Here is a 144,179-nt window from a genome sequence, read left to right as displayed (position 1 = left end):
AATGAAATACTGAATGACAGTGAGTAAATGACTTTACTGTGCATAAAAATTCCTCCCAAAAATCAGCAAAACATTTAACTTTAAATGGTCATAAGTCTTGTCCACGCTGTCCTTTATTTGTCCTTCTGGCATGTGCTCTGAGTCATCAGCTTAGTCTGTATCCTATTTGCCAAGTCCTTTTAGTTCAGTTTCCCTGTACTCCACTGCGTCCTCCTGTTGCTCAGTTGTGCCCCCCGTCTCCTTCTCAACGTCCTCTTGCTGGAGCTCTACAGATCTAACCTTGTTCTCCTGACCAGCTTCTCCTTGTATATTTGAAGGATCTTATCAATATGTGTTTAAAATGTATTTTTCATCCATTTCCATGTCATCATCATTGATGTGAGGATCATCATTCTCCTGCTTATTATCTATCTTTGTAGAATCCTGCTGAGATATGTCTTCACAGATTTCCTTCTTATTTAGATCTTTGTTCTCATGATCAGTGTCATCCTCTTGTTTCTGCTTTATTTCAGAGGCCTGCTGATTAGGAGTGCTGATGTTCACCTTACTCAGTTTCTCCTCATCCTCGTTACTTGAATCAGATTTGTAATCTTGTTCCATGTCTATATCAGCAGCCTCCTGCTACATTGCCTTAATCTGAGCTTCAGCCTCAGCAGTGAATGCCTCTGCAGGGAGGAGGTGAGGGCCCTCGGAGTGTGGTGTCAGGAAAATAACCTCACACTCAACGTCAACAAAACTAAGGAGATGATTGTGGACTTCAGGAAACAGCAGAGGGAACACCCCCCTATCCACATCGATGGAACAGTAGTGGAGAGGGTAGCAAGTTTTAAGTTCCTCGGCATACACATCACAGACAAACTGAATTGGTCCACTCATATAGACAGCATCGTGAAGAAGGCGCAGCAGCGCCTCTTCAACCTCAGGAGGCTGAAGAAATTCGGCTTGTCACCAAAAGCACTCACAAACTTCTACAGATGCACAATCGAGAGCATCCTGGCGGGCTGTATCACCGCCTGGTATGGCAACTGCACCGCCCTCAACCGTAAGGCTCTCCAGAGGGTAGTGAGGTCTGCACAACGCATCACCGGGGGCAAACTACCTGCCCTCCAGGACACCTACACCACCCGATGTCACAGGAAGGCCATAAAGATCATCAAGGACATCAACCACCCGAGCCACTGCCTGTTCACCCCGCTATCATCCAGAAGGCGAGGTCAGTACAGGTGCATCAAAGCTGGGACCGAGAGACTGAAAAACAGCTTCTATCTCAAGGCCATCAGACTGTTAAACAGCCACCACTAACACTGAGTGGCTGCTGCCAACACACTGACACTGACTCAACTCCAGCCACTTTAATAATGGGAATTGATGGGAAATGATGTAAATATATCACTAGCCACTTTAAACAATGCTACCTTATATAAATGTTACTTACCCTACATTATTCATCTCATATGCATACGTATATACTGTACTCTATATCATCGACGGTATCCTTATGTAATACATGTATCACTAGCCACTTTATACTATACTATGCCACTTTGTTTACATACTCATCTCATTTGTACATACTGTACCCGATACCATCTACTGTATCTTGCCTATACTGCTCTGTACCATCACTCATTCATAAATCCTTATGTACATATTCTTTATCCCCTTACACTGTGTACAAGACAGTAGTTTTGGAATTGTTAGTTAGATTACTTGTTATTACTGCATTGTCGGAACTAGAAGCACAAGCATTTCGCTACACTCGCATTAACATCTGCTAACCATGTGTATGTGACAAATAAAATTTGATTTGATTTGATTGATTTGATTTGATTCCTCTTTGATGTCAGTGTTAGATTCAACAGGGTCTTGAGTATCATCTCCAACAAGGCCTCTTCCTCAGCATCCTCAGACACAACATCTGGTCGTTTTGATTCCCTTTGTGAAGCCTCGACCGAACCTTCCTCCTCTGACTGTTGGTCGTACATTTTGACCATCAGGGTTTTAGGTACCTCCTCAGTGCTGATCTGAACAAGACTTTCCTCCTTTTGCTCTTTATCATCACCTAAAACACCTCCATTATCTGACAAGATTCTGGAGGCATCATCAATGGAGGGTGCAACTTCATGCGTTTCCCCAGTATATGTTGTGGAAACAATTAGATTCTCTATTCCTTCCTCTTCTGGAACACCCCCTGAATTGTCAGTTGTTTCCTGTAGGATAGGTTCAGGGGATACAGTTTGGGGTGGTGATAATCGTCCACTGATTTCAACCATGAGCGATATTGAACTCTCCTGAGCATCAGCAAGATCTTTGAAGCCTTCACTGAGGCCATCCTCTGCAGTGCCTTGTTCCTCACACTCTTTTGTCCCTCTCAGTTCTTCAGCACATACAGTGCTTGCTTGCGAAAGTATTCACCGCCCTTGGCATTTTTCCTATTTCGTTGCCTTACAACCTGGAATTAAAATAGATTTTGGGGGGTTTGTATCATTTGATTTACACAAAATGTTGATTTACACAAAATGCCTCCCACTTTAACGATGAAAAATGTTTTTTCTTGTGAAACAAACAAGAAATAAGACAAAAAAACTGCAAACTTCAGCGTGCATAACTATTCACCCCCCTCAAAGTCAATATTTTGTAGAGCCACCTTTTGCAGCAATTACTGCTGCAGGTCTCTTGGGGTATGGCTCTATGAGCTTGGCACATCTAGCCACTAGAATTTTTGGCCATTCTTCAAGGCAAAACTGCGCCTGCTCCTTCAAGATGGATGGGATCCGCTGGCGTACAGCAATCTTTAAGTCATTCCACAGATTCTCATATGATTGAGGTCTGGGCATTGACAAGGACATTCCAAGACATTTAAATGTTTCCCCTTAAACCACTCAAGTGTTGCTTTAGCAGTATGCTTAGGGTCATTGTCCTGCTGGAAGGTGAACCTCCGTCCCAGTCTCAAATCTCTGGAAGACTGAAACAGGTCTCCATCAAGAAGGTCTCCCCCATTCCTTCAATTCTGACCAGTTACCCAGTCCCTGCCGATGAAAAACATCCACAGAGCATGATGCTGCCACCACCATGCTTCACTGTGGGGATGGTGTGCTCGGGGTGATGAGAGGTGTTGGGTTTGCACCAGACAGCATTTTTTTATGGCCAAAATCTCAATTTAGTCTCATCTTACCAGTCTCCCACATACCTTTTGGCGAACACAATGTTTGCACATTTTTCTTTTAAGCAATGGCTTTTTTTCTGGCCACTCTTCCGTAATGCCCAGCTTTGTGGAGTGTACAGCTTAAAGTGGTCCTATGGACAGATACTCCAATCTCCGCTGTGGAGCTTTGCAGCTCCTTCAGGATTATCTTTGGTCTCTTTGTTGCCTCTCTGATTAATGCCCTCCTAGCCTGGTCTGTGAGTTTTGGTGTGTGGCCCTCTCTTGGTTTGTTGTGGTGCCATATTCTGTCAATTTTTTAATAGTGGATTTAATGGTGCTCCGTGGGATGTTCAAAGTTTCTGATATTTTTTTATAACCCAACCTTGATCTGTACTTCTCCACAACTTTGTCCCTGACCTGCTTGGAGAGCTCCTTGGTCTTCATGGTGCCGCTTGCTTGGTGGTGCCCCTTGCTTAGAGGTGTTGCAGACTCTGGGGTCTTTCAGAACAGAGACATCAAGGTTTGAGTTTGTGGGAGATGGAATCCCAACTGGCTCAATATTACCAGTTTCATCTTTTGTTTGTGATTCAGTCAGCTCACCATTTTTTTTTTGAGAATTCATAAAAAATTATACAAATTATGGGTACAATAAAATAAGTATTCAAATGTACTGAATGTCAATGTTCTCTCTAATAATCTACATCGCAGATCCATACATCGTGACTCCTTTGACATCTTCTGACTCAGACTGGTCTCTTACTGCGGTTGTGCACATTGTGGCTCCCTTACTCATTTAGTAGAATATCAGGGTGCTTGCCTATTTCATAAAAACCCAGACCTTTTCCAGACTTTTCCCAAAGCTAATGAATGTACCTCAACCTTTCTCATTTGCATCAAATGCTGTGGGGAGGTGACTGATGTAGATTTTGGGAGTGATGATTTAAAGTCAGTCTTTTCCTTTCAGGAATTGAGAGGATTATTTTAGGCCTATAATATTTGTTGTTCCACCAATTTGGTGTACGTTCTGACCTTTATTTCCTTTGTTTTGTATTTATTTAGTATGGTCAGGGCGTGAGTTGGGGTGGGCAGTCTATGTTTGTTTTTCTATGATTTGGGGATTTGTATGTTTCAGCCTAGTATGGTTCTCAATCAGAGGCAGGTGTCATTAGTTGTCTCTGATTGAGAATCATACTTAGGTAGCCTGGGTTTCACTGTTTGTTTGTGGGTGATTGTCTATGTTGATTGCTTGTGTCATCACAGTTCTCATTTAGCTTCACGGTCGTTATTTGTTTAAGGTTTTGTATAGTGTGTTTCAGTGTTTTCTTTATTAAATTTCATCATGAACACATACCACGCCGCATTTTGGTCCCCCGATCCTTCTCGTCTCTCCTCTTCAGATGAAGAGGAGGACAACCGTGACATTTGGTGCCTTTTGGAGAAGTGTAATTTGGCCTGTGTGCAACAGGGAGTAGCAATTGAATGCAAGCTTTACAAAAACATTTGACATTTCAAAACATTTCTTGCCTGTCAATCTGTGGGTAATAGGGTTGACGTGTTATGCCCGACCCGCTCAGTTTTCAACCACAAAATGCCCCAAAACAGTAGAACCAGCGCACCTGCTTTTACACTATGATTACACGCATGTTTAATGTTTCTTTAAGAAATATATTTTAGAAGGAATGGTTTCACCATATTAAAACAAGAGTTCAGTTCACATAACAGGGTTGACTTTAAAAGTAGGGACAAATGTAAACGAATCATTAACCACATGAACTAAATAATAATCTTCAGAAATTACTGTCAAAGAAACACTAACAATAACTTGCCATTTACAATGATGGCTAAAACTTCGAGACATTTTGGGATTAAGTGGGTTAAAACTTCCTAGAAGTGACACAGGGTTGACACAGAGTTTTCAAAATGCTGAATTCTGCCTCTTTAGCAAAGAAAAAAAACGGATTTATTGAATTCTCCGCGTGTTAAAGGGAACTTAATGTAATACTGTATAACAGGCGTTTAAAATGAAATATTAGTGCACAATTTCTATTTCTACTTAAAATAGGTACGCAAAAAGCACTATTTTCGTGGACCAACACATTGGTGTCCCGTCAGCCTTTCCTTATCTATATTTTCCACAAGGTTTTTGTATGTCTTTGCTAACCAAAAGCAACATATGTACCTGTTCATTCATCATGAAAAAAAATGTCACTATGGCAAATACCCTTATGGTAAATGGAATAATCATTCATAATCATTCATAATGAGTGTCACGTTCTGACCTTAGTTCTGTTATTATATCTTTGTTTTAGTATGGTCAGGGCGTGAGTTGGGTGGGCAGTCTGTTTGTTTTTCTATGTTGGTTTTTGAGTTCGGCAAAGTATAGTTCTCAATCAGAGGCAGCTGCCAATTTTTGTCCCTGATTGAGAATCATACTTAGGTAGCCTGGGTTTCACTTTTGGGTTGTGGGTGTTTGTCTTCCGTGTCAGTGTTTGTCGCCACACGGGACTGTTTCGTTGATGCACGTTATTTTGTTTTGTTCCAGTGTTCTGTTGTTTTTTATTAAACATTATGGACACTTACCACGCCGCGTTTTGGTCCTCCGATCCTTCTCGTTACTCCTCCTCAGAAGAGGAGGACGAGATCCATTACAATGAGCAATAAAACAACACGGCAATTGAGCCACATTTATTTTCTCCATAAGACTTTTCTTGGTCTCTCTTGTTCTTTTCTTTCAATTAAATATGTGGGAAAAAAGCGGTCTGATGTTGTCCCTCTCCTTGGGTGTAGATAATGTGCTGAGATGAGACTCACTCAGAAATCTTCAGAGATGCATCAGCTGGATTGGTGTTGACTTGATTCGGTGAGTTCTGTCTTGAGCAGAATATAGACAATTTAGCATGATATATTGAAATGGCAAGAAAATATTTAACATTCAAGGCCCGTCAGTATCATATTTCGGTATACTTGCAATGCAAAGAACAACTCTAGATACAGTGCCTTGCGAAAGTATTCGGCCCCCTTGAACTTTGCGACCTTTTGCCACATTTCAGGCTTCAAACATAAAGATATAAAACTGTATTTTTTTGTGAAGAATCAACAACAAGTGGGACACAATCATGAAGTGGAACGACATTTACTGGATATTTCAAACTTTTTTAACAAATCAAAAACTGAAAAATTGGGCGTGCAAAATTATTCAGCCCCCTTAAGTTAATACTTTGTAGCGCCACCTTTTGCTGCGATTACAGCTGTAAGTCGCTTGGGGTATGTCTCCATCAGTTTTGCACATCGAGAGACTGACATTTTTTCCCATTCCTCCTTGCAAAACAGCTCGAGTTCAGTGAGGTTGGATGGAGAGCATTTGTGAACAGCAGTTTTCAGTTCTTTCCACAGATTCTCGATTGGATTCAGGTCTGGACTTTGACTTGGCCATTCTAACACCTGGATATGTTTATTTTTGAACCATTCCATTGTAGATTTTGCTTTATGTTTTGGATCATTGTCTTGTTGGAAGACAAATCTCCGTCCCAGTCTCAAGTCTTTTGCAGACTCCATCAGGTTTTCTTCCAGAATGGTCCTGTATTTGGCTCCATCCATCTTCCCATCAATTTGAACCATCTTCCCTGTCCCTGCTGAAGAAAAGCAGGCCCAAACCATGATGCTGCCACCACCATGTTTGACAGTGGGGATGGTGTGTTCAGCTGTGTTGCTTTTACGCCAAACATAACGTTTTGCATTGTTGCCAAAAAGTTCAATTTTGGTTTCATCTGACCAGAGCACCTTCTTCCACATGTTTGGTGTGTCTCCCAGGTGGCTTGTGGCAAACTTTAAACACCACTTTTTATGGATATCTTTAAGAAATGGCTTTCTTCTTGCCACTCTTCCATAAAAGGCCAGATTTGTGCAATATACGACTGATTGTTGTCCTATGGACAGAGTCTCCCACCTCAGCTGTAGATCTCTGCAGTTCATCCAGAGTGATCATGGGCCTCTTGGCTGCATCTCTGATCAGTCTTCTCCTTGTATGAGCTGAAAGTTTAGAGGGACGGCCAGGTCTTGGTAGATTTGCAGTGGTCTGATACTCCTCCCATTTCAATATTATCGCTTGCACAGTGCTCCTTGGGATGTTTAAAGCTTGGGAAATCTTTTTGTATCCAAATCCGGCTTTAAACTTCTTCACAATAGTATCTCGGACCTGCCTGGTGTGTTCCTTGTTCTTCATGATGTTCTTCATGATGCTTTTGACGGACCTCTGAGACTATCACAGTGCAGGTGCATTTATACGGAGACTTGATTACACACAGGTGGATTGTATTTATCATCATTAGTCATTTAGGTCAACATTGGATCATTCAGAGATCCTCACTGAACTTCTGGAGAGAGTTTGCTGCACTGAAAGTAAAGGGGCTGAATAATTTTGCACGCCCAATTTTTAAGTTTTTGATTTGTTAAAAAAGTTTGAAATATCCAATAAATGTCGTTCCACTTCATGATTGTGTCCCACTTGTTGTTGATTCTTCACAAAAAAATACAGTTTTATATCTTTATATTTGAAGCCTGAAATGTGGCAAAAGGTCGCAAAGTTCAAGGGGGCCGAATACTTTCGCAAGGCACTGTATATTACATACTCATATTATTATTTGATTGATTTAGCCTGCTCAAGAGCTTAAACGATTTAAGCTATTAACACAAAACCAACTTCCAAATGTCCAGACTGCCCCAAGTTGGATTGCTTGAGATAATATTTTTGATAGCATTTATACTTTTTGAACTACAACAATATTTAAATGAGCATCCAATGCATTTTAATGGCAAAAAAGTCCCATAGACTTGAATGGTAAAACAATTATAAAAATCTAGACCTGTCTCCTACACCGTTTATGCTCTCAACACCAAACCAATGTTGAGATGTTCAGACTGGCCCAACTTAGATTGCTTGCCAAAGATATTCGACACTATGTAACTTTTGGAACTATAACCTTTAAACTTTGCATAAATTTGAATGAGAACCAGAGGAATACATTGGTTGATATTCACAATGGTTCAGCTCCTATGTTATTTAGTTACAAAACCAACTTTAAAACGTTCAGGCTATCCTAACTTCAAATTATCTAAAATCTTTATTAACTATAAGTACATAAATTGGCATACATTAGCATAAAATTACTCACCAACATAAACTCCTGAACCGTTCAAGCTAGACACCAAACCAACTCTCATGTTCAGGCTATCCTAACCTAAAATTCTTAAAAACATTGATCAACTATGACTATACAAATTAGCATAAGAGCACACCAACAGTAACTCTTGAACCATTCAAGCTAGAGGTACCAATTCAACTTTTACATGTTTAAGCTATCCTATACAATACATTTATCAATCAGCCAAATAATCTCTTTATTTTTTTTTACCTAACACTTACTTTTTTCCCCTTCAACTATAAATCAGTCACTGCCACTACTATTACTTATTTCAAAACCACAAATACTTTAAAAAAAGCACAACCACATTTTCTTCAGGAAATGTACTTTTCTAGTTTGATACAGTATGACTATTTATAAAGAAAGTTTACATTGAATGCATGATTGTTGGAGAATCTGTCCTCTAGCCTGGCACACCACTCCAGGCCACTCTCTAAAGAGAAAATGACATAAGTTAACATCAAAGTACAGTTTCATTCTGTCTGTCCATTCATTATTGGTATAATATATACAAAAATATAGCTACCTTCTCGTTCTTTGAGAAGAGCGGGGAAGTAAAATGCCGCAAACGTGGGGATGACCTCTCGAACCAACCCCTCCAAGATACTGCCAAACCCACGTGGAAGCCGAAGGTGAGTGTTTGAGAAAGGCACACATCTTCCTTGGTCAAACACAGGTCTGCTAACGCGTTACTGGAATTTGGACAGATAAAGAATATCTGCGTTACTTGCTTTGATATTACTTTGAAAATGTATTTATTTGGTCAACTTCATCCCGGTAAATACTAACTAATGTTGTGAGATTAACGTTCGCTAACGTTCTGCAGTGTAAGAATGGATGCAACGCTAGCAGGAGGCTGCTGCATGGAGAAATAAAGATATCTTTGAACGTGAAGTTACCTTTAGCTAATGTTTTTGGCCTCGGAAAATGTTTGTTTTGTATCAGCAATAGTTATTGGGGCGGCAGGGTAGCCTAGTGGTTAGAGAGTTGGACTAGGAACCGGAAGGTTGCAAGGCAGTCATTGAAAATAAGAATTTGTTCTTAACTGACTTGCCTGGTTAAATAAAGGTAATTTTTTTTTTTTAAATGCCAGAGTGTTGATGCTTGTTGCTAGGAAACAAGGCTCTAACTACGGCAACTAAAGAGGTTCAAACTGAGTGAGTGAGATACCAAATGACACATGAAACCACATCATGACACAAAAGAAAGACTTTATTAGATGATATTCACAGTTAATTGTTTTCTAAAGTTATAGAAACAACTTGCTACAATTAAAAACATGCAAACAAAACAGCCAAGGATTAATAATACGAGTACAGCGACGGTCATTTCTCACTTGCTCTCTCTTATTCCCTCTTTTACCATCTCCGTCCCCACTGGTTAAGAGTAGGTGATGACAGCGTACTCAGAATTTGTGCTCATCTTCCTGGAGACCTCTCGGGGCTGGACATGCAGTCTATCAGCTGAGCGGGAGGCCTGCAGGGTGGACCTAGCTTCAGGGCCTGCCTCTTCTCTCCACCTCTGCAGAGGGGGGACATGAAACACACAGGATTCCATTTCAGGTGAGATTCAAATAAAGTCTCAACCTGTGACTGGGGCTGCATTAGCCAATAATAGCCATTACACAACCTCCACTGACATATTATGTTGAATATGGTGAATGTCAGTAATATGGTCACATATGGCGACGTATGGTGGTGTTGATGTAAAATAATGTGGTGTTGTAGAAGTTCTAATAATATTAATAATAATAATAATAATAATAATAGATGATACATTTTATTTGTAGAGCGCTTTCCATTTCACACAGAACTCACAAAGCAATAGTTTCCAATCCTCACCTCTCTATGGTCCCCCGGTGCCAGGTAGGAGATCTGTGTGAGTTCAGGTGTGCTGGCCCCTCGCATAGTAATCATTATGTCAGCATAAGGAACCTCATGATCACTCTGGCAATCTGGGTCAAAACAGGAAATGCAATGTTTTGTACAGTAGATTTTCTTAGTATACACCCAGTTTAGCAACTCAAATGAATGGTACATTCCATTGTCTTACCAGCTGGAGTTATTCTCAGTGCCACCCTCTCACAATTAGTTAAGCATGCACCTATAAGATAAGTAAGTATCTTATATTATATTAAGTCATCTATTAGAATTAGGACATTGTGTGAACTGGTTGTTTCAGAAATTTCGTAATATTAAACAAACATTTACCTGTTGTCGACCTTCCAACACTAGATCCTTCTCTTGATGTTGTGCTGATAAAAGACCAATCAACAAATTCCACATAGGAAGTCCACATAATAATTGCCAATGAAAAGTGTGTTAAAATGCCTTAGCAAACATGCCACATTGCATGAAAAAAAACATACCCTGTACAGATAACAGCAGGTTTTCCTGAAATACACAAGAAATCGCATTAATTAAATATACTGTAATTATTAATTAATAACAACTTTGGAAAATAGGAATCATATTTTACAACATTCAGATTCAGAAACTGGGCGTCCATAATTGAATTTACAACGTGTATACGCACCTTTGCAATATCGATTGCGGCTCATACATAAGTAGACAGCCACAGCTGCCAACACAGCAGCCACAATAACTGTCACTGTTGCCAACACTTTGACAACTGTGAATTCCTCTGTATTGAAGACAGCACAGAGACTAAATTATTATTGAATCTCAGTTTGCAACTCATTCGTCATTGCCTCAAACAGGGGGTCACTTTTGTTGTTTGCAATACATTTAAACATGTTTCACAATGCATTTTTAAGGAGTAGAATAGCAGCATTTTGTATCACCATTATCTATTATTGAGTCTTCGTGGTTACTCAACGCTGTCACCGATACATCTAAAACACAGAAAATAGTAGACATCAGGATCAAGTAAGCTAGTGAAATTGGATGGTTTTATAATATTTTGTGCCTATGTCATTCAACAGCCTCAGAGCAATTAAATTAGACTATTACAGAAAATGAGATTTAGGTTGCGTCTCATTTGGCACCCTATTCCCTATATAGTGAACTTCTTTTGACTTTTGATAAAGTCTCAGTAACAGATTCTCCAGTGAGACTTACCAGTAGTGACCGTTGTGGCCGGGGCACTATGTCGACCTGGCAAAAGAAAAGACAATATAATTTAAAACAATTATCCAGTAATTACCGATGTATAAATGTATTAACGTTTTAACAGGATTAAGATAATTCATTTGAACACAATTTGTTTTTAGAGGTAAAATGCACATGCTGTAAGAACTACAGTGTACAGTAGGTCATTTCAACCAGTTTTTGCCTACCTTGTGCCTGCAGTGATACCAAAACCTCTATCTTGCGTGAGAAATGTTTGCTTTCGTGATCTTCAGAAAAGCAGGTATAGTTGTACCGAAAATCTTCTGTGGACAGATGTGGAAAATACAATGGTAGTCTGCAGAGGTCACCATTCTTTGTGACATTTTTTGTTTCTCTTGGACTAGGACAATGAGGACAGTCTGAGACTTTGACCCAGTGGCCACGCACAAATCCAGATGAGCAGTTGTAGGTGCAGTTCAATACTAGAGGTTCTCCAACTACTGCATAGATGACTTCATGCTGTTTCTCCGGGTCGATACAGGTTACTGAATCTGTAATGAAAAAGGCATAAATTGAGGCAACGATTCTTCAGTCAGTAGGCCTTGGATATAAATATATAGCTTGAGGACATTTGATTATCATCAAGTAAAAAGTAGAGGAATTTATTTTACCTTGGTTTCCCAAAAGAAGCAGCAATGGCAAATGGGCAAAGATTAGCATCCTGTCCAAATTTGTCCAGATCCCCTATGTTTCAACTATATGATAGGTTAGCGCTCAGAATTTGCTTGATTAAAAAATACACTTATGTCACAGTGGGTTGTGCCATCATATTGCAGTATGCACCAGGTAGAAGGTACAGGAAGTGGTGTTCAACAGGATGCCTGATAAAAGTGTTCTTAACTTTCCATTCAAACATCTGCTTTTGTAGATTTGGGTAATGGAAAGATCCATAGGAAACATGAAACAAGATGACATTTTAATATGCATACTGAAATACAATTGCATTCGTGTAGTGTTTTAGAGTATACCCATGTTTTTTTATTTATTTTAATGGTAATTTGTTGCTAGAGATCTTTTACAACTTTTTCTTTGAGTAAAGTACTTATTAATGTAATGTTAATGTATACATTCCACATTATATCCAATTACAGTTTTGTTTGGATACTTTATGTACTGTATGTAGCTGTCAACACAGATATTTAAATGTAAAGTACATGTACAAAATGGTTAAATATCTAAAGTATTTTTGTGAGCTTTAATACCACCTAAAACATGACAAAACTAGACCATTTAAAAAAATCATTAATGTACCCTTGTAGTACTGTGACTTAACAATGTCTACTTCTTGATACTAACAAACAATAGTAGGCTTTGTGTTAACTCCTGCATTGCACAACTGCAGCTATAGATTTGCACAGCAATTCACCCTCTGCTGAGGAGTGAGAGACAAACAGGAAACATCCTACATTCATTTACCACAAGAAAAAGAAGAATGCTTCATGTAACAAAATGTTGAATAATTATTTTTTGTCAGTCTAACGTTGTTGTCTTCTGACTTAATGTTTGGTACTTTGCACATATTGTAAGTTATACAGGATACTGTAAACCTATGAGTGGTATTTAGAGTTGTTCTGTTGTACGCAAACTCAACTCAAATCACCTATCAAAGGTACACCAGCATTATATCAGAAAGCTCAAACTGAAGCCTACCGTATTTTAACAGTGTTTTATTGAGTGTGTCGGGGACAAAATACAAAAAACTCTAGACACACTACATTTGCTGCAGCATTAGGCTGATAGTAACACTCAAATGTCTATTTAAATTTTCAGCCCACAACTGAATCGATCCTTTCATTTAAGTGGTGCTGTGTAGGTTGTATTTTGGCTGTCTGTTTGTTTGTGCTGTTAGAAAGTAGGGATAGTGAAAACAAGGCTTTTTTTCGAAGTGCCAAAACAAATGACACATTGTGCCCAAGTCGCCCGGCTTGGTGCATCAACTATTGATAAACCTCTTGCAGTTTTGGCACTGCATTTGTTCCAAAGCATGGCGAGGAAGAGGGTGATTGCATGTCTGAGTCTGACCTGCATTAATAAACAGTCATTCATTACCCACTTTTTCACCTCCCCTTTACACTTAAGCTGTGGTTCATTTTTTAGGAACGTCCTGGGCGTGTAGGTTACCGGGGTGTCACGGATGACGTTCCACACTGTGACAGGTGTTGCATAATATCAGAAATAAAACCTGTGCATACAGAACTTAATTTGATTGGTTATTGGCATCAGCTTTCTGGAAACGGCTTTTTAGTTTTCATATACTGTCATCAGGAATCCTTGATTCCCTCCTCAAAGAAGAAACAGTCCAGATCGAAAAAGAGGCCTTGACTGGCATAGCTTTCTAGATGCATTGCATTCACTTTGGACGTGCAAGGTAACAGGAGAGCACATTGAATACCATTAAATGACTGACCAGGAGGCTTCTTGGAATCAGGTTGCATCATGGTTCACATTTCACTTTCAATGACTGAGGTCTCAGTTTCATCCTTTGGTTCAAACGACCTCATTCCGATTGACTACACTGGGCAAACAGAGATACAGGTTAACGGGACAATGTGGAATTTATTTGACATTTTCTAAGAATGTATAAGTGGTACAGTGTTGGGTCTCTTCTGTTGGGTCTCTCAGCATTATGGATCAATCCTCTACTGAAACAACCTGCCCTTGCTTCAGGTATTTTCTCAAATTGTTTTATATATTGTAGTACTTGACATGTAATACTTGTGTTCACTAAAACGCTCCCTCACTTGACATACATTTATCACTATAATAATACAGTAACATAACTTTGTAAAGAGACAAACGTATGAGGGAATTATGTTTGACCTCTTTTTGTCCCTGACATTCATTCATGTAGGTCTCGTGGAAGTGAATCCTGATCTGGCCCTCAGTGTTGAGCAACACCGTAGCCCATGTCCTGAGGGAACCTACTTTTCAGCAGAACTCTGTGTGGAGTGTCCCTCAGGATATTTGTGAGTACCAGACAATATTTATTCTTTCAGTAACTCAATGTGTCAGCTTCCATTGTACTGTTCTGTTCATAAGACATAAGCAGATACTTAATATTTTAGTGTCAAAAAAGTCAATGAGTTAATTAAATCATTAGAAAATGCTATATGATTTTCGTTATAGCTGTCTTGGAAATGTGTCTGCACCAAGGAGATGCCCGGCAGGACAGTACAACCACTACACAGGAAGAGGTAGCATTGAAGACTGCAAGGTATTATATGAATTTATGCTATTCATCCATCCTATGTAATATGCACTGTACATATACTCATACTATATCTATGATATGTCTCTGTCTGCTGTAGCCCTGTTTGCTAGGATTAGTTAGCACAGAGGACAGAGTAGACTGCAGACTTTGTCCTGCCGGGTTCCGTTGTGATCCAGCCATTGGGACACTAGAACCATGCCCGCCAGGACAGCACTCTCCAGAGGGACTCCTTCAGTGCCTGCCCTGTCCCTTTGGGTCTGTCTGCCCCAATGGATACCCTCAACAGGTATAGGTTGTGGTATTTTGTTTTTCACTGCAATTGAGAATCTAACCATCACTTACAGTATATATGTGTGTGTGTGTTTTCAAAATAGTTTATATATGTTATACATGAAGATATTCATAGGTTGATCAGTGTTATGCAATCTTTAATGCACAAGGATGAGTAGGGTAAAGAGAAATCTGTGATTCTGTTTTCTTACCACTTTAGTGTGGACCTGGAGAGGAGCCCAACCCGAGCCAGACGGAATGCACATACTGCCCAGCAGGATTCTTCTCCACTCTGTGCAGTGCCCAGTGTCATCCGTGTCCAGCAGGCAAGTCACCAAGACTGTCCGTTATGGAAAAATAATTCAGTTATAAGTAGAAGCACAGAGTTTTCCCTGGTCAGTTCAGGAAAAACTCCTGGCCCTGTTCAAAAGTGTATACGGGTGCAATCCTCTGCCTTTCCCTCGATGAAACTGTTTTGTCACAACTTCCACCGAAGTCTGCTCCTCTCTGTTTTCAGGTGGCGTTCGGCGGTCGACGTCACCGGCCTTTCTAGCCATCGCCGCTCCATTTTTCATTTTCCATTTGTTTTGTCTTGTTCCCTGCACACCTGGTTTTCATTCCCCAGTCACACTACATGTATTTATTCCTCTGTTCCCCCTCATGTCTTTGTGTGTGATTGTTTCGTGTTACGTGTCATTTTTGATGCGCTCTTTCTGGTGTGCGTTTATTCCGTGTTTTATATCACGAGGTATGTTTATTTGTTTGTACTTTACTATTGTGACTGTTTGCGCGTTTTTGCACTTTGGCATATTGGATGGAGGTTTCGACGCAGAAGCGCCCGTCTGTTGGTTTCTCCTGCCTAAATAAAGTGTGCGCCTGTTCACAACTCTCTGCTCTCCTGCACCTGACTCCGCTCCCAGTACGCACACCATTGACAGGTTTCAATACAGACACCAGATTAGAGATCCAGTTATTACCTTCTGGGCTAAGTTTTTCAAAAGATTTAATCCAGATGTGGTCCCTCCTTTCTAAATGAAGGGGGAACAAATTCAGATGGGGTGGAACAGGATTCAGACAACACAGGATCACGTTGATCTGGATTTAAAATAAATAAATAAATGGCCCCATATATTTTAGTGGAAGGATTGTACAAAGCCGGATGGAACATTTTATATGAGATCAACTGAAAGTCGTTTCTCACCACTCCAGGGAGCTACTGCCCACAGAAAAGGACCTCCCAACCTTTGGCCTGTCTCCTTGGACAGTGCTCCATGCCTGGCCAAACACAGTGCAGGAGCTGCAATGGGACCTCTCTATGTGGAGGCACTATGGTACCTCGCTGGAGTAGGACAGGGGCACAGCTAGCTCAGCGGTCAAGACAGCCTCCTTCCAACTGCCCTCCTGGGACACACAGGGACAGTGAGGAGGGAGCAGCCTGCATCGTTTGTCCTTTAGGTGACGTCATTAGATTTCCGTAAAATTCTGTAGTAAAATACATCACAGACTCAACTAATAGTCTTTGATTTTTAAATTTTGATTGACAGCTAGCGGTATAAATGTACATCTATAAATTGTATTCCCACAGGTCATTACTGTGTTGGAGGTGTTGCTTTGCCATGCCCAGCAGGAACCTATGGACCCAAAGAGGGCCTACAGAGGGTGTGGGACTGCCCCCCTTGTCCAGCAGGTAATCAGACCATCCTCAGGTCATCTCCACAGTGGGGATTCACTAAAGTTACGATACCAACATAAATAAATAGTCGTTGTACCAGAGGCCGACTTAAAAAAAAAAAAATACAGTTGAAAAATGTATGTTTCCTGCTTCTTGTTTGATCTGCAGATATCTGCAGCGTTTGCGGTTTATGTTATCTTATGTGACGTTATGCCAATGGGATGGTGTGTATAGTGATGTTGTGTGTGCTCTGCTCTGCTATGCTTAGTTATGTCACGTCATCTTATGTTATTTCTATCGGCTGGAATGGATGAGTAATTGTAATAATACTCTTCATCAGGGTTTTACTGTCTGGAAGGCAGCTCACGGAGACCGGGCTCCCTATTCATGTGTCCACAAGGGTATTACTGTGAGGAGGGCACAGAGACACCCCACGGGTCACCTTGCCCTGCTGGCACTGCCGGAGAACAACTGGGCCAGACAAGTAGGACAGCCTGCCGGAGATGTTCAGAGGGACGATTCTGTCCTGCAGGTAAGGCACAGTACAAACACACTGCACTTAGCTACTGGAATGGAACATTAGATACAGCACCAGTCAAAGGTTTGGACACACCTAATCATCCAAGGGAATTGAGTTATTTTGACTATTTTATACATTGTAGAATAACCCTGGTTCGAATCCAGGCTGGATCTCAACCGGCCGTGATTGGGGGTCCCATAGGGCACCGCACAATTGGCCCAGCGTCGTCCAGGTTTGGTCGGTGTAGGCCGTCATTGTAAATAAGAATCTGTTCTTAACTGACTTGCCTGGTTAAATGAATTAATAAAAATAAAAAACTATGAAATAACACATATGGAATCAGGTAGTAACCAAAAAAGTGTTAAACAAATCAAATATGTTTTCGATTTTTCAAAGTAGCCACCCTTTTCCTTGATGACAGCTTTGCACACTCTTGGCATTCTCTCAACCAGCTTCATGAGGAATGCTTTTCCAACAGTCTTGAAGGAGTTCCCACATATGCTGAGCACTTGTTGGCTGCTTTTCCTTCATCATAGCGTTTTATGGTTTTTGCGACTTAACTTGAAGAAACTTTCTGTTCTTGAAATGTTCTGTATTGACTGACCTTCATGTCTTAAAGTAATGATGGACTGTCGTTTCTCTTCTTGCCATAATATGGACTTTGTATTTTACCAAATAGGGCTATTTTCTGTATACCACCCCTACCTTGTCAAAACACATCTGAGTGGCTCAAACGCATTAAGAAGGAAAGAAATTCCACAAATGAACTTTTAACAAGGCACACCTGTTAATTGAATAGTAAAGAATAGTAAAGCCCCCTTTACTGACTCAAATAGCCGACCAATCGGCCTGTTACCAACCCTTAGTAAACTTCTGGAAAAAATTGTGTTTGACCAGATACAATGCTATTTTACAGTAAGAAATTGACAATAGATTTTCAGCATGCTTATCGGGAAGGACACTCTACAAGCACAGCGCTTACACAAATAACTGATGATAAAATGATTGTGGGGGCTGTGTTGTTAGACTTCAGTGCAGCTTTTGACATAATTGATCGTAGTCTGCTGCTTGAAAAACGTATGTGTTATGGCTTTACACCCCGTGCTATAATGTGGATAAAGAGTTGCTTGTCTAACAGAACACAGGGGGTGTGCTTTAATGAAATCCTATCAAATATAATCCAGTTAGAATCAGGAATTCCCCAGGGTAGCTGTTTAGGCCCCTTGCTTTTTTTCAATTTTTACTAACGACATGCCACTGACTTTGAGCAAAGCCAGAGTTTCTATGTATGCGGATGACTCAACACTATACATGTCAGCTACTACGGAGACTGAAATGACTGCAACACTCAACCAAGCACTGCAGTTAGTTTCAGAGTGGGATGCAAGGAATAAGTTAGCCCTAAATACTTCTAAAACTTAGAGCTTTGTATTTGGAACAAAACACTCACTAAACCCTAAACCTCAACTAAATCTTGTAATTAATAATGTGGAAATTGAGCAAATTGAGACGACTAAACTGCTTGGAGTAACACCAGATTCTAAACTGTCATGGTCAAAACATATTGAAACGGCTAATATGGGGAGAAGTCTGTCTTAGTTTTGTCGCACCTTGACTACTGTTCAGTCGTGTGGTCAGGTGCCACAAAAAATTACTTTTTGCAATGGGCTCAGAACAGGGCAGCACAGCTGCCCCTTGGATATACACAGATATATTAATAGTATACATGTCAATATCTCATGGCTGAAAGTGGAGGAGATATTGACTACATCACTACTTCTATTTATGAGAGGTATTGACATTTTGAATGCACTGAGCTGTCTGTCTAAACTACTGGCACACAGCTCAGACACTCATGCATACCCCACAAGACATGCCACGAGAAGTCTCTTCACAGTCCCCAAGTCCAGAACAGACTATGTGAGGCACACAGTACTACATAGAGCCATGACTACATGGAACACTATTCCACATCAAGTAACTGACGCAAGCAGTAAAGTTTTATTTCAAAAATGATTAAAAAACCACCTAATGGAACAGCGGGGACTGTGAAGCAACACAAACATTGGCACAGACACATGCGCGCGCACACACACACACACACACACACACACACACACACACACACACACGATACATACGCACTATACACACACTTGATTTAATACTGTAGATATTTGGTAGTGGTGGAGTAGCAGCTAATGGGGATCCATAATAAATACAAATACAAATTGAAATGCATTTCAGGTGACTACCTCATGAAGCTGGAAGGCAAAGGGCTTCTTTGAAGAATCTTTGGCTTCTTTGAAGAATCTAAAATATATTTGTTTAACACTTTTTTGTTTACTACATGGTTCCATATGTGTTATTTCATAGTGTTGATGTCTTCACTATTATTCCACAATGTAGAAAATAGTACAAATAAAGAAAAACCCTGGAATGAGTAGGTATGTCCCAACTTTTGACTGGTACTGTATAATGCAGAAATATATCTGTATCTATCTATTACAAATATGTTTGAGATGTTTAAACAAATTATAAAATGTAGTGCACTTTACCGAAGTGCACTACTGTTTTACTTAAACAGTACATAAAACTATGTTGTCGGCTGTTGTTTAAGGGTTGTTACCATCCTTTTGTTTTTTGTGGCAGGCTCTGCAGGCCATGGCTTGCCCTGTGCCCGTGGGAGGTTCTGCCCAGCTGGCACACTGGAGGAAGTGATATGCCCAAGGGGTACCTTTACTCCTCACCAAGGGGCTCTAAGTAAGACATCACTTGCTTCATCTCTTTAACTATACTGAACGAAAACATTTACGCAACATGTAAAGTGTTGTTCCCATGTTTCAGAAATGATCCATACGCACAAAAAGCTTATTTCTCTCAAGTTTTGTGTACAAATTAGTTTACATCCCTTTTAGTGAGCATTTCTCCTTTGCCAATATAATCCATCCAACAGAATGATCATTACACAGGTGCACCTTGTGCTGGGGGCAATAGTTGACCACTCTAAAATGTGCAGTTATGTCACACAACACAATGCCACAGATGACTCAAGTTTTGAGGGAGCGTGCAATTGGCATGCTGACTGCAGGAATGTCCACCAGAGCTTTTGCCAGAGAATAAAATGTTAATTTATCTACCATAAGCCGCCTCCAAAATCGTATTAGAGAATTTGCCAGTACGTCCATCTGGCCTTACAACCGCAAACAACGTATAACCACGTCAGCCAATTTCTGCGCAAACTGTCAGTAACCGTCTCAGGGAAGCTCATCTGCGTGCTCTTCATCCTCACCGGGGTCTTGACCTGACTGCAGTTTGGCATCCTAACTGACTTCAGTGGGCAAATGCTCACCTTCGATGGCCACTGGTACGCTGGAGAAGTGTGCTCTTCATGGATGAATCCCGATTTCAACGATACCAGTCAGATGGCAGACAGCTTGTATGGCGTCGTGTGGGAGAGTGGTTTGCTAATGTCAATGTTGTGACATTATGGTGGCGGTGGGGTTATGGTATGGGCAAGCTTACGCTACGGACAATGGACACTGCATTTTATCGATGGCAATTATGAATGCACAGAGATACAGAGAAGAGATCCTGAGGCCAATTATCATACCATTCATCCACCACCATCATCTCATGTTTCAGCATGATAATGCATGGCCCCATGTCGCAAGGATCTGTACACAATTCCTGGAAGCTGAAAATGTCCCAGTTCTTCCATGGCCATTCGCACAGCCATTGAAGAAGAGTGGGACAACATTCCACAGGCCACAATCAACAGCCTGATCAACTCTATGCGACGGAGTTGTGTCGCCCTGCATGAGTCAAATGGTCATCACACCAGAAACTGACAGATTTTTTGATCCACGCCCCTACCTTTTTAAAGGTATCTGTGACCAACAGATGCATATCTGTATTCACAGTCATGTGAAATCCATAGATTAGGGCCGAATTAATTTATTTCAATTGACTGATTTCCATTTGAACTGTAACTCAGTAAAATCTTTGAAATTGTTGCATGTTGTGTTCATATTTTTGTTCAGTATATAACTACAACACAATTAGAGATGATAACAGGTATTTATTATGATTCCTCAAAAAATAATGTGATGCCCTACTCATGGCAACATGATCAGGAAAAACTCAGTTCCCTAGAACAACAAGTCTTTAACATCTTTAGGTGTGAAGGACTGTTTAAGATGCCCAGCTGGCTTCTACTGCCCAGAGGGTACCCGTGACCCCATGCCTTGTCAACCGGGCACATTTAACCCCCTGGAAGGGCAGGATGAGGCTACTGACTGTAGGGAGTGCTACCCGGGCAAGGCCTGCACACAAGTAGCCCTGAAGGCTCCGGATGTAGACTGCATGCAAGGGTAACGCTTTCTGACAGACTCTTACAGGCTGAAAATATCATGGTTTCCAGCAGCTGTACTTCTGACAATACTGTACATCTGTTCTTACTTAGGTTCTGTTTCTTATCTTTTTGCAATCCTGGTAGATTTGTTTTGGGAATGTGAATCCATTGAATTGTATAAAATAGTAATATGACCATAATATATTATAATTCTCAACATACTAGCCCAACTTACTTTAATGTCTCTTTTAGATTTGTTTGTCCTCCTGGATCTTCCAGACCCAATGCTCTGACAAATGCCTGTCCACCTGGGACCCTTAGCAACCGCACTGACCTAACTGACCCTGCTCAGTGCCAGCGCTGCCCTGCGCGATATGCCTGTCTACGAGGTGCAACTCTATCTGCTAGTTAGCTAGCTTGTTAGCTTGCATATTTCTTTGCTCCAGCTTCATGTACGTTATGCTAATTACAGTACATTGAGCCGTGGCTACATTTGACAGTACAAAATGTGTCACCAGCAGCATACTTCTGCATTGTCCTACACAGGTACAGGAGGTTCACAGAGGCCTCCTCTCTCTTGCTTTCCCGGGCATTACTGCCCACCTGGAACCATGTTCCCTACACAACACAAGTGCCCAGTGGGCACGTGGAGTGAACGCAGTGGGCTGGAGGCAGAGGGTGAGTGCCGCCCATGTCCACGTGGCTGGTACTGCCTGGCTGGGGTGTGGGGGCCGACTGGGAGGTGCAGCTCTGGACATTACTGCCCTGAAGGTAAGGACTGAAACACACTTTAGTAGAATAGAAACCCCTATTCTGAGTAGATATTTTCAATAGAAATATACAGTGTATGTCAATAATGAGGAAGCCATGTCTTTTATATATACTGTATATATATACATATATACAGTACCAGTCAAAAGTTGACCTACTCTACATTGTAGAATAATAGTGAAGACATCACAACTATGTAATAACACATGGAATAATGTAGTAATCAAAAAAGTGTTAAACAAATCAAAATATGTTTTATATTTGAGATTCTTCAAAGTAGCCACCCTTTGCCTTGATGACAGCTTTGCACGCTCTTGGCATTCTCTCAACCAGCTTCAACTGGAATGCTTTTCCAACAGTCTTGAAGGACTTCCCACATATGCTGAGCACTTGTTGGCTTCTTTCCCTTCGCTCTGCGGTCTATCTCATCCCAAACCATCTCAATTGGTTTGAGGTCGGGTGATTGTGGAGGCCAGATTATCTGATGCAGCACTCCATCACTTTCTTTCTTGGTAAAATAGCCCTTACACAGCCTGGAGGCGTGTTGGATCATTGTTCTGTTGAAAAACAAATGACAGTCCCACTAAGAGCAAACCAGATGTGATGATGTATCACTGCAGACTGCTGTGGTAGCCATGCTGGTTAAGTGTGCCTCGAATTCTAAATAGATCACAGACAATGTCACCAGCAAAGCACCATCACACCTCCTCCTCCATGCTTCACGGTGGGAACCACGCATGCAGAGATCATCCGTTCACCTACTCTCCGTCTCACAAAACACAATGGTTGGAACCAAAAATCTCAAATCTGGACTCATCAGACCAAAACACAGATTTCCACCTGTCTAATGTCCATTGCTCGTGTTTCTTGGCCCAAGCAAGTCTCTTCTTTTTGTTGGTGTCCTTTAGTAGTGGTTTCTTTAGAGCAATTTGAACATAAATGTCACATTCTGACCTTTATTTCCTTTGTTTTGTATTTATTTAGTATGGTCAGGGCGTGAGTTGGGTGGGCAGTCTATGTTTGTTTTTCTATGATTTGGGTATTTCTATGTTTCGGCCTAGTATGGTTCTCAATCAGAGGCAGGTGTCATTAGTTGTCTCTGATTGAGAATCATACTTAAGTAGCCTGGGTTTCACTGTGTGTTTGTGGGTGATTGTTCCTGTCTTTGTGTTTGCACCAGATAGGGCTGTTTTGAGTTCTCACGTTTCTTGTTTTCGTTAGTTTATTCATGTATAGTGTCTTCATTAAAATACAATGAATAACCACCACGCTGCGTTTTGGTCCGCCTCTACTTCACAACAAGAGAACCGCTACAATAAAGGCCTGATTCACACAGTCTTCTCTGAACAGATGATGTTGAGATGTGTCTGTTACTTGAACTCTGTGAAACATTTATTTGGGCTTTAATTTCTGAGGCTGGTAACTCTAATTAACGTATCCTCTGCAGCAGAGGTAACTCTGGGTCTTCCATTCCTGTGGCGGTCCTCATGAGAGCCAGTTTCATCATAGTGCTTGATTGTTTTTGCAACTGCACTTGAAGAAACTTTCAGTTCTTGAAATGTTCTGTATTGACTGACCTACATGTCTTAAAGTAATGATGGACTGTCGTTTCTCTTTGCTTATTTATTAGTGGAATTGGTCTTTTACCAAATAGGGCTATATTCTGTATACCACCCCTACCTTGTCATAACACAACTGATTGGCTCAAACCCATTAAGAAGGACATATATTTCACAAATTAACTTTTAAGAAGGCACACCTGTTAATTGAAATTCATTCCAGGTGATTAACTCATGACGCTGGTTGAGAGAATGCCAAGAGTGTGCAAAGCTGTCATCAAGGCAAAGGGTGGCTATTTTAAGAATTTTAAATATAAAATATATGTTCACTTATTTAACACTTTTTTGGTTACTACATGATTCCATATGTATTATTTCATAGTTTGATGTCTTCACTACAATGTAGGAAATAGTTCAAATAAAGAAAAATCCTATATGTAAATTATTTGATGGTCCGACCGCATTCTGTTCCCTATCAACACTTTTTAAGCTTTTGGTGCCAGCGAGAATTACATAAGAAAGTAGTGAAGAGGACTAGCTTGATTGAGCCTCCTCCATTTATATCTCACTGGGTCAGGATTTTTTACTCTCCATATATCCACTAGTTCCAATATATCCATGGTATTCGTTATTTCCTTAAGTGCATGAGGGTGATAGTTTGTAGTGTGATTTCCTTTACGGGTCATTGAATTATTTAAAACCATATTATAATCTCCCACTATAATAATATAGTCTTGTATTGCTTGTAGTCTTGATTAATTATGATATATATTTTCAAAGAAGCGTGGTTCATCATTATTTTGACTGTATAGATTAATGATCCAAATCTGTTTCTGGTCCAATAACATTTTTAAATGAATCCAGCTACCTTGTGGATCTGTTAATTAATATCATTACCCCTTTTAAGTTCCTTTTCCCACACAATTTCATCTTAAATTGTAAAATGAGTTTCCTGTAAACAATAGATATTATATTCCTTCTCTTTTAGCCAGGTAAATATCGATAGTCTTTTCTTATTATCTGGTAAGCCATTGCAATTATACAATGCCCTGCAAGAGTATTCATCCCCCTTGGCGTTTTTCCTATTTTGTTGCATTTTATTTGGATTTCATAGAATGGACATACACAAAATAGTCCAAATTCTTGAAGTGAAATGAAAAAAATTACTTGTTTCAAAAAATTCTAAAGAATGTAAAAATTAAAAAGTGGTGCGTGCATATGTATTCACCCCCTTTTCTATGAAGCCCTTAATTAAGTAAGATCTGGTGCAACCAATTACCTTCAGAAGTCACATAATTAGTTAAATAAAATCTAAGTGTCACATGATCTATCATATGATCTCAGTATATATACACATGTTCTGAAAGACCCCAGAGTCTGCAACACCCCTAAGCAAGGGGCACCACCAGGCAAGGAAGGCATTAATCAGAGAGGCAACAAAGAGACCCAAGATAACCCTGAAGGAGCTGCAAAGCTCCACGGTGGAGATTGGAGTATCTGTCCATAGGACCACTTTTAGCCGTACACTCCACAGAGCTGGGCTTTATGGAAGAGTGGCCAGAAAAAAGCCATTGCTTAAATAAAAAATGTGCAAACACGTTTGGTGTTTGCCAAAAAGCATGTGGGAGACTCCCAAAACATATGGAAGAAGCCACTCTGGTCAGATGAGACTAAAATTGAGCTTTTTGGCCATCAAGGAAAACGCCTGGTGCAAACCCAACACTTCTCATCACCCCGAGAATACCATCCCCACAGTGAAGCATGGTGGTTGCAGCATCATGCTGTGGGGATGTTTTTCATCGGCAGGGACTGGGAAACTGGTCAGAATTGAAGGAATGATGGATGAATGTTTCAGTCTTCCAGGGATTTGAGAGATTTGGGACGGAGGTTCACCTTCCAGCAGGACATTGACCCTAAGCATACTGCTAAAGCAACACTGGAGTGGGAAACATTTAAATGTCTTGGAATGGCCTTGTCAATGCCCAGACCTCAATCATATGAGAATCTGTGGTATGACTTAAAGATTGCTGTACACCAGCGGATCCCATCCATCTTGAAGAAGCTGAAGCAGTTTTGCCTTGAAGAACGGGCAAAAATTCTAGTGGCTAGATGTGCCAAGCTTATAAAGACATACCCCAAGAGACTTGCAGCTGTAATTGCTGCCAAAGGTGGCTCTACATTGACTTTGGGGGGTGAAGTGTTATTTTTATACTTATTTCACTATTTACCATAATGACATACAAGATTCAATTATATTTATCATAATATACTGTATGTTTTGTAAACTTACCATTAAAAAGAACCATAATGAATGAGTGTTCATATAGCTTTACCATGATATTTGCACTTACTAAGTAAGCCTCCAATTGTTCTGCACTATTCCACCCTCTAAAACCTCCCCCCATCCCAAGTTGGGTTGTCGTCCAAGTGACTGGCATGCCACCCCTGTCCACCTGGATCCTAGGGCCTTTGAGAGATTGGGACCCATCCTTGAAGAAGAGCACACAATGCCACCCACAGAACTGAAGCAGATTAACTGCCAAAAGCATTTGCAATGCCATCACCTCAATTGTGTTGTATACATTTATTAAAAAAATATCTATATATTAAAAAATCTTGCATATCTTTATTTATTTTCACAATTAACAAATAATAACAAATAAAAGGATTGTTACCTATAACCAGGATTGTTACCTATAAACAGGATTGTTACCTATAAACAGGATTGTTACCTATAACCAGGATTGTTACCTATAACAGGATTGTTACCTATAAACAGGATTGTAACCTATAACCAGGGATTGTTACCTATAACCAGGATTGCCATTACAAAAATTATATTTTTGGCAAGCAATTATTATTTTGGCAAACAATTATTGTGATTCATCCTAGATTGTCCCGAACATCATTACCCCATAGCAACAGATGTGTGATACACACACACACACACACACACACACACACACACACACACATACACACTCCCCACCCTTCCCCCACAAACAACCACAAGCTCGGATGTTCAACAGTTGTTGCATCCCCAAGCCCAACTCAAGAGAGTTATGAATGCATACACAGTTGTAGCTGTTTGAGAAGGCATGCAGAATTGAGCAAGAATGGGGAGATTTGATTAACCAATGTAAAGTCTTAGCTGATGGAGCTCAGATACACCCCTTTCCCCTGAAACACACACACGCTGGTCCCCCTTCGTGACAATTTTCCCAAGCATCTCTGTGCAGTCAGAACTTTTGATTATTTTGTGCCACCAGGGCCACGATAATTAGTTTATCCGAGTGTGATCCCCCCCCCCCCCCCCCCCCCCCCCCCCCATGGGTTAGAGCAGCTAGTGTTGGAAGCCATGTCTTGCATCTGTTCTCTTGTCCCCAGGAACGACGTATGGCACACAGTTTCCCTGCCCCCCTGGCACCTACAGCACCAAGATGGGCAACGGACAAAGAGAGGACTGCCGCTTCTGTCCTGGAGGGTCGTACTGTCCGGAGGGCACCTCCAAGCCTACACCCTGCCCACCGTAAGAGATTATGATGATGATGATGAATACATGATGGTGAAGATTAATGATTTGAAGGACAAGAAGGAATATAATGGGGATGATGCTACAAGTCATTTACTGCTGTTTCCGGTTTCTTCTAGCTCTACATTTCGCAGTCTGAAAGGAGGGCAGAGCCTGGAGGATTGCTCTGTGTGCCCTGCAGGCTATTTTTGTCCCCTCCCAGCCACCGTCAGCCCCAGAGTGTGTGGAGCTGGCAGTTACTCTGTAAGGCCCAGTTCACAACATGACGTCCACTTTGAGTGGTGGACTGACTGCAAGACAAACAGAAATAAACCACTCTGATTGCCCTATTTCAATACAAAGGTCGACATGTTCCTTTTCTAATCGCTTGGGCACCAAGTATCTTTTAAAAAAGTAGCAGTAAAACAATATATTTTTACGTTTTGGTTCATTCTTAAGGGCAAGCGATATCTGATCTTTCACTTTCATTAAGGTTACTGTGTGAATTCTATGATCCAAGGTTACAAATGTGTATAACCCTAGAGTACTGTACCTGCTGCCACCCAGACTCAACCCTGAATATGCTTAACGTATACATTTCCCCTTTTCTTTTCTCGCTCTCTTTTCTTTCTTTTCTTTTATTCAGGACGAGGGCTCGGTGGAGTGCTTCCCCTGTCTGCAGGGCCACTACTGCAGCAACGAGACGACCAGCGAGGAGGCCATGCTGAGTGTCATGGTCTGCCCTCCAGGCTTCCTGTGTTCCCAGGGCCTGGCCAGAGAGCCCCAGAGATCTGCCATCCTTTGCCCCCGAGGCTACTACTGCCCGGGGGGAGGCATCGTGAGTCGGTCTCTGTCAGATTCAGGTTTAGAAGATCTTTATTGTCACATTAATGGGTCATTTGGTTACAACAGAATAAAAACATGTAACATAATTAAAAACAGCAAACACAGGGAACATAACACATCAATACAGATAAGACAAAAGGGTGCAAAAGGGTGCAAAAGGGCTTAAGGCAAGTCAAAAGTGTTTTTATTTTTATTTTTTTATTTCACCTTTATTTAACCAGGTAGGCTAGTTGAGAACAAGTTCTCATTTACAACTGTGTCCTGGCCAAGATAAAGCATAGCAGTGTGAACAGACAACACAGAGTTACACATGGAGTAAACAATTAACAAGTCAATAACAAAGTAGAAAAAAAAGAGAGTCTATATACATTGTGTGCAAAAGGCATGAGGAGGTAGGCGAATAATTACAATTTAGCAGATTAACACTGGAGTGATAAATGATCAGATGGTCATGTACAGGTAGAGATACTGGTGTGCAAAAGAGCAGAAAAGTAAATAAATTTAAACAGTATGGGGATGAGGTAGGTAAAATTGGGTGGGCTAATTACCGATAGACTGTGTACAGCTGAAGCGATCGATTAGCTGCTCAGATAGCAGATGTTTGAAGTTGGTGAGGGAGATAAAAGTCTCCAACTTCAGCTATTTTTACAATTCGTTCCAGTCACAGGCAGCAGAAAACTGGAACGAAAGGCGGCCAAATGAGGTGTTGGCTTTAGGGATGATCAGTGAGATACACCTGCTGGAGCGCGTGCTACGGTTGGGTGTTGCCATCGTGACCAGTGAACTGAGATAAGGCACAGCTTTACCTAGCATGGACTTGTAGATGACCTGGAGCCAGTGGGTCTGGCGACGAATATGTAGCGAGGGCCAGCCGACTAGAGCATACAGGTCGCAGTGGTGGGTGGTATAAGGTGCTTTAGTAACAAAACGGATGGCACTGTGATAAACTGCATCCAGTTTGCTGAGTAGAGTATTGGAAGCTATTTTGTAGATGACATCGCCGAAGTCGAGGATCGGTAGGACAGTCAGTTTTACTAGGGTAAGTTTGGCGGCGTGAGTGAAGGAGGCTTTGTTGAGGAATAGAAAGCCGACTCTAGATTTGATTTTAGATTGGAGATGTTTGATATGAGTCTGGAAGGAGAGTTTACAGTCTAGCCAGGCACCTAGGTACTTATAGATGTCCACATATTCTAGGTCGGAACCATCCAGGGTGGTGATGCTAGTCGGGCGTGCAGGTGCAGGCAGCGAACGGTTGAAAAGTATGCATTTGGTTTTGGAGGCCACGGAAGGAGTGTTGAATGGCATTGAAGCTCGTTTGGAGGTTTGATAGCACAGTGTCCAAGGAAGGGCCGGAATGGTGTCATCTGCTTAGAGGTGGATCAGGGAATCGCCCGCAGCAAGAGCAACATCATTGATATATACAGAGAAAAGAGTCGGCCCGAGAATTGAACCCTGTGGCACCCCCATAGAGACTGCCAGAGGACCGGACAACATGCCCTCCGGCAAGGCAGTCATGAGTCTACCGATAAGAATATGGTGATTGACAGAGTCGAAAGCCTTGGCCAGGTAGATGAAGACGGCTGCACAGTACTGTCTTTTATCGATGGCGGTTATGATATTGTTTAGTACCTTGAGCGTGGCTGAGGTGGCTGAGTCAATTAAAGTGTTTTTACAGGTAGAATACAGGGTCATGGTCATTCAACAGTTTGTGCAGATTTTGACATTTGCCCTCTGTGTTATTGAAGGACCCAAATCCCATTCCGTGTCCGAACGGAACCTTCAGCAGGGAGCCTGGGCTGCGTGACCTCACAGAGTGCACAGGGTGTCCCGTGGGAAAATTCTGCTACACCCAGCAGCCACAGGAGCAGCCTATAATTGAGCCAGTGAGTTGTTGTTATGTCCATATACAATTCTTCCCTTATTGGCCCTCCCTCCTCACAATGCCCATCTCTTGTTGAGACTTGTACTGAATGTGCCCCAAGGCACCAAAAGGAAAAAGTATAAGTAATTATTAACTTATTTTTCCTGGTCTTTTTTTGCCACCCTTTCATTCAACATGGTTGTGTTTCAGACAGGGAGCTGCCCTAACGGCCATTACTGCCCTCTGGGTACTGGGTATCCATACACGTCCCCCTGCCAGTCTGGCTTCTACAGGAACAACTCTCACGGTCACCATGGGGACGTGTGTGTACCATGTCCAGCCAGGTACTACTGTGCCAGTCAAGGAACATCCACACCCACTGTCTGCCCACAGGTAGGACTATGACTCACTATATTCGTTCATAATTTAATCCAAACACTTTTTAGATTGACAGAACTGCCAACATTGACAGTGACGCATATACTTCATTGTAAGCCGTCAGTGTGAATAATAATTCGTTCTTAACTGACTTGCCTAGTTAATTAAATTAAGACAAAAAAATAAATAAAGAAAATGCAAATGTACAATATGTTCTATTTCTACATTTTATATGACAAAATGTCAAATATATATTTTGATATTTTATATTATTATAGGGTTTCTATTGTTCTGAGGGAAGCACTGTTCCAGAGCCTTGTGTAAAGGGCACGTACAGTTCCCGTCCTGCCCTCAGTGATGTGTCAGAGTGCGCTCCCTGTGGCGGGGGTCGGTACTGCAGTGGAGTAGGAATGACTGAGCCCTCAGGAGACTGTGGAGAGGGCTTCTACTGCAGGGAGAGAGCCACGTCAGCCGTACGAAAATGTTTTCTATCGTTAACGTGGCTTCACTGGCCTTACACGTAACTCGTCCTACTGTAAAGACAAGGATCTAAAGATGAAGAAATCCTTGAAAAAATAAGATATGAAAATATCCTTTACCAGAAATGATGCATTTAGAAGATGTATGTTAAATGATCTTCTGTGTCTTGCTGTGTTTTCTGTCTTCCGCAGACCCCAACTGATGGGCCAACTGGAGGCTTGTGTCCAGCAGGAAGTTACTGCCCCCCAGGCTCTCCCTACGCCTCCCCCTGCCCCGCAGGCACCTTTAGCAACAGCACAGGCCTCCGCAACTCCCAGCAGTGTGTTGACTGCCCACCTGGGTAGGAACTCATAGTTAGGGCCTGGAGTTTTTCCCAGTCAGGTCACATGGCCAGAAAAACTCCTAGCCCCATCTATTATCGAGATCTGATTCAGCTATACTTTTTAATGTTGTCATATGAAATGTGTAGAAAAGCACCCACTGTCTATATCATCATTAATGTGTTTATTCGTGTTAGGTCCTATTGTTTAGGTTCAAATAACACCTCTCCAACTGGCCTGTGCTCTGCTGGTTACTACTGTACGGGTGGCTCTGCATCGCCTGCTCAGAATGAGGTTGAGGAGGGTCACTATACCCTGGAGGGGGCAGTGAGACCTGAGCCCTGTCCCCTTGGCACCTTCCAACCGGTACAGTACATATAAAACCATGTATTGCACGATGTAGGGAATGCGTGCTCTTTAGGATGCCACGCAGTCTACTGACAAAGAATTAAATGTACTATTTCGTATGTACAGTATTTCCATTTAATTTCTCCTTCAGGGCAGAGGCTATTCATCATGTTTGGAGTGCCACAGAGGCAGGCTGTGTGACCAGACAGGCATGTCCCAGCCTGGACTCTGTCCCACAGGACACTACTGTCCCCCTGGATCTGCTGTGGCTCACCCCTGTCCTCCAGTGAGTAGCCTAGGACTTGACCTCTGGTGCTGCTACCATGTTGTGTCGCTACCATGTTGTTATCATGTTGTGTTGCAACCATTCTGTGTTGTCATGTGTTGCTGCCTTGCTTTGTCTTAAGTATCTCTTTATGTAGTGTTTTGTTGTCTCTCTTGTCGTGATGTGTGTTTTGTCCTATATTTATATATACACAGTGCCTTGCGAAAGTATTCGACCCCCTTGAACTTTGCGACCTTTTGCCACATTTCAGGCTTCAAACATAAAGATATAAAACTGTATTTTTTTGTGAAGAATCAACAACAAGTGGGACACAATCATGAAGTGGAACGACATTTATTGGATATTTCAAACTTTTTTAACAAATCAAAAACTGAAAAATTGGGCGTGCAAAACTATTCAGCCCCCTTAAGTTAATACTTTGTAGCGCCACCTTTTGCTGCGATTACAGCTGTAAGTCGCTTGGGGTATGTCTCTATCAGTTTTGCACATCGAGAGACTGAATTTTTTTCCCATTCCTCCTTGCAAAACAGCTCGAGCTCAGTGAGGTTGGATGGAGAGCATTTGTGAACAGCAGTTTTCAGTTCTTTCCACAGATTCTCAATTGGATTCAGGTCTGGACTTTGACTTGGCCATTCTAACACCTGGATATGTTTATTTTTGAACCATTCCATTGTAGATTTTGCTTTATGTTTTGGATCATTGCCTTGTTGGAAGACAAATCTCCGTCCCAGTCTCAGGTCTTTTGCAGACTCCATCAGGTTTTCTTCCAGAATGGTCCTGTATTTGGCTCCATCCATCTTCCCATCAATTTGAACCATCTTCCCTGTCCCTGCTGAAGAAAAGCAGGCCCAAACCATGATGCTGCCACCACCATGTTTGACAGTGGGGATGGTGTGTTCAGGGTGATGAGCTGTGTTGCTTTTACGCCAAACATAACGTTTTGCATTGTTGCCAAAAAGTTCAATTTTGGTTTCATCTGACCAGAGCACCTTCTTCCACATGTTTGGTGTGTCTCCCAGGTGGCTTGTGGCAAACTTAAAAAACGACACTTTTTATGGATATCTTTAAGAAATGGCTTTCTTCTTGCCACTCTTCCATAAAGGCCAGATTTGTGCAATATACGACTGATTGTTGTCCTATGGACAGAGTCTCCCACCTCAGCTGTAGATCTCTGCAGTTCATCCAGAGTGATCATGGGCCTCTTGGCTGCATCTCTGATCAGTCTTCTCCTTGTATGAGCTGAAAGTTTAGAGGGACGGCCAGGTCTTGGTAGACTTGCGGTGGTCTGATACTCCTTCCATTTCAATATTATCGCTTGCACAGTGCTCTTTGGGATGTTTAAAGCTTGGGAAATCTTTTTGTATCCAAATCCGGCTTTAAACTTCTTCACAACAGTATCTCGGACCTGCCTGGTGTGTTCCTTGTTCTTCATGATGCTCTCTGCGCTTTTAACGGACCTCTGAGACTATCACAGTGCAGGTGCATTTATACGGAGACTTGATTACACACAGGTGGATTGTATTTATCATCATTAGTCATTTAGGTCAACATTGGATCATTCAGAGATCCTCACTGAACTTCTGGAGAGAGTTTGCTGCACTGAAAGTAAAGGGGCTGAATAATTTTGCACGCCCAATTTTTCAGTTTTTGCTTTGTTAAAAAAGTTTCAAATATCCAATAAATGTCGTTCCACTTCATGATTGTGTCCCACTTGTTGTTGATTCTTCACTTATTAATCTTTGCCCCCATCCCCACAGGAGGCCTTTTGATAGGCCATCATTGTAAATAAGAATTTGTTCTTAACTGACTTGCCTAGTTAAATAAAGTTTTAATAAAATACAAAAATTAAATATTAATCAGTTTTAATAGATTTTATTTTAGTTTGTGTGTATTTGCGTGTGTGTGTGTATACAATCGTCTATGTGTGGTGTGTGTGTGTAGGGCTCCTATGCAGATCAACCAGGAAGAGAGGAGGTGCAGCACTGCAGCCCCTGTGATGCAGGCTGGTTCTGCAGGAGGACTGGTCTCTCTGCCCCTCAGGGTCTCTGTGATCCTGGTTTCTACTGTACCTCAGGGGCCACCACCGCCACCCCGGTAACTAGTATACATATCTAATACACGTCACCCAGTTGGATGTCGTTTGAATGTCGTCAACAGTTCAGTTGGCTTTTCATAGCCAAGCATTCAGGGTTTGAGACAGCAAATGTGGTACAGAGAGAGGGAGATAAGGGGGGGGCACCCCTTTAGGAACAGCATGGCGTGACGCACCCCTCCTAGGAACGGCATGGAAGAGCACTAGTAAGCTAGTGACTCAGACCCCGTAATAGGGTCAGACGCAGAGAATCCCAGTGGAGTGAGGGGAGCCGGCCAGGCAGAGACAGCGAGGGCGGTTCGTCACTCCAGTGCCTTTCCGTTCACCTTCGCACCCCCGGGCCAGACTCCACTCAATCATAGGACCTACTGAAGAGATGAGTCTTCATTCAAGACTTACAAGTCGAGACCGAGTCTGCGTCTCTCACATTGATAGGCAGACCATTACATAAAAATTGAGCTCTATAAGAGAAAGCCCTGCCTTGAGCTGTTTGCTTATAATTCCTAGGGACAACAAGGAGGCCTGCGTCTTATCATACGTGTAGGTATGTATGGTAGGACCAAATTGGAAAGATAGGTAGGAGCAAGCCCATGTAATGCTTTGTAGGTTAGCAGTAAAACCTTGAAATCAGCCCTAGACTTAACAGGAAGCCAGTGTAGAGAGGCTAGCACTGGAGTAATATGATCGAATTGGTTCTAGTCAAGATTGACGCAGCCGTGTTTAGCACTAACTGAAGTTTATTTAGTGCTTTATCCGGGTAGCCAGAGTGTAGAGCATTGCAGTCGTTTAATCTAGAAGTAACAAAGCATGGATGAGATTTTCTGCTTAATTTTTGGACCAAAAGTTTCAGATTTTTGCAATGTTATGAAGATGGAAAAAGCTTCCCTTGAAATATTTGTGATATGTTTAGCAAAAGAGAGATCAGGGTCCAGAGTAAGGCTGAGGACCTTCACAGTTTTATTTTAAACGACTGTATTTTACGACTTCTAGGAGTAGTGGGGGCGGAGTCAGGCGCAGAGAGCAGAGGGTAAAGGACAACTCTATTTACTTAACCACTGCGCCACCCGGGAGGCCCCCAGGACTAAAATACTTGAGTGTCTTCATTGATTCTAGGTCCTGGTAGTTCTGTTCAGACTGAGTTTTGGCGAAATAGGCAGATTCAAAAAGGAGTCTGTAAATTTGCTTTCGAATGATCATGATCTTTTCATCGAAGAAGTTCAAGAATTCATCCCTGCTGAAGTGAAGGCCATCCTCTCTTGGGGAATGCTGCTTTTTAGTTAGCTTTACAACCGTATCATTTTGAAATTATTATTATTATCACAATATCTTTCAATAATGACAGGAATGGAGGAGCTGACTACACTGACTGTGCTATTGGCAGACTCCACTAAGCTGGCAGGCTGACTAACAGCCTGCTGCCCGGCCTACACCCTATCTCATTGTGGAGCTGGAGGAGGTCGAGCCCTGTCTATGTTGATAGATAAGATGAGGGCACCCCTCCAGCTAGGATGGAGTCCGTTACTCCTCAGCAAGCCAGACTTGGTCTTGTTTGTGGGTGAGTTGCAGAAAGAGGGCCAGTTACTGTATCTACAAATTACATTTTTTGGGAGGTGCAGAAAACAGTTTTCAACCGGTGCTTGAGTTGTGTGAGTCTGCTGTAGAGCTCATCACTCCCCCTAACTGTGAGGGGGTCAAAAACAATTACTAGACGCCAACACGTCTTTCTAGCTTGGTTACACGCTTAAGTTATGTTGCGCTTGGTGACCTCTGACAGTTTCATCCGAACATCGTTGGTGCCGACGTGGATAACAATATCCCTATACCATCTACACTCACCGGTTTTAGCCTCAACCAGCACCATCTTCAAATTAGCCTTAACGTCCGTAGCCCTGCCCCCTGTTAAACAATGTATGATCGCTGCATGATTCTTTTTAAGTCTAATATTGTTAGTAAATGAGTCACCAATGACTAGGGTTTTCAATCTGTCAGAGCTAATGGTGGGAGGCTTCGGTGGCTCAGACCCCGTAACGGGTGGAGGAGAGACCTGAGAAGGCTCGGGCTCTGACTCCAACTCGTTGCTTAGTAGGGTAAACCGGTTGAAATTTTATATCAGCGAGTGATATAGTGACACCAGTGAGTGACACCAGCTGAGCATGGCAAAAGCATTTCTTTCCAGAAGCCATGAGAAAATTGTCTGGATACGGGGACTGTGCAAGGGGGGTGCATACTATTATCTGTACTTACTGGTAGCACAGATGCTGTTTCATCCTTTCCTACACTAAAATTGCCCTTGCCTAACGATTTCGTCTGAAGCCAAGCTTGCAACTCGGCTATCCTCACCATAAAGCGATAGTTCTCCTGTATATTAAGAGTACAGCGACTACAATGAGAAGGCATGATGTGACGTAGCTTATCGTTTTAGGCCAGAGGAGGTCATGCAGATCTACAGTTGAAGTCAGAAGTTTAGTCATTAGTCAAGTCATTAAAACTTGTTTTTTCAACCACTCCACACATTTCTTGACAACAAACTATAGTTTTGGCAAGTCGGTTAGGACCTCTACTTTGTTCATGACACAAGTCATTTTTCCAACAATTGTTGACAGACAGATTATTTCACTGTATCACAATTCCAGTGGGTCAGAAGTTTACATACACTAAGTTGACTGTGCTTTTAAACAGCTTGGAAAATTCCAGATGTTTTTTTTTTTCTCACCTTTATTTAACCAGGTAGGCTAGTTGCAACTGCGACCTGGCCAAGATAAAGCATAGCAATTCCACACATACAACAACTCAGTTACACATGGAATAAGCAAAACATAGTCAATAATACAGTAGAACAAAAGAAAACAAAAAGTCTAAATACAGTGAGTGCAAATGAGGTAAGATAAGGGAGTTAAGGCAATAAATAGGCCATGGTGGCGAAGTAATTACAATATAGCAATTAAACACTGGAATGGTAGCTGTGCAGAAGATGAATGTGTGAGTAGAGATACTGGGGTGCAAAGGAGCAAGATAAATAAATAAATACAGTATGGGGATGAGGTAGGTAGATACAGTAGATGGGCTTTAGAAGCTTCTGATTGACATCATTTGAGTCAATTGGAGGTGTACCTGTGGATGTATTTCAAGGCCTACCTACAAACTCCGTGCCTCTTTGCTTGACATGGAAAATTAAAAGAAATCAGCCAAGACCTCAGAAAAACAATTGTAGCCCTCCACAAGTCTGGTTGATCCTTGGGAGCAATTTCCAAACGCCTGAAGGTACCATGCTCATCTGTACAAACAATAGCACGCAAGTATAAACACCATGGGACCACACAGCCATCATACCACTCAGGAAGGAGACGCGTTCTGTCTCCTAGAGATGAACGTACTTTGGTGCGAAAAGTGCAAATCAATCCCAGAACAACAGCAAAGGACCTTGTGAAGATGCTGGAGGAAACAGGTACAAAAGTATCTATATCCACAGTAAAACGAATCCTATATCGACATAACCTGAAAGGCCCCTCAGCAAGGAAGAAGCCACTGCTCCAAATCCGCCATAAAAAAAAGCCAGACTATGGTTTGCAACTGCACATGGGGACAAAGATTGTACTTTTTGGAGAAATGTCCTCTGGTCTGATTAATCAAAAATAGCCATAATGACCATCGTTATGTTTGGAGGATAAAGGGGGAGGCTTGCAAGCCTAAGATCACCATCCCAACCGTGAAGCACGGGGGTGGCAGCTTCATGTTGTGGGGGTGCTTTGCTGCAGGAGGGACTGGTGCACTTCACAAAATATGTTGCAAAATGAGAAAGGAAAATTGCGTGGATATATTGAAGCAACAACTCAAGACATCAGTCAGGAAGTTAAAGCTTGATCGCAAATGGGTCTTCCAAATGGACAATGACCCCAAGCATACTTCTAAAGTTGTGGCAAAATGGCTTAAGGACAACAAAGTCAAGGTATTGGAGTGGCATTTACAAAGCCCTGACCTCAATCCTATAGAAAATTTGTGGGCAGAACTGAAAAAGTGTGTGCGAGCAAGGAGGCCTACAAACCTGACTCAGTTACACCTGCTCTGTCAGGAGGAATGGGCCAAAATTCACCCAACTTATAGTGGGGAACTTGTGGAAGGCTACCCGATATGTTTGACCCAAGTTAAACAATTTAAAGGCAATGTTATCAAATACCTATTGAGTGTATGTAAACTTCTGACCCACTGGGAATGTGATGAAAGAAATAAAAGCTGAAATAAATAATTCTCTCTACTATTATTCTGACATTTCACATTCTTACAATAAAGTGGTGATCCTAACTGACCTAAGACATGGAATTTTTACTCGGATTAAATGTCAGGAATTGTGACAAACTGAGTTTAAATGTATTTGGCTAAGGTGTATGTAAACTTCTGACTTCAACTGTATGTCCAGATAAAGCGTCCACGGTGAGAACTTGGTAAACTTGTTAAATACATAGTTTGATTAAATAGGTATTAAGAGTCAAATGGAAAAAGTTTGACAGGTTGCCAAGTCTCTCTCACACACACACACACACACGCACGCACGCACGCACACACACACACACACACTCATAATTTTAAATCGTAGTCTGACATAATGAACGGTTGTTCTTTGAACAGACTGTGTTAGGTAAACGTGTTATGTAAACGTAAACGTGAATGTGTATTATCGGATCTCTCCAGGTGGGTGTAGACTCTGGTGATGTGTGTCCAGCGGGCTATGTCTGCCCACTAGGCACCAGGTTTCACCATGAACACCCATGTCCTGCTGGGACCTGGAGTAATGCAGTGGGGGCCCGGGACCTGTCCTCCTGCTGGCCCTGTCCTCCAGGTCTCTACTGTAACATCACAGCCCTCACTCAGCCCTCTGGGATTTGTGCTGCAGGTATATATTTTTATGATGGACATTTTCAAGCAATGCCGTGGGACATGATTTTATCGCGTCATCAGAGTACTTTAGAGGTCGGAAATATCGGACAGATGTTTATTTATAGATGAAATGTCAATTTAACCAATGTCTTAACTGCACTGTATTTAGTCTGTTTATAGAATACAGAATGTGTTTAGCTCTCAGTGTTCCATGAACTATAACACTCTGTGATTTACAGGGTTTTACTGTTCAGGTGCAGCAAAATCCCCAAAGCCGATAGATGGAGCGACAGGGGACACGTGTCCTATTGGATTTTACTGTCCTAAGGGCTCAACATCCCCCTTACACTGCCCTGATGGTTCCTACTCAAACACTACAGGTATAGTATTTTTCATCTTTCATGGCATCCCTTCCATACTGTATACATGCTCTTGACCCCATTTTTCTGTTTCTGGTTTAATCTGAACAATATCTGTCACCCTACCAAACCTCCCCCCTTGTGATATCAATACAGAAGACCTGTGTATTTTAGGATTTTTTTCCCTTTTGAAGGTGCTACAGAATGTATTGAGTGCCCTCCTGGGAGATACTGCCTAGAGGGGAAAGGTGTTCAGCTCTGCCCCAAGGGTTACTACTGTCTGGGGGGCACGGTGGAGGACGTAGTGCCCTGTCCACCAGGCACATACAGCCAACAACCAGGACAGAGCCAAGTGGAGCAGTGCCTGCTTTGCCCAGCAGGTGAGAGCATTGTCTATTGAATTTCAATGAAAACCCTTCCTCAGCTACTGTCACTATTTCTACTGCAGTTACTCCTTCAGCTGTCACTATCCCACTAACGGCTACTATCCCACAAACTATTTATAATACAGTCACTACAGTCACTACACTAGCAGTCACACAATACAGTCACACAATACAGTCACTACACTAGCCTCTAAAACACTTCAAAACTTCTTCCACAACCATAAGGCCAATCTCGTGTCATATGCCACTTCTCCCTTTTTGTTTGTTTCTCTCCACTACAGGAATGTACTGTGAGGATTGGGGGTTGGCTGAACCAACTGGGCCTTGTCAGGCTGGTTACTTCTGTTTAGCAGGTAACGTACCCTACCACTAGCACTGCTACAGTGCAAGGTACCTCTTTAAGGACAGCATACTGTGTATTGTTTTAATGCGTTTCAATAATACATTTAACGGTGTACTATGTTTCACTCAGTACTCATAAAATAACTTCTCCCCAGGTCTAAACTTCAGGAACCCAGATGGGAACATCAGTACAGGAGTGGGTGGAGCCTGTCCAAAGGGTCGTTACTGTCCAGAGGGCACCAGTCTACCTCTACCCTGCCCTCTGGGCACCTATTCTAACAGGTAAAGTGAACTGTTTATTTATGATATTTGGATAGGGACATATTGGCATATTGAGTAAACAATTGCCAGATGTGTTGTACCGTAATGTTAATTGTTTATGCTAATTTCCAACATGCCTAGTTGGGCTTGAACGCTACGTAAACCATTTGTATAATGAATATTAATGAATAGATAGATGTATGTGCCTAGGGTTTAATCCAGCTCGCGCGTGTGTGTGTGTGTGTGTGTGCGTGCGTTCGTGTGTGTCTGCATGTCTGTGTGTGTGTGTCTGCGTGTGTGTGTGTCTGCGTGTGCGTGTGTGTCTGCGTGTGCGTGTGTGTCTGTGTCTGTGTGTGTGTGTGTCTGTGTCTGTGTCTGCGTGCGTGTGTGTGTGTGTGTGTGTGTGTGTGTGTGTGTGTGTGTGTGTGTGTGTGTGTGTGTGTAATTGACTGAAACTAAATGGACTTGACCCCAGCCCTGTAACATGGAGTTCGTTTGGAGCGTACACAGTAACTCCAGCTGTCTACAGTTGATAAGCGTTGCTCAGTAGAGGAGATTTAGAATTCCTCTGTAAATAGTCCATGTGTCTGTGTTTAGTCTCCATGTTACAGAGGTCTCAGGCTGCAGCCCGTGTCCTCCTGGACAGTTCTGTGGCTCTGAGGGGCTAACCCGTCCATCTGGAGCCTGCCAGGAGGGATTCTACTGCCCAGGGGGGGACCGCTTGGCCACGGGTACATTATAATCAGAGCACATTCATTATCACAGGCCATGTGATACACTAATGTCCTGTCCAGGGGGTGTACGTAGGCATCAAGCTGCCTCACGCTACAGAATCAAGAGATAGACTCCTGCCCGTGGGCCATTCTGGTTCAGACAAGGCTGACTTGTCCAAGGCTTACTTACTTACCCTCATTATCACGTTCATTATCGTAGTGTCAAGAATTCACTCTAGTCTCTTCCCGCAGACTCTGTAGCTAGACCCGAGAGTTTGGCAAAGCGAGACTACAGTCAACGACCTAGTCAGACCAGTTAGGGTTTTTGATGATTGCCAATGAATATATCGCAATTACACATTCATTTGATCAGTATTAGAAGCTCTAATCACTGTTTCTAATCGATATCGCCTGTGCAGGGTTTGAGGGAAGAGGAGGAAGGGAGGGAGGAGGAAGATGGGGAGGGCTCTGCCCCCCAGCCCATTACTGCTCCCCTGGCAGTGCCATCCCAGTGCCCTGCCCAGCTGGCACGTATGCCAGCCTGACAGGCCAGACACAGTGCCCCCGCTGCCACGCTGGTTACTACTGCCCTGAGAGGACCAGTAACTACACCCAGTTCCCCTGTCCCCCTGGCTTCTACTGTCCTGATGGTAGGAAACCATCCTCCTGTCTTATTAAGGTTTTCCAGCACATGGTTGGTTGAAAAGGTTTGGGTCCTAAGCAATCTGACCAGTGGGTGAGTCCATGTTGTTTGAAGTGATTACCAACCCAGTAACAGTACAGTACTTTCTTTTTGTATGAGGGACTGACAAGCTATACTACATGACCAAAAGTATGTGGACACCTGCTCGTCAAACATCTCATTCCAAAATCATGGGCATTAATATGGAATTGGTCCCCCCTTTACTACTATAATGGCCTCCACTCTTCTGGGAAGGCTTTCCACTAGATGTTGGAACATTGCAGTCGGTGTTCCAATTCATCCCAAAGGTGTTCGATGGGGTTGAGGTATTCTTCCACACCTATTCTCGACAAACCATTTCTGTGTGGGCTCACTTTGTACATGGGAGCATTGTCATGCTGAAACAGGAAAGGGCCTTCCCCAAACTGTTGCCGCAAAGTTGGAAGCACAGAATTGTTTAGAATGTCATTGTATGCTGTAGCGTTAAGATTTCCCTTCACTGGAACTAAGGGGCCTAGTCCGAACCATTAAAAACAACCCCAGACCGTTATTCCTCCTCCACCAAACTTTACAGTTGGTACTATGCATTGGGGCAGGTAGCGTTCTCCTGGCATCCGCCAAACCCAGATTTGCCCGTTGGACTGATAGATGGTGAAGCGTGATTCATCACTCCAGAGAACGTGTTTCACTGCTCCAGAGTCCAATGACGGTGCCATGTTGAAAGTCACTGAGCTCTTAAGGCCATTCTACTGCCAATGATTGTCTATGGAGATTGCATGGCTGTGTGCTTGATTTTATACACCTGTCAGCAACGGGTGTGACTGATAAAATTGGGCAGAAACAAAGAACTTCTGAAACTCGTCAGTCTATTCTTATTCTTAGAAATGAAAAGGCTATTCCATGCGAGAAATTGCCAAGAAACTGAAGATCCCGCAAAACACCAGTCTTAACGTCAACAGTGAAGAGGCGACTCCGGGATGCTGGCCTTCTAGGCCATATCTCAGACTGGGCAATCAAAATAAAAGATTTAAGATGGGCAAAAGAACACAGACACTGGACAAGAGGAAGATTGGAAAAAAGTGTTATGGACAGACAAATCCAAGTTTGAGATGTTCGGATCACCAAGAAGAACATTCGTGAGACGCAGAAACAATTAAAAGATGCTGCAGGAGTACTTGACGCCATCTGTCAAGGATGGTGGTGGTAATGTGATGGTCTGGGGCTGCTTTGGTGGTGGTAAAGTGGGAGATTTGTACAGGGTAAAAGGGATCTTGAAGAAGGAAGGCTATCACTCCATTTTGCAACGCCTGTGATACGGCGCTTAATTGGAGCTAATTTCCTCCTACAACAGGACATGGACCCAAAGCACAGCTCCAAACTATGCAATATCTATTTGGAGAAGAAGCAGTCAGCTGGTATTCTGTCTATAATGGAGTGGCCAGCACAGTCATCGGCTCTCAACCCTATTGAGCTGTTGTGGGAGCAGCTAGACCGTATAGTATGTAAGAAGTGCCCATCAAGCCAATCCAACTTGTGGGAGGTGCTTCAGGAAGCATGGGGCTGAAATCTCTTCAGATTACCTCAACAAATTGTAAACTAGAATGCCAAAGGTCTGCAAGGCTGTAATTGCTGCAAATGGAGGATTCTTTGACGAAAGCGAAGTCTGAAGGACACAATTCTTATTTCAATTAAAAATCATTATTTATAACCTTTTCAACGTCTTGACTATATTCCCTATTCATTTTGCAACTCATTTCATGTATGTTTTCATGGAAAACAAGGACATTTCTAAGTGGCCCCAAACTTTTGAACGGTAGTGTGCATTATGTCAGGATTAAGGTTGTGGTGCTTATTTGGGGGATTTCATGAAATAACTGCAGTCTGTCTATTCCACACAGGATGGTCATTATCAGTGGTGTTGTGTGCTACAGTATGTTGTGTGTTTTCCAGGTACGCGGCATGCCACCCAGTTCCCCTGTCCCCGTGGCTACTACAACCCCGAACCCATGACCCAGAGCCTGGACAGCTGTCTGCCCTGTCCCCCTGGACACTACTGTGAGAAGGAGAGACTGACCGCTGTCTCAGGGAAATGCAAAGCCGGTCAGTTGATAGGCCTCTATTATCTGAAAAACTCTTTCTAGGGCCATGAGTTCTCCCATACCATGTGATCTGACCAGGAATAACTCACAGCTGTGTTTGTAAATATAACTAGGGCTAAACCTGCTGGCCTTATGCCCTTCATATGAGCGATTCAGGATACTGTGTGTTGTATGGTCATAAGGAGCATTCTCTCGCGCTTTCTCTCTCTCTCTCTGTCTCTCTCTCTCTCTCTCTCTCTCTCTCTCTCCTGCCCCTTTCTCTCTCTCTCTCTCTCTCGCTCTCTCTCTCTCTCTCTCTCTCTCTCTCTCTCTCTCTCTCTCTCCTGCCCCTTTCTCCATCTCTCCCAGGTTGGTTCTGTGTGTCTGCTGCCTGGAACTCCCAGCCCTTTGACCTGGACAACTACACTAACGCCAACTGTCTGTGTCCTGCCACCTCCACCGGGGGCCGCTGTCAAGAGGGCTTCTACTGCCCCCAAGGAAGCCCTGAGCCTCTGCCCTGCCCTCCCGGGGCCTTCTGCAACCTATCTGGTACTGTGTGTCACACCCTATTGTGTCACCCCAATCAAGACTCCTTTTTCAGCTTGTTACTCATTAGCGTGGAACACCACCCACGGGCCGTATGTTTGACACCCCCTGCGGGTGGTTTGAGTACATTTTATTCTGAGAGAAAAGATCTCAGTCGACATTGACATGACTAAAACCAAATTGAAACTGTGTAGAAATGATAATGGACCTACATTTATAGTCCCTTCACTCTGTACAGCTTGGTAACAGTCATCAAAACGAACGCTGGAGAGTCAGCAAGCAAGCATTTTTTTGCTAATTTTGACAGCAGGAAATATAACAAATAGTTTAACACCGCTGGCGTAGAAATTTAAAATACCGTACTGTAGCAGGGTTGGGGTCAATTTCATTTCAATTGACTGAAAACCCTGGGGAGTCAATTTGGAGCTGAAACAATAACGCAGTATTCGATTATTCAGTAAATATTGATGATTTTAATCTGAGGAAGCAGAGCTTTCAATTGCATACACACTCATACAGTTAATTATATCCTCATTTCTAATCATGTTGTCCAATAGGTCTGGCCCTGCCCATGGGACCCTGCTCCCCTGGCTTCTACTGCACAGAGGGAGCCACTCAGGCCAAACCCACTGACGGAGAGACTGGCAACATCTGCCCTCCTGGAACTTTCTGTGGTACTTGATACAGCAGCACTCACCCTGCTTCTTAATTAGTCAAAAACAAATCTGTGTTCTTACTGGACACTTTAAGGTAGTAACCCCACATTTCACATTTTCCAACTACTGAAGTGTGGTGAGCTTGATGTGTGGTGAGCTTTCTGGCACAAAATGTCTGCTACGCGATGGCAATGGAAAGCTTTTGTCTCTCTCCCTACCACTGCAAAGGGCTTCGAACACCTGGAAAAGTCCTTTTACAAATCAAATATATTATCATTTTTTTCATTGTCTCAGTCCACTCCCACTGTCTCCGTCTTGATGACAACTGTGAATCGCGCTGATAGCTATTATACGTCATTGCTAGCAGTGGAGTAAAGTTGTCTTTTCCTCTCAGGTGAAGGTTCTGGGGAGCCAGAGCTGTGTCCCGCTGGTACTTTCTCCCCAGCCTCAGGCCTCTCCAATGTGTCTCAGTGTCAGGCTTGCACTGCAGGGTTTTACTGCGCTGCTGCAGGCCTGAGGGATGCTACTGGGCTATGTAGCGAGGGTGAGTTCATCGTAAATCGCTCCGATTGCTCACTGATAGGCCAGGTGGAAGTTTCGTCATATTGCTTACAAATCAAATCCTCTCGGATCGCCACAAGTGCATGTGGTCTAGGGGTAAATTTGGAATTGGGCCATAAGCTGTACTTGTGGGTTAACTCTGTCCTCCTAGCTAGACGTAATTTCAGGTCTCCCATCAATGTTAGAAATGCTTTCACTCTACTTCCTCTTGTTACGTTATATTTCATTGATCTTTTATACCAGCTTATTCTCATGCCTTATTGCTTACTTATTTATCCATGTGAGTTCATTGAGATGGTTACAGTATCTCTAGCCAAGAGGTAGTGTCACAATGCAAAGGCGATCACTGTAACCAGAGGAACGAGAGACTGTCGGTATTGTAGCTCTGTCTCTATCGTTCCAGGTTACTGGTGCCCTCCAGGTCAGAGGGTGGCCACAGCTCTGGCTTGCCCTGTAGCCCACTACTGTCCCGAGGGAAGTGCAGTTCCTGAGCCCTGCCCCTCTGGAACCTTACAGGACAGAGAGAAACAGGCCACCTGCCATATCTGTGAAGCGGGTAGGTACTGTAATTGTATGAGCTCTTTCTTTCTCTCTCTCTCTCTCTCTGTTAACAGTACACTGTTCTGTGTTCTGGATCATTCCACATACTTCGGGTACTGTAATTGTATGAGCTCTCTCTCTCTCTCTCTGTTAACAGTACACTGTGCTGTGTTCTTGATCATTCCACATACTTAGGGCCCAGAGTTTTTCCTTACTATGTGACCTGACCAGGAAAAACTCTGGACCCTAGTTATAACCTATACAACTCTGGACCCTAGTTGTAGCCAATTACAAGGACCCACAGTCAGGCCACATGGTCAGAAATGACGCAGGACAGATATTGGCAAGCTAATTATTGATCAAAGTTGTGTACTAAAATACATAAACAACACACTGTATTTTTCCTTCTAGGTTATTACTGTGACCTAAGGTTGGGCCTGGCGAATGCCTCTGTGCTTCGGCCCTGCCCTAAAGGACATTACTGCCCCCCAGGCACCGCCTTGGCCACCCAGAACCCCTGCCCCCCAGGCTCATTCAACCCCAGAGAGCGAATAGACCGCTTGACAGGCTGCATGCTCTGTCCTCCAGGACGGTTCTGTCCTGCCATGGGACTCGCTGAACCTGCAGGTGAGATAGATCTGCTTTCTCCTGAAGCGTGCACTCGTTCACTACTTCCCACAAATCTAAAAGCATTGGATTGGTGGAGCCATGGGCTAGTGGGAGGTTTCAATACATTTCTTATACCGGTCATTTCCTGGTATAATCAGTAAAGGGAAGTGGACATGTGCACATTTTGGGAGGGAGGAGAGATAATCGGGATATAGGTTATTGATGTATCACCTGTTTTTGTGACACTTCTCTTTTTCCTCACCCAGTTTCACGTCAACTATACAGTCAGGTCCATAATTATTGTCACCCTCGATAATGTTTAGCAAAAAATACTATATAAAATAACTAATAAAAATACTGAGCTATATTGTATGCTAAAAATATAATAAAACATATACGTATATATATTATTTTATGGGAGCTATATATACAGTATATATTATTTTATGGGAGCTATATATACAGTATATATTATTTTATGGGAGCTATATATACAGTATATATATATATATATATATATTGGAAGTTGAGTTAACTCATCGTGACATAACCAGAGCTTGGCTCCTATGCTTGGTAATGCAATGCAGTGTGACAGGTACTGAACAGCAGGAAGAAGCAAACATTGATGATTTGTATGTAGGTTACTGCAACGCTGGCTTCTGGTGCAGGGAGGGGGCGTACTCCCCCAGTCCTGTGGACGGCCTCTCAGGCTTTCCGTGTCCTGCTGGACAATACTGCCCCTCAGGTAGCTCTCTGTTCCTACTCCTACTGCGTAGCTCTCAAATACTTGTTTTTTTTACTTTGAGTAGCCTAGAGATGATGTATAATATCACTCAGTATTAATACTGCATCTGACCAGTTTGATCATTACAGTACTGTTATAAACTGACTGGAGGTTTCGGACCAGTAATCTCGCTGCGTAGTGTATACTGCTAGATCCATCAATAGATTTGTGTATACAGTTTATGATGGGATTTTACAACACACCAGTTGCCAAGACATTGTAGGCATTGAGATTTCTCTGGATCTGCTCTGCAGGTACCCCTGCCCCGGTGCCCTGTCCTTTGGGTACCTGGTCTAACAGTACTGGCCTGGCGAACCAGGAAGAGTGCCGACCCTGCCCTGGAGGACTCTACTGTGACTCTATCAGCCTCACTGCTCCCACTGGGTCTTGCATTGGAGGGTATACACCAAACACTGTCTCACTCATACACAGGCTGAGTTCCAACTCCCTACCCCTTTCCCCTGAAGTGGGAGTTTTCTTACTCCCCCTCGTGGATTCAAAAGGAGAGTTCACCTAAAACATAGTTCTACTTTATACTATATAACTACACCAAGCGTTTGATTGATGTACGAAGGGGAGTCGTATTTCTTACGCCGTCGTTCCATGGGGAGTAAACACGGGCACACTCAGGGAAAAAGGGTAGATAATCTGACAAAAGATACAGTATTTGTTTGTTTTATTCAGTAGTTCAGTTAACATGTGTTCTTCCTTTTCTGTGCAGATATTATTGTCTTGAGAGAGCAGTGACACCCACTCCCGCTGATGGCCCTACAGGCGGACCCTGTCTAGAGGGTCACTATTGTCCCGTAGGAACCACTCAGCCTTTGTCCTGTGATGCAGGGACGTATATGATTGTAACACATGCAACTCAATGTGAGCCCTGTACCCCTGGCTGGTACTGTGTGACAGGCACCCTGCAACTGTGTCCTGCAGGTCAGTAAAGCAATTATTATATTTTCAAACATAAGTTGAAAAACTAATGTAAGATATCATTGATAAAAACCCTCGACACCAGCTATTCTAGGTCTCTCAAACAACAATACGGTGTCCTTCATTACTTAAGCAACCTTTTTAGGGTATCTGTACTTTCATTCACTTTTTTACTCCATACACTTTCCCTGACACCCAAAAGTACTCATTTTGAACTGCTTAGCAGGACATGAAAACTGTCCATTTCACGCACTGATCAAGAGAACATCCCTGGTCATCCCTACAGCCTCTGATCTTGCGGACTCAAGATCAGAGGCTGAGTGTTGGAGTGTGCCCCTGGCTATCTGTAATTTGCAAAAACAAGAACATTGTGTAATCTGGTTTGCTTAAAGATTCACTGTGCAGAAATTGCTCTGCCATTTCCTGGTTGCTAAAATAGTTCGCCTAATTTTAGTTTATGTTACAAAACAAGCAAGTATAATGTAGAGAATCATTGTGATCACCATCTAAACCACTGTGAAATATATTTTCCATGACCAAAACTATTGTATTTTCACCTTTTTGAAGCTGGTGTACAAATCCGAATGTAAAAGAAGCAAAAATGTAACTTAAGAACGGGAAGCATAGAACAGCCCTACCTCTTCTTAGACTTGCTTTTGATGGGAATGACAGATCTATAACACACATTTCTATGTGAATTTGGTCAGCTTGGCCAAAAAGTTACATATTGCAGCTTTTATTATAAGGAATTTGAAATGATTTATACTTTTACGTTTACTTTTGATACTTAAGTATATTTAACACCAAATACTTTTAGACTTTAACTCTAGTAGTATTTTACTGGATATCTTTCACTTAGGTCATTTAAGGCATCTTTACTTTTACTCAAGGATGACAATTGGGTACTTTTTCCACCACTGCTCATTACGAGACTACATTGATAAGGATAGGAAAATCGGCAACTATCTATACTGTATAACCACAGCACCCCACATTTCGAAAAAGTGGAACTTTTGATTGAGTGGCACATTTGATTCGTACTCTTGCACCAAGAAAAGTCCAATCTTCTTTTTTTCTTTGCCCTCTAGGTTTTTACTGTCCCGTGGGAACGGGATATGACTTGAGAGCTTGTCCGGAGGGCACATACAGCCCTGAGCTGGGTTTGACATCCATCAGCCAGTGCAGGCAGTGTGACGGTGGCCATTACTGTCCACTTAGGAATGGCACCTCAGTCACAGGACAGTGCCTGGAGGGGTATTACTGCTCCTACGGAAACACCTCTCCACAGCCTTCCTCTCACTCTGCAGGTGATGCACATGCACCATTCATGTTGGACAGTCTCGATCTAATAATGGTTCTGGTCGCACTTTAAATTAACTACAACTTATAAAGAATTCATAGAATGTTCATAATGTCTTCATGAGAACTATATATATGCTTCGTACATATTTTATGAGCAAAGGTCTTCACATTTGGTGATATGCCAAATGTGGCATAACCCTTTTGTCATCCATTATAATGACATTAGCTTATGAATGGTTTCTAAAGCATCTAAGGCCTTATAAATGGTCTATGAAGGGTACATAAAGATTTTAAAGTTACAGCTCGTTTAAAGTGGGACTGTGGCTCCTTCTATTACAACTCACATGCACATTGGATCTGTTTGATGAGACACTGTACTGTCTTTGCTTCAGGTGGAGGACCATGCCCTGCAGGTCACTACTGCCCTAGAGGCACCATCGATCCTCAACCTTGCCCCATTGGCACGTTCAGCACCCTGACCAAACTAGTCTCCCAGGTATATTAGTTTCTCAAGGCTCAATACGCTCAATATTCCTGACATTTCCTCCCAAGACCACAGCACAGTGACTGCAGCCTGAGCTGTTGTTGCTATGCTCTACCTTCTCCCATAGAACGGCTGCCGGCCCTGCTCCCCAGGTTATTACTGTGACGCGTCTGGGCTAACAGCGCCTACAGGGGAATGCTGGGAAGGTTTTTATTGTCGCCGTGGAGCAGTTTTCCCCAACAGCCCTATCAGAGACAGCCGAGGAGGGCCGTGTCCACGAGGTAACTCACCAATCCACACCTCCTCCCCTGGGTTCGCAAATATAAAGGACTCCCCAGAATACTGTCTCTTTCTCTCATTTCTTTTCTCTCTTTCTCTCTCTCTCTCTCTCTCTCTCTCCGTTTTCCTCAATCTTCTTTCTCCCCAAAGTGCTGTCTCTGTCGCCCCTATTGTCTCTGTCTCTCTCTATCTCTGTGTCTTTCTCTACCTCTCTCTCGGTTTTTCTCTCTCCACTCATTGTTTCCTATTTCTCACACGCAGGTTATTTTTGCGCTAAGGGTTCGTCAGCTCCGCGAGAGTGTCCCCAGGGAGCCGTCAGTTTAGAGGAGGGTCGATCCAGCTGCAGCCCCTGTCCCCAGGGGTACGGTTACACACACACACACACTGCTCCCTCAGAGCAACTTCTCTCTAATACTGCTCTAACAAAGGCATACACTCAGTGTGCACACACATGCCCATAGGCTCCATGGGATTAAAGCTGTGAAGATAATATTATTGAATCATGTTGTTTTATCTTTGACTCCCGAGTGGCACAGCGGTCTAAGGCAGTGCTAGAAGTGTCACGACAGACCCAGTTTCGATCCCGGGCTGTATCCCAAGCGGCTGTGATACGGAGTTCCATAGGGCGGTGCTCAATTGGCCCAGTGTCGTCCAAGTTAGGGGAGGGTTTGGCTGGGGGGGGGATTTACAAGTAGCCGTCATTGTAAATAAGAATTTGTTTGACTTGCCTAGTTAAATAAAGGTTAGAGATCTATTATGTGATATGTAACATCTACAGCTCCGAGCCTGTTCCTCTTTCTAAGATCTGCTTTTATGGGGTACATAATGAAATCTGACAAATTGTATTGCCCACATTTTTGATTCAGAGAGAGAGAGAGAGAGAGAGAGAGAGAGAGAGAGAGAGAGCGAGCGAGAGAGAGAGAGAGAGAGAGAGAGAGAGAGAGAGAGAGAGAGAGAGAGAGAGAGAGAGAGAGAGAGAGAGAGAGAGAGAGAGAGAGAGAGAGAGAGAGAGAGAGAGAGAGAGAGAGAGAGAGAGTGTGTCGCGTGCGTTTGTGCGAGTTTTCCCTTTGGTGTGTATTATGATCAATCAGATCCCAGCTTCTTACATACAGTATTTATTTCCTTTTCTCCAGTTATTACTGTCCTGGCAACAGCTCCCTCCATGAAACCAATGAGTGCCCTGCGGGTCATTACTGCCCAAATGGCACCTCCTCTCAGTACCAGTACCCATGCCCTGCTGGGACCAGCAACCCACACACTAGGATGGGCAGTCCACAGGACTGCCTGCCATGCCCCCCAGGTTGTACACATATCTATCTGGTTGTTATTGTCTATTTCATCTTATTTCTAATTATTTTTAATAGATCAAACAGTTCAAGATGTCAAAAAGTTACTTTTCAAGATGCCTGTGCTGCGGTAATGCACATCATTAATATCACCCTATCACCCAGGATGAAGCCAAGCGTCAAGTTCATTATCCATCATCTAACAACATTGTACAATAACCATTATAATGAAATACTTTCTTAAATAGGCCCCTGGCAGTGCAGTGACCTCCATTTTGAAACGTAGGTTATTTTTGCTGGACTGTATAAGTTAACCCAACGGTACTTCATCTGTACAGGTATACATATAGTAACTGATAGAACTACACAGGCCTTTTATTGAAACATTTCTTTAACATTTAACATGTTTGAGGTGCAAGCGGATGCCACATTCACCCATTGCCGCATTTTATAGCTATTTTAAAAGGTGATCTATCTAGTGATCCTGGTCTGATTGAGTGCTGGTCTAGGATCAGTTTGCCTAGATTATAATGAATAAGCTTACATGGAATGGGAGAACCTGATCCAAGATCAGATGAAAACAGGCCCTGGTCTGATTGGTCCTACCTCCTTTTCTCAGGGTTTTTCTGTGCCTTTCCGGGACTGAGTGCCGTATCGGGCCAATGCATCGCTGGCTATCATTGCCACTCTGGAGCAGTATCCCCGAAACCAGAAGACGGTGTGACCGGTGAGCGGTGTCCCCAAGGTCATTACTGTCCAGAGGGCTTGGCTGCAGCGCCACGTCCCTGTCCTCTAGGATATTATAGCAACACCACCAGGAACACACAACTCTCTGACTGCCTGCCCTGCCCTGCAGGTTGGTGCTGATCAAACACATTTTAGTTTAAGTACAAACCACTATTCTTTATCTCATGAAGAAACATTTTCTGATGGATGTTTGACTGATATACTGCACATGCAGTTTCTTCAGGGAGGACAAGTTATATACATTCAATTTGAATAGCGAATTATATTTGACTGGCATAAAAATTACTTGTTGGGCTCCTTTTAAATTGCGCAACAGTGAAGACTTCTCTCTCAAATGCAGGGTTCATTTGTGCCAGCAGAGGGCTCTCCATCCCTTCTCATCTCTGCCAGGCTGGCTCCTACTGCCCTTACAGACACAACTCCAGCCTCCCTGGCTCTATCACCTGCTCAGCTGGGCATATGTGCCCACTTGGCAGTGCCATCCAGGTTCCCTGTGTGCCAGGGACTTACCAGGATCAATCTGGGCAGGTAGGGCGGAGGACATTCATAGCAGTATCATCTTGACCCCCGGTCTAGTAAAGCTGAACAGTTTGTAGGGCCAGGAGTTTTTCTTGACCATGTAATCTAACCAGGAAAAAAGACTCTACATACACTGAATGCTGCGTGTTAATTAATATATTCTATATCATCCCTTTCACAGGCAGAGTGTTTGACCTGTCCAGCAGGGTTTTACTGTGCAGGCTCAGTACATCCTAACACAGAACAGGAGGTGGGAACACACATGCCAACCCCTTGTCTGAAGGGACACTACTGCCCCCCAGGTAGTGCATATTTGTCCGTATTGTAATAAGTGCCACGCATACCATAGTGGTCGAAGACATTGCTGAGAATGACACTAGACTATATGGCATCTGTGTGTGATTCTTTTTGTTCTCTAGGCACACGGTCTGGTGTGGAGCACCCATGCCCAGCTGGCACGTTTAGTGGGCAGACCAGCACGTCTAATAAGAGTGGGTGTGTGCCCTGCCCTCCAGGGAAGTACTGCAGCTCTGCAGGGTTGGCAGTGCCTACTGGGCAATGCTCTCCTGGGTGGGTGGCAGCGTTATAAAAAAAACAACCATCTTGAATCGTATCTTTGGTTCAGCATGTATGGTCCTTGAGATTTATGTTGCACTGTCTCTATAATTGTGTTCCCGTTTCTTCCTCTATGTTCACTCTCTCCACCTTTCTTTCTTGTTTTTTCTATCTCGTTCTTTCTCTCTTTCTATTTGCTCTCTCTCTTTCCCTCTACCTCTCTCCCTCCTTCCCTCCTCTAGGTACCTTTGTATCCGAGGCTCTGTTACTTCTCAGCCAACTGGAGATCCTACAGGTGGAAAATGCATCGCTGGGTCCTACTGCCCACTGGGTACCAGTCACATGCTTCTATGCCCGCCTGGCACTTTCAGCTCCTTAGAAGGTGACATTTAAACTGGGGACATTTCAATATGAAGATCTTTAAAAATATATATATATATCCTCTACTGTATGTGTCACATTTATGTAAGCGTGGTTACTGTGTATGGCCCTTATAAATTATAGGTTTGTCATTATCTTTCATATAAAATTAACACATTCATATTGATTACATATGACTGAATGGAAGCCCTGAATTATATGAAAATGATGACCATTAATAAATGTAATGTAGAATAATTATATGGAAATGAACTCCATGTTTTCTGGTGTGTTTGCTGTGCAGGGGCAGTATCTGTGGCTGCGTGCCAGCCCTGTGTGCCTGGGCAGTACTGTGCAGACTTTGGCCTTGCCTCCCCATCTGGTCCCTGCAGCGCTGGGTTCTACTGCCCAATAGGATCCAGAACCCCCATGCCAAATCATAATGCAACAAGACATAATGAAACAAGTAATAATTACAACAAGTACTTTAATCAGGTGTTCTAGTTCAGGGCTCCAACAAAATTGTGAAATGTCTCTGGGTCCCCGAGGAGAGGTTTGAAAACGGCAGATTCATTCAAAATGAGTAGAGACAGGAGTTTTTCCTGACTATGTGGGACCTAACCAGGAAAAACTCTGGTCTAAAATAATAGACTAGATCTAGCACCCTGGCTATTTCTTTGACAGGTCATGGGGTCAGGTAAAACTCCAGGCCCCACTAATGATAATGACATAACATATGTTGTCCCTGCTACAGGAAATGCAACTTCTGTATATCCTCCTCGTGATGGAGAGGTCTTGGAACAGATCAATGGAGACCTGTGTCCAGGAGGCCACTACTGTCCGATTGGGACTGCTCAGCCAATACCCTGCCCCCCAGGTACACTATATTATAATCAGACAAGTTCCAAGGGCAATAGAACCTAATAGGTGTAACAATAAAGCTGTCATTAAGGCAGCTCATTAGAACATGTAATCTGGCACTGGCACTCGTGATCGATGTGGCAATGTTATGCTATTTCTATTTAGTGTGTGTGTGTGTGTGTGTGTGTGTGTGTGTGTGTGTGTGTGTGTGTGTGTGTGTGTGTGTGTGTGTGTGTGCGTGCGTGCGTGCGTGCGTGCGTGCGTGCGTGCGTGCGTGCGTGTGTGCGTGGTTTGTGCCACTTTCGATAACACGTGATTTGGTCCTTTAACAAGATTAGACCATGCTAGACCAAAAATAGATCTTCCCTTTGTTTGGCAGCATGATTTATGTGAAGTGTCTACGACTGTTGCTAGATTGAATAAACTGTTCATTTAGTGCTCCAAGGTGTCAGATACAAGACAGACTCTTGGCAGGCTACATAATGTCCCTCGTTGGTAAAAGGATGGTCTTTCTGTGGAACAATAATCAAACTAGATGCAATTATTAGATATACTAGAGCATTTCCCCCCCCTAAACCCTCGTGGACAGATTACGCAATATTTGACTTCCAAGTTAACCGAGATTACCCCCCCCCCCTTCTATTTCCTCTATTCCAGGCACCTTTCTGGGTGGATATGGTGGTCAGTCAGAGGCAGACTGTGAGGCTTGTCCGTCTGGATTCTACTGCCCTGTGTGGGGGCAGACCACCACAGACCTCCACTGTCCCCAGGGTTGGTTCTGTCCAGTAGGCGCTGTATCAGGGCATCAACCAGGTAAACCGGGTACAGACAGGAAGAGAATGGCCTGGTTTCTCCCTAGGTTCCTTCTTTTGTTTTGGTTTATACTGGCCACTGTGCTTTTGCTTTGCCTGCTCTTTGGGGTCTGAGCAGGGTAATTGTAAAGCACTTTGTGTCATCTGCTCATGTAAAAAGGGCTTTATAAAACAAACTTGATTGTCTGCTCCATACTTCTGGTTATTATGTGCGGTCTCATTCTTCTCAGAGTACTCATCAGCCAGGGAGAGAAGGAGAAAGCCAGGGATGGGTGAATTACTGTAGATAAATGGGGATAATGTCCACTCATTGTTTGTGTGGCATGACAATTAACAAAAGAAAAGTTGGCTGCTACACATACAGAATGGTGCTGTGCTAGCCAAAAGTGAATTTTTTTTTCCTCCTTTGGTGAGGTGCTGATTAATGGAAAATAAACTATACAAATGAAAAAGAAAGTTGCACGCTCAAGAACAGATGTGTGTGACTTTTTTTTTCATTTGTCTATTTTCTGTGTCAAGTTGAATGTGCATAAACACTCTCGATTTCAATGGATTCATTTCCTCATCAGCAAGGTTCATAAATAGCCTCCATAAATAGTAGGATGCAACTCCTCCATGCTGCCACAGTCATTACACCCACTTCTCCCTGCAGTCCACAGGGTCTCCCAGCAGGGGCTAAATAATCCAATAGCGTTGCCATGACACCTAATTGAATATTTATAACGTTTGCTTCTTTTTCCTGTTTTGTTGCACTGCGTTTAGAATGTCAGTGCCCATCTGGTCATTCGTGCCCGTATGGAAGTGCCAAGCCGGTCATCTGTGCCCCTGGCACCTATCAGTCTTTGATTGGTCAGTCTACATGCAAGACCTGCCCACCAGGTGACTACCATGAATGCCTGTATGATTCAAGGACACTTTTCTAGCATATTTTCAATGCTATTCGGCCTAAATCCTGACCAGGAAATCCACCCTTTTTTAGCTAGCCCAGCTAGCCCGTTCAGATAGCTTGGTTTGTGCTGACTTAGGGTCACTCATCTGGACCTGGCTAGGACTCCACACTACATGAAATTTGTCATCCATTTAGCATAGTTTATATGTCTTTGGTAAAAAAATAAATACTTATTGATAATAAAGAACATTCTTTTCCAGACAGCCTCACTCTTTACTTTTCTGTTCCAGGTTTTTATTGTGTGGAGGGAACCTCTGTCCCAGCACCGTGCCCAGTTGGCAGTGTGAGTCAGGCTGAGGGGAGAGCATCTCAGAGGGAGTGTTCTCCATGCCCTCCTGGGCTCTACTGCAACAGCAGTGCTCTCACCTCTCCCTCAGGACCCTGCTCTCCAGGTCAACACAGGATAATGTTTTAATAACCTTTTAATATCATACAATTTCAGACTGCCCATGTTCTCCAGGTTAGACACACTATACAGTAATAACGTATGACTAACATTTTAATAAGATATTATTTCAGGCATTGTCCATGTGTTCCCATTTTTTCCGGCAGAATTTTTTGTGACCCTTGTGACCCTGACTTTGAATACCACTGCCTTAGGTGATGGCAATCTTGGTGTCTGTTTTTATTGACGAGCTGTTCATTGTCTTTCCTCCTGTATGTCTGAAAGGCCATTTCTGTTCCCGTGGAGCTACTGTTCCTGATCCAGTCTCCCAGACCTTTGGGGATGTCTGCCCTCTAGGACACTACTGCCCAGAGGGTAGTGGGTCGCCCAGACCCTGTTCTGTGGGTAGCTACCTTCCAGAGAGGGGCGCTCCATCCCCCTCCCGCTGCTACCCTTGTCCCCCGGGAAGATACTGCCTCAACCCAGGCTCCTCACAATTCACAGGTGTGGAAAAACTCTCAACATTGCCTGGAGTTTTTCCTGGTCAGGTCACCAGGGGGTGTAATCATGACGCAGATTCTGTTGCAAAACGTTTCGTATGTTGCAAAACGTTTTACAACAGAAACCGTTTACTCCAAACTGAATGAGCAAACAAAAGTTTCTATTGGACAAATTTATCTATGTCCCTCCCTGTTCCGTTTGCTCTGTTTGCTTCCGTTTCGTTCTTAAACGGTAAATGGTTTTCGTCAAACCAGGGCCTCCGGCATTTGGTCATGTGACCAGGAAGAGAAATCTGTTGGTACATATCATACAATTAGGCTCATTTTGCACATTTGTAATTCCATGTTTCATATAACGTTTGTACCTGGTTTCATGTTCACGTCAATGCCACACTCTTCTATACTGTAGGTCCTTGCTCCCCTGGTTTCTACTGTAGTGGCGGTGCAGACAGTGCTATACCCCAGGCTAACTCCTCCCAGCTCAGCTGCCTTTGTGGCATGATAAAGGTCCATCCTACTAACCAAGATCTTTGTTCCTGGTTACACAACACTTCCTGCTCACCTAACAGTATAGATACAGGTAAGGCAGTGTATATTTGACCATCAGAAAATAAATGGTGGCAGACGGCCGGTGTGCTAACCCAATGTTAAAGGCCCAGTGCAGGCGTTTTTATGTCAATATCAAATCGTTTCTGGGTAACAATTAAGTACCTTACTGTGATACTTTTTATCAACAAAAGTCTGTGTGTTTAAGCTAGAGACTCTTTTTTTGAGAGATGAGTGAGGATCTTCTGAGTTGTTTCCCTCACAAAAACATCTGGAAAGATCATACGGTTTGAGTTACAAACTATTTAACCTAACCCTCATTCACAAACCTAACCTTAACCATTAATTAATTTTGACCGCTATGCCTAAATGAAGTTTTTATTTTGCTGGTCGACTTTCCACTTCCGACAGGTCATGGACTCTATAGTCTCTTCTAACAGACTGTCGAATAGCTGGCCAGCATGCACGCAAGATTGATGATGGACTGTAGAGCTTGGAGGTGAATGCAAATGAGTTACAGTTGGAGGTTATAGCCTAAACATATGTTTACTGCGTCATGTCCATTTTTAGATGGAGATGGGAGCTGGATGGATGTCGTAGCTAGGCCATGGTCAGGTCAGGCCTTGGCCGACTCTACACCTCATCTCAGGAGCCCACTTTATAAATGTGCTAACTTCAAAGGCGATGTATGTCCCAAAGGTATGCATTGCCCGCTATCTGAACTCTTGTACTCGAACGGTTGCTTCTATTTATGCCAATAGACTTAAAAACGGTGCAACGTATTTAGTAGATAGTCAGGCTTTTTATTTTTTTTAACCGTGTTGTATTAAAGTGTGTTTTCTTGTAGAGCATACTAATAATGGACTGTATTCATCTATTCTTTTTCCCCTTTTTTCAAACGGCTTTACATTGTATGGGTTTAAACTCACCTCATCCACTACCAATGTATAGCATCACCCACAATATGTGTATGACTTTCCTATAGGTTTCTACTGTCCTGTAGGATCGGCTTACCCTCAGCCCTGTGATACTGGCTTCTACTGTGGTCAGACTGGCCTGGAAGCCCCCAGTGGCCTCTGTACCCCAGGCTATTTCTGCTCCAGGGGTTCCACGACCCCTCACGCCTCACTCTGCCCCCCAGGACACTACTGCCCCCAGGGCACACCTCTCCCTCTACCTTGCCCTCCTGGAACCCTGAAGGGTAAGAAACAAAAACACTAGCCTGGTCCGAGATCTGTTTGTGCTGTATAGCCAACAACGACCTTAGGAGTTGGATACAGCAGATCTGGGACTAGGCTACAACAACACTGTTGCTTCACTGTTAATGAATCCCTGGTTAAAATTTTGACTATGATGATCATTGCAGGATATTTTGAGATTTTTGAATATCCTGCAAGGATCCTATAGGTCAGGATACTGTGAAAGATTAGAGGATAGGCCACCGTTTAAAAAAAATAATAAGTTGCAAACGCTATCAGGAAGTATTGTTGAAGAGTCACATCACCCTGTTGTTGCTGTCGATGCTGATGTCCTCACATACCCTGCTATCGAGCGTTTCTTATTGTACAAATTCAAATAGAACTTCCCCATTTCGGAACCATTTTCTTTCCTTTCGTGCCTACTGAACGTGACCCCGACCTAGGGCTGTCATCCTGCTAGCTATTTACTGGTGCTGTGGAATATGAAAACGTAGTTCATTTAAAGCCATTCTCCCCATGGCTACTATGACAGAGAGGTTGGTCACAATTTAATCTGTGTTTTGGAATGGGGCAATTCAAATCCTATATAATCAATGTTCTATAACGCTCAGAAAATGTTATGTCAGTCCGATGTGATTTTCTGATGCTGACTCACAGATCTGTGCCACTGTGTGTTGTTAGGTCGATCAGGCGGGTCCACAGTGGACGATTGCCAGCCTTGCCCCCCTGGTCATTACTGCGATCAGATAGGCTTGGCCGAGCCCAGCGGTCAGTGTGCTGCTGGCTACTATTGTCCTGGGGGACAGAGCACTGATAGACCGTCGCAACATGTGTGTGGAGTTGGTCATTTCTGCAAGGAGGTTAGTGCAAATGTGCAAATGTCCTCGGGGCTTGTGCAGTATACAGTATGGCTAATGTACTTTATCCATACTGTACTAGCATACCACCTAGAATGCATGTCCAATTCATTGCTAATATATTATCATACTATGTATTATATGTCATAGTACAAATGTGTGTGTTGCTGGTCTTTCAGGGTAGCGTGAGAGAGAGAGCCTGTGCCCCAGGCAGCTACCAGCCTAGTGAGGGTCAGCAGCGATGTGAGGTGTGTCCTTCTGGCTTCTACTGTCTTGAAGAAGGTAAGCAAATATATCTTATTAATTTTTCTTTCAATAGGTTTTTTATTGATGCCTTGATAAAATAACAAGACAGACCCATCACATCATAGATAATCACACACACACACAATAAGTGACAAGTAAACATTTATGATTAATGATCAAATGAAATGAATGAGCAATTTACTGTTAAACCCATACGGCTAAAACATGATGACTTCCGATTTTTCTGTGGCACCCACTCCCATCTAAGTTGCCCATCCCTGCCTCAAACCAATCACCAGGACCACAATCTTCTTCCAAACACTAACAGAAACACATCCAGGTCTAGAATGGGCTGGAGCAGGGGCTGGGGGACCGCTAGCACAAGCCATATATTAATGTGTGTAGACCAGGGCTCTCCAACCCTGTTCCTGGAGAACTACCCTCCTGTAGGTTTTTCGCTCCAACCCCAGTTGGAACCAACCTGATTTAGCAAATCAATCAGCTAATTATTAGATTCAGGTGTGCTAGATTAGGGTTAGAGCTAAAACCTACAGGACGGTAGCTCTCCAGGAATAGGGTTGAAGACTATTGGTGTAGACCTTGTTATCTTGCTTTAGAGTTAATCAGAAGAGACTCCTCACAATAAACAAAGAGATGACAATATCAGAACTTAGGATAAGACCCAGATGCAGACAGCTAGAGTCACAGATGTTTATTGACCCAAACAGGGGGCAGGCCAAAGACAGGTCAAAGGCAGACAGAGGTCCGTAATCCAGGGCAGAGTCAATAAGGTACAGAACAGCAGGCAGGCTCGGAGTCAGAACAGGCAGAGATTAGTAAATGGTAGGTACAGAATGGCAGGCTCGGGGTCTGGAAACAAGAGACAAAGGGCTGTGAGAAAACATGAAAACTGTGATGAATGCAGAAGGTACGGGGCAACAGAAGACGAACAGCAGAGGGGCTAATGATCTTGGAGATCAATAAAGTGGGGGGTAAGTTTGCGGGACCTCACCCGGAAGGGGCAGGTCACAAGTGGACAGCCATACCCTCTGCCCGAGACGATCCAGGGGAGCCGAGATCCGGTGGCAGTCCGCTTGATGCTGATACCTGGAGGTGGTCTTGAGATGAGCCGACCGGGCTCTCTTCCAGGTACGGCGACAGCGGCGGACAAGCATCTGGGCCAAGGGTATGCCGACCTCTTCCTCTTGCTCTGGGAAGAGCGGGGGCTGATATCCCAGGGAACACTCAAAAGGCGAGAGCCCAGTGGCAGAGCAAGGGAGGGTGTTGCGGGCATATTCAACCCACATGAGTTGCTGGCTCCAGGTGGTAGGGTTGGCAGAGAGAAGGCAGCGAAGAGACATCTCCAGGTCTTGATTGGCTTGCTCCGACTGGCTATTGGACTGCGGGTGGAACCCGGAGGACAGGCTGGCCGACGACCCACTGAGCGTGCAGAATGCCTTCCAGAACCGGGACGAGAGCTGAGGGCTCACAAAGCGGCGATAGAAGTTAGCAAATCCCAAGAAACATTGCAGCTGCATTCTGGGCGTAGGTGTGGGGCCAATCCACCATGGCTCTCACTTTCCCGGGATCCATCTGTACATTCCCAGCAGCGATGATATAACCAAGGAAGGAGATATTGGAGCGATGGAATTCACATTTCTCCGCTTTCACAAAAAGCTGGTTCTCCAGGACGCGCTGGAGGATCTGTCGGTGTTCTTGGGCTGAGTGGGAGAAAAAGAGGATGTCATCGAGGTATGAAAGTTAGCAAGCTGAACAGAGTGAAGAGACTGTTAAAAAGAAAAATGCTATTACAACCTCTTTGCAATAAGGAATTGAGACCAAAAGCTTAAGAGAAGTTTCAAGTGTAATTTCAAGTTATACCAAGGGTACAGTCAGCTGAGTACATGCATTTAGAAAGTTCACAACACATTTTATACTCTTCCCTTGTACAGTCGTGGCCAAAAGTTTTGAGAATGACACAAATATAATACTGAAGTATAATTACAAGCATTTCATAAGTATCAAAGGCTTTTATTGACAATTACATGCAGTTGATGCAAATAGTCAATATTTGCAGTGTTGTCCCTTCTTTTTCAAGACCTCTGCAATCCACCCTGGCATGCTGTCAATTAACTTCTGGGCCACATCCTGACTGATGGCAGCCCATTCTTGCATAATCAATGCTTGGAGTTTGTCAGAATCTGTGGGTTATTGTTTGTCCACCAGCCTCTTGAGGATTGACGACAAGTTCTCAATGGGATTAAGGCCTGGGGAGTTTCCTGGCCATGGAACCAAAATATCAATGTTTTGTTCCCCGATCCAGTTAGTTTTCACTTTTGCCTTATGGCAAGGTGCTCCATCATGCTGGAAAAGGCATTGTTCGTCACCAAACTGTCCCTGGATGGTTGGGAGAAGTTGCTCTCAGAGGATGTGTTGGTACCATTCTTTATTCATGGCTGTGTTTTTAGGCAAAATTGTGAGTGAGCCCACTCCCTTGGCTGAGAAGCAACCCCACACATGAATGGTCTCGGGATGCTTTACTGTTGGCATGACACAGGACTGATGGTAGCACTCAACTTGTCTTCTCTGGACAAGCTTTTTTCCAGACGCTCCAAACAATCGGAAATGGGATTCATCAGAGAAAATTACTTTACCCCAGTCCTCAGCAGTCCAATCCCTTTACCTTTTGCAGAATATCAGTCTGTCCCTGATGTTTTTCCTGGAGAGAAGTGGCTTCTTTGCTGCCCTTCTTGACACCAGGCCATCCTCCAAAAGTCTTTGCCTCACTTGTGCGTGCAGATGCACTCACACCTGCCTGCTGCTATTCCTGAGCAAGCTCTGTACTGGTGGTGCCCTGATCCCGCAGCTGAATTAACTTTAGGAGATGGTCCTGGAGCTTGCTGGACTTTTTTGGGCGCCCTGAAGCCTTCTTCACAACAATTGAACCGCTCTCCTTTAAGTTCTTGATGATCCAATAAATTATTGATTTAGGTGCAATCTTACTGGCAGCAATATCCTTGCCTGTGAAGCCCTTTTTGTGCAAAGCAATGATGACGGCACGTGTTAACTATGGTTGACAGAGGAAGAACAATGATTCTAAGCACCACTCCTTTTGAAGCTTCCAGTCTGTTCGAACTCAATCAGCATGACAGAGTGATCTCCAGCCTTGTCCTCATCAACACTCACACCTGTGTTAACGAGAGAATCACTGACATGATGTCAGCTGGTCCTTTTGTTGCAGGGTTGAAATGCAGTGGAAATGTTTTTTGGGATTCAGTTCATTTGCATGGCAAAGAGGGACTTTGCAATTAATTGCAATTCATCTGATCACTCTTCATAACATTCTGGAGTATATGCAAATTGCTATCATACAAACTGAGGCAGCAGACTTTATGAAAATTAATATTTGTGTCATTCTCAAAACATTTGGTCACCACTGTAGGCGTCACCTCCCCAGCTATACATTTTATGATACCAATGAATTTCCCTCTGGCTCCCCTGTGGAATGGCCATTATCCTCTTTGTTTAGCCAGAATCCCACCTCGTCCGTCTTCCGTTCTGGGCCTGTCCCTGCTGGTAATTTCTTCTTCTCTGATTAGGTCATGGTTTCTAAATTAGCATACACATAATTTCATGACCTAAACACCATGAATACTAAACAGTAATCATTCACTACACAGGATACAAACAAACTACAGTTTAACTTGAAACATGTTACATTTTAATATAATCCATCAAGACTATAAATGTAGGTCCATCATCATTTCTACACAGTTTCGATTTGGTTTTTAGTCATTTTATCGACGATTGAGAAACATTTTCCTCCGGTTTTATTCCATGCACTTGTCATCTCCCGTTTGGACTGCTGCAACTCTCTGCTGGCTCACTGCTCGTGCCATCAAACCCCTGAATCTCTTCCAGAATGCCTCAGCCCACCTCGTGTCTCACTTTCCCATGTTCTCCCACATCAGCCTGCAATCTGGCGCCTAGTTGAAACTCACATATATTTCAAGACCATGTCAGGACAGCTGAGTCTCTGCCCATTTTCCAGAAACATCTGAGAACCTTTTTTATTGCACTTGTCTGTTCTCACTAGCGTTGACTTTGCTGATAGTTGCTTTATTGAGGAAAAATGTTGACTTAATATGACTGTGATATGTGGTTGTCTCTAGCTACCGTAAAGCGAATGCACTAACTGTAAGTCTCTCGGCATAAGAGAGCGCTAAATGACCTAAATGTAAAATAAGTCATGAATAAAAAATGTTATATTGGTAATATACACGGAGTGTACAAACATTTATGCACACCTGCTCTTTCTATGACATGGACTGATCAGGTGAATCCAGGTGAAAGCTATGATCCCGTATTGATGTCACTTGCTAAATCAACTCTAGATCAACTTCAATCAGTGTGGATGAAGGGGAGGAGACAGGTTAAAAAAATATTTTTTAGCCTTGAGACAATTGATAGATGGATTGTGTACAGTGCCTTGCAAAAGTATTCATCCCCCTTTCCAGAACAGCCTCAGGGGTGTTCTGGGGGGGGGTTCAAAGTTTCAAAGTAAATGGAAAACTAGACCTGACAATCTACTTTCTAAGAAGAACATGTACTCTGTACGTGGTGAATAAACGTTGAATAAATGTTCAACTTGCTCTTTCAAAAAAGAGCTTTATAAAATCAAATTGATTCATTTATTGATTTCATCCACCCTGAATCCAGGAAGGACACACTTGGTTCCATGCGGAAGAGGATTCTATTGCCCACGTGGAACAGCCAATCAGCATCCTTGTCCTTCCGGGACCTATGGAAACTTATCAGGATTGGCTGACGAATCGGAATGCTCTTTGTGTGAACCGGGGATGTACTGTAAAGGAACAGGTATATATTAGTCTCATCCCATATGTCCCTAGGCTGCATGCATCCCAAATGGCACCCTATTCCCAATGTAGTGCACTACTTTTGACCAGGGCCCATAGGGAATAGGGTTCCATTAGTGCAGGGTATAGCAGGCTATCATTTGGTACCCAAACTGTATGTGCTCTAGCCAACTCTTCTATCGTCCGTTGTCATGCCATACAATATCATAGGAGTTAGGCTAGAGCACATGCAGGGATGATGCTAGATACAGTATATATAACACTAACAGTTCGTTTGAGTTCACAATCATGTTATTTTACATTGTTTTTCTGAATATCTTTTTTTGAAGGGAGAATTTCCCCCAGTGGTCCATGCAGTGCAGGGTTTGTGTGTTTTGGGGCCGCCTCTCAACCCTCCCCCTCAGACAACATCACAGGCGCTCCATGTCCTCCTGGATTCCACTGTCCTGTTGGAAGCTCCGTACCATCGCCCTGCCCTAAAGGCACATTCAGGTACCCACTGTGTGTGATATCTATACAAAATAAAGGCAGCTATTAAGATATTGTCAGAGTATGTTTCATATTTACATTTTGTGTGGGACATTTTTTATTTTTTTTATTTTAATTTAAAATTGTACCCCTTTTTCCCTTTTTCCAATATTATTGTCACTAAAACATGTTTTATAATATACCTATAGTGTATAATAACAGTTCTAAGTATTCCGTAACAATGTGTACCCACCTGCCAATGTAGTTAGTGCCATGATGGTAAAACTTGACAGATCTGTAGCCTTGTTAATGTTCAGGGCGTATATTTTCTTGCAGTGAGCAAAGTGGACTAACGGAGCCCTCCCAGTGTCGTAGATGTGTTCCAGGGTTCTACTGTGCAGAGCCAGGCCTTAAAGCAGTCACTGGAGCCTGTCTGCCAGGTGAGAGATTAACACTTATTTAGCATTTAAGTATTAGTATTGTAGTGAATTGGGGGACTCAAACCTTGTAACCGTTACACCAAGAGGTCCAAACCTATTGACGAGTTCACTAGGTGTTGGGTTAAGGTCGCTACATTACCCCCTTCCTTCAGAAGAGCGTGTTCCCACGCTTCTCTTTTCCAAGTCCCTCACAGGTACATGCCTCTCTGATGGCCTCATGTGCACCATTACCACTTCTGACACCAAAGTAGCGTTTTTGAAGGGTTGTACCGGCCGGGACACGAACCTGGGTCCAGCAACTGTCAAGCCAACACCTTAACCATCCACACCAAGATGTCCGAACCCATTGACGAGACCGCTATGTGATGGGTTATAGTCGCTACTGTAACGGTTTTCTATATGAGAAGGAGAGTCGGACCAAAATGCGGCGTGTAGATTGCGATCCATGTTTATTGTGACTATAGCAACATGAATCCAAATACAAACAGTGCAAAATAATAAACGTAATGAAAACCGAAACAGCCTAAACTGGTGCAAACTAACACTAAGGACAATCACCCACAAACACACAGTGAAACCCAGGCTACCTAAATATGGTTCCCAATCAGAGACAATGACTAACACCTGCCTCTGATTGAGAACCATATCAGGCCGGACATAGAAATAGACAAACAAGACATCCAACATAGAATGCCCACCCAGTTCACGTCCTGACCAACACTAAAACAAGGAAAACACACACAAACGATGGTCAGAACGTGACAGTACCCCCCCTCCAAGGTGCGGACTCCGGACGCACAACTTAAACCTATGGGGGAGGGTGTGGGTGGGCATCTGTCCGCGGTGGCGGCTCTGGCGCTGGACGTGGACCCCACTCCATAACAGTTTTAGTCCACCTCCTTAGCGTCCCTAGATAGGTTACCCTCCTTAAAGACCGCTCGGGACAGAGGGGCAGCTCGGGACAGAGGTAGCTCGGGACTGATGGGTAGCTCAGCACTGAGAGGAAGCTCAGCACTGAGAGGAAGCTCAGCACTGAGAGGAAGCTCAGGCAGGTGGTTGGATCCGGCAGATCCTGGCTGGCTGGCGGTTCTGGAAGAGTCTGGTCGACTGGCGGATCCGGAAGAGTCTGGTCGACTGGCGGATCTGGAAGAGTCTGGTCGACTGGCGGATCTGGAAGAGTCTGGTCGACTGGCGGATCTGGAAGAGTCTGGTCGACTGGCAGATCTGGAAGAGTCTGGTCGACTGGCAGATCTGGAAGAGTCTGGTCGACTGGCAGATCTGGAAGAGTCTGGTCGACTGGCGGATCTGGAAGAGTCTGGTCGACTGGCAGATCTGGAAGAGTCTGGTCGACTGGCAGATCTGGAAGAGTCTGGTCGACTGGCAGATCTGGAAGAGTCTGGTCGACTGGCAGATCTGGAAGAGTCTGGTCGACTGGCAGATCTGGAAGAGTCTGGTTGACTGACAGCTCTGGCTGCTCCGTGCTGACTGGCTGCTCCATGCTAACTGGCAGCTCTGGCTGCTCCATGCTGACTGGCTGCTCCATGCTGACTGGCAGCTCTGGCTGCTCCATGCTGACTGGCTGCTCTAGCTGCTCCATGCTGACTGGCTGCTCCGGCTGCTCCATGCTGACTGACTGCTCCATGCTGACTGGCGGCCCTGGCTGCTCCATGCTGACTGGCGGCCCTGGCTGCTCCATGCTGACTGGCGGCCCTGGCTGCTCCATGCTGACTGGCAGCTCTGGCTGCTCCATGCTAACTGGCAGCTCTGGCGGCTCCTTGCAGACTGGCAGCTCTGGCGGCATCCTGCAGAAAGGCAGCTCTGGCGGCTCCTTGCAGACTGGCAGCTCTATGCAGACTGGCAGCTCCTTGCAGACTGGCAGCTCCTTGCAGACTGGCAGCTCCATGCAGACTGGCAGCTCCATGCAGACTGGCAGCTCCATGCAGACTGGCAGCTCCTTACAGACTGGCAGCTCCTTGCAAACTGGCAGCTCCTTGCAAACTGGCAGTTCCGAACAGGCGGGAGACTCCGGCAGCGCTGTAGAGGCGGAAAGCTCTGACAGCGCTAAACAGGCGAGGCGCACTGTAGGCCTGATGCGTGGTGCTGGCACTGGTGGTACTGGGCCGAGGACACGCACAGGAAGCCTGGTGCGGGGAGCTGCTACCGGAGGGCTGGGGTGTGGAGGTGGTACTGGAAAAACCGGACCGTGCAGGTGCACTGGAGCTCTTGAGCACCGAGCCTGCCCAACCTTACCTGGTTGAATGCTCACGGTCGCCCTGCCAGTGCGGCGAGGTGGAATAGCCCGCACTGGGCTATGCAGGCGAACCGGAGACACCGAGCGCAAGGCTGGTGCCATGTAAGCCGGCCCAAGGAGACGCACTGGGGACCAGCTGCGTAGAGCCGGCTTCATGGCATTAGGCTCGACGCTCAATCTAGCCCGGCCGACACGCGGAGCTGGAATATACCGCACCGGGCTATGCACCCGCACTGGAGACACCGTGCGCACCACTGCATAACACGGTGCCTGCCCGGTCTCTCTAGCCCCCCGGTAAGCACAGGGAGTCTGCCCAGGTCTCCTACCTGGCGTAGCCATACTCCCTGTTAGCCCCCCCCCAAGAAATTTTTGGGGCTGCCTCTCAGGCTTCCATCCGCTACGTCGTGCTGCCTCCTCATATCTGCGCCTCTCCGCTTTCGCCGCCTCCAGTTCTTCTTTGGGGCGGCGATATTCTCCTGGCTGAGCCCAGGGTCCTCTTCCTTCTAATTCGTCCTCCCATGTCCATACCTCCTCTTTGGGCTGCTCCTGTTGCCTCTTCTCCTGCTGCACCTTTGGGCGGCTACACTCCCCTGGTTTAGCCCAGGGTCCTCTCCCGTCGAGGATTTCCTCCCATGTCCAGAAATCCTTATTGAGCGTCTCCTCGCGCTGCTCCTGCCTGTTGACACGCTGCTTGGTCCTTTTGTGGTGGGTGATTCTGTAACGGTTTTCTATATGAGAAGGAGAGTCGGACCAAAATGCGGCGTGTAGATTGCGATCCATGTTTATTGTGACTATAGCAACATGAATCCAAATACAAACAGTGCAAAATAATAAACGTAATGAAAACCGAAACAGCCTAAACTGGTGCAAACTAACACTAAGGACAATCACCCACAAACACACAGTGAAACCCAGGCTACCTAAATATGGTTCCCAATCAGAGACAATGACTAACACCTGCCTCTGATTGAGAACCATATCAGGCCGGACATAGAAATAGACAAACAAGACATCCAACATAGAATGCCCACCCAGTTCACGTCCTGACCAACACTAAAACAAGGAAAACACACACAAACGATGGTCAGAACGTGACAGCTACAGTATTATTTTTCCATTTTCAATCTATTATTCCACTTGAAAGGACTTCATAGTGTTGCTGACTGTATCCAATGCTTGATATTGCAACCGTTATTTTATTATGTTATTTTATTGTGTTACTTTTTATCATTTTTTTACTTTAGTTTATTTGGTAAATATTTTCTTAACTATTCTTGAACTGCACTGTTGGTTATGGGCTTGTAAGTAAGTAAGCATTTCACGGTAAGGTCTACATTTGTTATATTCGGCACCTGTGACCAAAAAAAATAGGTATTAGGTAAACGAAAGATATGTAAATAAATAAATAATGACAGTGAAAATAACAGTAGCGAGGCTATATACAGATGGTACCGATACAGAGTCAATGTGTGGGGGCACAGGTTAGTCGGGCTAACTGAGGTAATATGTGCATGTAGGTATAGTTAAAGTGACTATGCATAGATAATAAACAGAGAGTAGCAGGAGCATAAAATAGGGGGTTGGAGGTGAGGTTGGGGGACACACAATGCAAATAGTCCTGGTGGCCATTTGATTACCTGTTCAGGAGACTTATGGCTTGGGGGTAAAAGCTGTTGAGAAGCCTTTTGGCGCTCCAGTACCACTTGCCATGCGGTTGCAGAGAAAACAGTCTATAATTGGGGAGGCTGGGATCTTTGACAATTTTTATGGCCTTGCTCTGACACCGCCTGGTGTAGAGGTCCTGGGTGGCAGGTTAGCCTCTGTAGTGCCTTGCGGTTGGAGGCCGAGCAGTTGCCGTACCAGGCAGTGATGCAACCAGTTGCTCTCAATGTTGCAGCTGTACCTGCAACAGCACATTTTGAGGATCTGAGGACCCATGCCAAATCTTTTCAGTCTCCTGAGGGGAATAGGTTTTTTCGTGCCCTCTTCACGACTATCTTGGTGTGTTTGGACCATTCTAGTTTGTTGGTGATGTGGACACCAAGGAACTTGAAGCTCTCAACCTGCTCCTCTATGAGAGTGGGGGTGTTCTCGGTCTTCCTTTTCCTGTAGCCCACAATCATCTCCTTAGTCTTGACTACGTTCAGGGATAAGTTGTTATTTTGGTCTCTGACCTCCCTATAGGCTGTCTCGTCGTTGTCGGTGATCAGGCCTACCACTGTTGTGTCGTCTGAAAATGTAATGATTGTGTTGGAGTTGTGCCTGGCCATGCAGTAGTGGGTGAACAAGGAGTACAGGAGGGGACTGAGCACGCACCCTGAAGGGCTCCAGTGTTGAGTATCAGCGTGGCATATGTGTTGCTTCCTACCCTCACCACCTGGAGGTGGCCCGTCAGGAAGTCCAGGATCCAGTTGCAGAGGGAGGTGTTTAGTCCCAGGATCCTTAGCTTAGTGATGAGCTCTGAGGGCACTATGGTGTTGAACGCTGAGCTGTAGTCAATGAATAAAATTCTCACGTAGGTGTTGCTTTTGTCCAGGTAGGAAAGGGCAGTGTGGAGTGCAATAGAGATGGCATCATCTGTGGATCTGTTTGAGCGGTATGCAAATTGGAGTGGGTCTAGGGTTTCTGGGATAAGGGTGTTAATGTGAGCCATTACCAGCCTTCAAAGCACTTCATGGCTACAGACGTGAGTGCAACGGGTCTGTAGTCATTTATGCAGGTTTCCTTAGTGCTCTTGGGCACAGGGACTATGGTTTTCTGCATGTGTTAAGGAAGTTTTCAATTGAAGTGTTACCATATATTTGTAGGTTTCTACTGTTTGGAAGGGTCCCAGAGTGCTGCCCCGATGTCAGGTGTATTTGGAGGTGTTTGCAACCCAGGCCACTACTGTGAGAGTGGGACAAGTGTGCCTGCATCCTGCCCTGCTGGCACTCATCACAATAACACCGGAGGGAAGAAGAGAGATGACTGCAAGCCATGTCCTGATGGTAACTTAATGATCTTCAGAGAGATGTGAGCTGATGACATTTTAAAAATTGTACGGATGCCCCATCACTCTACTACTACAATTAGTTTGTCTTGGCTGTTTAAGAAATCTGTGTCTCCTGGCTCATAGACTACTTTCAGGATAAGGAACCATCTAACATTCAGTTGTAAAATACTGAACTTGTCCTTTTTGATAAGCAAATAATGACATTCGGATGTAAAGATTTCTCTGTGAAACGTCCATACATTGTATCTCATTGTATCTCAAACCAAACTGCATACAGTATTTGATGTTGTTTGTGACATTGTAGGTTGGTTCCAGGACTTGGAGGGCCAAAGGGAGTGTAAGCCCTGTCCCCCTGGCTCTCACTGCCTGACCACCAACACAACTGGCAGCACCAGTGGCCCCATCACCCCTCTGCCCTGCCCAGCTGGCTATGTCTGCCCCAGAGAGAGCTCCTTCAGCCAACCCTACCCCTGCCCCAAAGGCACCTACAGCCCTACTCTGGGTCTCACATCCCTTGGTGAGAAATAATATACTATAGTTAGGGACAGGAGTTTTTCCAGACCAAACAAGGTAGATGGTTTATGTATGGCCAGGAGTTTTTCATCACAGCCAACAGCTGACCAGGAAAGACTCTTAGCCCTAGCTTTATCTCTAACAAGCGCCCAAAGGGCCCAGAGGTTTTCTTGGTCAGGTAATGCAGCAACAAGGACAAAACTCCTGGCCGCACATGTATTATCTACCTTATTTGAAATGGTAATCAGCAATAACCCTTTGTATTAATGGTGTTTTGAATTATATTAAAAAAAATTACAATAAAATTGCATTTTGTTGTGTCAGAGCTAATGCACACGTTTGTTCCACTGCGGTTACAGGGGAGTGCTTGGTTTGTCCGGCGGGCCAGTTCTGTGGATCAGAGGGTCTGGTTGAGCCCACTGGACCCTGTGCTCCTGGGTTCCTCTGTGTTACCAGGGCCACAGTGCCCAACCCCACCGACAACAGGACAGGGTCAACCTGCCCCCCCGGATCATACTGCCAACTAGGATTCAGAGCAGGTACAGTACAGAGAAATTGTCTCTACACTCTGAGGGCCCATACTCAGACTTGAGGTAAGTAGACTTAACATGGACTTCAGTCAATAAAACATGGACTTACAGTAAGTCAACAAAAATTGGACCTAAGTCCATGGTAAAGTCAACTTATCTCAAGTCTGAGTAGAACCCATAGGGCATTTGTCTTAAGATGTTTGTTACCTGCTATGTGTACATATCTACCGTTCAAAAGTTTGGGGTCACATAGAAATGTACTTGTTTTTGAAAGAAAAGCATTTTTATGTCCATTAAAATAACATTACATTGATCATAAATACAGTGTAGACATTGTTAATGTTGTAAATGACTATTGTAGCTGGAAACGGCAGATATTTTAATGGAATATCTACGTAGGCCTCAACTGGCATGTTCTTTAAATAGTACCCGCAAAACACCAGTCTCAACGTCAACAGTGAAGAGGCGACTCTGGGATGCTGGCCTTCTAGGCAGTTAAGATGGGCAAAAGAACACAGACACTGGACAGAGATATGGCTTTTTCTTTGCAACTTTGCCTAGAAGGCCAGCATCCCAGAGTCGCCTCTTCCCTGTTGACGTTGAGACTGGTGTTTTGCAGGTACTATTTAATGAAGCTGCCAGTTGAGGACTTGTGAGGCATCTGTTTCTCAAACTAGACACTCTAATGTACTTGTCCTCTTGCTCAGTTGTGCACCAGGGCCTCCCACTTCTCTTTCTATTCTGGTTAGAGCCAATTTGCGCTGTTCTGTGAAGGGAGTAGTACATAGCGTTGTACGATATCTTCAGTTTCTTGACATTTTTCGCATGGAATAGCCTTCATTTCTCAGAACAAGAATAGACTGACGAGTTTCAGAAGAAAGATGTTTGTTCTTGCCATTTTGAGCCTGTAATCGAACCCACAAATGCTGATGCTCCAGATAGTCAACTAGTCTAAAGAAGGCCAGTTTTATTGCTTCTTTAATCAGGACAACAGTTTTCAGCTGTGCAAACATAATTGCAAAAGGGTTTTCTAAGAATCAATTAGCCTTTTATAAACTTGGATTAGCTAACACAACGTGCCATTGGAACACATGAGTGATGGTTGCTGATAATGGGCCTCTGTACGCCTATGTAGATATTCCATAAAACATCTGCCGTTTCCAGCAACAATAGTCATTTACAACGTTAACAATGTCTACACAGCCTCCCGGGTGGTGCAGTGGTTAAGGGCGCTGTACTGCAGCGCCAGCTGTTAGGGAGGGATATCCTTGTTTCATCGCGCACCAGCGACTCCTGTGGCGGGCCGGGTGCAGTGTGCGCTAACCAAGGTTGCCAGGTGCACGGTGTTTCCTCCGACACATTGGTGCAGCTGGCTTCCAGGTTGGATGCGTGCTGTGTTAAGAAGCAGTGCGGCTTGGTTGGGTTGTGTATCAGAGGACACATGACTTTCAACCTTCGTCTCTCCCGAGCCCGTACGGGAGTTGTAGCGATGAGACAAGATAGTAGCTATTAAAAACAATTGGATACCATGAAATTGGGGAGAAAAAGGGGTAAAAAAAATAATTAATAAAAAAAACAATGTCTACACTGTATTTCTGATCAATTTGATGTTATTTTAATGGACAAAAAATGTGACCCCAAACTTTTGAACGGTAGTGTTAGTTGGCGAGCAGAGGTTCTAATTTTTCTACGATTTAAAATTAAGTCTGTTTGTTTGAATGAATACCAACGAATCAAACTAGTAACTCATCGGTTATCATTGCGCAATGATCAATTTACCAAATAAAAAATAAAAAACGAGTCTTGTCTGTATTGCTTAAACAATGTTCAACCTCGTGTTAATGGTGGGAAACCCTTGTAGGTGCTTGTGCCCCTGGGTTCTTCTGTGACTGGGGCTCCAGTAGTCCTGAGGAGGCCCTCTGTCCAGCAGGCTACTTCTGTCCAGGAGGAACTAGGACCCCCCTGGCCTGTCCTGCAGGGACACACAGCTCAGTGACAGGCAACAGCCACCAGAACAACTGTACAACATGTCCTGATGGCTACTACTGTCAGGGTGGGTGAGATGGTTGGGTTTCAACTTCAAACAGAATTATCAGTGTCATTTTAAAACCTTAAGATCAGTCATTAGTTTAACATTTAATTATATCTGATGATTTATTTCATGTCAGTGAAATTATTTTGACAATAAATATATTCCCTAATTCCTATCAATTGTGGTATTTCCACCAGGTTTGAGGTCATGTAATTCCAGTTGAATTCCTATATCTTGCGTTGGACATAGAATTTTGGTTCAAATTGACGCCAACTCTGTGGTAGAATTCACCAACCCTTCCACTTCATACATTAGCAGGATTCTGTGTAATGTTTCTCATGTCATGTGTGGAGCAGGAGAAGGGGTGGTCTATCCAGTGGTCTGTCCTCTTGGTCACTACTGCCCTCCTGGGTTGGCCGTGGGTGTGAAGTTCCCCTGTCCCCCTGGCACAGTGCAGAGCAAGCCTGGAGCCTCCAGCCTGGACCACTGTCTACCATGCCCTGCAGGTGAACCTTACACAGATCTATACATTACCACAGACTAGGGTTTCAACATTCCGGGTAAAACATATCTTTCACGTTTCAAATGACATTGTCCTTTTCCCTATCCAGTGCACTCCTTTTTGACCAGAGCCAAAGTAGTGCGCTATATGGGGGAATCAGGGTGTCATTTGAGACGTACTCTCGTATGTCCACAGGGATGTTCTGTGCCCTCCCTGGGCTCTCCCAGACAACGGGGCCTTGCCAGGCAGGATACCACTGTCCCCCAGGTGCCATCACACCCAATGCTACTAAATACGAGGTACCGTTGTAGTATTATTGAATGAGGAGGCACAAACAACAGTGGTCCCGTTTTGATATGTCTGTGCGTGCCATACCCAAGTACCCTACAAGGGACATTTTACCACACTGTGAAGGGGAGTTGATCAAAAATCAAACGGTATACAAGGAATTCATGTTTCTTCGTTGTGTTGTTTTCCAGCAGAATTCTACTAGTAATAATCTGTGCCCCCCTGGCCACTACTGTCCAGCTGGCACTGGCTACCCTCTTCCATGCCCACCGGGCTCTCTCTCCAGCTCCCTGGGACTGAGGGGCGTAGAGGAGTGCCAGCCTTGCCCCCCTGGGCACTTCTGTGACAGGCCTGCGCTGACCGCGGATGCCGCTCCGTGTAGCGCTGGGTAACAGAAAAACATGCTGCTCGTCTCCTAATGAGGAGCCCTCAGCTAATGCCTGAGCATAATGCAACTAAAATGAATACAATTTATGTAGTTAATCTGGCAGTTTATCTCTCTATCTCAACTGACCTGGAAACAGAGGAAAGGAAATGACTCAGAAAATGCAGTTGTTATGCTCACTGAATTTATGTTCCTCTTGTGCTCATTGCTGTTAGAGAAATGAATAAAACAGACTCAAATCAAGAGATACAGATTGAGATAAGCATTTCCTGGCCATCTATTCTATATATCTACACTACAGTTTGTGGTTGACTCTTTATCTCCTTATCTAGGTATGTGTGTCTAGGGGGTAGCTCCAGTGCCCATCCCTCGGATGGTCTCCATGGTTACCTGTGCCCCACAGGGCATCGCTGTCCTGTTGGCACAGCTTCAGCGGTACCCTGTGAGCCTGGCACCTACAGTCCTGCTCCTGGTGCCGCCCACTGCCTCACCTGCCCTAATGGCACCATGTGTCCCTCCTCTGCCACCCAAGAGCCCTCTCTCTGCCCTGCTGGTGATTATAACAAATAAAATCATAATATTATAGAATGTAATATCACTATTACTTCTCAAATTAAATGTAGAAATTGCATCTTAATGTGAAGTAATGCATTTCAATACATTTGAATATAATTCACATCATATACAACACGCTTCATTGCCAGTATGCTGTAAGTGAATGCACTTATTCACAGCAGCCGTTTTCCACTTCTCTCCTTTTCCCACCCAGGTCACTTCTGTCCTGCCCGGTGTGTGTTACCCCTGCCCTGTCCTGTTGGGACCCTCAGTGAACAGACAGGAGCCCCCTCGCCCTCTGCATGCAGGCCCTGCCCCTCTGGGCTCTACTGCAGCTTGCCCGGCTCCTCACTACCACAAGGTCTAGTCAGAGAATAGAAAAGCAAAGAATAGATCTGTAGTAACAGTACTATACTCTTAGAAAAAAAAGATGCTATCTAGAACCTAAAAGGGTTCTTCGGCTTTCTCCATAGGAGAACCCTTTGAATAACTATTTTTGGTTCCAGGTAGAAACCTTTCCACATAGTGTTCTACATGGAACCCAAAAGGGTTCTGGCTGTAACCAAAAAGGATTCTATCTGGAACCAAAAAGGGTTCTCTATGGGGACAGCTGAAGAACCGTTTTGGAACCCTTTTTTGTAAGCGTATATATACTGCGCAGAGTTGGTGAACCTTTTGGCACTGTAATTCCATACAGATACAGTTGACAATTAATAATGTTGGTAATGTTTTTTTGTTGTTGAATAATTGGGGTCACTACATGACCAAAAGTATGTGGACACCTGCTCGTCGAACATCCATATTAAATATGAATTTCTTGCACTGATGACCATTGACTAGATGTTATGCAAGGAACCAAGCAGGAGAAGCAGATTGGATAGAGTATAGAAGCAAACAGGCTGGTGTGATTCTGTGTTTGGTTGTTGTTAACAGGCCAGTGCCAGCAGGGCTACTTCTGCCAGCGTGGAGCACATAGTCCAGCTCCCCAGAGCTCAGCCACCTTTCCCAGGAACGGGCCCTGTCCTGTGGGCCACTATTGCCTTTCTGGGACCCTCTCCCCACTGCCGTGTCCTGCAGGCAGCATCCGAAACCACACCGGTACTTAGATATACATCAGCGTGATGAGGATTCTTGCTGGGATTCAAGCCAACACAGATTAACGACCTGTCTACTGCAATGGAATTTTAAAGGTGATCTATGCTTGAGCTGACATCCACGGTGACCCAATCTCAGAGAACATCTGGGAATTGCCTTTAAAGGTCTATCACAGTGAGCAGGTTGTTCATTTGCGTTGATTTGAATCCTGGCCTTACTTAGTGCTGTTTTTTTGTTGTATTTTGTACAGTCGACTCCTGATAACTGCATATTGGTTCAGTGTAAACTACAAATTGCCCTTTAAAACCAGATACACCTTTTTTTTTTGTTGCTGATATCGGCATGTTGCGCTTTACTGCTAAATGGCATGCATTTATCAGGAGTCAACAGTGATCTGAATACTTACTGGCTCATGGCGGCACATTGCCTTGATTCAAAGATGTGATCTGAATAATGCTAAACGAATGTAAGAGTCTGAATGTCCTTTGTTACTGTTATCCAACAGGTGGGTTATCCTTAGACAGCTGCTCCCCTTGTCCCCATGGACACTACTGTTCCATTGAGGGCCTGGCCTCCCCCAGTGGCCTGTGTGCTGCTGGCTTCTACTGCCCGTTTGACTTCTCCTCCACCACGCCCTATGCTTTCCTCTGCCCTAAGGTGAGCCTTGTCCTGCTTGCCTCACTCCTGTCCATCTGGACTACAGTAGAACCTCAAAGATTTGAACCTCACAATGTGCGGACTGACTGGTCAAAGGAATGGTCAATATCAAACCCGGGACATGTATTAAATATTTTCTATTGTGGTTTGATGTGATTTTTGACATTGCAGTGTTCTGAATGACCACCATTCCCGACGTGTTCGTATCTTTGAGGTCCTGTAGTAATGAACAATAATGGTAATTGAGTACTTATTTATTACTTTTCAAAGGGATCAAATCACTATTTGTATTATTATTATAATTTGTAACTTTTTTTGACAGTTCTAGAAACAGGGGTAGATAGATGAGGAGGAGACAGTAAGAGTGATGTACGCAGGGATCAAACCCCAGTCTCTGGGGTCGATTGTGTTGCCACTCAACCACATCCTCTGCACCAAATCACTTTGACAAACTCAGCTCATCCATGTACAACACCCAGCAGAGAGAGTCCCAAATGGCTCCCTAATTCTCCATTTGGCCTAACCGTTCAATGTTTATGAATCTGTAAGGAACAATATGATGATTCGCTGATTAAAACCCAATCAAAATAAACCGAGTGTGCAAAACATTGGGAACTTCCCCCTTTTGCGCTTAGAACAGCCTCAATTCGTCAGGGCATGGACTCTACAAGTTTTTCGAAAGCACTGCACAGGGATGCTGGCCAATGTTGACTCCAATGCTTCCCACAGTTGTGTCAAGTTGGCTGGATGTCATTTGGGTGGTGGACCATTCTTGACACACACAAGAAACCGATGAGCGCGGAAAAACCCAGCAGCATTGCAGTTCTTGACACACTCATACCGGTGTGCCTGGCACCTACTACCATACCCCATTCAAAGGAACTTAAGTATTGTGTCTTGCCCATTCACCCTCTGAATGGCACACATCCACAATTAATGTCTCAATTATCACAAGGCTTAAAAATCCTTCTTTAACCTGTCTCCTCCCCTTCATCTACGCTAATTTCACTGGATTTAACAAGTGACATCAATAAGGAATCATAGCTTTCACCTGGATTCACCTGGTCAGTCTATGTCATGGAAAGAGCCGGTGTCCCTAATGTTTTATACACTCAGTATATGTTGACATATGCTGTTTTTTGTGGTGACTTTCAATTTCAATAATTTGCAAGAGGAGCAGCATGACAACAACATGATTTGAAGGTATGACTATGTGAGACTATACCTTTCCAGACACTTCAGATCTGCAAACACTAAAGGGTTAGGGCCAAGAGACTAGCTCTGAGACTACTGAAATGTCTCCCTACCCAGGGTCACTACTGTCCAGAGGGCTCTCCCCTGGCCCTGCCCTGTCCTACAGGAGAGTACCAGCCCAACCCAGGCTCTGACTCCTGCATCCCATGCCGCCCAGGCTTCTACTGTGAGGAGGCCATTGTTGGAGAGCCCTGGCCCTGCCCCCCTCACTCCTTCTGCCCTGCAGGTACACATACATTGGTTAAATGTTGGGCCAGGTGTTTTTCCTGACTATATGACCGTACCAGGAAACACTCTGGGACCTAGATATGAACCCAAGGACTCTTAATTGACTTTGTCAAGGGTTCATTATTACAATGGTTCAGTTTTTCCTGGTCAGGTCACAGGATCAGGAGAGACTCGAAGCATTAGTTATACACACCAATATTAAGTTAATATAGACTCACCTGGCCCATATCTACGAGAATCCAAATACGAAACGTGATTACCATGCAACAAGCATGACTAGGAATTGATCTAGGTGTGTAGGCCTACACAGAACCTCAACATCAACTGCAAAAAATGCAACCTTATCATACTGTTTTTACCTTTGTCTTTACCAGCCACCATGGTTCCCCAGCCGTGCCCCAACGGTACGTTCACCCCTTCTGAGCAGGGGGGGTTACAGGAAGAGCGGGAGTGTCTGCCCTGCCTCCCAGGGAGGTTCTGCAGGTATGATAACAGAACACTTTCTTCTCATTAACACTCTACAGTTACTCACTAAACTCTCAGCTACGTACCAAATAAGAAAGGACCTCAAGCATGTGCAGTTCGGTGATTATGGTTCAAGAGAGGGTGTTACTGTAATTTAATTATGCCAATGTGTTTTCATTAATTGAAAACCCTTAATCTATTTTATGAGAATTTGTAAGATTCTTGTTTGCAAGATAGACGGAGACCAGTCTTTTCAATAATAGGTAACAGAATTTATTCTCGGAGCGCGCTGCCACTTCACCACGAGCAACAGTTGATATACAAAACATAACGTAATTTCATTGCTTAACAGAAACCCCTCCTATCGACAGGGACAAAGTGAGGTGAAAAGTTCATTCTAACTTACTAACACACTCCCAGGTAACTTTTGACCCCTCAACATTATCGATCACAACTTAGCTGACAGTTCTAATTGACAGAAAACCTAGGAATGCACTCACTGTTTTATCTAAAAAACCCAGAGCTCAGTTTCGTTGGTTCAACCCAGTCCACTTCTTTTTTCCTAGTTGGAATGGTGTTCATTAACTTTAATTACCTCTTGTCTGTGTCACACAATCCCATTTTATGAACTCATATTGTTAATCAGATATGATAAAACAGAGTATAAGTTTACTTAGTTACAGTTCTATTTGAAATGGGGATATTGTTTATTCATTTATTCATAATAATTCTAACAGAGGGCCAATTATTAACATCTTTGAAATTGCTTATTTTGTGTACTGTGTGAATGTGGCCATTGCAATGCCGTTATATTGTACTTCTGCCCCACTGGCTATCAGCAGAATACTCATTTTGTGGTGTTTATAAAGGTCTTTTACTATTATAAAAAAAACATAGCATTTTCACTAGGTTATGTAGGCTATATGTAAAAAAACAGAGCATTTTCACTAGGTTATGTAGGCTATATGTAAAAAAACAGAGCATTTTCACTAGGTTATGTAGGCTATATGTAAAAAAACAGAGCATTTTCACTAGGTTATGTAGGCTATATGTAAAAAAACAGAGCATTTTCACTAGGTTATGTAGGCTATATGTAAAAAAACAGAGCATTTTCACTAGGTTATGTAGGCTATATGTAAAAAAACTGAGCATTTTCACTAGGTTATGTAGGCTATATGTAAAAAAACAGAGCATTTTCACTAGGTTATGTAGGCTATATGTAAAAAAAACAGAGCATTTTCACTAGGTTATGTAGGCTATATGTAAAAAAACATAGCATTTTCACTAGGTTATGTAGGCTATATGTAAAAAAACATAGCATTTTCACTAGGTTATGTAGGCTATATGTAAAAAAAACAAAACACCACAGTTCAAGAGTTAAATCAATGACAAAGAAATCCATTATCATTTTGTTTTGGAAGGTCTCAAGAAACATTATGGAAATAAGAAAATGTATTTAAAAAGAACTAAATAGCATATTTTAAGTTGTATTATGTTACTAGTCTTTGCTTAGTAGCCTGAGCAATGTTGCCACGAATGCTTACGTGCTGAACGCATGGACAGCACGGTTGCTCTTGGAAATATGTATATTTTCACATAGAGCTGAATTTTAAGTTATTTGACTGTGTCTGGGAAAGGGGACCTTCATGTACAAGTAATGAACTGCATGTTTGACGGCAGACGCGAAGCAAATTTTCCCCGGAGGGATGCATTTGGGCTCCCGAGTGGCGCAGCGGTATAAGGCACTGTGTCTCAGTGCTAGAGGCGTTACTACAGACACCCTGGTTCAAATCCAGGCTGTATCACAACCGGCTCTGATTGGGAGTCCCATAGGGCGGCGCACAATTGGCCCAGCGTCATCTGGGTTTGGCTGGTATAGGCCGTCATTGTAAATAAGAATTGGTTCTTCACTGACTGCCTAGTTAAAAAAAAAAATGTTTAATGCACTTGTTTCAAAGTCATAGGTAAGGTTGTGGTAAGATCCTCTGTGCCTGTATACACAAAGTGTCTCAGAGTAGGAGTGCTGATCTAGGATCAGTTTAGCTTTTTAGATCAAAATGAATATGATTATATGGACAGATCCTAGATCAGAATTGCTACTCTGAGATGTTTTGTGGATACGGGCCCTGGTCATTAATAATGTACTGTAACTATTCTAACTGTAGGGCTGGTAAGATCAAGGGCCATTGTGCAGCAGGGTATCTGTGTATGTCTGGCAGCTCTGAGTTCACGCCACAGGGGCCTCACTCCAACTGGAGCCAGTGTGAATGGGGGATGCAGTGTGCCGGCCCCTGTCCAGCAGGTGGGTCACTTATGAGTTGTTCAAAAACAGGACAACATACAATGATTTATTTCAAAGTCCAAGATTACAAGGGGGTCATTTATTGGCCGTCTATTGGATATGAGAGATTTTGGCTTACGATTTTGGAGTTCCTGTGTTTGATGTTTTGTTGTTACAGTACTTGGTCATACAGGTCTGAGTATCGATTTTCATGTGTAATGATCGGGAGTCTTTGTTGTCTCAGGATTCTACTGCCCAGAAGGTTCAGAGAAGCCTGAAGTCTGCCCTGATAACACTATCAGAGTTTTACCTGGAGCAGCCAATATCCATGATTGTCTGTCTTGTCCACCACAGCACTGGTGCAAAAAAGGTAATTATAACACCTAATAATAATGATGCCTTATGATGCTTACTCTTTCTTCCCACTTTAATCAAAACATTGGAGTTCAAAGACATGTTGTACTATGAGACACCAGATCTAGGTTAAAATAATATTTGAGATCTTTCAACTAATTTTGGGACATTTATATTGGTTCCATTGCAACAGACAGCTCAATCTAGCACAGTTAAATAATTTTAAATGACTTCAAATAGCATTTGAAGCCACGTCTGCGAGGCACCCTTAGTGTTTTATCCACGAACCAGACATTTTTAGAATTCCATTGAACTCTTCTACAGGTGACCCTGTCCTGCACCTGTGTCCTGCTGGTCACTACTGTGATGGGGTGGGTGGTAGTCACTACGAGGGAGGGACTGAACCCAGGGAATGTCCGTTATTTACCTACAGATCCGCCCCCGGGGCAGCCAGCAAGGGGGACTGCCACCCCTGTCCTCCTGGATTCTACTGTAACTCTACAGGTCAGACTGAAACACCTTAGACTGCAATATCTTACAATACCATTACTGTAGCATTGGGGCGACAGGAAGCCTAGAGGTTAGAAAAGCGGGCTAGCAACCGAGGGTTGCCGGTTGGACAGGGAAACAATGTCTGACAAGGAAAACATTTCTGTCAGGGGAAAAAATGTGTCAGGGAAAATGTCTGACAGATGATAACATCTGGTCCTACATGCCATCTCCTACTGTTTTGCCCTTGAGCAAGCCACTGAAACCCTAAGCTGCTCAACGGGGCTCCATAGCGTGTCTGCCCTGCTCCAACCTCTCTGACTTCTGCATGTGTCTTTTTGGAGGGGTTGGAGTAAAGTAGACGGCAAGTTTCTGTTAGACACAATAATACACTCTTTTTTTCATTGATTCTAAAGTCCCCCCCCCCCCCGCCCACCCCCCCCCCGGGAAAGACAACATTCCTTTAAGTCTTGAAATAGGAGAGCAGTGGTGGGTAATGAGCCATAATAAGGGGAATTTAAAACACATTTTCCTGGGGCGACACAAATGAGTACCCTGTGGATTTACACATAACTAAAGTTCATTTACTTTCCTTGACAAACTGCACACCATTAGAACTACAATTATCTTCCAACCCCATTGATTTACATTTGAATAAAGCTGTAGTGTAATCATTAGGCTCAAATCACCAGCGGACTTTTACAGTGTTTGCTCTCCCTGGGTTATTTTTTTCAGGTTTTACAGATTACTCTGGCTACCCCTGTCCCCCGGGCTACTGGTGCAGTGGCACTGGTCTACCTATACTCTGCCCTGCGGGTACCATGAGGCCCCTTCCAGGGGCGGCAGCTGCCAGTCAGTGTGAGCCGTGTGCGGGGGGCACCTACTGCCCAGACCCCATGTCCACAGGGCAGCCCAACATTGCTGGAATCTCCTGTAGAGCCTCGTTCCAGTGTCCCCCTGGTAGGTGATGATTTATGTCTTAGGGCCAGGAGTTTTTCCTGACCATGTGCGACTTGACTTGGGAAAACTCCAGGCCCTAGTTAAGTATTTTTTTTTGCTGACCAACGCCAGGCCCTAGTAAGTATGAGGGCTCAGAGTTTTTCCTGATCTAGTAGTTGTGTGTGTGTGTGCGGGTGTGTGTGCATGCATGTGTGTTGGTTAGGTGCGGTCTCAGAGAGGCTGTGCAAGGCTGGCTCTTACTGTGGGCCCCAGACTGCAGAGCCTGAAATCTGTCCTGAAGGCTACCTCTGTCCAGAGGGATCTCACACCTACAACACACCGAACCAAGTGTGAGTAGGCCGCACTCAAAACCTGATGTAATGCTTACTCCAGTTCCTAGGCACATTCATTATGGTCCTTAACATTTATGCCATGATTTACTTTGAAGATAACATTGAACATCTGATCATTGGTTCTTCCACAGTTGCGCGTTTCCCTACTATTGTCCTGCCAACAGCTCTGCCATGCTGTCCTGTGAGGGGGGCTCCGTGCCCCTCAACACCAGTGGCCCCAGAGCCTCCCAGGACAGCAGCTGTGGGCTGTGTGAGGCAGGGACCTACCGACCTCGGCTGTCCCCCCAGCCTCAGTGCCTCACCTGCCCACCAGGGTACCACTGCCCTCCAGGTGACCTGTTTGTGCTACTTTTCGTTTGGTGTGATTGCTTCAGCAAGATTTAGCTATCCTTTCCACAATCTATCCGTCTTTCCAACCGTCTGTTATCCATTTGTTCATTCTTCCAACCTTCCATTCGTTCATACTTCCAGTTTCCACTGATCCACCCATCTTTCAAAGTTTTATCTATCTACCTATACCTTCTTAGCCTCGTACGAACCATCCCCAGCTACCATGTAGGGAAACAGAATGTAAGCTTGCTTTGTGAGACGAGGGTGGTTCGTACGAGAGTAATACCTTCTTGCCTACTTAAATTAATCCAACGAACCATCCTCCATCCATCATACCGTCGTCGTCTTCCTTCCATCCACACACCTATCCATTCTTCAAGCCTTCCTTTTTCCAACATTTAGTCATCTATCTATTCTTCTTTCTTCATCCATTTATCCATCATTCCACCCAACACACTTTTCATCTTTCTTGATTTCAAATGTTTCCTTAAGCGTAAAGCTGTCTTGATTTTTTTTCTGTCCATCAGGGACAGAGCACTACCACAGCAACCCCTGTCCCCTGGGCTATGTGTGTCCGCTGGGCTCATCCAGTCCTGTCCCTTGTCCCCCTGGTTCTTTTGGTAATCTCTCCAACGCTGAACATGTGGAGGACTGCTACCCATGTCCAACTGATACCTTCAACCATCTGGCTGCCCAGAGAGCCTGTTTCCCCTGCGGAAGTTCCTCTACTGCACCCCAAGGTCCGATCAAACAGGTGTACTACACCATAAGGCCCGGGTGTTTTTCCTGATCACATGACCCGACCAGGGACAACTCCTGACCCTTTGTGTGTTTGTGTTTGTGTGTACGTGCGCATTTTCAGGTAACATAATGAGGGCCATGTGTTTTGGACTATCGTGTCACATTACCTTGATGTTTTATAATAATATTTTTTTTGTTTAACCTTTATTATTTAACCAGGTAAGCTAGTTGAGAACAGGTTCTCATTATTATAATAATAATAATAATAATGGTACCACTTTATTTTAAGGTACGCATGTGAACCACTAATTTGTAGTTTATAGGTACAGTGGGGCAAAAAAGTATTTAGTCAGCCACCAATTGTGCCAGTTCTACCACTTAAAAAGATGAGAGAGGCCTGTAATTTTCATCATAGGTACAAACAAAATGAGAAAAAAATATCCAGAAAATCACATTGTAGGATTTTTAATGAATTTATTTGCAAATTATGGTGGAAAATAAGTATTTGGACACCAGAAACAACAGGACACCAGAAACAAAATTGTAGACCTGCACCAGGCTGGGAAGACTGAATCTGCAATAGGTAAGCAGCTTGGTTTGAAGAAACTGTGGGAGCAATTATTAGGAAATGGAAGACATACAAGACCACTGATAATCTCCCTCGATCTAGGGCTCCACGCAAGATCTCACCCCGTGGGATCAAAATGATCACAAGAACGGTGAGCAAAAATCCCAGAACCACACGGGGGGACCTAGTGAATGACCTGCAGAGAGCTGGGACCAAAGTAACAAAGCCTACCATCAGTAACACACTACGCCGCCAGGGACTCAAATCCTGCAGTGCCAGGCGTGTCCCCCTGCTTAAGCCAGTACATGTCCAGGCCCGTCTGAAGTTTGCTAGAGAGCATTTGGATGATCCAGAAGAAGATTGGGAGAATGTCATATGGTCAGATGAAACCAAAATATAACTTTTTGGTAAAAACTCAACTCGTCGTGTTTGGAGGACAAAGAATGCTGAGTTGCATCCAAAGAACACCATACCTACTGTGAAGCATGGGGGTGGAAACATCATGCTTTGGGGCTGTTTTTCTGCAAAGGGACCAGGACGACCGATCTGTGTAAAGGAAACAATGAATGGGGCCATGTATCGTGAGATTTTGAGTGAAAACCTCCTTCCATCAGCAAGGGCATTGAAGATGAAACGTGGCTGGGTCTTTCAGCATGACAATGATCCCAAACACATCGCCCGGGCAACAAAGGAGTGGCTTCGTATGAAACATTTCAAGGTCCTGGAGTGGCCTAGCCAGTCTCCAGATCTCAACCCCACAGAAAATCTTTGGAGGGAGTTGAAAGTCCGTGTTGCCCAGCAACAGCCCCAAAACATCACTGCTCTAGAGGAGATCTGCATGTAGGAATGGGCCAAAATACCAGCAACAGTGTGTGAAAACCTTGTGAAGACTTACAGAAAACGTTTGACCTCTGTCATTACCAATGAAGGGCATATAGCAAAAGTATTGAGATAAACTTTTGTTATTGACCAAATACTTATTTTCCACCATAATTTGAAAATAAATCCATTAAAAATCCTACAATGTGATTTTCTGGATTTTTTTTCTCATTTTGTCTGTCATAGTTGAAGTGTACCTATGATGAAAATTATAGGCCTCTCTCATCTTTTTAAGTGGGAGAACTTGCACAATTGGTGGCTGACTAAATACTTTTTTGCCCCACTGTATGTATAGCTTATAAGGCCTTATTAGGTCTTATTAGCAATACATTATGCCTTAATTAAGTGATTTGTTACTCAAACATTATAAGTCATGTAATACTGGCCAATCCGTAATACCCACATTTTTAGCTGTAATAAAGGTATATTTATACTTAATAAAGAGCGAGTTAAACAGGAAACTGATTCTTAGTAAGCTGTCTCAATGTGGGACGAACAAGGGTAAAGTACCTCAAAATGTTTTCCCTATTCTGAAGTGTGAGCATATTTTTACATACAGAATGATGTAAACAGCTGAAGTTCCATATATACATATGTAATTCCATATATATTAATGTGGGCTGTAAAATATAATATTGTGAATCACAAAGGGACACACCTCCCCATACCCTTGGGCAAAAGCATATAACGTTTGCCTGAAACTGAGGATTTGTGTAGTTTGATGACATAATAAATGAATCCTCCCATTCTTCTCTGCAGATCCTCTCAAGCTCTGTCAGGTTGGATGGGGAATGTCGCCGCACAGCTATTTTCAGGTTCTCTCCAGAGATGTTTGATTGGGTTCTAGTCCGGGTTCTAGCTGGGCCACTCAAGGACATTCAGAGACTTGTCCCGAAGCCACTCCTGCATTGGCTTGGACGTTTGCTTAGGGTTGTTGTCCTGTTGGAAGGTGAACCTTCGCCCCAGTCTGAGGATCTGAGCGCTCTGGAGCAGGTTTTCATTAATGATCTTTCCCTCGGTCCTGACTAGTCTCTCAGTCCCTTCCGCTGAAAAACATCCCCACAACATGATGCTGCCACCACCATACTTCACCGTAGAGATGATGCCAGGTTTCCTCCAGACTTGGCGCTTGGCATTCAGGCCAAAGAGTTCAATCTCAGTATCATCAGATCAGAGAATCTTGTTTCTCATGGTCTGAGAGTCCTTTAGGTGCCTTTTGGCAAACTCCAAGTGGGCTGTCATGTGTCCTTTACTGAGGAGTAGCTTCCGTCTCACCACTCTATCACAAAGGCCTGATTGGTGGAGTGCTGCATAGATGGTTGACCTTTTGGATGGTTCTCTCATCTCCACAGAGGAACTCTGGAGCTCTGTCAGTGACCATCGGGTTCTTGGTCACCTCCCCTGACTCAGGCCCTTCTACCCCAATTGCTCAGTTTGACCAGGTAGCCAGCTCTAAGAAGAGTCTTGGTGGTTCCAAACTCCTTCCATTTACACACCAAGACAGTCGTGAAGAGGGCACGACAAAGCCTATTCCCCCTCAGGAAACTAAAAAGATTTGGCATGGGTCCTGAGATCCTCAAAAGGTTCTACAGCTGCAACATCGAGAGCATGACTGGTTGCATCACTGCCTGGTATGGCAATTGCTCAGTCTCTGACCGCAAGGCACTACAGAGGGTAGTGCGTACGGCCCAGTACATCACTGGGGCTAAGCTGCCTGCCATCCAGGACCTCTACACCAGGCGGTGTCAGAGGAAGGCCCTAAAAATTGTCAAAGACCCCAGCCACCCCAGTCATAGACTGTTCTCTCTACTGCCGCATGGCAAGCGGTACAGGAGTGCCAAGTCTAGGACAAAAAGGCTTCTCAACAGTTTTTACCCCCAAGCCATAAGACTCCTGAACAGGTAGTCAAATGGCTACCCGGACTATTTGCATTGTGTGCCCCTCCCAACCCTCCTCCCCAACCCCTCTTTTTACGCTGCTACTGCTCTCTGTTTATCATATATGCATAGTCACTTTACTATACATTCATGTACATACTACCTCAATTGGGCCGACCAACCAGTGCTCCCGCATATTGGCTAACTGGGCTATCTGCATTGTGTCCCGACACCCACCACCCGCCAACCCCTCTTTTACGCTACTGCTACTCTCTGTTCAGCATATAGGCATAGTCACTTTAACAATATCTACATGTACTTACTACCTCAATTAGCCTGAATTACCGGTGTCTGTATGTAGCCTCCCTACTTTTATAGCCTCACTACTGTATATAGCCTGTCTTTTTACTGTTGCTTTATTTTTTTATTTACCTATTGTTCACCTAACACCTTTTTTGCACTGTCTCGGAGCTCTACAGACAATTACTTTGACCTCATGGCTTGGGCTTTGCTCTGACATGCACTTTCAACTGTGCGTCCTTATATAGACAGGGGCCTTCCTTTCCTTATCATCATCATCGTCCAATCAATTGAATTGACAACAGGTGGACTCCAGTCAAGTTGTAGAAACTTCTGAAGGATTGTATAATATATGACTTACATTTGATGTTGCCTCATATCAGTTTGAAAGTGTGCTTCAATAAGGCTGCATTTACCCAGACAGACCAATTTTGATCTTTCTAACCACTAACTGGCCTTTTCACCAAACAATTACCAATAATTGGGCAAAATAACAGACTTTGGCTGCCTGTATAAATGCAGCCTAAATATCACATCTTGACTTAAATATACCACAGGGGCCTCTTCCTGCACCTGCCTTGGGAAGAACCGTGCTTTCCAGCACTCAGACGGCTCCTGTCTGTGTCGAACCGGCTTCATTTTCTACAACAATCTGGATTTCAAGATCTCCAGCTCTGACAGTGAACTGGACTGCCAGCCTGAGGTTAGATTCAGCAATCAGCATAGTCGGATGCATCTCTGTTTGGCAGCTCGGATACAGATGTAACCACACATGACACTTGTCAACTGTTCCTTATGAGTCTGTGTTTGTATCCTGCTGCGCTAATGGAGGCAATAAGAGCAGGAACCCTCTCTGTGCTGTAGGTGAACAAGCGCTGCAGTGCAGGACAGGTGCGCCTGGCTGCATCCAGAGAGTGTGTCTCACCCTCTCACCACTCCTGTAACGTCACCTGTGGACCTCAGGGAGGGAGTCTGGATGTGGAGATGGGCATGTGAGTACTCTGTCAACACAACAGTCAATGTAATATACTGTATGCCGTTGAGTAGACACTTTTATCCAAAGTCAGTCATGCATGCATACATGGGTGGTCCATGTACCCACCATTCTGGCATTGCAAGCACCAAGCTCTACCAACTGAGCTGCAGAAGACCACATGTCCAATTTGTATCATGTCCAATATTTGTATTTTACTGTTTGCTTATTCAAAACTATCTCTGGTCTATTGAATTAACTGTAATATTGTTTAATGTTACAGTTGTCCAGTCTCCTTTTATCAACCGTCCTGTGTGGCTCAGTTGGTACGAGTGTGGCGCTCACAACACAAGGTGGTTGGTTCAGTCCCCGCAAGGATCACAAATACTATGTACTGTTCAGAAGTTTGGGGTCACTTAGAAATGTCCTTGTTTTTGAAAGAAAATTTAAAAAATTGTCCATTAAAATAACATCAAATTGATCAGACATACAGTGTAGACATTGTTAATGTTGTAAATGACTATTGAAGCTGGAAACGGCTGATATTTTAATGGAATATCGACAGTCGTGGCCAAAAGTTTTGAGAATGACACAAATATTAATTTCCACAAAGTTTGCTGCTTCAGTGTCTTTAGATACTTGAATACTGAAGTATAATTACAAGCATTTCATAAGTGTCAAAGGCTTTTATTGACAATTACATGAAGTTGATGCAAAGTGTCAATATTTGCAGTGTTGATCCTTCAAGACCTCTGCAATCCGCCCTGGCATGCTGTCAATTAACTTCTGGGCCACATCCTGACTGATGGCAGACCATTCTTGCATAACCAATGCTTGGAACTGACCACAAGTTCCCAAAGGGATTAAGGTCTGGGGAGTTTCCTGGTCATGGACCCAAAATATCAATGTTTTGTTCCCCGAGCCACTTAGCCTTATGGCAAGGTGCTCCATCATGCTGGAAAAGGCATTGTTCGTCACCAAACTGTTCCTGGATGGTTGGGAGAAGTTGCTCTCCAAGGATGTGTTGGTACCATTCTTTATTCATGGCTGTGTTCTTGGGCAAAATTGTGAGTGATTCCACTCCCTTAACTGAGAAGCAACCCCACACATTAATGGTCTCAGGATGCTTTACTGTTGGCATGACACACGACTGATGGTAGCGCCCACCTTGTCTGCTCCGGACAAGCTTTTTTACGGATGAGAGAAGTGGCTTCTTTGCTGCCCTTCTTGAGACACCAGGTCATCCTCCAAATGTCTTCGCCTCACTGTGTGTGCAGATGCACTCACACCTGCCTGCTGCCATTCCTAAGCAAGCTCTATATTGGTGGTGCCTCGATCCCGCAACAGAATCAACTTTAGGAGACGTCCTGGCACTTGCTGGACTTTCTTGGGTGCCCTGAAGCCTTCTTCACAACAATTGAACCACTCTCCTTGAAGTTCTTGATGATCCGATAAATGGTTGATTTAGGTGCAATCTTACTGGCAGCAATATCCTTGCCTGTGAAGACCTTTTTGTGCGAAGCAGGTAACCATGGTTGACAGAGGAAGAACAATGATTCCTAGCACCACCCTCCTTTTGAAGCTTCCAGTCTGTTATTCAAACTCAATCAGCATGACAGAGTGATCTCCAGCCTTGTCCTCGTCAACACTCACACCTGTGTTAACGAGAGAATCACAGACATGATGTCAGCTGGACTTTTTGTAGCAGGGCTGAAATGCAGTGGAAATGTTTTTTGGGGGGATTCAGTTAATTTGCATGGCAAATAGGGACTTTGCAATTAATTGAAATTCATCTGATCACTCCTCATAACATTCTGGAGTACATGGAAATTGCCATCATACAAACTGAGGCACCAGACTTTGTGAAAATGAATATCTGTGTCATTCTCAAAACTTTTGGCCACGACTGTACATAGGCATACAGAGGCAACTGCAAAACACCAGTCTCAACGTCAACAGTGAAGAGGCGACTTCTGGGACGCTGGCCTTCTAGGCAGAGTTGCAAAGAAAAAGCTATATCCCAGACTGGCCAATAAAAATGAAAGATTAAGATGGGCAAAAGAACACAGACACTGGACAGAGGAACTCTGCCTAAAACACCAGCATCCCGGAGTCGCCTCTTCACTGTTGACGTTGAGATGGGTGTTTTGCAGGTACTATTTAATGAAGCTGCCAGTTGAGGACTTGTGAGGCATCTGTTTCTCAAACTAGACACTCTAATGTACTTGTCCTGTTGCTCAGTTGTGCACCGGGGCCTCCTTCTCCCCTTTCTATTCTGGTTAGAGCCAGTTTGCGCTGTTCTGTGACGGGAGTAGTGCACAGCGTTGTATGAGATCTTCTGTTTCTTGGCAATTTCTCGCATGGAATAGACTTCATTTCTCAGAACAAGAATAGACTGACGAGTTTCAGAAGAAAGTTCTTTGTTTCTGGCCATTTTGAGCCTGTAATCAAACCCACAAATGCTGATGCTCCAGATACTCAACTAGTCTAAAGAAGACCAGTTTTATTGCTTCTATAATCAGGACAACAGTTTTCGGCTATGCTAACATAATTGCAAAAGGGTTTTCTGATGACTAATTAGCCTTTTAAAATGATTAACTTGGATTAGCTAACACAACGTGCCATTGGAACACAGGAGTGATGGTTGCTGGTAATGGGCCTCTGTACGCCTATGTAGATATTCCATTAAAAATCAGCCGTTGCCAGCTACAATAGTCATTTACATCATTAGCAATGTCTACACTGTATTTCTGATCAATTTGATGTTATTTTAATGGACCAAAAATTTGTTTTTCTTTCAAAAACAAGGAAATTTCTAAGTGACCCCAAACTTTAGAACGGTACTTACTGTAAGTCGCTTTAGACAAAAGTGTCTGTTCAGTCATATTTGTTTATAAGCAGATCTATTTTATATTAATCTATTCCATGATGTATAGTAGCCCATATAATGTAAATCCCTCCTACTTCCAACTCAGTAGCTTAAAGTCTCTCTGTCCTCATCAGCTGCCACTGTGAGCGCTACGTATCAGCAGAGGAGCTATGCAACACCCCGTGTCTGTCCAGACTGCCCCACATCTCTGCCAGGCTCTCCCCAGATGGACAGCTGCTGCTGGGGATCAAAGAGCCAGATGAAAGCCGAGTGTGGAGCAGAGTGAGCACCACCACCGCATGCTTACTGTACAGCCTTATGGCCCTATCCATTTGGATCTTTCTGAGAGGTCACACACTCTCGGGACCTGACCTCCATCACATGACTGTGCCCAAGATTGCTTCAGTAGCCTCAAAACCATGCTGTATGAGCTATAGCCAACTCTGGTGTCGTTGTGATGGCATGACATGTATGACATATGGTAATGTTTGAAAACTAGAGTTAGCTTCAGCACATACAGTATGGACACAGAGATAGCTGCAGTGTGATCAGGGTTGGGGAGTAACGGATTACATGTAATCTGTTACATGTAAGGGATGACAAAAAAATGGTAACTGTAATCCTTTACATCAACAAACATATTGTAATCAGATTACAGATACTTTAGAAAAATGACATGATTACTTCGAGGATTACTTTTGACACTTCTCTGTTTTCTCAATGACATTCAAATCAGCATTGAAAAAAGGCACATTTCTAAGTGACCCCAGTTTAAGTTTGTCAGAGACCACAATGATGACACACCAAATGTGCTTGATGGATCACAGGAAAGGAGCAGGAATAGGCTTTTGTAGGCTACAGTCCAAGCTATGTCTTCCAATGGTGCGACTGCTGTCGGCATCCGAAGATTATCCAACTTGAATAAACGCTTGGTGGTAAGGATGACAGCAGTGGTGTAGTCTACGGCGATACGGATATCACTTGTTATTGATATCTACAAAGCGCATTGATGTGAATCACACTGCTGCTCTCTCATTTAGCTGTTTGCGGCTTACGGATTGTGGTTGTTGTGGACGGCTGTTCACAAATCTAAATGTGTGTTTGAACACAATATTGGTTGAGTTCAAGAAGTTTAAGCTGCCTATCAATCGTTGTTTTTGAAACCAATCGACAGCCACTGAAAAAAGCGCTCTCTCAATAGCTGTGTAGTGCGGATCCCGGCCTATGGAATAAAAGTGGGGCTTTAATTGCTCAATCTAAATCATGCCGATAAAAATATAAATCCATAGGCCTAATGGATACATCCTGAAACTCGCACGCTTTTGATAGACTTAAATGGGCAACCTGTAATAATCTCAAATTTGTACTCATCAGACCAAAGGACAGATTCCACCGGTCTGATGTCCATTGCTCATGTTTCTTGGCCCAAGGAAGTGCTACATCCATTGTTGGACTGAATTATATATATTTTTTACCTTTATTTAACTAGGCAAGTCAGTTAAGAACAAATTCTTATTTTCAATGACAGCCTAGGAACAGTGGGTTAACTGCCTGTTCAGGGGCAGAACGACAGATTTGTACCTTGTCAGCTTGGGGATTTGAACTTGCAAGTCCACCGCTCTAACCACTAGGCTACCCTGCCGTCAAAAGTTTGGACACACCTACTCATTCAAGGGTTTTTCTTGATTTTTACTATTTTCTATTGTAGAAACAAAACTATGAAATAACACATATGGAATCATGTAGTAACCAAAAAAGGGTTATACAAATGTTTCAAAGTAGCCACCCTTTGCCTTGAAGACAGCTTTGCACACTCTTGACATTCTCTCAACCAGCTTCATGAGGAATGCTTTTCCAACAGTCTTTTCCAACAGTCTATGCCAAGCACTTGTTGGCTGCTTTTCCTTCACTCTGCGGTCCAACTCATCCCAAACCATCTCAATTGGGTTGAGGTCGGGTGATTGTGGAGGCCAGGTCATCTGATGCAGCACTCCATCACTCTCTTTCTTGGTCAAATAGCCCTTACACCGCCTGAAGGTGTGTTGGGTCATTTTCCTGGTGAAAAACAAATGATAGTCCCACTAAGCGCAAACCATATGGGATGGCGTATCGCTGCAGAATGCTGTGGTAGCCATGCTGGTTAAGTGTGCCTTGAATTTGAAAAAATCCCCGACAGTGTCACCGGCAAAGCACCCCCACACCATCACACCTCCTCCATGCTTCTTGGTGGGAACCACACATGCAGAGATCATCCCTTCACCTACTCTGCGTCTCACAAAGACACGGCGGTTAGAACCAATAATCTCAAATTTGTACTCATCAGACCAAAGGACAGATTTCACTAGTCTGATGTCCATTGCTCGTGTTTCTTGGCCCAAGGAATTCTCTTCTTCTTATTGCTGTCCTTTAGTAGTGGTTACTTTGCAGCAATTCAACCATGAAGACCTGATTCACACAGTGTCCTCTGAACAGTTAATGTTGAGATGTGTCCGTTACTTTAACTTTGTGAAGCATTTATTTGGGCTGCAATTTCTGAGGCTGGTAACTCTAATAGACTTATCCTCTGCAGCAGAGGTAACTCTGGGTCTTCCTTTCCTGTGGCGGTCCTCATGAGAGTTAGTTTCATCATAGCGCTTGGTGGTTTTTGCGACTGCACTTCAAAGTTTTTGACATTTTTCAGATTGACTGACCTTTATTTCTTAAAGTAATGATGGACTTTTGTTTCTCTTTGCTTATTTGAGCTGTTCTTGCCATAATATGTGCATGGTCTTTTACCAAATAGGGCTATCTTCTTTATACCACCCCTACCTTGTCACAACACAATTGATTGTCTCAAACGCATTAAGGAGGAAGGAAATTCCACAAATTAACTTTTAACAAGGCATACCTGTTAATTGAAATGCATTCCAGGTGACTACCTCATGAAGCTGGTAGAGAGAATGCCAAGAGTTTGCAAAGCTGTCATCAAGGCTACTTTGAAGAATCTAAAATCTAAAATATATTTTGATTTGTTTAACACTTTTTTGGTTACTACATGATTCCGTATGTGTTATTTCATAGTTTTAATGTCTTCACTATTATTCTACAGTACAATGTAGAAAATAGTAAAAAAGAAAAACCCTTGAATGAGTAGGTGTGTCCAAACTTTTGAGTGGTACTGTATATATATCCATTGATTCTTGAAGAATATAACTTATAAATGCCTCATGAACTTAGTTCAACTATCACAGTCCATGAGAACCCAACATATAACCGTGTTTTACTCCAATGTTTGTCAACATTGTAAATGTAAACAAACGTTGTATAGCCTCATAATTTCTCCAGGCCCATCTCTCAGCTTTTTACCAGAACAGAGTTGGGGCAACATTTATTGGAATGACTGTAATTCTGATAGAATACATTTTTTAATGTAAAGATGTAATTTAATCGTATTATTTTATGTAGTAGAAAGCGCTGGGTTAGAAGAAGCCTACGTAACCAACCCATAAAGTAAAATGTAACATCCATATATGGCCAGCGATCTAAACGTTAACATTTATCCTGCAATAGATGTTGTTCAATTGGTAACATACATTTTTGTAATCTTCTAATGCCTCTTAAGGGGTAAATCATCTTAAAGTAACTGAATGTAATCAGATTACGTTAATGAGTTTAGGTAATCCCAAAAAGTTACATTACTGATTACAATTTTGGACAGGTAACTAGTAACGGATTACATTTAGAAAGTAACCTACCCAACCCTGTGTTTGACAACTTGACTCTTAAAGCTGTTGTATCCATGGGATAGCCTTGTGGTGAAGAAACGTAGTATGGATCAGAGTTGGGGTCAATTCCTTTTCAATTCAGTCACTTCAGGAAGTAGACTGAAATTCCAATTCCTAATGTTTCCTCATAGGAGAGCATTTGGGGAAAATTGGAATGGGAAATTGAATTTCAGTTTAAGTCCTAAATTGACATGGAATTGACCACAATAGTGGTTGAACGCAGGTGTGGATTTATATGTATTATTTACACGGTAATACAGCAGACAAATACAATCATTTATTATTATCCATTTACTCTAATTATCATTAGATCCTTAATGACATGTATCCTTTCTTTCCTGTAGAAAATGATGGATGTTTTGGGACCAGACGTCCACGTGAAGAACATTGGAAACATCCACTTTGTTCAATTTGATTCTGAAGGTGTATTTGGTTGGATTCTGATGGACCGAAATGTTATTGAAATGACCCTGACAGGTAATTGGGTTTGATTGAATAAAGTCAGTTTCTGTTATATGTATCTAAGCCATTTCTTAAAGGAAAGCTGTATATTTTCAATAGTTCATTATTTGCCTGCAGCAGAGCCAATCGAATTTATTGACATGCGATCAAGGAAGAGGAGGGATCTAGAATCCAAGGCAGAACTTCTACACTCCGATGTCCTCCCTCGTATCCCCAACCCCATAGCCTGCCTCTCCTCCAATGACATGCTCATCTTCCAGCTCACCATCAACTACAATGGTATGTCATTTCTTTCAACCTGTATTTCAAACATTCCCTTGGACTCTAACTTAAAGTTCACTTGTTTGAAGTTCTTGCTTATTTCTTTAGTAGTCCTATCTGTTTTTGTGTTTGTTTGCTGGGTGTTTAGCGAAGTCCATAATCTCCTGGCTAGCATGTAAGAATGCTAGTGGAAACGGATTGTATCATCTTGAGGTAAACTTCATAAAGTTAACTATCCCTTTAACTATTCTGTTTTGCGACATTCCTATTTTATTACAATTCATTTTCAAACCAGACCGTCACCTCAGCCACTTCCCAGTGTACCAGAAAGACCATCTATTCAATAGCAACCCTAGCTGGGACTTTGGGGCCTTCCGGCGGCTAGAGCGACTCATGAAGCAGACTCAGTTCAACTCTACCAGGTATGAAGGTCCCTAACGGCCTTTAGTCTTCAGTTAGGTCATATTAGATTCACATTAGCAATGTAAAGCATTTGTTCTCTAATTGTGGCCGTGCCCAAAATGGCACCCTATTCCCTATATAGCCCAAAGTAGTGGACAGTATAGGGAATCAGATTTTCTTACTGACTCTTCTTTTACCATATATATGCCCACATGTTCTCTGAGACAGGGAAGTATGTGAATGGGCTCTGGGCGAAAGTAGTGCACTATATACAATCTTAGGGAATAAAGTGCTATCTAGAACCTTGAAATGTTCTTTGGCTGTCCTCATAGGAGAGCCATTTGAAGAACCCATTTTGGTTCCAGGTAGAACCCCTTTGGTTCCATGTAGAACAATTTTGGGTTCAATGTAGAACCCTTTCCACAGAGGGTTCTACCTGGAACCAAAATGGGTTCTTCAATGGCGTGCTTTTCAGATTCGTCTCCTCTTTTCCCATTAGATTTGCACACGTGTTCTCAGAGACGGGGAAGTATGTGTTCCTGGACAACGCCATTCCAGAGTGGAGTCTTGTGGTGGTGGTCAGTGAGAGAGGGACAGAGTGTGACCCCACTGCAGCCGTTTTCCAGCCCATGACCCCCGCCCAACTGGTCAAGCACGGGGTCATCAAACAACACCGGCTCAACCTGCTGCCTGACTGGGGCGCCATCGTAGGTGAGGTACACTCTGTGTGCATTTCAAATGCCACTCTAATTCCCTATTTATGGTGCATTTCCTCCATGTTAAACATCTTCTCACAAAGCAGCTGTTTGGATTATTCAGAGGTTGTAGACACGTCTCTTTTCAAGTCCCAATAATCACCCTGCTTGATGAAAACACAATTCTCAAAATATCACTAGTGCTTAAAACCCAAAAGGCTGGAGTGACATCTATGGAAAAACACCGTTAGTGCACTGCTTTTGATCAGGGCCCACAGGGCTCTGGTCAAAAGTAGTGCTCTCAATAGGGTATATGGTGCCATTTGGGATTCAGCCACTGACCGTTCACATCTGAAGTGATATGTAATCAATAGCAACACATAAAGAGAGAAGAGAAATCAAGGCACAGCCCCATAGTAGAGAATCATAGACTGATTCCTTGGTGGGGATCGATTTTTAACGTGCATTATCACCCTCCTGTTTTTCTTTGAATTGATTGGTTAACAATTTATTTTCCCCACTGTGTTTAAATTCTGTGTTCCGCTTCACCATGCCATTGATAACCAGTTCATATGCAGTTTGTCATGCAGCAAGAGAGAGCTAGTGTAGGTACTGCTGAGCAGAAAAAAAGAGAGGTAGTACAGGCTGCTTTGATTCTGTGGAAAAATACCAACGCTATCAAAAATATGGTCAATGGTTGAAAGGGTCTGAATAGACTTAAGAACAAGTTAATTGGAGCCTTGTCTCTTCAAACCAGTAAACCTGAACGACAGTAACAAAAAAAGTACTATAGAGCAGGGTTTCCCAAACTCGGTCCCGGGGGCCCCTCTTGGGTGCACGTTTTGGTTTTGGCCCCCCAGAACTACACAGCTGATTCAAATAACCAACTCATCATCAATCGTTAATTATTTGAATCAGCTGTGTAGTGGTGGGTCAAAAAACAAAACGTGCACCCATGGGGGGGGGTTACCATTCTCTGGTTACCATTCTCTGTCATATGGCATGACACACTTTACACTACATATTGTAGCCATGTGTATGCCAGTTCCTCCACAGGAAAATAGGGTTAATTGAATATGAATTTAGGGTCTTTTTACCTCAAACAAGACCCAAAAAAAAAAAAAAATTTTGTTGCCGACCATCTCAGATTGTTCCAATTTGGGTGCAATCAAGTAGCTTAATTTTCTAAAAATTGTTGCAGGAATGTTTATATTGTCTTTTTTTTTTAACTACAGAAACCTTTAGAACAACCTGATATAGTGGGTGTCATGGCTTGCTGAATTGACGTGGAATGAATGACTCATGAATCTCCTCACTGTAGGTGTCCTGAGTCTCCTGCTTGTGCTGATCCTGGTGCTCACCACCACAGCTCTGGTTCTGAAGTCCAGTCGGGCCAAGCTGGTGTGCCAAGGCAAACTGAGGCCTAAGTGGCGGAGCCTGGGAGAGCCAATCCCTCCAGTGGAATACGTCTACAGTGGAGAAAGGTCAGCCAGACGCAACCAAACGATCAATACTGGTTTATTCTATTAGCTTTTATTAGCTTGGCTAATAGCTTTCAGGGAGTGGGCCAGCCATTTATCTGATATCTGATCTTACCACAGTTATGATTGAGAGTTGGTAGATAGCAGGGAATGGCTCTACTAACAGCTCTCTGGTCAGAATTCAATCATGGCAGATAATAGGTTCTCTGAATTGTATTTTCAGAGGTGTATTTGATTTGCACTGCAGCATGCCCCTTACAAATCAGCAGTCCTGTGGCATGACCCATTCAATTCTGATGGTGAGCATGGCTGAGAAGTCTTTAGGTGCATCATGCAACAGGACTGTTGTTTTTACAAATCAGGTCAACTCCATCCATCTGACCGGGGACACCTTGCTGTGCAAGTGAAACTCTGCTCTGAAAACCTCCTTCCGAAAAAACATCTACAATGATTGACTTCTCTCTTTTGTTTGTGTCTCAGCCTGAATGGCCAGGGGGTGCTGGGCTGCAGGGGAGTCGGAGAGGGGGCTGAGGCTGAGGAGCCTGCAGTCTGCCGTGGAGGAGGTGACTAACTCAGATTACTCACTGCATTAATGATGATAGGTTCATAGTCATGATGGGTTAATGCCCATCTGCGCCGCAATTTCAAAACCACCCATGGTACATATACGGTCACGTACAAGGTTATTTACCCCCACTAGATGAATAGTTGAAGTTTTTGATTGTACTCATAGTCACTGAAATACCATTGGGTAAAGGGGTGGGAGAGAACCTAGTGGTTAGAGCATTGGGTTGCTGGATCAAATCCCTGAGCTGACAAGGTAGAAATCTGTCGTTCTGCCCCTGAGCAAGGCAATTAACCCGCTGTTCCCCGGGTGCCAAAGACGTGGATGTCGATTAAGGCAGCCCCCCCGCACCTCTCTGATTCAGAGGTGTTGGGTTAAATGCGGAAGACACTTTTGAGTTGTACAACTGACTAGGTATCCCCCTTTTCCTAATGGTTTCAGGAGTATTTTGCTCTCCCATTTCCATTTTGGATCGATTATCCATTTTATACCCAAAATCCAACTCAAGGATGACAACAGTGCTAAACCACGATAATGTACTAGCGAGGCTATTTCCCTCTAGATCAATGAAATGTTCAGTAGTCTCGCGTTGGAATTTCAAGTTATTTTTAATTCTCCACAAATGCTACCCAAGGATACATGACTGGGAAGTTTGATCTGGAGGAATTCAACGTGAAAACTCTCTACGACAAGCTGGAGGATCAGAACCTGCATTTGGCGTCCCAGCTGGCCAGGCACCGCAAGGACACCCAGGAGTTCTACCGGAATATCTGTCAACAAACAGATGCCCTGAGGGTAGGACAAATATGGCACAATAGAACAGGGGAACGTAGCAGACCTGAGTTCAACCACTATTTGAAATCTTTCAAATACTCTAGCCTGCCTGAAGGGCCAGGTTGGGCAAGGTTAGCACTTTTGGGACTTCTCTGTTGGTTCCATTGCAACAGCCATGGTCGATTAAACACAGATGAAGTGTTTGAAATCATTTCAAGTAGTATTTCAACCCAGGTCTAGAAATAGTCCCCCGAGAATCTGTAAAGTGACGGAACATAAACATACATTAGACCTATCGGTCCTTTGAACGGCGTGACTAGTGGTTTTATGTTGTACTAGGATGTTCTGGAGAACATGGAACCCAAAAAGTTGAGTCTGTTGAAAGAACTATTGGAACGCGATGCCTTGCAGAATGAATCATACACCAACACGGATGCAGACGGGGATGGACATATCCAATCAACAAAAGGTAAGGCTTAATGGTGTCAATCAGTGGCAAATAACACATTTACTGTAAAATCATCTGCCTACAGAGATAACGTCTCAGAGATAATGTAAAGTATTGCTTTGCTATACTATGACCAGCATTTGATCCAACACAGATTTGAGACCAGCTCACAGCGATGGGCCTTTCAAGGCAAATTTCCCTTGACGTTTGCAGAAATCCCTTTCTACTGTAAACTTTGTGGATGTCGGCTCAAGGCAACTGCAGTGCACAGGTCTTTTTTCTGCGTCTATCTGAATCCCAACCTTTGACCTGTCATCAGATGCGTCAGTGGTGCTGATGGGAGCTGTAGTCAGAGCTTTGGAGGCAGTCCTGTACAGACTTAGTGGAGAGAGCTGGCAGAAGCATGACATGACCGCAGCACACTGCCACACAGACACCAGGGAGTGTGAACTGCACACAGGCTACACACAGGTAAATGGCTATCACATCCAAAGGTTATATATATATATACACTCGGTCGCCAGTTTATTAGGTACACCACCCAGTTCATGTGGCCATGGCTTTCTATATAAAGTAGGTAGGCAGACATTCAGACATTCAGTTACTGTTCGATTGAATGCTAGAATGGTCAAAACGAGTGACCTAAGCAACTTTGAGTGTGGTATGATCGTCGGTGCCAGGTGCGCCCGTCCCAGTATCTCAGAAATTCCGGCCTCCTGGGTTTTTCACTCATGGGTGTCTAGGGTTTACAGAGAATGGTGAGACAAACAAAAAACATTCAGTCAGCGTCAGTCCTGTGGGCTAAAACAGTTTGTTGATGAGAGGTCGAAGGGGAATGGCAGGAATCGTGCAAGCTATTAGGCGGGCAACAAACAGGCAAACAACGGTACAACAGTGGTGTGAAGAACGGCATCTCGGAATGCATAACTCGTGGGTCCTTGTCACGGATGGGTTATTGCAGCAGAAGACCACACCGGGTTCCACTCCTATCAGCTAAAAACAAGAAGAAGCGTCTCCAGTGGGCACAGTAAGGTCCCTTGACACCAGTTGAGCAATGTTTACATGCCCAAAGAATTCAGGGTGTTCTGGAGGAAAAGGGGGACTGACCCAGTACTAATTGGGGGTACCTAATAAACTGGCCACTGAGTGTAGCTTGTAAGGCTTAGTATCAGACAAGCACCCCATTGTAATGTAATAATGACAAATGCCATTTAGCAGACACTTTTATCCAAAGCGTGGATGCGTTTTTAGCATATGGGTGGTTCAGGGAATCGAACCACGTATCCTGTCAATGCAGGTGCCATGCTTTACCACCTGAGCTACAGAGGACCACCACCATTCACCAGCATACCTGTGTTTACATTCAAAGGTTGTCTTTGACAATCTAAAGGAATATGGGATATGGATATTGTGAATACTAGACCTAGATTATTTCTAACTCTTCGACTAATAACTCATCATATTATTTCGGTTTTTAGTTTTCCTCAGCCAACATGACCAAACCTGCATCAGGCCATGAGACAGGACCACCACCTCATGATCTAGGTAGGATATAGACACGGTTCAAATCGTTCCCCTCATGTACACCTGTCGTCTTATTCACCAGCTGTCAGTATATTTCCACACAACTTCCTACATGAATGATTAGAAGAGCCAGGCATATTGCGAGAATATGTTACCTCAGTCCACTGTAAATTCAGTAGAGGGTGTTAAGTTATGAAGTGAGGAGACAAGGGCACCGTAGTCGGGTCACATCTAGGAACAGTGGTTTTGTTTATTCAACCTGAATGACTTTAATGCTTTTCAACACAGTATTTTTTTAAACTCGGTCAACTTGCAGTGATGAAGTGGGACGTGCGACTACTCCCACACATACAGGACTTTGCAGTGTTGTGTATTAACTTCCAACTTATCTTCTGCTCTTCTGTACTAGTACACCTACAGAGCACAGCCCCCTGTCTGAGTGAGCAGGACCTGTCCAAACTAGTGGCCATGACTCCTCTGTCCAGGACCCTGCAGGAGATACAGGAGTCCCTCCAGAACCTATCTGGTGTAGACAGAGGTTAGGGACAGCTTGAACCGCTCTAATGCTCCATGTTTCTCTTCTCCCGAGAGAAGAGATAATCCTCTGTAACTGTTGACTGAAATATTGGCGATAACAACTGGGACTCGAGACGGATTAGAGTCCAAGGCAATATTGACTAGAGTGCCCATCATGGGCTATGGTCAATTGTACTGTAGATCAATAAATGCCGCATGTTGCTTTTATTCACAGTATACAGTACAAGTCAAAGGTTTGGACACACCTACTCATTCAAGAGTTTTTCTTTATTTTTTTTCTATTTTCTATATTGTAGAATATCAGTGAAAACATCAAAACAATGAAGTAACACATATGGAATCATGTAGTAACCAAAAAAGTGTTAAACAAATCAAGATTCTTCATAGTAGCCACCTTTTGCCTTGATGACAGCTTTGCACACTCTCTCAACCAGCTTCATGAGGTAGTCACCTGGAATGCATATCAATTAACAGGTATGCCTTGTTAAAAGTTAATTTGTGAATGTCTTTGGTCCAATTTGGTCCAATCAGTTGTGTTGTGACAAGGTAGGGTTGGTATACAGAACATAGCCTTATTTGGTAAAAGACCAAGTCCATATTATGGCATGAACAGCTCAAATAAGCAAAGAGAAACAACAGTCCATCACTTTAAGACATGAAGGTCAGTCAATCTGGAAAACTTAAAGAACTTTGAAAGTTTCTTCAAGTGCAGTTGCAAAAGCCATCAAGAGCTATGATGAAACTGACTCTCATGAGGTCTGCCACAGGAAAGGAAGACCCAGAGTTACCTCTGCTGCAGGATAAGGATAAGTTCATTAGAGTTACCAGCCTCGGAAATTGCAGCCCAAATAAATGCTTCACAGAGCACAAGTAACAGACACATCTCAACATGAACTGTTCAGAGGAGACTGTGTGAATCAGGCTTTCGTCGCTGAATTGCTGCAAAGAAGCCACTACTAAAGGACAACAATAATAAGAAGAGACTTCCTTGGGCCAAAAAACACGAGCAATTGATATTAGAGAGGTGGAAATCTACCCTTTGGTCTGATGAGTCAAAATGGTCAAAATTGTGATTTATGGTTTCAACCGCAGTGTCAACTGGTACTGTATATCTGCTTAGCTGACTAGTACAGTACACTAATGATGTCCTCTGACGTTACAGTTTGTATTCCAGCCAGGACTGACAAGACCACAGAGGACCCAGCAGTGCACCTGATTCCCGTTGCCCTGGACAACCTCTCCCCACAGCACTTTGCCATCTTCCTGTTCGGCTGTCATGTTGTGAAACTGCTTTGCAACACCCAAATCTTCCCCCCTGTCTTGCTGCTTCTGTCCAAAACGGTTCCTGTCTCAGCTTACGAGGGCCTGGTGTCACACTGCAGTGGGGACTTTTATTTTGACACAACCAACCAGATTCTGTATCTCTGTGAGGCAAAGCTTGAGAGTGTGGGACAGTTTATTGCCACTCTCCTACAGTCTATGGCCTATATTGCTTCAGGTAAATAGATAATAATGTTGTGAAGTATGGTCACATTTTAAGCGGTATGAATTTTTACTTTGGATTTTTGTTGTACTATTTTGTTGTTGATGTTCTCCCACAGTAGGTTTATCATGTCCGTTCAATGCCTTTTATTAGGTTCCAAGCCTGAAAGCTTCATGCAAGTCCTCCATCATGCCATCTCTGCTTTGAGCCTTCAGTTGTTCAACGCCTCTTTCAGATATGATGCAAACAAGGTAAGAGGCCTTGGAAGTTTCTGGAACCCATTGATTCACAGGTAAATACACTGTACTGTTGAGTGCAGAAAGCAGACTTGTGTCTTACTTTTACAGGCAAAGAGGGACACCTCACTGACCTCAGACCAGTCCCCTGGGAAGTTAGTAGAGGACTTTCTCAATGTCCGTGTCCCCACTGATAGCCAGTTCACAAGGCACCTCTTGTCAGACAGGTTTGTGTTGCACTTTTGACAATGACTTTCATGAAAACATTTACAAAATGTTTACAATCCTTTACCATTTTATTTTAGACTCCAACGATATAAGTATTTCAATGTGGAGCAAATCATGCGGGATCTTAAACAGTTTCCAGCAGAGGACACTGAAAAGGGTAACCTGTTTTGATCATATTTAGGTCTATATCATATGCATGTGCTGTGAAAACAGTAAGAATGTGTTGATCTGTATTGAACTATATTGAAATATGTATTACAAAAATATATTTAGGCACGTATTGTATATTGTCCTCAATCTATTTTTCAGGACCTCCACAACAATGTTTAAGAACACCCGTCCAAGTAAGTTTTGCTGACCGTTCCACCATATTTTCCTGCAGTGAATTTCCACATTGAGCCATTGTACTGTACATATTGCTTAATTTACTTCACAATCCCCTCAGGAGGATTATTGAGTTGATGGTTGTTTGACCCTTCTCTATGTTGAAGGCTCACTGTTTGGAGAAGGAGATGGACCATCTGAATGAGGTTTTCCTGCAGCTCAGCGTTCAACTCCAGAAGAGAACCCAGGTGAAGACGTGGCTGAAGCAGAGACGGCAGAGCTTTGACCAAACCTTCAAATGTTTCTGGTTTGCATCATAGGCCTTTAGTTAATTGAACATTTGGAATTCTAATGCTGTGGTGACTCTCTCTCTCTCTCTCTATCTCTCCCTCCGTCCCTTCCAGGGCGCAACAGCCGAGAAGGCCCTGAGTCGTAATGGAACAATGATGTTAGAGCTGAAGAGACGGTATGTATCCCAGAGGCTCGACGAGCTGCAAATCATATTAAATGGGATGAGCCGGCGCCAGCTAGACGGCCACAGTCCAGAGGAAGAGGAGCAGACCCGAGATCACCCACAACCAGAGCCAGACAACTATAGATCGGACGGTCAGGACGAACACGATCATTCTCCAGACCAGGAGGACCTAGACAGCAGGGTACCAAAGAACCATAAACTAGAAAATAACCAGAGCCCGTACAATCAGGAAGTAGAAAGCCAGGGACCAAGCAGTCAGATGACAAGCATGGGTAAAACAGGCTTCGGCGAACTAGATGTATGGGAATAAGCCAGTTAGAAGCATGTGAAAATGGGATACTACTGAAGTGTGTGGTTTTGGTGTGATTTGTCTCATGATTTTGTAGATTACGTGTACAGTTTAGTGTATGGTGTGAATAATAGCTGTATAATAGGTTCATCACATGTGATTTAATCAAACTGATCATTTTCGTTGGAGTGATATTTATTAAAGATATGAATTATGCTTGTGCATCGCTTTTATCACAATGTCACCAGGTAGAAACACTTTCCAGGTCATCACGCTCCATGTCTTTCAGGCTCCAGCCACCATTGTCAAATCAAAACATCACCTTTTCATTGGATGACCACTCAGCTCTGGTGCCTGCTTCTCTTTGTTTCAACCCAACATCTTTGTACGAAGTGACCCAGAACCTTTCGGGAGTATTTATGAATATTTTATGACACAATATTCTTTCTTCCGTTTGTGGTCATTTCCCTCTCTCTCTCCGAGCAGCGGTAAATGTATCATCATCACTCCAACCCCTGGACTCGTTCCGAGCTGAGTAATCTAGACAATATAAGAGCTGCATGATAGTTCATCCACAGGGCACTCTGCTAATAGAAAGGGTTTAGACTGTGAGCAGATTGAGAAGGTCAGCTGGACCAATCGTCAAAGGCTGTCAGTATCAGTTCCCACGACTTGGTGCCAAGTCCCGGGTTTAAAGTGTGGTGATTCCCCATCGAAAGTGCCATTGCCTGACAGCCCCTATCGCGGAGATTAGAAACAATGTCTCACTGAATATCACATCTCACACCACCCGCTATCTGACTACTTGTCATACCTCTCTCAGCTGGCACTGGCACTGTGCTCTTAGAAAAAGGGTTGCCAAAGGGTTCTTTGTGGAGGGGTAAGCCGAAGAAGGCTTTATGGTTGTAGGTAGCATCTTTTCCTCTAATCGTGTAAACCAGCATACGTCTTTCTCGTGTAAGGACTTGCAATGTTTCAATAGTATTTCTGCTCCAGTTGCTTAAACAACGGCTACAATGTTATTTATAGAAAGTTTGTTTTTGTCCTCGGGTTGACATAATGTCACCTTTTGCCAGCTGCTAGTGGAGCCCACAACTGTTCCTGGTCCCATCACTGTCTGTCGATAACACATGGATAGATGCAAACACAAAATACTTGTTACCAAATGCTTTTTGAACGTGTTTGGTCTTTAGTGTTTTGTTTGGAGCAGCACACATTTTTGGAGGAAACGCGTTTGATATGGAAGATTGTTTTCAGGATCCCATGGATACAGACTCAATGTGAGTGTTGCTATTTGATTTATTTGGGGGGCGGGGAATAATGCTGTGTTACATACAATTAAAAAGGTTTGATTTGTTGCAGTTCTAATTGTGGTACATCAATATTGAAATTGATGAGTGTATATCAGTAATGCCACCAACAAAAAAAAATGCTCCATAACATAGATCCGACCCCTCAAAATCGAGCCTCAAATAGGATTGTGTAACCCCCATAAGCATGTTTGTGTTGAACATCTGCACTACACTACTGGGGATAAATATATTGTCTACTTTTCATTAATTCAGCACTGAGTTTCATTAATTAAAACGTTTCTATAGTTTCTGGACAGATTTCACAGTTAAGTTCCAACATTTCCCATCAGTGTCCACATGCTGTAATCATGTTGTAATCTTGAAATCCCTCCAAATCCCTGGGAATCTGTTGTCCCGGACGCCATGCAGTAGTAAACACAGGCCGATAGTTACATTTTTTAAAACGTTTGAACAAAGTGTTTTAATGTTTTAAATGTTTGACTAAATCTTTTGTTGTTGTTGTTGTTAATTTAACATTTGAGGCAAAACATTTGTATTTTTAAACATTTGTAACAGATTTTTTTGTTTTGACAGTGTTTCTTATTGGACAATTTCCTACAGTACAGTACTGTTCCTGTCTCACTCTGTTTCAAAAAACATTTTCTCCTTCTCCGAACACCACTCGCTAGTTTTCCATTTTTGGTCATCCCAATTCAGGTTCACAATCTCATCTTTCTGCTGAGCCTAAGTGTCAGCTTACCGGTGCATCCATTTACCGGTTGGGTGTCTATATCTAATCAGTCTACTTTACTGTAAATAGGCCACCAGTGATTTGCTTGGAGTGCATTACCACCACCCTCAAAGATTAGCGCTGTGTGTACCTTTATTAGGAAATGGATACGTTCGTTCACTGTCTATTCCACGTTAGTTTAATGTCATTTCATTGAAATGACACACGTGGGTAGGATGTGGGTAGGAACACATCTATTTGTTTTGTTCTTGGAGATGAGCATGATAAACAAACCCGTTTGGTTTCTCTTTCTCGGAGCTGAGATCCTCCTGTGTTGTTCCCATCATCCGGTACTTCTGCAACACTGTTACCATGGTTCCCTTATCTGTGGGATGTGGCGGTGGCAGCCACCAGGCCTGCCATATTCAGTCTGTCTGAGACTCACCCAGCTTGCTGACAACATCACACTGCTTCTGTTCCACTGCCATTTTCATTGTTATTTAATGTGTTTTCATTCGAAATAATATGCCGTGGAATTAGTCACTCAAATTATGATTGCTGCCTACTTGCTTGATGGCATGAATATATGATTTGGGTTAATCAGCCATGTGCTCCGATATATAAACATTGAAAAATGTGTCACATACAACATCCATATATATGAAATGACAACATACTCCTAATTTAAATTTGCAATCCCTGGTAGGAAGCCTAAATCCTTCAACCTACAGTGTACTTTGAGGTAAGCCTTTCTAATTCCTCCATACAGATACTGTACATTGGCCACTAGACTAAACACAGTGATCTCCCTTGTTAGATTACACTGAATCTCCAAATCGGAGCACTACATGTACACTGTATCTGCTTTATGAAGCTGAATGGAGCTTCACGAAGCCTTCACTGGATAAAACTTTGGATTATTTCCAGATTAGGAACATTGAAGAACATTCTCGAGAGTTTGAGGTTGAAGTACCACAGAGAAATACAAGTAAGAATATTTTGGAATGCGTATCAATGTCACAATATATTTTGCTTTAGATGCTGGTTTAGAATGTACTGTATTTCTGCAATGTATGGAACACACACCGTACCATCCATTACAGTAATCAGTCATCATTATAGAAATCTGATCATATTCCACATGGCAATGCCTCACAATTCATTAAACAGCTTAGTCTTTCCTGAATACATGTACTTGGAAAGCTCACATAATTCATACTCAATGTGTCTCATAATGGGTATATTTGATATCGCGCCAATCCTTGATCAGTACTTTAGGTCTGCGTCAGAAAAGGTGCCTCTATAGGGTGACATTTGTGACGCAGCCAGGGCTTCTTTCACACTGGTGAGTGGTTGATGGGGTGGATAATGACTGCTCTCAGAGGTAATATCAGAGAGAAAGCCGTGAAACACAATGGAATTAAATGGCATCGGAACACTTTATGGCTTTGTATCAGATGCAGATGATGTGTTATGTAGATGAAAGATCATTGCGTCAAACTGCTATAAGCACCAAATATTAGAGAGAGTCGTGGGGATTTGAAGGTTGCATTAGAAGCTCTGTGGGCTTATGGCTTTTCTTGTTGTGCTCAGAATGACGTGTTTTTCAATGCCCTGCACGTGCCCTAGTTTAATGCCCCACACAGTACCCTCAACACATACTGTACACAACGAGGTCAGAGTATGCAGTGCATTCGGAAAGTATTCAGACTCCATTACTTTTTCCACATTTTGCTACATGACAGCCTTCCTCTAAAATGGATACTCATCAATCTACACACAATACCCAACCCTGAGGGGTTGAAGAAACAAATATGGGCTTCACTGATCTGTATTAAATGAGTGGCTATGAGTAAGCGCTCTCCTTGCAGATGCTAAACAGCCTTATATAACATGTGTGTGGTTGTGGTGGTACATTGGGTGTCTGTTGTCAATGACCCTGTCCATTTTTGTTCACAAATGTCTTACATTCTTTGTAATGCACTTGCATCTCATATCATTGACATTGAATAGCTCTTTATAGAAATTCCCATCATGTTAATTTTTTTGGGTGGTTAAAAAAAAGTTATAATTGGGTGTGTTTATAAGCCACACGATACTGACATTGGTAGTTTTGATGATGTCACTGCATCAGCCGTAGATTTGATTAATAATTCAGATCAAATGTATTTTCTATTGGGTGACTACAACATGAATTTATTTAAAAGTGAGAACCACTTACTGACATCTGACTTTTTGAATACTTTATACTCGAGCTATCTACTGTATATCCCCACATCGACAAGCCCACAAAAGTTCATCAGTCATCCTTATTGTCACGTTCTGACCTCTATTTCCGTTGTTTTTGTATTTATTTAGTATGGTCAGGGCGTGAGTTGGGTGGGTAGTCTATGTTTGTTTTTCTATGTTTTGGGGCAGTTCTATGTTTTCGGCCTAGTATGGTTCTCAATCAGAGGCAGGTGTCATTAGTTGTCTCTGATTGAGAATCATACTTAGGTAGCCTGGGTTTCACTGTGTGTTTGTGGGTGATTGTTCCTGTCTTTGTGTAGTGTTCACCAGATAGGCTGTATTAGGTTTCACGTTCCGTTTGTTGTTTTCGTATTCATTTAGTTATTTCATGTATCGTCATTCATTCATTAAAGAACATGAGTAACCACCACGCTGCATTTCGGTCCTCTCTTCCAACAAACGAAGAACGCCGTGACAGAATCACCCACCTACCAAGGACCAAGCGGCGTGGTAAACAGAGGCAGCAGCAACAGCAGCAGCAGGAGAAGCGACTGGTGCAGCAGGAGCAACAGCAGCAGCAGCAAAGGCAGCAGCAGCAGGAGCAGCAGCAGCTACAGTGGGAGAGGCTGCACCACCTGGAGAAATGGACATGGGAGGAAGAACTGGACGGGAAAGGACCCTGGGCAGAGCCAGGAGAATATTGCCGCCCCAAGGCCGAGCTGGAGGCAGCAAAAGCAGAGAGGCGGCATTATGAGGAACTAGCACGGCAGAGCGGATGGAAGCCCGAGAGTCACCCCCAAAAATTTCTTGGGGGGGGGCACAGGGGGAGTGTGGCAGAGTCAGGAGTCAGACCTGAGCCAACTCCCCCCGTTTATCGTGAGGAGCCAAGGAGGAGCTCAGAACCAGAGCTGGTGTTGGAGGTGAGCGAAGCAGAGACTGTGAAGGAGTTAATGGGGAGATTGGAGGAGAGTGATATGAGGGACTTGCTGGTTTGGTGCATGAGGCACGACATTCGCCCGACGGAGCGTGTCAGGGATTTAATGGCACCGGGGTCAGCTCTCCATACTCATCCTGAGGTGCGTGCGAGGGGTCTGGTGAAGACTGTGCCAGCCTCACGCACCAGGCCTCCTGTGCATCTCCCTAGCCTTGCACGTCCTGTGCCATCTCAGCACTACAGTGCTCATAGCAGTGCTAACTGTGGCGGGCGTGGTGCTGGTCAGGCACCGTGTTATGCAGTTGTGCGCACGGTGTCCCCAGTACGCGTGCTTAGCCCGGTGCGCTACATCCCAGCTCCCCACATCTGCCGGGCTAGGGTGAGGATCCAGCCAGGGCGGTTGGTGCCAGCCCTGCTCTCAAGATCTCCAGTACGCCTTCACGGTCCGGTCTATCCGTCACCACCTCCACGCACCAGCCCTCCGGTGGCAGCCCCCCGTACCAGGCTGTCTCTCCGGCCCATCCGTCCAGAGCCTTCCTCCTCTCCAGCGCTGCCGGAGTCTCCCGCCTCTCCGGCGCTACCAGAGCCTTCCTCCTCTCCAGCGCTGCCGGAGCCTCCCACCTGTCCGGCGCCTCTGCCGGAGCCTCTCGCCTGTCCGGCGCCGCTGCCGGAGCCTCCCGCCTGTCCGGCGCCTCTGCCGGAGCCTCCCGCCTGTCCGGCGCCTCCCGCCTGTCCGGCGCCTCTGCCGGAGCCTCCCGCCTGTCCGGCGCCTCTGCCGGAGCCTCCCGCCTGTCCGGCGCCTCTGCCGGAGCCTCCCGCCTGTCCGGCGCCTCTGCCGGAGCCTCCCGCCTGCCCGGCGCCTCTGCCGGAGCCTCCCGCCTGTCCGGCGCCTCTGCCGGAGCCTCCCGCCTGTCCGGCGCCTCTGCCGGAGCCTCCCGCCTGTCCGGCGCCTCTGCCGGAGCCTCCCGCCTGTCCGGCGCCTCTGCCGGAGCCTCCCGCCTGTCCGGCGCCTCTGCCGGAGCCTCCCGCCTGTCCGGCGCCTCTGCCGGAGCCTCCCGCCTGTCCGGCGCCGCTGCCGGAGTCTCCCGCCTCTCCGGCGCTACCAGGGCCTTCCGTTTCTCCAGCGTTGCCGGAGCTTCCCGTCTGCCCAGCGCCAGCTGAGCTTCCCGTCTGCCCAGCGCCAGCTGAGCTTCCCGTCTGCCCAGCGCCAGCTGAGCTTCCCGTCTGCCCAGCGCCAGCTGAGCTTCCCGTCTGCCCAGCACCAGCTGAGCCTCCCGTCTGCCCAGCGCCGCCAACGCCGCCCGTCTGCCCAGCGCCGCCAGTGCCGCCCGTCTGCCCAGCGCCGCCAGTGCCGCCCGTCTGCCCAGCGCCGCCAGTGCCGCCCGTCTGCCAGGAGCCGCCAGTGCCGCCCGTCTGCCAGGGGCCGCCAGTGCCGCCCGTCTGCCAGGGGCCGCCAGTGCCGCCCGTCAGCCAGGGGCCGCCAGTGCCGCCCGTCAGCCAGGGGCCGCCAGTGCCGCCAGTCAGCCAGGGGCCGCCAGTGCCGCCAGTCAGCCAGGGGCCGCCAGTGCCGCCAGTCAGCCAGGGGCCGCCAGTGCCGCCAGTCAGCCAGGGGCCGCCAGTGCCGCCAGTCAGCCAGGGGCCGCCAGTGCCGCCAGTCAGCCAGGGGCCGCCAGTGCCGCCAGTCAGCCAGGGGCCGCCAGTAAGCCAGGGGCCGCCAGTGCCGCCAGTAAGCCAGGGGCCGCCAGTGCCGTCAGTCAGCCAGGGGCCGCCCGAGCAGCTGCCCCTCTGTCCAGAGCAGCTGTCGCCCCTCTGTCCCAAGCTGCTGCCGCCCCTCTGTCCCGAGCAGCTGCCCCTCTGTCCCGAGCAGCTGTCCCTCTGTCCAGAGCAGCCATCGCCCCTCTGTCCCGAGCTGCTATCGCCCCTCTGTCCCGAGCTGCTATCGCCCCTCTGTCCCGAGCTGCTATCGCCCCTTTGTCCCGAGCAGTTGTCCCTCTGTCCCGAGCAGCTGCTTCACCTCTGTCCCGAGCTGCCCCTCTGTCCCGAGCAGCCCCTCTGTCCAGTGGGGTCATTGAGAGGGGTGGTCATGGTGAGAAGGCCACGGAGGCGGACAATAAGGCGGACTAAGACAATGGTGAAGTGGGGTCCGCGTCCCGCGCCAGAGCCGCCACCGCGGACAGACGCCCACCCAGACCCTCCCCTATAGGTCAAGGTTTTGCGGCCGGAGTCCGCACCTTTGGGGGGGGGTACTGTCACGTTCTGACCTCTATTTCCGTTGTTTTTGTATTTATTTAGTATGGTCAGGGCGTGAGTTGGGTGGGTAGTCTATGTTTGTTTTTCTATGTTTTGGGGCAGTTCTATGTTTTCGGCCTAGTATGGTTCTCAATCAGAGGCAGGTGTCATTAGTTGTCTCTGATTGAGAATCATACTTAGGTAGCCTGGGTTTCACTGTGTGTTTGTGGGTGATTGTTCCTGTCTTTGTGTAGTGTTCACCAGATAGGCTGTATTAGGTTTCACGTTCCGTTTGTTGTTTTCGTATTCATTTAGTTATTTCATGTATCGTCATTCATTCATTAAAGAACATGAGTAACCACCACGCTGCATTTCGGTCCTCTCTTCCAACAAACGAAGAACGCCGTTACACTTATTGATCATATTTTTTACTGATTTATTGAATAATGGGTCAAAAATAGGTACACTTTATACTGCCATTTATGAACATATTCCACTTTTCTTTGTCAGCTGGAAAAGAACAGGTGGGAATTGAAAGTAGCAATACATGTAGAATATTTAACAACAGTAATACCGAGCACAAATATTTATAACCATGCCGATGTGAAGTCTGCTTACCAGACTTTTCTCACATCTTTCAATTATGTATTTCACCACTGCTTTCCCTTGTTAAGACCTCTTAAAGAGAGCAGAAAATGGCTACGGAAACCATGGGTTACAGCTGGTCTCTAAATAATCCTCAGTACATTTTTTCTCTCAAAAATCACTCCCCCCTTGAATTCTGACAATTACAAATATACTGAACAAAAATATAAAAGCTACATGTAAAGTGTTGGCCCCATGTTTAATGAGCTGCGGGATTGTCTAAGACCAGACACTTTTTATTTTGTTCAGTATAGTATAAAAACACATTTACCCATCTACTTTGGATATCCCAAAAAATATACTTTACTAGCATTACAAGAATCTTCAAACAATATAAAGTCAACAATCATCTGTTGAGCAAGAAAAAGACTTCTACAGCTCTTCCATCTCAATTCCGTGTTGGAAGTAAGACCTATAGTGAACCTTTTTTTTCATGGGAATTTAATCACTTTTTTGTGAGATGCACAGTAGTCTCCTCCATGTAGCCTAACTCTCACCATTTCATGCACACACACAAACAAACTCGTTTTTTTGCACACTGAATCTATCGTGTTCAATTGTTATTAGTATACTTTGTATAATTGATTGAACAAACTGTATTGTACACACACACACGTACATACATCCATACACACACAACAACATACTGTATATCATTTTTATTTTAATGTAGTTTTCATATAAACCCTCTTGGGTTTAAAAACTAATCTGCACACTTTTTTTACCTTGTTTTTATCTGCCCTGTTTTGCTTTTCACTTGTCTTCCTTTGTGTGAATAAATATAACTAAAACAAACTTTAAAGAAATGTAAGAAGATTGAGGAACAATCTGCACTGAAAATGTCTTTGTATTAAATGAAAAACAGTCCTTCGTCTTTGTTAGATGGCGTGTCTTTTTTTGTAGCCCAGTTCTGTGTGAACTAAAGAGCAGTGATATTAGTATTGTATTCATTCAAATGCCATTACTTAGGCTAACAAGGTATTGGATTACTTGTTGGAATACTTTAAAATATAAAAACATTACAGTACCAGTCAAAAGTTCAGACACAGCTACTCATTCCAGAGTTTTTCTTTGTTTTTACTATTTACTACATTGTAGAAATAACACATATGGAATCATGTAGTAACCAAAAAAAGTGTTAAAGAAATCAAAACATATTTTAGATTTTAGATTTTTCAAAGTAGCCACCCTTTGCCTTGATGACAGCTTTGCGTACTCGTGGTATTCTCTCACCCAGTTTCATGAGGTAGTCACCTGGAATGCTTTTCAATTAACAGGTGTGCTTTGTTAAAAGTGAATTTGTGGAATTTCTTTCCTTCTTAATATGTTTGAGCCAATCAGTTGTGTTGTGACAAGGTAGAGGTGGTATACAGAAGATAGCCCTATTTGGTAAAAGACCAAGTCCATATTATGGCAAGAACAGCTCAAATAAGCAAAAAGAAACGAAAGTCCATCATTACTTTAAGACATTAAGTTCAGTCAATGCGGAAAGAACTTTGAACGTTTCTTCACGTGCAGTCACAAAATCATCAAGCGCTATGATGAAACTGGCTCTCATGAGGACCACCACAGGAAAGGAGTTACCTCTAGGTTCATTAGAGTTACCAGCCTCAGATTGCAGCCCAAATACATGCTTCATAGAGTTCAAGTAACAGACACATTTCAACATGAACTGTTCAGAAGAGACTGTGTGAATCAGGCCTTCATGGTCGAATTGCTGCAAAGGAACCACTACTAAAGGACACTAATAAAAATAAAAAGAAGAGACTTGCTTGGGCCAAGAAACAATGGACATTAGAATGGGGGAAATCTGTCCTTTTGTCTTATGAGTCAAAATTTGAGATGTTTGGTTCCAACTGCCGTGTCTTTGTGAGACACAGAGTAGGTGAATGAATGGATGATCTCCGCATGTGTGGTTCCCACCGTAAAGCATGGAGGAGGAGGTGTGATGGTGTGGGGGTGCTTTGCTGGTGACACTGTCAGTGATTTATTTAGAATTGAAGGCATACTTAACCATCATGGCTACCACAGCATTCTGCAGCTATACATCATCCCATCTGGTTTGTGCATAGTGGGACTATCATCTGTTAATCAGCAGGACAATCACCCAAAACATACCTCCAGGCTGTGTAAGGGCTATTTGACCAAGGAGAGTGATGGAGTGCTGCATTCGATGACTTGGCCTCCACAATCACCCAACCGCAACCCAATTGAGATGGTTTGGGATGAGTTGAACCACATAGTGAATAAAAAGCAGGCAACAAGTGCTCAGCATATGTGGAAACTCCTTCAAGAATGTTGTAAGCTGGTTGAGAGAATGCCAAGAATGTGCAAAGCTGTCATCAAGGCAAAGGGTGGCTACTTTGAAGAATATATATTTTTTTTTGTTTAACACGTTTTTGGTTACTAAATGATTTCATATGTGTTATTTCATAGTTTTATTCTACAATATAGAACATACTAAAAATAAAGAAAAACCCTTCAATAAGTAGGTGTCCACACTTTTGACTGTTACTGTATATACATTTGAATATATTTGTAATAGCCCGCAAGTATACTTGATTGGAGTGCACAGTTTAAGGGTACTAATGTTTCACGTAAATAGCCATTTTGAAATGTGTTATTTATTTAGAGTGAAAGGTCAAATGGTTAAAAATAGGAAAGCATGGTAAGATGGTAGGAGTTCAGGCAGGCCTTTGCACTTCAGCAAGCAAAGGAAAGGAGGGGTGCTCAACAACCATTAAATAAAATCACGAGAATGGCTTACCATGAAAAACTTCCAAAATGACTAATTTGCGGTAAAAAGGAATTGGAGCACTAGTCCTTTTGTATTTTTTTTCCGATTCTACTTGTTGTTGTCTATGTGCTTGTGAACAAGAAGAGCCTACTGTAAATGGGGAGTGACTTTTACGCATGCGCATCAAGGACAATATTATCGGAGCGCTAAGTGGTCGCTTATTGTGAAAAACAAAGGCAGTGGGCAGCGGAAGAAGAAACGTCATTTTCGGATTGCTCCTCCTTTTATGAAGATTCTGACAAAGGAGTAGCCTTTTTTTTCCATCAAACCTATTTATTATTCGCTTTTCATATTAAACTTTTTACAATCCATTGTCATTGTATGATTGAGGATTTCTAGACGCTCACCCAGATCCCACAATAGAAAGTGGCCTAACCGGAGTGTGGAATCTACAGGTCTCTTCTGAGGTTTTATTCATGCCGGAACTGCGAGGAATATCGAGTGAATGACTGAGTGTGTGAGTTATTTTATTTTCTCACCACAAAGTTACTACTACTGGAATAATGTGGGAGTAGTTTACAAAAAGATAAATTATGAATCTTAGGCAACATGCTAGTCAATTATACTATTTAATTAATCTTCAGTGTCTTCAACACTGGCAAATAACCGTTGCCTTTTGTGTAACCTGTTCGACATTACAACTTTACGTATAATTGATAGACCAGCATATAAAGCGATATTTTTCTCACACTTTGTGAAATCTCTACAAAGAATATGTTATAATTATCGACGACTGATCTCCTGGGTACCAGTGCGCTGTCCATTGTCCTGAAAATACGCTCCTCAAATAGCCTAATCAAACTAGGGCAATCTGCCACCACGCCATAGAAATACTGTAGATGAAATATGAGATTATTCGAAGTTTAAAGTGTGTTTTCTTTCTTTGAATGTGAACAGGGAGAGAGTGCCCAAGACAGCTATCCCAGAGAACACCGAATATGAGAACTCGAATCAGGGTTATATTGTATTCTCTATTACTTTTGGTTTTAGTAGGTAAGTGTTTGCACTTACATTATGCATTTGTTTCTAATGGTTGAAAATCACACTTATCTTATACTTGCGATGCGACGGTTATTAACATAAATTGGCACATCACGACCAAACACTTAGCTAAGCATTTATGTTCTGTCATCATTTACGTGACTTTTTTTTTGGGGGGGGGGGGATTCAACTGACCACTTTGAAAGGTCTGACAAAGGCTAGTGTGGCATGATTTGACTGGGTCAAGTGACATACGAAGCATATAGTAAAATGTAAACATATTATCGTCACATGTAGAAGCTTACAGACAGGACGTGATTTTGGTAATCACTCTCTGAAGTAAAATAAAATACAATTTAGCACCATTTTTATATAAAATATTCTAAATATATTACATGACCAAAGTATGTGGACACCTGCTTGTCGAACATCTCATTCCACAATTATGGGCATTAAAATGGAGTTGGTCCCCCCCCTTTGCTGCAATAACAGCCAACACTCTTCTGGGAAGACATTCCACTATGTGGGAACATTTCTGCGGGGACTTGCTTCCATTCAGCCACAAGAGCATTAGTGAGGTTGGGCACTGATGCTGGGCGATTAGGCCTGGCTCGCAGTCGGCGTTCCAATTCATTCCATAGGTGTTTGAGGAGGTTGAGGTCAAGGCTCTGTGTAGGCCAGTCAAGTTTTTCCACAATGATCTCAACAAAACATTTATGTATGGACTTCCCTTTGTGGACGGGAGCATTATCATGCTGAAACAGGAAAGGGCCATCCCCAAACTGTTACCACAAAGTTGGAAGCACAGAATCTTCTAGAATGTCAATGAATGCTGTAGGTTTAAGATTTTCCTTCAGTGGAACTAAGATGCCAAACCATGAAAAACAGCCCCAGACCATTATTCCTCATCCACCAAACTTTACAGTTGGCACTATGCATTGGGGCAGGTAGCGTTTTCCTGGCATCTGCTAAACCCAGAAAAGCTTCCGATGAACAGTTTTTGTGCTGACGTTGTTTTCAGAGGCAGTTTGAAACTCGGTAATGAGTGTTGCAACCAAGGAAAGACAAGTTTTATGTGCTTCAGCACTCTGCGGTCCCGTTCTGTGAGCTTGTGTTGTCTACCACTTTGCGGCTGAGCTGTTGTTGCTCCTAGATGTTTCCATTTCACATTAACGGCACTTACAGTTGACCGGGGCAACTCTAGCAGGGCAGAAATTTGACGAACTGACTTGTTGGAAAGGTGGCATTCTATGTAAATAAGGCCATTCTAGTGCCAATGTTTGTCTATGGAGATTGCATGGCGATGTGCTCGATTTTATACACCTGTCAGCAACGGGTATGGCTGAATAGCCAAATCCACTAAGGGTTCCACTTTTGTATATATACAGTAGTGTATTATTCCAACATTTAAAAACATGAACAAACTAATAGAGGGACATAAATAGAGATCATACAGTAGATCCTCTTCTCACTTCTCAGTGAGTTAAAGCCTCAGATGAGGTCTGTCTGTGTTGCCCTTCAGAAATAAGAAATAAATGAATTCATAGATAACATTAGGCTACAGACACATTTTGTATCATTTAGAGTAGGTTTCTACTTGGACCTCTTTCCCAGTACGTTTCTGTGTCACTTTCACAACTGTGACTGTCCCGGTTTCCATGTGCCTGCATGTATGACAATTCAAAATGAGCTGGAGATGTGATCGATGTTGACAGAAAGCCTGGGGCTCTGGGTTACATAATACTAACCCTGTGTTTCATCAGTCAGTCACACAAAGACTCCATGCAGGAAACCACATATTTTCATCCCTCAATCAATATAGCAGCCTGGCTGGGTTTGACTGGGTTTGCCTGTGTCCCAAATGGCATCCTATTCCCTATATAGTGCACTACTTTTGACCTGGGCCCTGCTGTTTGGGATTCAGACCTTGTGTAGTGGGGTGGGTGATGTTACGCTCACTGCACGTGTCCACAGTTGTCAGTCTAGTGTGACATTTATTTTGGTCCAGGGTGTGAGGGTGTATTATGTGGTGAGTGAGTTGAGATTTGAGAACAGTGGTATTTATGGTACTGCATTATGCCAGTCTGACTGGCACAACAGGGAGCTCATCCAAGGTTGGAACAAAATGAGTTGACAGGGTTATCAGATAGAACACCACGTTCAGACAACAGACTGTGGGGGGGATGGGTGGAGGGTGTGATTTAATTTAATGATCCTTTTGTGTTTTTGTTGTCTTTTATTCCCGCCAGCTCTCACACGTAGGTTGACATTTGAGTCTTGTCTTGGAGGTAGAACTGAACGATTTCCCCTTAGGCCAGCTGCAAAGCTAAAAGGGGCTATATTGTAAAAAATCATAAAAAATGTTTTGCTTACTTTAAGGTTAGGGTTAAGTGTTAAGTTTAGCAGTGTTGTTAAGGTCAGTGTTAAGGTTAGGGTTGGGTTTAAACATCGGATTGTATGACTTTGTGGCTGTGCCAACTAGTGACCACTCTGCAGAGATGCCCCCAGAACAATATTCATGACACAAAACACTGCCTCTCTCACACAAAAACACACACACACACACACACACACACACACACACAATTACAGTGCCTTGCGAAAGTATTCGGCCCCCTTGAACTTTGCGACCTTTTGCCACATTTCAGGCTTCAAACATAAAGATATAAAACTGTATTTTTTTGTGAAGAATCAACAACAAGTGGGACACAATCATGAAGTGGAACAACATTTATTGGATATTTCTAACTTTTTTAACAAATCAAAAACTGACAAATTGGGCGTGCAAAATTATTCAGCCCCTTTACTTTCAGTGCAGCAAACTCTCTCCAGAAGTTCAGTGAGGATCTCTGAATGATCCAATGTTGACCTAAATGACTAATGATGATAAATACAATCCACCTGTCTGTAATCAAGTCTCCGTATAAATGCACCTGCACTGTGATAGTCTCAGAGGTCCGTTAAAAGCGCAGAGAGCATCATGAAGAACAAGGAACACACCAGGCAGGTCCGAGATACTGTTGTGAAGAAGTTTAAAGCCGGATTTGGATACAAAAATATTTCCCAAGCTTTAAACATCCCAAGGAGCACTGTGCAAGCGATAATATTGAAATGGAAGGAGTATCGGACCACTGCAAATCTACCAAGACCTGGCCGTCCCTCTAAACTTTCAGCTCATACAAGGAGAAGACTGATCAGAGATGCAGCCAAGAGGCCCATGATCACTCTGGATGAACTGCAGAGATCTACAGCTGAGGTGGGAGACTCTGTCCATAGGACAACAATCAGTCGTATATTGCACAAATCTGGCCTTTATGGAAGAGTGGCAAGAAGAAAGCCATTTCTTAAAAATATCCATAAAAAGTGTTGTTTAAAGTTTGCCACAAGCCACCTGGGACCAAACATGTGGAAGAAAGTGCTCTGGTCAGATGAAACCAAAATTGAACTTTTTGGCAACAATGCAAAATGTTATGTTTGGCGTAAAAGCAACACAGCTGAACACACCATCCCCACTGTCAAACATGGTGGTGGCAGCATCATGGTTTGGGCCTGCTTTTCTTCAGCAGGGACAGGGAAGATGGTTAAAATTGATGGGAAGATGGATGGAGCCAAATACAGGACCATTCTGGAAGAAAACCTGATGGAGTCTGCAAAAGACCTGAGACTGGGACGGAGATTTGTCTTCCAACAAGACAATGATCTAAAACATAAAGCAAAATCTACAATGGAATGGTTCAAAAATAAACATATCCAGGTGTTAGAATGGCCAAGTCAAATTCCAGACCTGAATCCAATCGAGAATCTGTGGAAAGAACAGAAAACTGCTGTTCACAAATGCTCTCCATCCAACCTCACTGAGCTCGAGCTGTTTTGCAAGGAGGAAAAAATGTCAGTCTCTCGATGTGCAAAACTGATAGAGACATACCCCAAGCGACTTACAGCTGTAATCGCAGCAAAAGGTGGCACTACAAGTATTAACTTAAGTGGGCTGAATAATTTTGCACGCCCAATTTTTCAGTTTTTGATTTGTTAAAAAAGTTTGAAATATCCAATAAATGTCGTTCCACTTCATGATTGTGTCCCACTTGTTGTTGATTCTTCACAAAAAAATACAGTTTTATATCTTTATGTTTGAAGCCTGAAATGTGGCAAAAGGTCGCAAAGTTCAAGGGGGCCGAATACTTTCGCAAGGCACTGTATGTATCTCTGGGTGATGTGTACTGTCCATGCTACCGTGTGGTGCTCGTGTGATGCCGCTCTGTGTGTTACGATCTCCAGTGCAGGTGAGCAGGCCAGTATGTGTGGATGTGCCCTCGGAAACCGAGGCAGTCGTTGGGAACCCAATGAAACTGACCTGCATCTCCTGTATGAAGAGAGAGGAGGTCAGTGCAGAGACACGCGTTGACTGGTACTACATCTCACCTGACGACGAACCCATCCCTGTAGGTCTCCTCCATCTAACATCCATTCGCACAAACACCAACTTCTTCAATTTCATTACAAGTATTTCACCTGATGATAGGACCAGCCATTTTTCCTGACCATGTGACCTGACCGGGAATGATTGCCCATAACTAGGGCATGGAGGTTTTTCCTGGTCAGGCTCTATGGTCTACAAGTACTTTGAACTATGAGGCAAAGTTAGCTATCAACGATGTGTGTGTGTGTGTGTGTGTGTGTGTGTGTGTGTGTGTGTGTGTGTGTGTGTGTGTGTGTGTGTGTGTGTGTGTGTGTGTGTGTGTGTGTGTGTGTGTGTGTGTGTGTGTGTGTGTGTGTGTGTGTGTGTGTGTGTGTGTGCGTGTGTGTGTGCCTGCATGCCTGCTATATTGCCCTCAGATCTACCTGTTTGATGGGCACCCCAGGGACCTGGAGGGACCTTGGCGGGGTCGCCTGGTGTGGAATGGAAGTAAAGACCTGCAGGAACTCTCCATCAGTATCCTCAACGTCACAATGAACGACACGGGCACCTACAATTGTGTGGTGTTCCGACAGTTTGAGTTTGACTCCTACTCGCACTCGGTTACCAAAACCCTGGTAATCAACCTGGTGGTCCGAGAGGAAGGTAAGAGTGCTTCCTGTTTCTTCCTATTTTGTAATTGTACTTCCTGTGCTTTCAAGCTCCTTGCTGGAGGCTTAACTATCTGTGGTTGGCGATGTGTGCTTTGCGTATTTACATGTGCTTCTCCTTGGTTGCTGCCATGTGTTTTGACAAAACTTAAAAGTAAAATGTATTATTTTTCTTAGGCGCTATTAGGTATGTTAATTGTATTTACAATTTGCATAAAACAACGTTCATCATTTTATTGTATTGAGTAATTGTGTGTTTTTGTTCTGTTTTTATTATTATCAAAGCTCAATTGAAGCCCTCTTATAGTAAGCGAGATTTGTTTCTAACCAACTACTTTACTATCTATTATAAGGGGTAGTGTACATCATTTGGTTTCTATTTACCGGATGCTTCCGGGATGTTCACCTTACTCAAATATACTATTTAATAGATATAGTTGTATATAACTATTCCTACATTCACTTTACAATACCTCTCCCTGCCTACTTATTGTGAACTGCTGGGGTTCATACAGACAGACTTAGTTGCGTCTTAAGTGGCTGGTTCATATCTGCATACATCTACATTTGGTAATAGTCATTAGCAACTATATTTTAGTTTGCCCTTGTGTACATTACATCAAACACATAACTTTTCTTTTGCATCTCCTACCATAGTGGTGTCCGTTTGAAAAAAAGCTGTGGATCAGCGAGCAATTTTTCATTCCAATACAAGAAGGGATTAAGATAATTCGATCTTTCTGCAGTGATTTGGAAGTTTCACACAGGAAGTGCTTTGCCTCAAGCTTCTTGGAGTTTGGCACCAATTCATTGACACAGTGGTTCTCAACAGATCCAACTCTCACATGTAGAGAGGAAGAATGCCTTATTTAAATATAAGGAACATATTTCCGCTTATAAAATGTTTTTAAAAAAAAGTATAAATCTAATCTGCTCTATTTATTTGATGATATTGTAATAATATCTTGTAGTATATTGGACTTCCTTGTTGGCACAGTCATTTTTTTTCTTCAGTAACAACATCTAACACTGACAAAGACACAAAAAGAACATTGAGAACTGCGATTATCATTCATGTTTTGGATGATTTATTCCTCTATGTATTGTAGCAAGAAGGTTTGATGGTTTACACTTTGATGTTACAAATGTGAAGCCTAAATGCTCCAGTTTAATGCTGGTAGGAGTACTGGGATGACAATGGGCCAATTGCATGCATAGTTAATTCAAGACCGTGTGTATGTAAGTAAACAAGGGGAAGAGATAGCATGATCGTTGGGTTTGTAGTGAGTTTGCAGTGTTGCAAGACAGTATTTTTAACTGTGGGGGAACTTGACCAATCAATATGTGCTACATACAATGTCTAGGACTTGTTGGTTATTCCCAATAAGGTTACGTTAAACACTATACTGTATACTTTACACATTTGATTATACTAGCAATAATTGGATCGTACCCTTTTTATCATTGGACCATTATCTAATGAAATTTGTATTCTCAATTATGTACCAAAAAAAAACTCTCACATGTACAGACAAAGCATGCTTAACTGCCTCCTATACGGGATGAGATTGACTTCACCTGGCTAACAGAGCAAGCTGTAATGCCCACATATAGGACTGTTTTGTAGTTTTGATTATGAGTGAATGGATGAATCAGAAATAGATTGCTACATACTGGAGTCATTTCAATTAGAATTGTCATTTCATTGCTAGTGGCGACAAGGCAGTTATTTATTATGGCTGATATGCTGGGTCTGTTCACTGGTCCATTCAAACAAATTGGCCTACCCAGTTATATTATTAACAAATAGTTATCTTTACTACTCTATGCCTTAATTCACAAATGACACTTGTAGAACAGTCTGTGCAAGATTGACAGTAGGTCCCTATCAAACCAATGCAGTTGAAATACATTGTCTATTTTTGTTGTCTTGCAGTGTTCTATCCAATCAGATGCGGTGTGGGTTGTGTCATAGAGATGGAAAGAGAGCATACCTATCTTTGCGAATCATCACTTCTGTGACAGCATGGGCAGAACCATTGAGGGCTATATCAATTTCAAAGTAGTCAGTGTCTCCTTCTTCTACTTCTATGAGTTTATTGGTGGTTTGTAATCAAACTTAAAAGGTGTATACTTCCACCTACTGTGTTAGAGTGTGTATAGTCTGAACGGGAATAAAGCTAAAGTTTATGATTTAACTGCCACCTGTGGTGCTTGAATCTTTGCTCAGGAGTATTTGGCTGATCCCTTCTGCTGACTTGGATGGAATTCTGTTATCCTTCCTTAACCCATAGTTAGTCCCACCCAGCTGACCACTTTAAAATGGTGAAAGCCTTTGATGGCGCTGCCAATGCTAATGCAGACTTTGTAGCAGGTGTGCCCTATATCTATCTCTATGGGTTGTGTGTGTCTGTCTGGCAGCCAGTGACGACACCACTGCCCTGTACTCAGAGATCATGATGTACGTCCTGCTGGTCTTCCTCACCTGCTGGCTCCTGGTGGAGATGGTTTACTGCTACAGGAAGATCTCCAAGTCAGACGAGCAGGCCCAGGACACCGCGTGAGTAGCTCTTAGCCATGTATCTTTCTAGCTTTTTATCGCATAGGCTTGTCTTGTACCTTGTAAGCGTTGTATCTCTTAGCATTAGATCTCATAGCCTCGTATCTTGTAATCGGGTCTTGTAACTCGTAGCCCCGTATCTTGTAGCCTTGTGTCTCGTGGCCTCGTATATCGTAGCCTCGTGTCCATATTGTATGTACTAAGGCCAACTCTAGTCTTCTATCGTTGCTTTGAACCATGTATCTAGATGTTTGGTGAAGGGCAATGATAGACGACTAGAGTTGGCATCAGCACATACAGTTTGGATACGATGCTAAGTACTATATGTGGAGTTTGGGCGTTACCCACTGGCCTTACCCACTGGCCTTACCCACTGGCCTTACCCACTGGCCTTACCCACTGTAAGCATTACTGACAATGTGGCGTAACATTACCCCTACTGATTTCATGAGCCCTTGAATAAATTGGGGTGAGTGAATAGTTTACATTTACTCTTAAGGCCTTGCAGTATCCAATGTATAGGTTGTGCGGTCTGTGAAAGAGTGTAATGGAGGTGTAACGGTCTGAGGGCTCCTGCAGTCAGTAGTCGGTCAATAGTAGTCGGTCAGCTGTTTCAATGCTGTAAGTCGTCTTTCTGCTGAGGTCCCTGGATAGTTTGTAGCGCTCTGCTGACTCCGTTTCTGCCATTTTCAAACAGACAATTTAGTGCTCTGAGGATTTGCAGCCGGATCTGAAATTGACTTGTTCTGTGGCCAAGGCTTAAATATATTCCTGTGGTGTCAGCTCCCAATGATTGGTGACGGTGCTGGGCGGTAGATGGAAGTCGATACAGTGGATTGTGGCCATCACATTTCGACCTTACAATACGATATTGGGTAATATACAGTGCATGTTGGAATCCAATTACACTATCTCCTGTACCTTACACTACAAGTACCAATAGTGCAAGATAGATGTACACAGAACTTGGGAAATTGAGAGAATGCCCGAAGGAATCGATTGAGAAATGGGTTAAAATAATGTACCTCTGAACAGATGAAGAGTATACTGTACGCCGCTATATTACATGGGTCGTGACAGTTGTTTCACAAATAGACAACACTCTGCACTTTGCACTCAGTGTAGAGGCAACGCCTAATGACCCAATGCCCAGGAATATCACATTAAGTTTAACCACCAGTGGTGTGTTGCGAGGTGTGACCTCCATCCGTTCTAGTGCCAACAGGACTTAGGGCTGATAGGGCTCTGGTCCAAAAATAGTGCACTATATAGGGAAGGGGATAGGGTGCCATTTGGGACGCAACCATTGGTATTGAGCTGTTTGAGCAGCTAAACTACATTAGAGGCACGCTGATGGCAGCCGGCCATAATATGTGACTGGCTGTTCATCAGTACAGGATAATGCAGCCATTTCAAAAGGATCTGTAGTATACATTAGTGAACCTAAATCACATCAATCATGGACTGTTGGCTAGGAGACAGGATTTCCTACTGTTTCCCCACTTTCATTTGACCTGGTCCTCTTACTTGGATACATTTTCCGTATAGAATAATGGCTAAGAAGTAGGCTAACTCATGGGTTGTGGGAATCCTAAAGTTGAAGGAAATCGCCGTCATAGTTTCTAAGTCAGTATCCAGGCTTATGTTCGATGTTGCTGTTGGCACATTGTCATGAATAAACTGGAACACTCCCAACGCTAATGTATCCCAATTGTCTCAATTGTCATGCATTGACAGAGTTCAATAAGAAAGGCCCAATGAAATGTACACAGTATGGTGCTCCATGGATGCACCACAGGGTCTCAGATGTGCCTCTCTTTCCACCCATCTCCAGGACAAACTACCTAGCCATTCCCTCCGAAAATAAAGACAACCTGGGTGTTCCAGTTACAGAATAAAAGTGATTGTCTCAACACCAGTACGGTATTTTGAATGTGCCTCTCAATCTGATCTCGGATCAGAAAATCACTCTCCCCTTCAACTCGTTGTATGTAACTAACCCGAGTCGTCTCTTTCTGCTGCACCCACATCTGCCATTTTCTTCCGCAAGACATGACTCACTCACCTCATAGTAATAACGTTCCCTTCATCAGCCACTCATCTCTCTCTGCTTTGTCTTAATTTGCCATCAGCTCTTTCTCACTCATAGTACTACTACTAATATTAAACATGTGAATATATTAGTGAAATGAACGAGGTGAAAGCAATAGTTTTATATACGAAATCTACACGCCGCATGGGATTCTGTGGCACCTGATTTAAGTGTCGTTTTCAAAGGGAGAGTGGCCCGATCGCAACAGCCAAAGAAATGAGGCCTTGAGGAACATGAGGAACACACCACCTGCTGAGTTCTCAGAAAAGTGGACAAAGACACTTTTTCTTAGTATTGCTATGGGGCTGTGTGAGGCTCAGTACGTGTCTTTAGAGTGCTACTCTCTGTTTTTTAAATGGAAGGAAGTTTGTCGCAAGTCATTGTTTTACATTTCTGAATCTGCGTTTTAGAATAGGTTTTGTTGTTGCACCTAATCGGTATAGCTGGAAATGTGTGCATTTTTTTAAACACAATCAAGCAACTTGGTCTGTCCTCTGTTTCAGGTACTGACCAACTGTGCACCAAGCAGTTCATGGTCACCTGACGATACAGACTGACGTCCTCGAAGGGAACATTCAGTGAAGATGTCACAACACCTCTCAGCAACTTTGTCTTGGTCTTGCGGTGTGAGCTAGCTCAAATGCTCAAGTACACTTTCCTTTCTTATTTCACTCTGTACCACTCTGTGCCAGACAGCAGTGATTTGATGAGTAATACGTTGTTTATGCTATTTGAATGTCACCCACAGAAAGAAAACAGAACCTACTGTTGCGGAGGACCAAGGAATTACTTCAAAGTAAATTACTCACACTTTTAAATGCGTGAAATGCTGTTCAATTGCTAATAATTATGCTGCACTGCACATAATTGGGTGTCCATAAAAACTTCTGGTACATTCTTTTTACATCATTTTTACTCTACTGGTAGAATATGACGAGATTATGGGTCAAGGTTTTTCTCTTATACGACCGGTGTCTCGTTGTTATCTTTTTACAGAAATTGGAGTGCATAGCTTTTCAAGTTCACTTCACTTAAGTTGTTTTGGTGAAAGAAAACATTTAATGCACAGTATGACTTTGGTCCCAGAGTTTCCCTCCATCTTTTACTCACACCATCAATATGGCATTTTATTTCCTCAGCTTTTTGTAAGGTATAAAGTTTACTCAATGGCATCTTAAGACGTTCAAAACAACGATGCTGCAGAATACAACTACTGTACGCCCCCAATAGCCAAAAACTTGATCACGCTAAACCATATGCTGGTTGTTGAGGTTGTTTTTTCATATTCAGTAGCACTGCTGTTGAGTCTCAAATGTGTGCCTACTTCTATAGTTACAATTAGTGTATACACTGTTTTGTGTACTATCGTACTATATATATGTTGCTGTATATCTTATACACTGTATCTCTGTATTGAGCTATTAAAGGACAATGCATTCCAAATGTATCCTAACCCTTCTCTATACTTATCTAATTTGTAAAGTCTTTCTACATTGATCTTGAAAATCAATATAATTACACAGTTAACGCAGAGACGAGACAAGCAGATTCATTGAAATGCTCAAAAGAAATCAACACTCGATGAGATTTGTGCAGAGCTGTTTGTCAGCCTCCTCACTGATTGTCTGACGAATAACAGAGGAAGGCATTTGCAGCGGTTTTTAAATATCTAAAAAAAGATAACAGATAACTATTTTGTTATTGCCTGAATAGTGAATACCACAGAGAAATTGAGCATCATCCCATTTGCAATAAATGCATTGTGACTAGTCCACCCACGAGGTTTTGATGACATGTCTTGACTGGGAACTGGGGGTGGTGACAGTCTGGGGGTGGTTGCACCAAGCTGATTGAGACTGAGGAGGTAGAGTGTGAATGAATTAGGCCAAGTCTAGGTAGGTTTAGCCATCCATCTGTACTATCCATCCATCCACCTCCACAGTGCTCAGCTGGTGTAAATCACCTTCGGATGGGGGGCAGTCCTCGGAGAGCAATCTCACCGCCTCCATGTTCTTGTTCTGTGGCTGCCGGGTGACAGATATAGCATCTGTCGTTATAGCAACCCATGCAAGCCCCGAGCAGGGAGCAGATTGGTTGGCTTCGACGTAACCATGCCATGATGCAACATTTGTGCGGGTCATGCACTAGCGAGATGTGAAGATAATGACTACACAGTACAGGGCATAAGGGTTATCACAACCCTAGCTAGTAATGCACCCTAAAGCATAGGCCTACAACATTGACATGAAAGTTAAACATTTCATTATCTGTGTGCTGCTACTGATTCAGTCAGTAATGCATTTTCCTGCTCTTCTGTATTACCAGCGTATCTACGGAGGACACTGTACCGCACTATCTCCCAAAGGGTACAACCCACTATTGTGACCCACATTCAGTACTTTATAATTAAACCAGGCTGTTACTGCTCTGAAATAAGTTCATTTATCACAGAAATTAATTCAACAATGCTTGATGTTCTATTGGAGCTGAAATATTGCCAATCCCTCACAGCAATTCATTAACATTTTACACAACAACACATTCAATCTCTCCCTATCCCAGTATGTTGTCCCCACTTGTTTCAAGATGTCCGCCATTGTTCCTATTGCCCAAGAAAGTGAAGATATCTGAACAAAATGACTATTGCCCCGTGGCACTCACTTCTGTCATCATGAAGTGTTTTGAGAGTCTAGTTAAAGGATCATAACATCTCCACCTTACCCGGCACCCAAGACCCACTATAATTTGCATACCGCTCTTTCCCACCTGGACAAAAGGAACACTTACGTGAGAATGCTGTTTAATGACTAGAGCTCAGTGTTCAACACCATAGTGCCTGCCAAGCTCATCACTAAGAACCCTGAGACTGAACACCTCACTCTACAACTGTATGCTAGACTTCCTGATGGGCCGCATGCACCCCTGCTTGTATACAACAACACATCCGCCATGCTATCCCTCAACACAGGGGCCCTCAGGGGTGCATGCTTAGTCCCCTCCTGTACTTCCTGTTCACCCACTATCTCGCACAACTACAACACCTTTATTAAGTTTGCTGACAACAAGACGGTGGTAGGCCTGATTACCGACAATGATGAGACAGCCTATAGGGAGGAGGTGAGAGACCTGGAAGTGTGGTGCCAGGACAACAACATCTCCCTCAATCTGATCAAGACATCAGCTGTCAGAGCAGCTTACCGATTGCTGTAAATAGCCCATCCAACCAACAACCTGCCTCATCCCCATATTTGTTTTTTTTCTGCTCTTTTGCACACCAGTATTTCTACTGGCACATCCTCATCTGTACATCTATCACTCCAGTGTTAATTACTAAATTGTAATTACTTCGCCACTATGGCCTATTTATTGCCATACCTCCTTACTTCATTTGCATACACTGTATACAGATGTTTCTATTGTGTTATTGACTGTACATTTGTTGATGCCATGTGTAACTCTGTGTTGTTTTTTTTGTCGCACTGCTTTGCTTTATCTTGGCCAGGTCGCAGTTGTAAATGAGAACTTGTTCTCAACTGGCTTACCTGGTTAAATAAAGGTGAAAAATTGGAGCTGATTGTGAACTACAGGAAACGGATGGCCGAGCATGCCCCATGCACATCAACGGGGCTGTAGTCGAGCGGATCGAGAGCTTCAAGTTCCTTGATGTCCACATCACTAAGGACCTATTATGGTCCAAACACACGTAAAGAGGGCACGACAATGCCTCTTTTTGAGGCGGAAAAGGTTTGTCATGGGCCGTTAGATCCTCAAAAAGTTCTACACCTGCACCATTGAGAGCATCTTGACTGACTGTATCTCCACTTGGTACGGCAACTGCTCATCGTCCGACCGCTAGGCACTACAGAGGGTAGTGCATACGGCTCAGTACATCACCTGGGCTGAGCTCCCAGCCATCCAGGACCTCTATACCAGGTGGTGTCAGAGGAAGGCCCTAAATATTGTCAAAGACTCCAGCCACCCTAGGCATAGACTGTTCTCTCTGCTAGCGCACGGCGACAGAGCCTGGACTCAAACCAGAATCTCTAGTGGCACAGCTAGCACTGCGATGCAGTGCCATGGACCACTGCACCTGCCTCCCCCAAAACATTTTGGGGGGGGGATTTGAAGGTGGAGAAAGTACAGGTACGTCAAAGGGACCGAGACACTGAACAGCTTCGATCTCCAGGCCATCAGATTGTTAAATAGTCACCACTAATCGGCCTAATACCCTGCCCTGAACTTTAGAGACCGCTGCCCTATGTACTGTACATAGTCATTGAACACTGGTCACTTTAATAATGTTTCATACTGTTTTACCCACTTTATATGTATATACTGTATTCCAGTCGGGGCTCATCCTATATAAGTACTGGTGTACACACCTTTTCTATTCATATACTGTCCATAATGTCTATACACACCATCATAAACATATATATATATTTATATTCCGGCCTCTGATATTGCTCGTTCTAATATTTTTACATTTCTTAATTCCTTTATTTGAATGTTTTGGGATTTGCGTGTATTGTTTTATATTGTTAGGTATTACTGTACTGTTGGAGCTAGAATCATAAGTATTTCACTACAACCACAATAATGTTAGCCAAATATGTGTAAGTGACCAAAACAGTTTGTATTATGTCATGTTTCATGTGGACCCCAGGAAGAGTAGCTGATGTTTTTGCAGCAGCGTATGGGGATCCTAATAGATACAAAATACCACATTTTATTTGATAACAACAAAAATACTTCATCATGTGCTCTGCCAATCATACTTCCTATCACTTTTACTCTCAATTTACTATCACTTTACTCTCAATTTTGTTACAGAATGGGACATGACAACATTTAAGAAAACAAGATGAGGTAATGTCAATTATAACATCTACAAAGGCTCTTTGTCTCCCTCTAGTGTAATATAAATATATGTAATAAAACACCAAGTTATTCAACCTGATATGTAGTTGGGGGGCCTTATAAAATACAATGTATGGACAATCAAAAAATTAAACAGGGTAAGTAGAGCTGTTGTTATAGTTTGTCTTATCACTGTTGTAGTGGCCTACTTGAATAAAACGATTTATTTATTTAGTTGTTAAGTCCCTTAAATGAGCCAAACTTCACACAACTGCTATCTGACCCAGATCAGAGACTGTAGGGACAATCGCTGTTTCCCCCAAAATGCAATTATTGATCTATATTCAAAAGCACCTCCATGGCTCTGAAAGATCCCTTTTGGAGAAAAAAAGTATTGATGGATCATCGACCAAAACCCAGAAGACAGAATAATATATTTTGCCCCTCCATTCAGGTGTATAATATTTGAGTGCATTAGTTCTGTCTGAGTTGATGTTAGTTATTGGATGCGACAGTGCAATATGGTTCTAGGGCCATAAGAGGGCAGTGTACCTGTTTAATGCAGGAGCTGTGATTTTGTATGGGTGGCAGGGTGAGAGAAGATAATACGATAGAGTAAGGTTTAAACCAGTTATCTCTTTATCGTGTTTGCTAATTTGATGTTATTGATTGGAGTGCACACCCCACCCAGTGTTTGTGTGTGTGTGTGTGTGTGTGTGTGTGTGTGTGTGTGTGTGTGTGTGTGTGTGTGTGTGTGTGTGTGTGTGTGTGTGTGTGTGTGTGTGTGTGTGTGTGTGTGTGTGTGTGTGTGTGTCCATATACAACCCACACACTGTACCTCTATCTAAGCCAAAGTGTGATAATGGCTAAACAATGATACTCTGCTTAAACCTTTTGGAAATATACAGTACCGGTAAAAGTTTGGTGTCCACACCAACTCATTGAAGGGTTTTTCTTTATTTTCTTTATATGTATATATATATTTTTTAACCCGTTTTCTCCCCAATTTTGTGGTATCCAATTGGTAGTTACATTCTTGTCCCATCGCTGCAACTCCCGTACGGACTCGGGAGAGGCAAAGGTCGAGAGCCGTGCGTCTTCCAAAACACAACCAAACCAAGCCGCACTGCTTCCTTGACACAATGGCCACTTAACCCGGGAAGCCAGCCGCACCAATGTGTCAAAGGAAACACCATGCACCTGGCCACCGTGTCAGCGTACACTGTGCCCGGCCCGCCACAGGAGTCGCTAGTGCGCGATGGGACAGGGACATCCCTGCCGGCCAAACCCTTCACTAACCCGGATGACGCTGGGCCAATTGTGCGCCTGGACTCGAAGACAGAGCCTGGACTCTAAGGGTTTTTCTTTATTTTGACTATTTTCTACATTGTAGAATAATAGTGAAGACATCAAAACTATGAAATAACACATATGGAATCATGTAGTAACCAAAAAAAAGTGTTAAACAAATCAAAATAGATTTGAGATTTGAGATTCTTCAAAGTAGCCACCCTTTGCCATGATGACAGCTTTGCACACGCTTGGCATTCTCTCAACCAGCTGCATGAGGAACACTTTTCCAACAGTCTCGAAGGAGTTTCCACATATGCTGAGCACTTGTTGGCTGCTTTTCCTTCACTCTGCGGTCCAACTCATCCCAAACCATCTCAGTTTTGAGGTCGAGTGATTGTCGAGGTCAGGTCATGTGATGCAGCACTCCATCACTCTCTTTCTTGGTCAAATAGCCCTTACACAGCCTGGAGATGTGTTTAGGTCATTGTCCTCTTGAAAAACAAATGATAGGCCACACTAGAGGTCGACTGATTCATCGGAATCGGAATTAATCGGATTAATTAAGTTTTTATAACAATCGGAAATCGGTTTTTGGACACCGATTTGGCCGATTGTTTTGTATTTAATTTTTTTACTCCTTTATTTCATCTTTATTTAACCAGATAAGTCAGTTAAGAACACGTTCTTATTTTCAATGACAGCCTAGGAACATATTTTTACCTTGTCAGCTCGGGGGATTCAATCTTGCAACCTTACAGTTATTAACTAGTCCAACGCTCTAAGCACCTGATTACATTGCACTCCACGACTCCACGAGGAGACTGCCTGTTAAGTGAATGCAGTAAGCCAAGGTAAGTTGCTAGCTAGCATTAACCTTATCTTATAAAAAACAATCAATCAATCATAATCCTTAGTTAACTACACATGGTTGATGATATTACTAGTTTATCTAGCATGTCCTATAATCGATGCAGTGCGTATCGTTGCTCCAAAGTGTACCTAACCATAAACATCAATGCCTTTCTGAAAATCAATACACAGAAGTATATATTTTTAAACCTGCATATTTAGCTAAAAGAAATCCAGGTTAGCAGGCAATATTAACCAGGTGAAATTGTGTCACTTCTCTTGCGTTCATTGCACGCAGAGTCAGTGTATATGCAACAGTTTGGTCCGCCTAATTTGCCCGAATTTTACGTAATTATGACATAACATTGAAGGTTGTGCAATGTAACTGGAATATTTAGACTTAGGGATGCCACCCGTTAGATAAAATACAGAACGGTTCCGTATTTCACTGAAAGAATAAACGTCTTGTTTTCGAGATGATAGTTTCCAGATTCAGCCATATTAATGACCTAAGGCTCGCATTTCTGTGTGTTATCATGTTATAACTAAGTCTATGATTTGATAGAGCAGTCTGACTGAGTGGTGGTAGGCAGCAGCAGGCTCGTAAGCATTCATTCAAACAGCACTTTCGTGCGTCTGACAGCAGCTGTTTATGCTGCTTCGAGGGTGGCTGTTGTTGTTGTGTTCCTGGTTCGAGCCCAGGGAGGAGCAAGGAGAGGGACGGAAGCTATACTGTTACACTGGCAATACTAAAGTGCCTATAAGAACATCCAATAGTCAAAGGTTAATGAAATACAAATGGTATAGAGAGAAATAATCCTATAATTCCTATAATAACTACAACCTAAAACTTCTTACCTGGGAATATTGAAGACTCATTTTAAAAGGAACCACCAGCTTTTGTATGTTCTCATGTTCTGAGCAAGGAACTGAAACATTAGCTTTCTTACATGGCATATATCGCACTTTTAATTTCTTCTCCAACACTTTGTTTTTGCATTATTTAAACCAAATTGAACATGTTTCATTATTTATTTGAGGCTAAATTGAATTTATTGATGTATTATATTAAGTTAAAATAAGTGTTCATTCAGTATTGTTGTAAAAAATTGGGCCGATTAATCGGTATCGGCTTTTTTTGGTCCTCCAATAATCGGTATCGGTATCGGAGATGAAAAATCATAATCGGTCGACCTCTACCCCACACCATCACACCTCCTCCTCCATGCTTCACAGTGGGAACCACACATGCAGAGATCATCCATTCAACTACTCTGCAACTCACAGAGACATGATGGTTGGAACCATAAATCAAAAATGTGGACTCATCAGACACATTTCCACCAGTCTAATGTCCATTGCTCGTGTTTTTTGGCCTAAGCAAGTCTCTTCTTATTATTAATGTCTTTCGGTAGTGGTTCCTTTGCAGCAATTTGACCATGAAGGCCTGATCCACACAGTTTTTTCCCCCTTTCTTTAACTAGGCAAGTCAGTTAAGAACAAATTCTTATTTTCAATGACAGCCTTCAAACAGTGGGTTAACAGTCTTGTTCCGGAGGAGAATGACAGATTTTTACCTTGTTAGCTCAGAGATTCAATCTGGCAACCTTTCGGTTTCTAGTCCAACACGCTAACCACTAGGCTAACTGCCACAGTCTCCTCTGAACAGTTGATGTTGAGATGTGTTTGTTACTTGAACACTGTGAAGCATTTATTTGGGCTGCAATTACTGAAGTGCAGTTAACTCTAATTAACTTATCCTCTGCAGCAGAGGTATCTCTGGGTCATTCTTTCCTGTGGCGGTCCTCATGAGAACCAGTTTCATCATAGCGCTTGATGGTTTTTGCGACTGTACTTGAAGAAACTTTCAAAGTTCTTGACATTTTCTGGATTGACTGATTGGCTCAAACGCATTAAGAAGGAAATAAATTCCACAAATGAACTTTTAACAAGGCACACCTGTTAATTGAAATGCATTCCAGGGTGACTACCTCATGAAGCTGGTTGAGAGAATGCCAAGAGTGTGCAAAGCTGTCATCAAGGCAAAGGGTGGCTAATTTGAAGAATCTCAAATATAAAATATGTGTTTGTTTAAGATTTTTTTGGTTACTACATCATTTCATATGTGTTATTTCATAGTTTAATGTCTTCACCATTATTCTACAATGTAGAAAATAGTACAAAAATTAAGAAAAACCCTTGAATGAGTGGGCGTGTCCAAACTTTTCACTGGTACTGTGTGTGAAGGGACTGTCAAGCCTAGTGAGAACTAGAATTACATCTGAGTGCAAGAGATCAGCAGTAATTGATTGACATTTTACCCATTGCGCAGCAGAATGCTAAAAGTGAATGAACTTATTACCTGATGTTGGGAGGAAACTTTTGTAAAATATGAAAGCAAATGGAAATTTTAGCCTATTGAGAATTTGCAGCCTGTCTCTCTTTTACATCTTGCTTCAGTAAATAAGAAATCACTTTCCTCCCTCAAATCGTCTCAGCAGATTTGGGCTTTCAACTAGGAATGCTTTCAAATTGAAAATGTTTTCATGAATCTCCTTGACTCTCCCAGACTGCCAGTACTCCATAAAATAAACAACAGACACGTTGATGTTCTTCCTCGTCACATCTCCCCTGACCTGGACATCTTCATAGTGTCAGCGTGAGAAAAGAAACCCACAGGCAAAATGGCAGCATGTTCAAGTAAGTACTGTCTGCAGCGCAACACTAGATTATGCCTAAGTAGTCAACAGAGCACCCGCAGAAGCTCTTCTCAAATCCACACAAAGTTAATCTGATTTGAAAGAATGCAAATGATTACATTTTCAGAGGTGAGTCATGTGAGGTCTTAAGTTAATTTGATCAAACTTGACATTGCCGTAATTTGATCAAACTTGTCATTGCCACGGACTGACTAATAAGTCACAAGGGCGTCTTAAGCAGTTCTGAGTGTGAGGGCGTCCATGGATATGACAGGTATGAAGTATATAAATTAGGTCTGGGACACCTTTTGAATATCCAGGATTCATTATGAATGTATTATGAGTCAAAGCCACAATGTAATATACTCTACAAGTACTGTATAAGCAAACGTAAGGAACAATTCGTAAAAATGAGCAAAAACCCAAATGAAGACTTAAGTGCCCGAAATCCATTTTTTACTTTTAAAGGACCAGTGCAGTCAAAAACGTGTTTTGTATAGATTTCCACATTGTGAGATTGGAATAATACTGTGAAATTATGAAAACTATGATAATACCCTTTTAGTGTAAGAGCTGTTTGAAAATACTGATTTGGTTTGATGGAGTTTTGGCCTGTCTTGTGACATCACCAGTTATTTAATAGACCGATATTAACCCACAGTTCCACCGGGCGCCGAAGACGTGGATATCGATTAAGGCAGCACCTCTCTGATTCAGAGCTGCATTGGAAAATAATGAAGCCGTTTTAGCGAAGACAGGAGATAAAACGATTCCTCTTTCAAAGAACAAGATTGAGCATGAAATGAAAGTTGAAAGTTGAAACATTTACTCCATTCTGATATTTTGACTGATTCATTCCAACAAGATATAATCAAAAGAGGGATGGATATCTTCCTATCATTTAAAAATCTGCTTTGCCTCTTAGGGCCACCGTACTATGCCGACGCTCAATCATCTCAATCAGTTTGGAGATATGAATTAACCAAAAGGCTGTCCACCCATATTTACTTTCCACTAGCCCCCTCTCCCTCTCCCTCTCCACCATTTGATTCACCTGCACTTCAAACACAAGACATCTTTGATTATTTGCACAAAGGGATGCCTTAAATAAAAAGAGCATTAACAAGTCAGAATCCACAGTGAATCAATGGCTGGGGCTGCTTTATCATGCGTGATTAGAGAACCGAGCTGGCGTCGGCTCTGAGTGACGTCGTAGCTCAATTGTTAGTGAAATGAACACCTGGCTGTTAGCGACTTGCTAAATCACTGGGATATGTTTAGCCCCACCTGGATACCACATTCTTGAATTACACAAACTGTAACTGTGCTCAATCTGCTGGTGCTTTCCTGTAGGCCTTCTGACTATTTGTTTTTGAGAGAATGTATGTAGATAACATTTTAATTTGTTATGAACCAATTACTTAAAATATGCAATGAATGAAATTGCCCAAATCATTCTTTCCAGACATATACAGTAATTAAATAATAGTAAGATACATAATGTTGTGCATATACATTAAATATTAATGAGACATGCATTAATGTATAGGCTATGAGACCTAATACAAAGTTTAGAGGCTTTCATTCATTCACTCTTACACTTTTGCAGAAAGCAATCGTGGGGACAGTTGCTCAAAATGAGGCTAGACGCAATCAGACACAATCAATGATGTGATTTTACCTTCGGGTAACCACATTTCAAAAAGTTGCTTAACTGTTTCCTCTTGAATATAACTTTAAAAAAAATCATAAATCCAGAATTCACTTAGGGCCCATGACGATAAATAACAAGTAATGCTTCAACATTAAAGACACACTGCCCGTAGGCCTATCCCCAGTTCACACCACTGAATATCAACATTCTATTAATCAAAACCCAAGGATCATCTGCCTTTCCTGTTTGGAGAGCTCCTTGGTCTTCATGGTGCCACTTGCTTGGTGGTGCCCCTTGCTTAGTGGTGTTGCAGACTCTGGGGCCTTTCAGAACAGGTGTATATACTGAGATCATATTACAGATCATGTGACACTTAGATTGCACACAGGTGGACTTTATTTAACTAATTATGTGTCTTCTGAAGGTAATTGGTTGCACCAGATCTTATTTAGGGGCTTCATAGCAAAGGTGCAATCACCACATTCACGTTTTCAATCTTTTTGAATTTTTTTGAAACAAGTAATTTTTTACATTTCACTTTACCAATTTGGACTATTTTGTGTACAGTATGTCCATTACATCCATTTAAATTACAGGTTGAAATGCAGCAAAATAGGAAACACATCAAGGGGGATGAATACTTTTGCAAGGTACTGTACAGCTGTGAAAATATTTGAATAATGCAAACATGTAGAAGGACTGGCCGTGCAGCGCTAGACTAGTAGAGGCTGTAGTTTAGCTTTATGTATTTCCTAAACTAATTAGTCCCTTAAGGTTTGAACAATTTTGTTTTAACACTGTTTAAGCAATCACTTAACAATGTACTTAACATAAACAAGGACCTGATTGAGGTAAAGTGGAAGACTAAAATTGTGGTCATTATCTTAATGTAATTATTATTAACAATTTTCTCATCATGTTGAAAAAAAAACAGGTCAGGGACAAAGTTGTGGAGAAGTACAGATCAGGGTTGGGTTAAAAAAATATATCAGAAATTTTAAACATCCCATCAAGGAAAACGCGATGTCTGGCACAAACCCAACACCTCTCATCACCCCGAGAACACCATCCCCACAGTGAAGCATGGTGGTGGCAGCATCATGCTGTGTGAATGTTTTTCATTGGCAGGGACTGGGAAACTGGTCAGAATTGAAGGAATGATGGATGGCGCTAAATACAGAGAAAGTCTTGAAGGAAACCTGTTTCAGTCTTCCAGAGATATGAGACTGGGACAAAGGTTCACCTTCCAGCTGGACAATGACACTAAGCATACTGCTAAAGCAACACTCGAGTGGTTTAAGGGGTTAAGGGGAAACATTTAAATGTCTTGGAATGGCCTAGCCCAGACCTAAATCGAATGAGAATCTGTGGTATGACTTAAAGATTGCTGTACACCAGCGGAAACCATCCAACTTGAAGGTGCTGGAGCAGTTTTCCCTGAAGAATTGGCAAAAATCCCAGTGGCTAGATGTGCCAAGCTTATAGAGACATACCCCAAGAGACTTGCAGCTGTATTGCTGCACAAGGTGGCTCTACAAAGTATTGACTTTGGGGGGGTGAATAGTTATGCACACTCAAGTTCTGTTTTTCTGGTATTATTTCTTGTTGGTTTCACAAAATAAAAAATATTTTGCATCTTCAAAGTGCAGGCATGTTGTGTAAATAAAATGACACAAACCTCCCAAAAATCAATTTTAATTACAGGTTGTAAGGAAACAATGCCAAGGGGGGTGAATACTTTCGCAAGCCACTGTATCTCAGATTTGTTCTTCACCTCAAGCTTATCTGGCAAAGACATATAAGACCATTTTCCTTAGTTTTAAGTGATCATATGGAAAGCCTGCTAATGAACACATTGAACTACTGGCCACTATTGCTTTCAGAATCCAGAAGCAATACCTGTGGCAAAAGCTGACCTTATGTGCCTTGGCTTAGGGCAAGATACAGGACAAGCTAAGATAACATTTTGGTGCATGGAAGTTGCATCCACCACTATCAACACAACCTGCCTATGCCCTTGAATTAGAAGATTACTTCAAAGTCCACAATGGAGCAAAGCAGCCAACCCAACAGTGCAGTAGTTTTTTTGTTGGAGATTCTTCTTGGTTTGATATTGTGTATTTCGATAGCCTGCCTAAATGATAGATGGGATAGACTAAACTCAAATTATTGCACTTCAACAGAGGCCATAATCCAATTCATCTTAAAATATCTTGGCTTCGGATGCAAACACCCAAATGTCTGTTATTTGATAATTGAATTAAACAGTCAAAGCGTTTTATTCCCCCAAACAAATGAAAGCTTATCAGAACCCAGCTGATTATGTCTATCTCTTTGTGTGTTTGTGTGTGTGTGTGTGTGTGTCTCTGTCTTTTCTGTGCATGCATGCCTATGTGTGTGTGTCCAGTCCATGGAGACAGATCATGTGATTCTATAGACCTTTTCCGTTCTGAAATGATTGGAGGAAAAAACACATTTCCTTACAAATTGTTCCTGAATACTGGCTTGATGAAAGACAAAGTGTTTTCTTGTTCGGAATTAATTTCGTATTGAGTGTAGGAGTCATAGAGCATTTGTTTTTGTTTTTTTTATCTCTGCTTGGCAGGCACTAAACCCATTACTCTTTCCAGTCACATGAACGCAAATACAAATAGAAATTATACTGTGTCCTTTTGCTTCTGCACAGAAAGCCCAAGGATAAACTAACATGTTCAAAGCTATAATGAAGCACCAGAAGGACATGTCTCATTTGAGCTGAATACCGAATGGATACTTCTCAACGCCATCTTGTTATGACTCAAAGGTACACAACCAAACTCAAATAAGGATAAGAATTAAGTACGGATTTCGGCAAAATCAACGTAATGGAATATGTAAATACATGGGAGCCGGTTTTTCATTCAATATTCCCAAATGCCCGTGATAGCAATTGTGTAGTAGAGAATCATTTGGGGTTAACCGTGAATTGAAGTTGTGTCGTAGAGAATGCTGCTTATCTTTTGCTCACATGGATATCAAAGGTCCTGCCTTGGGTGTAAATTACTCAAGAGTCTCTTAGCATTTGTCTGCTTTGTATTCATACAGCATAAATACTTTCACAATAGATAGCTCTTCTTTACATTCTGCTTTGGGTTGATATCCATGCTGTGCAAGCCTGTTCTGACTTGAATGCATATGGCCATATGGTTTGAATATGTGAGGTATGCGTACAGTTCATCATATTTCACCTGCGTGTAACTTCCTGAATCACCTTCCCTCACCTCAATGTATTATTAATGAGCCCTAATTAACCCTCAATCCTATTTCATGATCCTAAAGTGCAAACTGTGGTGCACCAGATGAGGTAAAACAAATGCACCCCTTGTTTTCAGGTGTTTGTGGGATGGTCATCCTAAGACTGACGCTGAAGAGATGGAGAGCAAGTGGCAAGTGCAGTATAGTAAGGAAATAGCCTTGCCAATGCTAAAAAGGCCCATAGGCCAGCAGCCTATCTCTTGTTTCTGAAGCGTGAGGAATCTTGATGTACAAGTACCCTCTCTGGACAGGACGTTAGTGCAGTGAGTGCAGTGTGGTGCAACAACAAGGTGTTGATTTCTTTACCCTGTGTGGCATGGTCGGTTTGTCTCTGATAGCACATTCCATGCGGTCTGAGTTGTAGCCTTATGAACCAGAACAAAAAAAAGATGAATATGAAGTAAGGAATCAATGTTTAAAAGGAATTTGTGCTTCAAGTTGGAGGTAGCGCCTTGTAGATACACCATTTGCCTGCCTCTCAGAGTCTATACAAATGTTTGTGGGGGAAAAAAAATGAAAAATAGATGGGATAGGATAGTTGTTACGTGAATCTGAGAGCCAGGCTACTCTGATCCAATACCCTTAAAAGAATCTCTTCGAGAGCTGTTGTTCTTTTTGTCATTTTGAATCCAGGCTGACTCTTAGAATAGAGGATAGAAAACCTGTTTATGGTCACCCTGTTCATGGCTCTTAAGCAACTTTGCAGTGTTTTTGTTTTTTTATTGTTGTGTTATTTCTCACATTATTAGCTCCTTTGCCTATTATATACAGCTGGAAATAACTTTGGGATATTAGAGCAACGGTAACTCACCAGCATTTCGACCAGAAATACGACCTTCATGAATCTGACCCTTTGTTCGTACCCCCCAAGGCAATTCCACTTATCCCAAAGACTTTACCAAGCACAAGCATTTCGCTACACCCACAATAACATCTGCGAAACATGTGTACGCAACCAATAAAATTAGATTTGAATATAACGTGATTTCATTTTTCTCTACACGCCACATTATTGACATCTATCCTGCCTACATCTTAGTGTATAGGTTGGTCGGTCAATCTGCAAAACCCTATATCAGAGACTCTGTCCTTGAAACAAACTGTCCTGTAGTAGCAGCATGTTGAAAGAGACAGTAATGAATTGTGATGACTGTGAGGAATCAGCTAAGTGACAGTCCATCATATCAGCTAAGTAATAATGACTTCTGTCAGTTCTGTCCCTCAGCACCTTTAAATAAAGTAGGATTACAGTATAATACACACCTGTCAAGACATTCTATTTGACAGGGAGAACACATACCGAGAGTACAAAACTTTAAGGACACCTTCACAATATTGCCCCCCCCCCCATGCTGGCCCATGTCGACTCCAATGCTTTC

At 43.3% G+C, this 144,179-nt stretch overlaps 3 protein-coding genes and 1 long non-coding RNA gene across 16 annotated transcripts; 2 read left to right on the top strand and 2 right to left on the bottom strand.

The window, feature by feature from the left end:
* Window positions 1-5,734: 5,734 nt before the first annotated feature.
* LOC110507259 lies at window positions 5,735-9,384 on the bottom strand. The gene is made up of 4 exons (XR_002471094.2): window positions 9,246-9,384; window positions 8,873-9,038; window positions 8,718-8,779; window positions 5,735-6,012 (listed from the first exon to the last, which is right to left on the bottom strand). It is a non-coding gene; the product is annotated as an uncharacterized LOC110507259 (long non-coding RNA).
* A 165-nt stretch (window positions 9,385-9,549) lies between these two features.
* LOC110507258 lies at window positions 9,550-12,286 on the bottom strand. Its single transcript, XM_021587147.2, has 10 exons — window positions 12,089-12,286; window positions 11,645-11,968; window positions 11,427-11,462; window positions 11,150-11,200; window positions 10,882-10,989; window positions 10,715-10,739; window positions 10,557-10,600; window positions 10,399-10,449; window positions 10,188-10,300; window positions 9,550-9,867 (listed from the first exon to the last, which is right to left on the bottom strand). The coding sequence occupies exons 1-10, from the start codon at window positions 12,135-12,137 to the stop codon at window positions 9,727-9,729; spliced, it is 942 nt and encodes a 313-aa protein (XP_021442822.2). The 5' UTR covers window positions 12,138-12,286; the 3' UTR covers window positions 9,550-9,726.
* Window positions 12,287-53,079: 40,793 nt separating this feature from the next.
* On the top strand, window positions 53,080-106,793 carry LOC110507371 (zonadhesin). The gene is made up of 58 exons (XM_021587319.2): window positions 53,080-53,194; window positions 53,312-53,462; window positions 53,690-53,829; window positions 54,112-54,273; window positions 54,562-54,684; window positions 55,326-55,481; window positions 56,243-56,359; window positions 56,660-56,821; window positions 57,100-57,318; window positions 57,724-57,894; window positions 58,431-58,559; window positions 58,846-59,061; window positions 59,741-59,919; window positions 60,096-60,198; window positions 64,882-65,040; window positions 65,369-65,531; window positions 65,844-65,947; window positions 71,006-71,185; window positions 71,495-71,707; window positions 72,063-72,242; window positions 74,095-74,286; window positions 74,622-74,771; window positions 74,963-75,066; window positions 75,247-75,443; window positions 75,773-75,993; window positions 76,210-76,356; window positions 76,929-77,093; window positions 77,596-77,747; window positions 79,059-79,227; window positions 79,604-79,712; window positions 81,860-81,996; window positions 82,220-82,345; window positions 82,654-82,833; window positions 83,554-83,778; window positions 83,981-84,107; window positions 84,242-84,441; window positions 84,968-85,180; window positions 89,363-89,508; window positions 89,670-89,797; window positions 92,782-92,929; window positions 96,756-96,888; window positions 96,991-97,152; window positions 97,430-97,556; window positions 98,036-98,247; window positions 99,553-99,715; window positions 100,193-100,275; window positions 100,912-101,072; window positions 101,391-101,520; window positions 101,819-101,970; window positions 102,978-103,044; window positions 103,433-103,561; window positions 104,735-105,058; window positions 105,197-105,294; window positions 105,391-105,506; window positions 105,585-105,664; window positions 105,817-105,851; window positions 105,999-106,079; window positions 106,236-106,793. Exons 1-58 carry the CDS (start codon window positions 53,155-53,157, stop codon window positions 106,614-106,616), a joined length of 8,937 nt encoding a protein of 2,978 aa, XP_021442994.2. The 5' UTR covers window positions 53,080-53,154; the 3' UTR covers window positions 106,617-106,793.
* Window positions 106,794-107,451: 658 nt separating this feature from the next.
* scn3b (sodium channel, voltage-gated, type III, beta) lies at window positions 107,452-129,598 on the top strand. Of its 13 annotated transcripts, none has more exons than XM_036965007.1 (7): window positions 107,453-107,875; window positions 118,349-118,444; window positions 122,711-122,814; window positions 123,269-123,494; window positions 125,921-126,059; window positions 127,894-127,977; window positions 128,655-129,598. In XM_036965007.1, exons 1-6 carry the CDS (start codon window positions 107,734-107,736, stop codon window positions 127,955-127,957), a joined length of 771 nt encoding a protein of 256 aa, XP_036820902.1. In that variant the 5' UTR covers window positions 107,453-107,733; the 3' UTR covers window positions 127,958-127,977; window positions 128,655-129,598. The 13 variants fall into 13 exon arrangements, with proteins under 13 accessions (XP_036820905.1, XP_036820902.1, XP_036820900.1 ...); XM_036965005.1 differs by having other exon boundaries at window positions 122,711-122,874; window positions 125,951-126,059; window positions 127,894-127,959; XM_036965004.1 differs by having other exon boundaries at window positions 122,711-122,874; window positions 125,951-126,059.
* Window positions 129,599-144,179: the final 14,581 nt, after the last annotated feature.

This window comes from Oncorhynchus mykiss, chromosome 27, assembly GCF_013265735.2.
Source record: "Oncorhynchus mykiss isolate Arlee chromosome 27, USDA_OmykA_1.1, whole genome shotgun sequence".
Classification (NCBI taxonomy): domain Eukaryota; kingdom Metazoa; phylum Chordata; class Actinopteri; order Salmoniformes; family Salmonidae; genus Oncorhynchus; species Oncorhynchus mykiss.
This window is presented reverse-complemented; position numbering and strand designations above follow the sequence as displayed.

What these genes read in the sequence shown, in the direction of transcription:
- LOC110507258 (XM_021587147.2), bottom strand. Translation starts at nt 12,137, where the DNA reads ATGCTAATCTTTGCCCATTTGCCATTGCTGCTTCTTTTGGGAAACCAA. An exon ending in GGCCACAACGGTCACTACTG is followed by an intron (nt 11,201 to 11,426) that starts GTAAGTCTCACT and finishes TCTGTGTTTTAG; the next exon opens with ATGTATCGGTGACAGCGTTG. An exon ending in CCGCAATCGATATTGCAAAG is followed by an intron (nt 10,740 to 10,881) that starts GTGCGTATACAC and finishes TGTGTATTTCAG; the next exon opens with GAAAACCTGCTGTTATCTGT.
- LOC110507371 (XM_021587319.2), top strand. Translation starts at nt 53,155, where the DNA reads ATGCCAACCCCTTGTCTGAAGGGACACTACTGCCCCCCAG. An exon ending in TGCCCTAAAGGCACATTCAG is followed by an intron (nt 65,532 to 65,843) that starts GTACCCACTGTG and finishes ATTTTCTTGCAG; the next exon opens with TGAGCAAAGTGGACTAACGG. An exon ending in TGATGGCTACTACTGTCAGG is followed by an intron (nt 74,287 to 74,621) that starts GTGGGTGAGATG and finishes TGTGTGGAGCAG; the next exon opens with GAGAAGGGGTGGTCTATCCA.
- scn3b (XM_036965003.1), top strand. Translation starts at nt 107,734, where the DNA reads ATGCAAACACAAAATACTTGTTACCAAATGCTTTTTGAACGTGTTTGG. An exon ending in CCCATGGATACAGACTCAAT is followed by an intron (nt 107,876 to 118,348) that starts GTGAGTGTTGCT and finishes GAATGTGAACAG; the next exon opens with GGAGAGAGTGCCCAAGACAG. An exon ending in GAGCAGGCCCAGGACACCGC is followed by an intron (nt 126,060 to 127,893) that starts GTGAGTAGCTCT and finishes ACCCATCTCCAG; the next exon opens with GACAAACTACCTAGCCATTC.